The following is a 138,501-nucleotide window of genomic DNA, read 5'->3' on the forward strand; positions in this document are numbered from 1 at the left end:
CTCTACCACCCCCTTGGGGGAAGGAGAGGGATAGTTGAGAGTCAGCTCCAGGACAGTGGGTGGATCCCAGGCCAGGTGGGTTGAACTCTAAAAGAGATTTCGAGGTCACCATAAAGTTGTCTTGTCCTGGTTTGGATTTTCTTGGAGTTGCCCCCCAGATCCAGGGGCCTGAGACTTAGATCCTAAGTCCTTGTTCCTCTGCTATGCCTCCTTTTTCTGGGTCCCTTTTTGGGCCTAAATCTGGCTTGTCCTCCCAAGGGAGTGGTCAGATGTGAGACTGGGTGTGGCTCAGAATGTCAGTGGGCAGGGGCCCAACTGGTCTGGTGCAGATATAACCACCTGGGAGAAACAAGCCAGGGCCTCTTCCTAGCCAGCGGAGCTCTCCAGGGCCAAGCTGGTGACACTCAGCTCAACAAAAGTTCCAGGTCATGCGGTGTCCTCTGACCTCTGCCCGGCCCCTGGAGAGGCCCACCAATAAGGGGTCATTGAGCCCGGGCATTCAGGGTCACTTATCCTGACCCCTCTCTCCATATACAGACTGGACCCCTCATAGCATGAGTTACAAAGGGGCTCCTTCCCCTCCGGGATCTAGTTAAGTAAGAGCCTGGACCTATTGCTTCCAGAATCCTTCAGCCCTCCAGAAGGCAGCATGGGGGTGGGCACACCAGGTTCTGAGCCAAACTCTGCCACTTGCTTGCTCTGTGACCTTAGGTAAGTTGCTTACTCTCCCTGGGCCTCGGTCTCCTCCTCTATAAAATGGGGATGATGACCAGTAATCCCTCACTGTCAGGTTCTGTTGGAGGAATAAGACCAGGGCCACAGATAGCAGGTCCTTCCCTCTTTCTTCCAGAGAGGTTGAGAAAACAGCAAAATGCCCAGAGTCCAAAGGGCCGGCTGGTAGCCCCTGGCTGACTCTGAGGGCTCCCAGAAGGCAGAAAGGGAACCTGAGGCAGCAAGTGCCAGTCGGAGGCTGCTGAGAAGAAGGCGCCGGTAACAACAGGTGAGCAGAGCTGCAGCTCTTTATTCCAGGGGTCTTGACCCTCAACCCCCCCTCACCTTCCCCTGCCACCATCTCTCTGCTTGTTCCAAGCCTGGGGGCCATCAGGCCAGGAGCCAGAATCCTGAGGAAGGATGTGGCTGTGGGTCAGCTGCTCTGTGGGAGGTGGGGAGAGAGGCAGAGGAGACTGGGGCTGGAACTGGAACAGCAGAGGGAGGGGGTGAGGGGCTGTGATGCCCAGGCTTTGGTCCTCCTGCCTCCTCCCCACCCCAGCCCTCCCACCATTTGGCATGGGGGGCGGGGACATAGCCCTGGCCCTGCGGAACAACCCTCACGGCTGCCTCAGAGGAGCAGGAGGGTCTGCTGACCCCTCTCTTTGACCTCCCCTTCCCCACCATCGGTCCCAGCCCCCAGACAGGAGCCACGCTGTTCCCAGATATGAGGCTGACACCACTCCGCCAGACCCACCTGCATATCCCCTCAGTGCTGGTCCAGGATGAGGGGCACCTGGGCGCTGTCCACTCGCGGAGGCAGCCGCTCGCCCGTGCGCACGTTGAACATAGGCAGCGTGGAGAGGGGCCGGGGCACCTCGCGGCTGGATGCCATCTGCCGCAGCTCCTCTGTGTTCCCGCGGATAGTGCAGTGGTGGACCATCTGGATGCTGGGGGCACGGGCCGGCACAGTCGTCAGTCCCGGGAGCCAAATCCGCTGAGGCTCAGCGCCGCACTGCCTCTGAGCCACCCTGCAGTCCCTCCCCACCTGGTATGTAGAGGAAACTCACACACATGACGGGTGAGGGGAAGACAAACAAGGAAGGTCTTTGGTGCCAGCTCAGTGTCCAGTGAGGAGGCATAGGCTGTGGGCACAGCCAGCCTGGATTCCAAGCTGTGTGTCCCTGGCAAGTTGCTGAACCACTCTGTGCCTCAGTGTCCTCAACTGTAAGATGGACATAATGCTAGAATCTGCCTCCTAGTACTGTGGTGGGAATTAAATGAGAAAAATGTTTAGAGAAGTGCCTGGTGCCTACTAAGAACTCCTGAGGTGCCAGCCATGAATAGGTACCCGCAGTGGATTGGTATTTCCAGAGGCCGGCGTTTGCTGGGGTTTATATTCCGATCACCTTCCCGGTCCTTCCAACATTCAGCTCCCTCCCCAAATACTCTCTCCTACCATTGACCATCCAGTCTTCCCTACCTCATCCCTCTTAGTCTGGCAAACTTCCCCCTCCATCCTTCCCACCTCCTCCTCTGGCTCCCGGGCTGTTTCCTGCCAGGCCTCCAGGGTCTCATCTTCTGGCTCCTCCCATCTAGCCTCCCTGGCCTTTGTACCCGGCCCTCTCCCACCTCTCCCCAGCCTGCCCCCCACCACTGACTAGCTCTGGACACCAAGTCTTTGCTCTCTGGCTTTATTCCAGATCAAAACTCCATGAGGCCGACCCCAGGATCTGCCTTCAGTGGGCCTGAAATCCCTGTGGCCGTCAGAAAACCCTTTCTGAGCTCTCATGTCAGAAAGGAGACTTGCTTCTGTCTTCTCAGAAAGCTCAGCCTCATTCTCATTTGAGATCCTGATGAGCTTGCCTTCTGCTGCCTGGGGCAAGCTTCTGTTCATTCTGAGAAGTAGGGTAGCACGGTGTAACCCAACATCAGGACTTGCTTTGAATATAAATGTGAGTCCTGCTACTTACTGGCTGTGTGATCTTATGCAAGTCACTTAACTTCTCTGTGCCACTATTTCCTCCATCGTAATGCAGTTTTTGTACATATTAAATGAGTTAATACAGGAAAAAACACTCCTGGTCAGCATCATAGCAAGTGGTAGCTAATATTATAGGAAGGCCAACGTTGCTATAATCATCATCAGCGTTATTTTATTATAGTAGGCCCACTGATGTGCTTGACCTCTAGTAAAGGGATGTTTCCAAGCCCCTTTACATGAATCCACCCACATTTGTGGGTCCAGCCTGGAGATATTTTCCTAGATTACCTGGTTGCCAGGTGAGAGATAGCAGGGACTCTTCATTACAAACAATAAGAATTAGTTTTCCTTGGGGCACCTGGGTGGTTCAGTGAGTAGAGCATCCCAATCTTGATTTTGGGTCAGATCATTATCTCAGGGTCTTGAGATTGAGCCCAAGTCAGGCTCCCGCTCGGCCAGGAGTCTGCTTCTCTCCCTCTTCTTTCCCTCTGCCTGCCCAACTCTCAAAACAAATAAAATCTTAAAAAAAAAAAAAAAAAAAGAGGGGTGCCTAGATGGCTCAATCTGCCTTTGGTTTAGATCATGACCTCAGGGTCCTGGGATGGAGCCCCAGAGCCCCATATCACTGGGCTCCCTGCTCTGTGGGGAGCCTGCTTATCCCTCTCCCTCTCTGCCCCTCCCCCTGCTTGTGCTCTCTCCAGCTGTCTCTCAAATATATATATATATATATATATATATATATATATATATATATATATATATAAAAATTAGTTTCCTTAAAGGAGTAGGGGCTCCAGGCAGGGTGGAAGCTACCCCACTTGACTCTGGGTTACTGATCAAATGGGGAAGGGGCCATTATCCCCACCCCAGTCCAAGTCTCTGTAGACACCAATAGCAGCTAGAGCCCAAGAGATTAGACTACAGGTCAGACTGGCTAGCTTCATGCTGAATGGGCCACATTCCTCCTGGGGGGAGTAGGACCAAGTCCTGTCTGGTTGGCGGGAGGAGGTGGAGTCACCCTCTAAGGCCAGGGGAGGATCAAGATGAGCTCTTGAGTCTGGAATTTGGCAAGCACAGTTGTCCAAAACACAATTTTCCATTCCCAGGCAAGGGGAGGCTGAGAGAGAAAGGAAGCAAGCAGCATATGGATGCTTAGGACTAGAGGCAGCCAGACAGGTAATGCCCTGGCAGGGGAAGGGCCTTAGTTAATGCCCCCCCTCACCACTCCCCCTCACCCCCAGCCCTGCATCTGGATCTCATTACTCTGGCAACACACACAGGTGGAAAATGTTCCCGGGACATTTTTCCAGAGCAGGAGCAGAAGCCAGACCCACTGTTGCCTTCCACATCAGCACTTGGGCAGCCGAGAATGAATAGGCAGGCATTCCTACACACACGCACGCACGCACACACACATGCATGCATGCACACTCTCCCCACCGCCAACACACACCCATCGAGCCCTGTCTCTGACACATAGACCACAGAAGAGGGTCAGGCTGGAGGACATTCTGACCAGCACGCTCTGATACAGGCAATAGAATCACAATTTGTGGATAATTTGGAAAACAGCAGACACTGAACAAGCAAAAAAAAAAAAAAAAAAAAAATTGAATTTGTAGAAATAAATCAACACAAAATCCAAACCATCAAGGGCTAATGTGGCACATGGTAAACCTGGTTATTGGTTCAACATTGATGGAGGAAGCAGATTTTCCTGATAGCTTCAGAGCTGCCAAACCAAGCCAGGAAAGCTGGCCATGATGGAAATAACTGCTCAGAAGAGAATTTCCACAATGGCAGAAGATGTAATTGATCAAATTTGGCACAGCCCAAAAAAATTGAGGAATAAAATGTTCTTTGAAAAACTTACATGGAAAATCACTCATCCCAATGGGAAAAAGTTCTATCAAATAAAAATGAAAAAAAACAAAAACAAAAACAAACAAACAAAAAAACAACCAAAGCAGAGCCTTTCCACTGCTTTGTGATCAAAAGTGACCAAGGAATCAAACTGACCTAGGGAGATCAAGGAATTACATTTTTGTTCACTCTGGAAAATGTTATCCCTGTAAAAAAATCATAAATGTTGGTATAAGTCTGTTCTACAAATGTTTGTATTCTTCAACCCAGTGGGTTGAGATGGCAGGTTTAAAATGGAGGGTCTCAGGGGGATGGCTGTGGGCTCAGTCGGTTAAGTGCTCAACTCTTGATTTCAGCTCAGGTCATGATCTCGGGGTCCGGAGATGGAGCCCTGTGTCAGGCTCTGCGCTCAGTGCAGAGTCAGCTTGTCTGCTCTCCCACCCAGCTCTCTCTCTCTCTCTCTAATAAATAAATCAATAAAATCTAAAAAAAAACAAAAAACAAAAAACCACAACCAACCCTGGGGTCTCAGAATACCCTGAAATCAGCCAATGAATACATTTCTAAACACACATGGGCCTGCATCAACACGCCATGTGGGGTCCACCCATCCACCCACACAGCCTCAGCCCTTCTTCCTGGGGCACCTGACTTGTCAGATGCCCACACGATCTGGCAACTCCGTGCACACCTCCCAGATGGGAACAATGGGACCACTGTGACCCTCTCAGGATTCTAGTGGCCTCACAATGTCCCCCTGAGGTCACTGCAGAGATAATCTTGCCACCCCCTGCACCTGAGACACAAGTCTGCTGAGGCCAGCTGAGGGTAATCATCCCTGGTCCTCCTCTGGCCACCCAGGGGAAGGCTCCGAGGGAACCAGGAACAGAGACTTGCCTCACCCACAGAAGAGCCACCCAGTGGAGACTTCCAGCCGCCACCCTGGAGGTCCCTGCGCCTAGTTCCCTCCACCCGCCCCAGGGAGAGATGCAGAAAGACACTTTGGTACCACCCCCATCTGCACCTGTGGTCTCAAACACTGTGCAGGGTGCGAGCTGGCAGGCCAGCGTATCTGGGACCCCCAGCAAGAGCGAGAATGGGCACTGCACCAGCCCCAAAGCCCACCGGAAGCCCAGCATATCCAAGGTGATCCTGGGGGTCGTGGAGGACAAGGGGATGCACAATCCTGTGACTCTAGCCACCCTGAAGAAGGCGGTCGCCACCACGGGCTACAACATGACCCGGAATGCTTGGCGCTTCAAACGAGTGCTCAAGGGGCTGGTGGACAAGGGCATTCTCAAGCAGGTGACTGGCAAGGGGGCCTCAGGCTCCTTCCGCATGGGCAAGAAGTTTGCCTCCAAGTTCAAGTTCAGGACCCAGAGACAGCGCAGGTCTGGGCAGCGCCGGTCTGGGCAGCGCCGGCCTGGGCAGCGCCGGCCTGGGCAGCGCAGGTTGCTAGCGGGCTCCCAAAGGGGGCACAAGCGGCTACCCAAGGGGGTTCGCAGGGTGGCCAAATGCCGCCACAATTAACAGAGCAGGCCAGGCAAGGAGGAGGCAGGGTGCCAGGCCCGCCACAGGCTCAGTGAGAATAAAAGGAGCCTAACTTATCTCATACCTGCCTCCTGGAATCTTTGGGGTTCAAGGGAAAGGGAGTGGAAGGAGACTTGGGACAGGGGAAAGGTAAAGCCGGGTTGGTGGGGAGGGTGTGGAAACCTGAGCAAAAGAGTAAGATGGATTTGGCCAGGGCTGGAGGAATTGAAAGCATATGACATCACATGGAGAAACCCGGGCCAGAGAGCGTCCCACTGATTGTGTGGCATAACCGAGCCTGGAACCATACATAGTGTCTGACTCAGTGAAGTGTATGTGTGTGCGTGTGTGCACATGTTGTGCATGTGTGTGGGCACGCAGCCTCAAGTTGCTTCTCAAACCCTCTCCCCCGCCCCTAGGGTGGCAGCAGACCCCTACACCCGGCTGGGTCCCTTCCCATGCCCCATCCCAGATTAGGGTCCTCTATGGAGACCAGAAAATGAGAAGGCCAGGCCAGGATAGGTCAGGCGCAGCAATCAGCCAGCCCAGAGCTGGAGCTCAGAGGCCAGGCATGGCTCCCATCCTCCCAGAGTAATCTGCTTGTCTGCACTGCTCATGGAGTCTAGGGGTGCTCCCACCCAGCCCCCAGCTTTCCCCTACTCACTCAGAGGTGGCCAGGTCTCTCTTCAGCCTGTGGAAAAGTGAGGGAGGGTAATAGTTATTATCCGCAACCCCCCTCCTGGTGCCAGACCAGGCAAGAGGTCCCCATTTCTTTCCTGGCCGAGGACTCCGCTCCCTGAGGGGGTCTGTGTCCCCAGGGAGCACAAGTGCCACAAGGAGTCCCATGGATGTGAGCACCAGCCACAGTACCCTCCCCACCCTCTGTCCCTCACACTCACTGTCCCTCTCGCCGGCAGCACATGATGTAGGCCAGCAGCAGAGTGAGGAGCAGAGCCACCAGCAGTGGCACCAGGAGGGTGACCAGTGCGTCAGTGAGGAAGTCTCGGGCTGTGGCCTCAGTAGGTGGGCAGAAGAACGGGTCAATCTCCAGGATCCCATCGCCTAGGGTAGGCATCTCATCTGCAGGCTCTGGCACTGACTTATCCACCTGCTCAGAGAGCCCAGGAGCAGTTGGCTGGACACAGAGACGCCCGGGGGACAGGGCAGGTGTGCCCCATACAACCACAGGGTTTCCTTCTGCCTGCCTCCCCCAGCTTGGGTGAGTTAGGAGGACAAGCACTGGACTAGGACCCCAGAGAGAAGGTCGAGGAGAGGCAGGTCTGTACAATGGTTAGAGCACACCTCTAAGGCCCTACTGTGTAAGTTTGAATCCTGATTCAGACAGGTGCTGTGCTGGATGACTTACCTCCAGGTGACTCCTCTCCCTCACCTGTAAAGTCAATGGTAATAGTGGTACCTGTCTCTGGAGCGGTGGTGAGGGTAAAACATGTTGATTGGATAGTGCCTCGCCCACGGCAAGTGCTCAAAGATGTTGTTGATTGACTTGAACAGAGGACTCTAGGGGTTCCCAGACTGGGGAGTCAGGGTCTCTAAGGACCCCAGATCCTCAGATAATTGTGCTCAATATCCCAAAAAGCAGTAGTGAGCATCTCTGGTTTGTAACTTGGGAGTGAGAGCTATCTTTTCCTTGTCGCAGGCAGATTTGCTAGGTGACACCTTAGAAGGAAGCAGACAGAACTGCCCCAGAGTGTCCCGTGGTGGGAAAAGGATTTTTGGAACTGCCCTATGGAAGTGATGGTTCTCGCTGCTGGGTTGGGCCCACCTGCGACTTCTGGACCTGGAGAGCCCTTTTCTGGATTATGGACTCTGTCGCCCCCTTATGGGATGAGATGGAACTTCAGTGTGCTTGTGTGTGTGTGTGTGTGTGTGTGTGTGTGTGTGTGTGTAATCAGAGAAAGAAACAGGAATAGAGATGGAATGGAAGAGGGGTACGGAGGAGATTGCGATGCCCTATCCCCACCCCCGGAGCCAGGATCCCTCCTCACCAGGGTCACATTGCACCAGTCAACACGGAAGTAAGGTGCCAAGGTGTCATAGCAGGACAGAAGTGGAGGCTGACCCTGGGCACAGCGAGCGTGGCTGTCGGGAGATGCCACCATCTTCAGGCAGGTGGAGAAGGGTGAAGCAGATCCCACCTTGATGTAAACCCTGGGCCCAGATAGAAGCCACGGTTAGCATACTGGGAGGGGGGTGCCACTGGGCACTGCAGATTTGGGGTTACAGGGCCACTTCTGAGACCTGGGTTATGATGAGAGTACACAGAGCACCCCAGTCTTCTAGGAGGCCTAACACTCCCAGGAATGTCTTTTGATGGCTGGATCTTTTATGTCCTCATGGGATATCAGGGAGTATGGAGTTTAGGGTAATTACGGTTTGGGCCCAGGAAGGGCAAAAAGATGAAGGGGTGGCTGGAGGAAAGTGGACAGTGATGTGACACTGGGAGATACACTTGGGTGTGAAGGTACACGAAGGTGCTCCATGCCCCACCACCTCGAAGGCCAGCTGCCGCCACCTCCTCCAGAAAGCCCTCCTGGGTCACACACTTACCCTTCCTTGCGACCCTCAATGGGAAGGGGGACGCGGCCTCCACGGTCCAAGGCAGAGGTAATGTTGAGTAGCTGGAGCTCCCCTGGCTCCCAGAGCCCTCCCAAGGATGTGAGGAAGCGACTGGCAGGCGTTGAGGGCAGCACCTCCTCCACATCATGGCTGCACACCAGGAACTCAGCTTGGTATGGCAGCAGGGGCCCTGGAAATGCCAGGTTGGCACTTGAGGCTGCCCGGAGTACTGCACGGATCCTTCCCAAGGCTCGCCCCATTCGAGCTCCTCCCTATGCCCCATCAGACTCCTTCCTTCCTCCCTAACTTCCCATCCCTCACAGGCCCCAAGTGCCCTGCCCACAGCCTCAACCACTTCCCAAGGCCCCACAGACTGTCAGCACAACAGCCAAGAATACAGCTCAAGCCTTTCCAGGATGCCTTGCTCCCACTATTCCCACTTGTGGGTGTCCCCTTCACACACACCCCTTCCCTCCCGAGGGAAATCCCCCAAGAGGGGCATTGAGGGGGTAGAGGTGGGGCGGGGGTGCGGTGGGGCTAGTAGTACCTTCTGGGTCTCCAATCAACAGCACCAGCCTCTGCCGGGTGGTGTCAAAGCTGTCCCGATTGTAAGCTGTGACCTGATGGGGTAGAGGGAAGAGGGTGGAGGGATGGGTTGAGGGGAGAAACAAGGAGGGGACTGAGATACCCACAAATTAGAGGCATCTAAATTATGTAAATGGACAGGCACAGATGCCCACATGGGACAGAGCCACTGGGGTCCCTGCTGGTACCTCAATGACCTGGCGCCCACGATCTTCTGGAGTGGGGGTGCCGTAGAGGAAGCCAGGCTGGTGGGGGCTGCGCTGGGTGTAGCGGAGCCACCGAGGCAGGTCTGGGTATCCTTGGAGGTGGGCGTGGTAGGTGATTGGGACAGTGGAGGGGACATCTGGTAGAAGGAAAGAGGGTTGGAGAAGTGATAGGAGGCTTCACTAGCCCCCAGCCAGGTACCAGCAGCCCACTCGATGCCCTTCAGACCCCTCTCACCAACATGCTCAGGAAGATGCAGGAAGGTTTCCCGGTCCAAGGTGTGCACAAAGACACGGCCCACAAGAGGCTGCAGGGTGGTCTGCTGGGCCTCGGTGTCCCCTCGCCCTGCCAAGAGACCTGTGGGGACCCCACAACCCCCAAACCCATGCATCAGCATTAGTCCTGGGCAGGGAGGGGATAAGTTCCTGGTGCCCCTAAGAGGCAGGAGAAGTGGTGGGAGGCCTCCAGGAAAGGACAGGGGGTGCCCTGGCTGTTCCACACACTTGGATCAGTGACAGGACTTGACCTTTGTTTGGTTTGGATTCATGGGAGCTGCCTCCCTCAGTCCTCATTTTAAGCTCCCTTTAAGGGGTCACACCAGGCAGGGACTGCTATCTGGCTAGGGGGTATGTGGGGTGTGGGGGTGTGTATGCATGTTAAGGGTACTTGCAAAAAATCCCTAAAGAATGCTGTGTCAGGGGTGCCTGGGTGGCTCAGGGGGTGAGGCATCCGACTCTTGATTTCAGTTCAGGTCATGGTCTGATAAGGGTCTCAAGATGAAGTCCCATGTTGGGCTCTGTCACTCTAGGCATGGAGCCTGCTTAAGATTCTCTCTCCGTCTCCCTCTGCCCCTCCCACCACCCTCCCTCCCTGTGCATGCTTGGTCACCCTCTCTCTCTCTCAAAAAAAATTAATAAATACAAATTTTAAAAAAGAATGCTGAGTGTCTGGGAAGCTGGAGGGGAGGGGGGCACGGAACGAACTTTTGAGGAAGGTGGGTAGCGAGGACCCCTTCCAACTCCCCTAATACACAGCAGGAAAGGGGCCCACAAGAGAAGCCAATAAAAGCTAAGCAAATGGGATCCTAAGCCCCAGGAGAAGGACCTGCCCCAACGGGCCCCCACACCCTCCCAAGGCCAAATTTAGCCTGAGCCTAGAAAGGAGGCAGACCAGCCAGCCCATTAAAGGGCCAACGACACTCCGGGCCTGTGCCATCAGGCCCACCTTGGCCTCAGACACCCCATCAGTCAGAGCTCCCAGGCCCCCACATACCAGAGCCCCACGTCCAGCCTCATTTCCCTGGGCCTCCCGCTGGACACAGCATGAACACCCCAAAGTCCTCTGGCCCCTGCCCCAGACCCCTCCCCTGAGGGGCCTCAGTATTTCCACCTCTTCACCCCTAAATCCCATCCCTTTGTCCTGGGCCTATCCCAGAAGAAGGCCCCAACTTGCCCACAAGGAGAAGAATCCAGATTAGTGCTGCTGCCATGGCTGCCCCAGCCTGCCCGGGCCCTGAGAGTGACAGAGACAGGAGCAGAGGGGGAGGAGGGAGGGAGGCAGAGTGGGAGGGGACGAGGGAGGGGATGAGGGAGGGACGAGGAGAGGGAGGTGTCCCAGAGCAGCTGGCCCCAGCTTCTGCCAGTGGGTCCCTCCCCTTCCCCCCCGCAGAGCAGGCACTGAATCTGGAGTGGACACTCCCCTCACATGACAGGGTCCCTCCAATGATCCCCCCTTCACTGCAGTGGCCAGAGAACATTTTCTAAACCACCAACCTGACTCCCCAAGTCAGCCCTGAAGACACTAAGGGCTCCTATTGCCCTAAGTCCCCAGCTGTTGGTGGCTTTCAGACCCTGCCCGTACCTGGCCGTCCTGTCCAGCATCCCCTCCTGTCACCCTTGCCAACCAACGAACCACACACACACACACACACACACACACACACACACACACACACACACCATCCCAGGCTCCTGCCCAGCCTCTCTCTGCAGCCCCCTAGCTGCCATGCTCTCAGTCTTTTGCACAAGCCCTTCCCTCTGCTTGGAGTTCCCTTCCTGCCCTCGTGGGACCAGCAAACTGCCACTTGCCTAGCAAGCCTCAAGAGAGGCCTCCTCTCCTCTCTGAAGCCTTTTTGCTCTGGCTTCCTCCACTAGGCTGAGCTGGGCTCCCCCCGGGTCCCAGAGTGCACAGCACTGTGGGGTGGACTCAAACCTTATTATCCTTGCATCCCGGACCTGGCACCGGGCCTGGCAACTAGCAGGTGTAGGGGGGACTGACAGCCTCCTTAACTGCACACAGAACAGCTGGCTGCCCACCTCCCCAGCTGTCATCCCCAGACCAATCACGCTCGGCATGTACCCCAGGTCTGGGAAGAAAGACAGCCCTGGACAGGATGAGCCAGGCAGACAGGGGAGCAAAAGAGGTGGCACAGGCTTGGAGGTCCGCCAGCTTGGATGCAATTCCCACCTTGACCCCTCCCTGGAGACATTGGCCTTGAAGAGCTCAGCTGTCCTCTCTAGGCTCTGTTCCTACAACTACAACGTGGCAGAGATAGTGCTCACCTCTCATGTCCTTGTGAGTCCTTGTGACGAAGCCACAACATCATGAACTCTGCGCATATTTACAGAGCCTGCGCAGTGTGGGGCAGGAGGCAGGGAGGGGCAGAAAGCTGGGCCCGTGGAGCCTGCACACTGGTGGGGACAGCTGACCCCAAAGGGGAGGGATGCACTTCTCTTTGGGGGCTTCTCACTCAGAGCAGGCAGAAAGGACTCTCCCTAGACGTCCTGAGAAGGAGGCTGGGACTCAAGGGTGCCAGGGTTCCAAAATTCCTGGTGTGTGCGTGAGCCTCCCTCCTGGGCCTTACTACTTCCCCCGCCATGCTCAGCACCCCAAGCAAGGACCCCCGGGAACAGGTCTGGTGGAGCAGGCTGTTGGCCTGTCAGCCAGAATGATCCGTAGGCAGGTTACTGAGTCCTCATCTTTCTCTCTCCCACCACCTGACCATCCCATCCATCCCTGGAGAGCCACCAAATTCCAGAGTCAGCGTCCACTTAGGCTCTCAGGCTTGTCCCAGAGTCACCTTGGCGCCTCTCTGCCTTCTCAGAAATGGAGGGCATGAGGAAGAAAGGTTCTGGAGGCAGAAGGAGAGTCAGAGGGCTCTGGGGGAGCAAGCAGAGCTGACAGTCTGGCCAGTTGCCCAGGCCTCAGCACCTCAGTGGCTCCATGTGACTCCGTGTGACTCCCCTGCTATTTTATTTGAGCCACCTACTCATACCCTCAGCTGTCTTGAGGTAGCAGTGTCCAGTGCCACAGGGCCTATAGACACATTTCCTTACAGATCCTTCTCCCCCTCCCCCAAACCAAGGGAACCAGGGACTGTGCCAGGAGCCAGTCGGAAGTCCCCTGGAAGTCCCCTATGGCCCACGAGAGGATCTCTGCACCTCAGAGCTATCTGGACTGCAAGCTGCTGCTAGACTGCTCAGTATCTCTGTTTGTTGGGGCCTGACAGGTAAAGAGTGGGGTCACAGGGCCCTTGAACTTCTTAGTTTGCAAAGTATTTTATTTTATTATTTTTTAAAAACTCACAACCCTGAGATCAAGACTGGAGCTGAGATCCAGAGTTAGCCACTTAACTGACTGAACCACCCAGGTGCCCCGTAGTTTGCAAATTTTAAACAAAAGTCTGTAGAATAAAAGAATGAACCCCTATATATCCATCACCCAACTTCAACAGTCAGCAACTCGTGGCCAATCTCCTTCACCTGTACCCACCCAAGTTTCCCTCCTATTTAATTTCTTCTGTCAATATTTTAGCATGTAACTTTGAAAGACAATGACTCTTCTAATTTACTATTTTTAATAGAATGACTCATTTTTAAACAATCACAATTATTACAACTAGTACATTAGCAGACCTTAAAGTTAATAATTCCTTAATATCAGACCTATAGTGTTCAGATTTCCAATTTCTTATAAATGTGTTTGGTTTTTTGTTTTTTGTTTTTTACAATATATTTGTTTGAATCAGGATCCAAATAAGGTGCACACCCTGCAACTGATGGATATGTCTCCTTTAAATCTCTTTAAATCCATAGATTCCCCCATTAAAACCTCTCTCTTTCTCTCTGTCTCTTTCCTTGAGAGAACCAGGCTATTTGGTGTGCAGTCTTCCAGGCTGGGTTTCGCTGATTGCATGTCTAGGGTGTTCTTTAACAAGTCTCTCTGACCCTCTGTACTTCCTGTAAATTGTATTTCCTGTACATTGTTATTTCCTGTAAATGGTAGTTGGATTGAAAGTCCTGATCAGGTGTAGGTTCTATTTTCTTTGGCAAGACCACTTCACAGATGGTGGTACTGCTTCTTCCATCCAGAAGCATAGCAACCATGGATGCTTCGTGCCTCATCCACCAGTCTCCCTCCCTCCCCGCCCCCAATGGTGATACCCACAATCACTCCTTCCTTTATTAGCTGGAATAATTCTCGACACAGAAACTGCCCCTCGTTTACTATTTGGTTACTGAGTGTGGTGGCTCATATAGCAAAGATGGGATAAATACTCAATTCTGTTCCTGCATTTGCGAATTTTGAAATAATTAGTTGATTCTCTAGCACCTTTCAAACTTGGGCCAGTTAGGTTTTTTTTTGGGGGGGGGGCAGTTAGTTTTTTAAAAACAGTAGCATAATTAAGAATTGATGGCTTTAAACATATTCGATTGCTTCAGTCCATTGTGACTAGTGTCCCTTCTGGCCCTGAGTAGTCCCTTCTTGAGCTCCCCATGTGGCTCTCACCAGCTGGAGCATCCCTCTGGGGGGATAGGTGGCTCAGGCCTCTGCATCTCCACACTCGTCGAAATATGAGGATATTTCTGCCGGATCTCCCCCTATCAGTGTCTCCATTTAATTCCTCTGGTCCTTTGTCTCTGGCTGTCCCCATTTCAGTGAATATTTGCTGAATGAATGAATGATTGATTGAATGAATGAATGCGTCATCTCCCCAACTCGTTCCTTCCACTCTGTCTATATGAGCCTCCTGATTTCTGAGGGCCATATTTTCTTCATCTGCACCTACAACGGGGGGATTATATGTTGTCAAGAGGGACAAAGGAAAGGGATTCTCATCATTGTGATCTGATTGTCGCATCTGCCTCCCAGACTCCACCCACATCTTCCCCCTCCTCTCTGCCGCCCCCAGCACCACAACAAAGGATGCGATCTGTCAGTCCGCCACGAGAGGGCGCGTTCGCGGCTGCCTCCTGAACCTGCGCCTGCGCAGTACTGGGGCAGAGCGAGGACAGGGCCGGGGGTGGGGGGGGTCGGGCGCAGGGGAGGGAGCGCTCCGCCCCGGTTGGGGATGCGCGTCAGAAGTGTTTGCTGAGCTCTGCAGCTAGAGGGGGCGACGCAGGAGGAGGCCCACGGCCTCAAGCCTTACCTCGTCCTCCCCTTCCGGGTCCAGAGGATGTTCTTTCAAGCGGGGAGGAGAATGCGCCTGCAGGCGGGGGGCTGGACACAATGCCCTCTTCCCCACGGTCCCCCTCATTTGTATCAACCCTCCGACTTGCAAGGGCACGTCCATATTTCCCCACTCCCCTAGGTGTTTGGGGGCGCCAGTGGAGGTGCTGAGGACCTAAGTGTACCAGAATCCTCCACCCCCCCTTTCATTATTTTTATCGTTGGTCTTCAAAGAGCTTCCTTGAGCCTTGTGACCGCCCAGAGCAATCATCAGTCATGGATCTGAGAATACCAGAGACCCAGCCCTGGCCAAACTTTTTAGCTTACAGGCGAAACAGAGAAGGGGAGGGACTGTCAGAGGTCTCACAGCCCAGTATTCGCGGCCCAGCCAAGTCTCGGGACTGGGAGCCAAGATGCTCCCTCTCTGTAACGTGGGGAGTAATCAGGATCAATGAGATAATGAAAGCGAAAGTGCTTTGTAAACTGTAAAGGTCTGGAGAAAGTAAGGGGTCTTTTATTTATTTATAGCTGAAGGGGCAAGACTATAGCTGCCCAGGGCCAGCCAACTGGCACTGCCTGAGAGCTGGGAGAAGTTGGATTTAGAAGCTACCGCTCAGTGATAAAGGATTAGGAAAATAAAAGAAACAAAATCTCTGACATTTTTTGCAGATGGTATGATTATTTACAGAGAAAATCCAAGAGATTCTGCAGGCATGTTATTAGGGTTATTAAGATCAGCAAGGTTGCTGGACAAAAATTAATATCCAATACAAATAAAATAGGAAATCCAATAGTGTTTCTATACACCAACAATAAGTTATTAGAAGCTGTAATATCTTTTTAAAAATAAATCATTAAAAATAAAATTAAAATCGTACTGAACCTTGAAAAAACTCACAGATATTTATGAAGAAAAACGATAGGCTGTAAAACTATAAAAACTATAGGCTATAAAAGGAATAAGTGGAGAGATGTTTTAAATTTAGAGATGAGAAGCCTCAATGTCATGAAGACAATTCTCTCCATATTAATCTTCTGATTCAATGAGAGTCCAATAAATATCCCGATAGGATTTTTCAGTTAGGCAAGCCGATTCTAAAATTCATACAGAAAAGCCAAGGACCAAGAAGAGCCTAGACAATTCGGAAAAAGAATAAGCTCCTAACAGATACCAAGACTTATTTGAAAGGGATAGTAATTAAAACAATGTGGTATTGGTGCTGGGCTAGACAAAGAGATCAATAGAATAGAGTGCCCAGAAACAGACCCAAGCATATGTGGGAATGTGATTTATGATGTCAGTGGCATTGCGACTCAATGAGAGGGAACAGACTAATAAAAAGTGTTGTGACAATTGGCTTTTCGAATGAAAAATCTTCACACCATCCATAAATATTAATTCCAGATGGACTGAAGACCTAAAAGTGAAAAAAGCAAAACTTTATAATACTTAGAATAAAATGTAGGAGATCTCAGGATAGGAAAAGATTTCTCAGACAAGAGATGCAACTCACAAAAGACTGATCAATTTTACTACATTACAAAAAAGAAAAAGAAAAGGCTTTCTGCTATGACATAAACAGAGTTAAAAGGCAAGCAACAACCTGGGTGACAACGTAGGCAGCATGTGAAACAGATAAAAGGACCTGAAAACAATGTAACATGTGTCAACTGAACTGAAAATGTTTTTTATTTGAATTAAAAATAAACAACTAAAAGATTAGTATCCAAGATATATAAAGAACTCCTACAAGTCAATAAGGAAAGCATAGACCTTTTGGGTACCACCCCAAATGGCATTCCTTCCCTTCTTCCCTGCCTACTGGAACCCTGGTATGATTCAGGAATCCAGAGTCTAGGTTTTTGGGGAGGCTGGGCCTTCTCCAGATGCACCAGGTGAATGGTGATACAGTTTCTCTGGCCAGTGGTTGGCTTAGGTGTGGACATGTATGCAATTCTGGCCACCAAGCCCAGAAGGGAAATCTCCTGTGGGGGCTCTGGGAGAATGACACTGAGAAGAAACGTCCACTTCTGCCTCTGGACGTTTGTCTGCACAAGACACCCGGAGTTGAGGCCACCCCTGTGGACCATGAAGGGGCCAGTCTAAGAGGCAAGCCAACATGATGAGGAGGATTTTGTAGAAAGATGGGAAGACCCTGGTTCTTGGTTGTCACAGCTGAGATTCTGAATTTAACCAACCCTAAGGCTTCTTGTTATGTGAGATCATAAAATTCCTTTTTTGCTTAAACCACATCTAGTTGGGCTTTCTATAACTCGTATCAAAAGGTGCACCAGAAAAAAAATGGTGCAACAGATAGCAAAGTATATGGACGTAAGCAATTTGCCCAGAGGAATCCCAGATGGTCAATGAGCATGATAGGATGTGCGACCTCATAGGCAGGGAATGCAGATTCAAATGAGGTATCACTTCACACCCATCAGACTGGCAAAAATAAAGTCTCACAAGAGCAGATGTTGGCAAGGATGTGGTCAGACAGGACATGTTGTACAAATGCTGGTGGCGAGAGCATAAAGCGGAGCTGTCACTGGAGAGTGGTCAGGCAGTACTAGACAAGTAGAAAGTGTGCCTGCCCACGACTCTGGCTCTCTGCTCAGAGGTATATGCTCTTGGGATGCGTTCACAGAAGTACAAGGGTGTTTATTGCAGCCCTGTTTATAATAGCAAAACACAGAAACACCTCAAATGCCCTTCAGTAGAGGAACTGATAAATAAATTGTGGCTTATTCCCATGATGAAATAACAAACAGAAGTTAAAGTGAAGGAATCAGAGCCACACGTATCAGTGTGGCTCTGTTGTGAAAAACATGCCAAATGAAAGAAAAAAAAAGACGCAAAATGATCCACACAATAGGATGGTTGTTTTATACATATTGACAATACAGAAAGCATTACTGTCTGCTATTTTATGAATACTTCAGTGGGTAGGGAAAATATAAAATTATGGGCTAGAGGTATAAAGGAAGGGAATTCGGATTCTACAACACAGGTCAACCTTGAGATATTATGCTAAGTGAAGTCAGCCAGGCACAAATGCACACATGCTCTATGATTCCCCTTGCATGAGGTATCAAGAGCTGTCACATTCATAGAGACAGGAAGTAGGATGCCAGGTGCTCGGGGAGGAAGACATGGGGAGTTAGTGTTTAATGGGGACAGAGTTTCAGTTGAGAAGATGAGAAAGTTCTGGAGATGGGTGGTGGTGATGGTTGCACAACAGTGTGAAGGTACTTAATGCTACAGAACTGAATGCTTAAAAGAGTTAAAGTAGCAAATTTTATGTTATTTCATGTATTTTACAATTAATAATAATAGGGGTGCCTGGGTGGCTCAGTTGGTTAAGAATCTGACTTTAGTTCAGGTTGGGTCAAGCTCCTCACTTTGCGGGGCTCCCCTCTCAGCGGGAATCCTGCTTTCCCTCTGCCCCTCCCCCTCTCGTGCACTCCTGTGCTCTCTCTCATAAATAATAAAATCTTATAAAAATAATAATAATAAATTGTGGACTATAAAGGGTGCATGCATCCCAGATTCGCGACGTCTTATAAAAATAATAATAATAGGGATCCCTGGGTGGCGCAGCGGTTCGGCGCCCGCCTTTGGCCCAGGGCGCGATCCTGGAGACCCGGGATCGAATCCCACGTCGGGCTCCCGGTGCATGGAGCCTGCTTCTCCCTCTGCCTGTGTCTCTGCCTCTCTCTCTCTCTCTCTCTGTGACTATCATAAATAAATAAATAAAAATTAAAAAAATAATAATAATAAATTGTGGACTATAAAGGGTGCATGCATCCCAGATTCGCGACGGTGGGTATGGTGGACAATGGGAGGGGGCAAAGAGAAAGCACCAACTTTCATGTCCTCTCCTGTGAAAGAATATAAAGCAAAAATGACACAATGCTAGAGCACTTATAAATTCTGCTCATTACATCGGAACTTTTCTTATTTTTTAAGAAACTTTTCAAACTAAAATTACATATATAGCATACATATATATATTCATCCTTTTTCTTTCTTTCTTTCTTTTTTTAAGAAGAAGAGTTTTCTCAAAGAGAACTGCTCTGAAGTGGCAGGATTTGTCCCCTCAAGGTCACCTCAAATGCAAGGGGTTGAGTGTGGGAGACGGGAGAGCTGGCCTACAGAGGCTGTACATGTGCCAGGTGCCCCGCCAGGCTGAGCCTGGCAGAGCTAGTCGGGAAGGGAGCTGGCATGGGCAAGATGCTCTTTTCCCTGACCCACAGCAGGTGAGACAAAGGCTGGTGGCGGAAGGTAACTCTGAGAGCCAGTCTCCTCCTCAGGCACCCACTATGGAAGATCCAGAGAGCAGATGAAAAATAGAAACCACCATCAAAACACAGGAATGTATATTATTAGCAGCTGGAGCAGGCAGTAGAAAGAGTCCTTCGAATCTGCTGATGACAAACTACATTGCCCAATCTTTCCGGGTGATTTTTTCTTTGACCTCCCTGCATATCTCTGGAGCTCCCACAGCTATGGCTGTCTGTATTGCAAAATACATATTTACAGGCCCTCTAAGCCTGGCTAAATATAGGCTTTCTTGTAAGGCAACTGATGAGTTGGAGAAATCTTTCCTCTGTCCCACCCATTCCCCATTCCCAACACACACACACACACACACACACACACACACACACACCCTGACTCCTCCTTCTGTAGGTGGATACCAAGGGACCCTTGTTCCTGTGCAGGCAGTGGGGGGAATTGAGGTATCAAGGGGCAGAAATAAAAACCCTTTGGCAAATAGAGAACGGAGGTCACCTTCACTCCAGGAATGACCCCAGAAGATCCAGAGGGGCTGCAGGGAGGGGGTGCTTATGTTTCAGGTTTCCATATAATAGACCTTAGAAGGAAACGAGGCAAAAGGCTAGAGGCAGAGGCAAGAGGAGAGGCTCCAAGTCCCATGAAGACCCACATAGAGATGCAAACGCTGATGCCCATTTTGGCCACACCCGCTCGCACATGTGCACACACTACCATACATGTTCAGATACACATGCAATCCGTAACCGTAGACTCACTGAGCTCCTGCTTTGTGCCAAGAGCTGTTCTGAATGCATAAGGTCCTCATAGAACTCATTTAATCATCAACACTCTGAGGCTATGTTGTCTCCACTTTACAGATGAAAAAATTTGTTGAAGTCCCTCAACTGGGAAGTGGCAGGTTAGGAAGAAAGACAGTCTGGCTTCAGAGCTTCTATTCTGCTCTGTTCCACATGGAGTGGGGGAGACCAAGGGTCTTCACACTCAGGAGACACACTCAGACATTCAAATTGAGCTTTTTGAGGAAATGGGGCTGAGGGAGGGGAAATGACTAGTCCCAGGTAACCCAGCAACTGGGTGAAGCTATGATTCAGTTCAGACCTTGTGAACCACAGCCTGGTCTTTCCTCTAAAACTGGATAAGTCACTTCCCTCTGGCAAGTCTCAGCCCTCCCCATTCCCCCTGGGAACAGGTCAACCAAGGGCCTTCAAAGGACCCTCCAGCACCGACATCCCGGATTTGAGTTTTCCTCTATGCAGTCATGTAACAACACACATGCCTTTCCAGCATCTTATCTGTCCAAGTCCCTGGCAGAGGAGGACAGATGAAGGGGAATGATTGGGGCAGGGAGCACTGGCTCCCCACAAAATGGTCGAAGGGCAGTGTCTAGGCCAGCCTCTGCTCAGATGACTGTGGCCACAGAAACACAACATTCAGAGGCCAAGTCTCAAGGCCCCAGGGCTGGGAAGAGAAGCCAGCCTGGCGCCCAGCCCAGGCCCCAGCCCAGGCCCCAGCCCAGGGCGCTGAAGGCTCAGGACTTATCACAGATCTCTCTGCCTTCATCACCCGTTACACCCACCCGGTGTTTAAAACTACCAAGCCTCAAGGAGGGTCCTCATCAGATTTGGGGGTAGGGGGAAAACCAGTGGCTCTATCAGGAGAAGCGTGGAGGGCAGATTCTCTCTCCCCATGAAAGCCTCCAGCTCTTTTAGCAAGGACTAGAAAAGGCATCTCCGTCCCCATTCCCCCTACCTTCTGTGTTCCAGACACTTTCCTCAGTTTATCCTCTGGGACAGAGACACTAAGTTCCTTTTCCAAGGTCACACAGCAAGCAAGTGATAGAGCCAAGATTTGAACTCTGGCAACCTAGCTCGTGGGTCAACTTTGGGAACCACCTCACCCTCTCTCCAGGAGCGAGGTGAGGAAGGACCACCATTTAAAGACCATCAGGCACTCTTGACCCCCAAGGCCTACGCCACAAAGGACAATAGGAAAGATGGCTAGGTCACCGTGGGTTGCTGAACCAAAGGAGAGGTGAGGATCATAGCCAGGGGAATGAAAATTAGGTTTAAACCTTTCCAGGTGGATGATAATCCTCCCAACCTGCTTTCCCCCCCACCCTCCTTGCGGGGGTGGGGTGGGGGAGGGGATTCCTGTTCCAGGCAAGCAGGGAGGGGACAGAGGAAAGAATACCCCATTCCCCACCCTAGTCTGGCAGGCCAACCAGCTTGGTGCCTGACCCCAGGGAAGGAGTGATGGTAAAGCACTTATTGCTCCATAAAAGCTTCTTCGGGAATTCTGGCTGAGGGTGTCCGCTGAGCTAACCAGGAGCCCATGAAATAATAATCCCAGTCATTATTAGCCTCAGCCATCCATGCTCTGGGCCGACTCCACCCTCATGCATCCCAAAGCACTTAAAAGGGTTTCTTCCTTGGAAGTCTCAGGACAAGCAAGATCCAAGCCTCCCAGCAATTCCAGTTCACCCCAAGCTGCTGCTGGAGGTGTTAGGGGTGGGGTGTCCCAGGGTCACTAGGCCTGACTGCTAGTTCTCAGCTCCTCCTCCTACCCTTAGGAGCTGGCTTCCCCACCTGGCCAGAAGCGTGGGCCCAGACCCCTTGGGCTGGGACCAGTTAAGATGACTCACTAAAGGGTGTGGGAGATTCTGGGCAGAACACCCAGGGGCCTGCGCCTTCCTCCAGTCCACACAAGAACTTCTGGGGACAATGCCCAAACTCCCATCCCTCAACTAGGTGAGGTTTCAGTCTCCCCCAACTTCCACAGTGGGGTTGGGGGGGTCTGCGGGGGAGGCAGGTTTCAAGTCCCAGACTTTGAACTTGGAAACCCAAGTCCCAAAGCTTGTTCCTGAAAGGTTTTCTAGAAAGGGTGGAGAGGTGGAGGATGGCTTCTTCAGTCTGTCCCATCCCAAAGTATAAAATCGGGGAGGGGGAACTGTCCTGGGCAACTGGGCAAAGAGGCAGGTGGCACTGGAAAGCCTGAGGTTTGGGTTCACTTCCGGTCCCTGCTCAGAGCCCAAATCTTCCCTCGCCCCCTAGCCTCGGGATCCAGTCCCGTGGTTCCTGGCCCCTCCCTGTCCCAATATTCAGGATTCCCAGGCAGCTTCCCACACCCCATCCCCCACGCTCTTCTGCACGTGCTAACCGGCTTACATCCCGCAAAACCCACAGACACCCCTACAGTGGAGGAGTGGGAGGATTCCCTACAACAGCCCTTCTAGGCAAGCTGGGGAGAGAGTGGGAGATTGGGAAGAAGAGGAAGAGGATGGAAGAGAAGAGGGCGGGGGAGGAGGCAGAGACCGCAGGAAGGCCTGAGATGCAGGAAGCAGCTGGGAGTGGGGGGAGGCTTTGTGCCTGAGTTGTTCTCTGGGTCCTAGGGTCCACACTGTTCATCATTTTCTGGGATCTGTGGGGTGAAGTAGCGCATCTGGACCTGTCACAGCCTAGGGAGTGGACCTTAACTCCCAGCCCTGGCAGTGGGGGACGGGTAGGGGGCAACCCCAGGCTCCTTGCTGTGTATATGGGGGTTGGGGAGAGCATCACAGTAGCTTCCTGGGTTGTCAGGACCGGGGATGGGTAGTCTCTACTATCTTTCCCCCTGCCTCCTTAGCTAACACACACTTGCACACAGTGGCCAGGCTCCTTTCCAGTCGGACACCCGAGCCAGAGCTCTCACTGGTGAAACTCTGGCCCCAGGCCTCCAGAATTCCTCCTCCCAGTGTGAGAGGCGAGTGCCCCCTTAGGGGTGGCAGACAAGGATTCCACCCACCCCTTCCCTTGCAGCCTGGGTGCAGAGTGGGCTGGCGACTGGACAACCCATTACAGGGTTCCAAAGGGCAAAGGCCAGCTTTGGGCCGCCAGCCACCTGGGGGGTATGAGGACCATTTCCTTTCTCCATTCTCCTTCCTCCTCCACCACAAGGCCAGCAACACTGGGCGGAGCTTCCACACCTTAGAAGGTTGCAAAAGGTTCTCCATAAGAAATTGTTAAAATGCAGGTTCCTGGGCCGGCCTCTGAGATTCTGCTTCACAAAGTTTGGACGAGGGCCCGGAAATCTGAATTTAAAAAATGTTTAAAGTGCCCAGCGATTTTGATGCCGAGGGTCTTGAACCACACTAGAGAACTACAAGGACCCTGAAGGAAACAATCCTGTGCCCCGCCCCCACGACTCTCCCTTCACGTTTGGGGTGAAGAGCCCCCCCCCTCCCCCCCCCCAGTGAGACCACTGCGGCTGGACCGCTTCCCCCAGTATTTGGTGGGGGCCTACTTTGGTGGGTCTGGGTAAGCCGCAGTCAGCGGTTGGGACGGAAGGGCTGAAGAGCACGGGCCGGGAGCGGGGGGTCAGCGTCAGGCTGTCGGAGCGGGAGGGGCAGGGGAGGGGATACAGTCGGGAGGAGGGGAAGGGGAGGGCTCACAGACTCCAGCCCCGGAAATCCGATCCCTTTAGGACCCAGAGGTGCCAGTCCCCCAGCGGCGGCGGCGAGAAGGGCAGCCGCTCGGTGTCGGGCAGCCGCGGCTCGGGCAGAGCCAGAGAAAGACCGAGGCTCGGGGCGCGGGGGGGAGGGAGGGAGGGAGGGTGGCGCGGCGGCGGCGGAGCGGCCCGGGCCGGCCGAGCAGCCATGGGCGCCGGGGTGCCGGGCCCCCCGAGAGCCAAGGCCCCCGGCCGGGGTGGGGGACTCCCGGGCTGCCAGCCCCGCTGACACCGCCTCGGACGATGTGAGCCGGCGCCTCCGCCGCTGCTTCGCGGGCAGGGCGCGCGGTCCCACCGGCCCCGGCCGCCGCTTCTCTCATTTGGGTGGGGGCGACCGCAGCAGGCCGCTCGGGCTCTGGAAGAGGGGCCGGTGGCTGTGGCAGCTGGATTGGGGGAGGCGACCCACACAGGGCGCTCGCAGATTCCCCCCCCCCCTTTTTTTAAGCGGGGTTAACTGTTTTTGGCAGCCTGGTTGGGGGAGCCTGCAAAAGGCCTTCCGGGGTTTCTTTTCTCGGGGGGAGGGGGCGGTGGTCCCGACTTGGCCAGCCGCCTGTTGGAGGGGGGGAGCGGGAAGCGAGGGGATGCGCCCCCGCCTCCCCCCACCATGATGAAGACGGAGCCGCGGGGGCCCGGGGGTCCCCTCCGGAGCGCCTCCCCGCACCGCAGCGCCTACGAGGCGGGCATCCAGGCGCTGAAGCCGCCCGACGCGCCCGGGCCCGACGAGGCGCCCAAGGCGGCCCACCACAAGAAATATGGCTCCAACGTCCACCGCATCAAAAGTATGTTCCTGCAGATGGGCACGACGGCGGGGCCGCCGGGCGAGGCGGGCGGCGCGGGCCCCGCCGAGGCCCCGCGGGCGCCCGAGCGCGGCGTGCGCCTGTCGCTGCCGCGGGCCAGCAGCCTCAACGAGAACGTGGACCACAGCGCCCTGCTCAAGCTGGGCACCAGCGTGTCGGAGCGCGTGAGCCGCTTCGACTCCAAGCCCGCGCCCTCGGCGCAGCCCGCGCCGCCGCCGCACCCGCCGTCCCGGCTGCAGGAGACGCGGAAGCTGTTCGAGCGGAGCGCCCCGGCGGCCTCGGGCGGCGACAAGGAGGCCGCGGCGCGGCGGCTGCTGAGACAGGAGCGCGCCGGCCTGCAGGACCGGAAGCTGGACGTCGTGGTGCGCTTCAACGGCAGCACCGAGGCGCTGGACAAGCTGGACGCCGACGCCGTGTCGCCGACGGTCAGCCAGCTCAGCGCCGTGTTCGAGAAGGCCGACTCGAGGACCGGCCTGCAGCGCGGCCCGGGGCTGCCCAGGGCCGCGGCCGCCGGGGCGCCGCCGCTCAACTCGAAGCTGGTCAGCAAGCGGTCCCGGCTGTTCCAGCCGCCGCCGCCGCCGCCCGCCCCGTCGGGGGATGCGCCGGCCGAGAAGGAGCGCGGCCCCGGAGGGCAGCAGCCCCCGCAGCACCGGGTGGCCCCGGCCCGGCCGCCCCCCAAGCCCCGGGAGGTGCGCAAGATCAAGCCGGTGGAGGTGGAGGAGAGCGGGGAGTCGGAGGCCGAGGCGGCGCCCGGGGAGCCGATCCAGGCGGAGGTGACGGTCCACGCGGCCCTCGAGAACGGCAGCGCCTTGGCAACCGCTGCCAGCCCCGCGCCCGAGGCGCCGCACGAGGCCCAGGCGGCCCCCGAGGAGGCCGCGGCCCCCGTGGCGGCGCCTGAAAGGGGCGGGGGCGACGGCCGGGCCCCGGACGTGGCCCCTGAGGAGGCGGATGAGTCCAAGAAGGAGGACTTTTCGGAGGCGGACTTGGTGGACGTGAGCGCCTACAGTGGGCTGGGGGAGGACTCCGGGGGCAGTGCCCTGGAGGAGGACGACGAGGAGGACGAGGACGACGGGGAGCCCCCCTATGAGCCCGAGTCGGGGTGCGTGGAGATCCCGGGGCTCTCGGAAGAAGAGGACCCGGCCCCGAGCCGGAAGATCCATTTCAGCACGGCGCCCATCCAAGTGAGTGAGCCCCCTCCCCGCGCCGCCCCCGCGCCGCCCCTGCCACGTGCGCGCCGGCGCCCCCGCCCCGCCAGCCCGCCAGCCCGCCAGCCCGCCAGCCGGGCCTGGCAGGCTGAGTCAGCCCCTGCCACCCAGCCCCCTTCCCAGAAGTTACCGCCCGGAGGGGGGCGTGGGGGAGTTCCAGCTGTTTGTCAGAGGGGGACCGTTTGTTTGTCAGAGCGCGGCCTGCCCCGACCTGCCCTCAGGTTCCTCTGCCTGCAGCCTCGCCCTGGCCGCCCTGGCCGCCCTGGCCGCCCTGGCCGCCCTGGCCCGGCCGCACCTGCATCCTGGGACACCTGCTTCCCCTTCCTCTCCCAGGCACTCTTCCTCCCAGGGGCTGCCCGAGGCTCTTGGGGGCTTGGGTGGTGGGGAGTGTGTGTCTGTGTGTGTGTCCTCAGGAGACCCTCCCCACTTTGCTCCTGACCCCACTGGGCGGGAGAGGACGAAGAGCTTAGAAACACCCCCCTGCACTCCCCCTATAGAGGAGGGAGGAGCCAAGAACTTCCTAAAAGAAGGTGTAGGGGACCACAGTCCTCCTGCATCCTGTCTGTAGCCCCCACCCCAAGTTTGCAGAAGTGAAAGAGGGAAGCAGGTCTTTGAGGGTGAGCGGGGCTGGGGCCATGTGACTCAGGGTGGGGGGAAAAGGCCTAGTCTGGCGCTGGGGCCCTGTTCCCTGGGGTCTGTGCTGGGCCAGCTGGGGAGGTGGAGGTGTTGGGCAGGGAGCAGGTGCCTAGCCTGGCCCATGAGGGAGCTGGGACTTGGGCGGGACACCGAAGAGAGGGGGTGGGAGCTGGGAAAGCCCCCAGGGCGCCTGGCAGCTGCCCACATGTCTTTGCTCTTGGCTGCTCGGTAGGGCACACTCCCATGGCCTTGGCAAACTCCAAGCCCTCTTGCCACATTCTCCGGGTGCCCTGAAAGAGGGATGGGAGCTGCCTTTCAGCACCCCCATCCCTGCCACCACGCTTGTGATTGGTTTGTGGCTGGTGCCAGTGCCCTGAGATCCTCAGAACAGTGCCAACGGGAGTGGTGGGGACATCCCCGGGAAGAATTAAGAGCCCTGGGTCACCTCCTCCCTTCCTGCCACTCCAGTCTTGGCTGGCACATGCAGCCTAGCTGGCCCTATTCTCAGGCTCAGCTGTGCCCAGCACTAGATCCACTGCAGGGGGCTGTCCAGGCCTCGGACTCTCCCGGGCCTGGACCCTGTCTTTACCCCTCCAGAGCCAAGCCCTCATCTCTTTGCTCAGAGTTTCTGTAACTGGTCCTGGACTCTGAGGCTGCCCATGTTTCCTCCCAGCCCTCCTAGAATATCAGTGGCCCCTCTCCCACCTCTCACCCCAGCTGAGGCCTGAAAGGTGCTACTCCCAGGCCAGCCCTCCCCCTTCTGAGGCTGCGACCTTACAAGTCTCTCCTCTGCCCTCCCTGTCCTGAGAGCTATGGGATCCTGGATAGAGGATGAGGGTGTTTCTTGGGACCTGGGGAGGAGGTGGGGACCACTGAGGGAGTCAGGACCCCCACCCCCCTTTCATCAGTTCTCTGAGCAGCCTGATCCCCTCAGAGATGGAGTTTGGTCTTTCAGTCCTAGGCCTCTGACTGTCTATATTTGACACCTTACCCTGATTTTTGGGTAAAAAATAGCGCATGATTTGGAGCAGTGCTCCCCGACTCCCTGGTGACTGTTGCTCACAGGACTGTGGGAGCCAGTGGTATGTGGTGCCTCCGTGGTGTGTCTGACATTTGACCTTACTGGGGATTTCCTCCCCCCCCCCCCCACCCCAGGACCTCAGGTCCTTGTTGTTCCCCCTCCCTGCCCCCACCCTGCATTGACACTGACTCCCGGGTCCTCTGTGGATGACCCAGTTGTTGCCTTTATGAAGGTTTCTGCTGAGGATAGAGAGCTCAATGCCACATTGTCACTTGGGGCAGGGGACTGGGCCCAACCCTCTGATGGGCTGGGCACATTCTGGTGGGCAATGTTAGGGGCGGTCTGGGCCTCTGAGCCTGAGGCCTGGGTTTCCTGCAGGGGGCAGGATTTGAAGGGCTAAAAAGAGAGGAGAGGGCAAAGCCCAGGACAGGCTGGGAGAGTGTTTTGGAGGTCACAGTGTATTGGCTTGCTCATGCACACGCATCGCATCGGGGAGGGCTTGCTTCGGTTGATCCAGACCACCACCAGACTGAGGGTTGCAGGGACCCGGTCTGCTGGAGCAGAGGGTGAGGGTCAGGGGACTCAGATGCAAAAGTGGGCCAGAGCTGATTTGCCAGGCCCCAGGCATGAGTGCAATGGGGACAGTCACAGGTGACCCATTCCCCAGGGCCCAGCTGGGTGCAGTCTCATCCTGCCCTGACCTTGGCAGCAGACCTTGCATCCTATCCTATGTACAGACTGGGTGGCCCATCCCTCCAGGGGGCTTGAGGGCCAATGGCCAGATGTCAGAAGGGCAGTCTGACCGCTGCAGGACTAACGATGAGCTTTAAGGGCCAGAGCTTGGATTTCTCTGATGTAGTGACATTGAGGGACCTCCCAGCTGCACTTCTCATCCTATGAAATCCCACCTTGGGAGTGAGGCTCTGGTGGGGAGTGACACTGAGTGAGCCCAAACAAAGGCTGGGACAAAAGTCTGCTGCCTGCCAGGGTGCCCGTGGACCTGCTCCTGGAAGAGAGGGGGCCCTGGCAGGGGCCTCAGGGGACACGGTGCTCCACTCCAGCTGCACAGGCCTCCGGCCCAGAGCTGCTCCCACCCTTCCCCGCCCCCGCTTGGCTCCAAGTGGTGCCAACCTGTCGCTGCAGGCAATGAAGCATGAACGTGTCATGGTACCCCAAATGGTGCTCATTAACCTCCCACTGGGGGTACCCCCCCGGACCCAGAGTGAGGCCCTCCCACAGAGCCCCTGTCCTAGCTTCTCTGTTCTCTGGAGGAGGGTTGGAATTCCCCTTCTCACTGGGAGACATAGGAAGGAAACAGCAGAGGGGCACAGGGGACAACAGGTAGGCCTTGGGGCCCCACGTAGGCTGGGTTCACTGGGGACAGTGTTGAGACTGCTGCTCCTTGAGCTCCTTGCTCTTATCAGGGCCTTCTAATGCATTGGGGACAAGGGGCACACCTTAGCACTGCTTCTCTGGAGGGAAACTGAGGCCTGGGCACGCAGGCAAAGCCACAGGGGCCTGGCGTTCCCCTCCACCCACCTCCTGCCACCTGAGGGGCACCTCCAGTGGGGGGCTGCCCTTTCTCCATGGGGGCAGAGCAGATCCTTCCTGCTTCCCTCCCCCACCCTGGCCTCAACTTTAGGTTCAGGTCAGCTGGGTCCTGGGTGCCCCTCTGTCTTCTTCTGTTCCTCCCTCTCCTCCCCTCTCCCCTGTCCCTGCGTCTCACACCCGTTCCCCCCTCTCTCCCCATCTGGCATCCTCCAGGATCTTCTCCATTCTTCCTTCCCTCCTCCTCCCTCCTCCTTTGCGCCTCTGCTCCTGCTCAGCCTGTTCTTTCCACTCTTCTGCCGTCTGTGTCTGCCCCGTCTGGCTCTCTGGGTCCTCATGTTTCTCTGTGTCCCGGTCTGTTGGTCTGTCTCCGACCTAGAGACCCGGCTTCCTGAGTCTGCTGCTTTCTGGAGGATTGCCCATCTTTCCTTCCTCCAGCAGCCACGCTCAAGCCAGTAGGGGCTGTGGAAGAAAGTAATGGTGTGGTTGGGGCAACCGCATCCCTTTCTCTGTTGCCCCATGCGCTGGAGCCCCAGAAGGGCCTGCCATTCCAGCTGGGGTCATGCTGGGGCTGGGGGAGGCCCAAGCAGGAGAGGATCGCCAGTGGGCACCTGCCTGCCTCAGTGGCCTCTGGGCACCAGCTCCACCCGTGCCCTCTGACTAGCGGCCCCTCTGCAGGTGTTCAGTACCTACTCCAACGAAGACTACGACCGGCGCAACGAGGACGTGGACCCCATGGCCGCCTCGGCTGAGTATGAGCTGGAGAAACGGGTGGAGAGGCTGGAGCTGTTCCCTGTAGAGCTGGAGAAGGGTGAGAGGCCCAGGGCCAGGCCACAGAGCGTGGGGGAATCTCCTCTCTGGCGCCAGCTCCACCCTGGGCCCCTGAGGCCACTGCCCCCAGCCACAGGGACTCCAGCAGCCAGAGCTCCTCCCACCGCCCCCCCGCTGGCCCACACTTTGCGCCTTTAGGTGCCCAGTCCCCAGAGCCCCGTGGGCAGGGTCCCGGGCTCTGTTGGGGCCTGGTGGTGACAGAGCAGTCACCAATGCCCGCTAACTGTGTCCTTACATGCTATAGTAGGTGCTGGGCAGGGACGGGAGAGGCCGCCACAACATGCAGACTCAGGTCAGTGGGGTCCCCAAGGAAATAACGCACTTGCGTTGAGCAGATGGGAATTTTGGGGAGTATGTGGGAAAGAGAGAGGAGGCTTGGCTAGATTTTGATCACGAGGACAAGATGAGTATGCAGGGCCTTGTAGACTATGTGGAGGACACTGCCTTTTTTCTAAGATGGACGGGAAACTGGTAAGGCGTGGGAAACATACTCTAGAAAGACCGCATCAGGCTGTGCTGTGGGGAGAAGGGTCCTAAGTGGATGGCGAAAGACCACAGTGGTGTGGACAAGATGATGGCTATGGGGGAAGTGGGTATACCTGAGAGGTCCTTGGAGGTAGAATCTGCAGGATCTGGTGGTTATTTGGCTCTGGCTGAGACCATGAGGGGGAGGGAGGAATCCAGGTGACTTCCAGGCCCCATGAGGGAGTGGCAGACGGGAAGAGCCTGTTTGTGGGGGAAGATAAGAGTTTGGATGTCAGAGGTTCGTGAGACAGGAGGGGACAGCTGTGGAGAGAAGAGCAGGAGGTCTTCGGTCATTGAGGCCGTGAGTATGGATGAGCGTGCGTAGAGAAGACCAACCCCATCATGGCTACCCCCACACCGTCCCATCCCTCCGCACCCCTCATCTGCGTGTAGGCAGTCTCTGGCCCACCCACCCGCCTGGTTCCACCTTCAGTGTGTCCTGCTGCTCATTGGTTCTTGGGGGGAGCAAAGGGCAGGGGGTGACCCAAGAACTTCCTAATTGGCTTGGCAAAGAGGGGGTGGACAGGATGGTGTCCCTTCCCCAGTTGTGGACATCCCCTAAGCATGGGGACTGCTGTTTGAGGTCGGGTGGGCCCTGGGGGTGAGGTAGGGGGTCAGGGGATGTCTCTTACTCTGTCCCCCACAAGCCCTGGCCAGAACACCTCACCTCTACCTCCCAACACCAGCCTCTCATGACTTTCTGCTCCGCAGACTCTGAAGGCCTGGGCATCAGCATCATTGGCATGGGGGCTGGAGCCGACATGGGCCTCGAGAAGCTGGGCATCTTTGTGAAGACGGTGACCGAGGGTGGTGCAGCCCACCGGGATGGCAGGTACCGGCTCCCCTTCCCCACCGCAGCCAGCTGCCAGCCGGGCCACCGAGCCAGGCCAGGCCACTGTGCAGGGCTCAGGTGTTCATGGAGGTGCCAGTCCAGGGAGGACAGCAGTAAACAAACTGAGTGAGCCCCCTGTCCTCATGGCGCTTATATCCTTTGCAGGGCAAGGAGGGGGGCTGTGTGGAGGCATCATAAGTTCTGGTTTCAAGTGTGTGTTGGGCTGTGGTGGGGAGAGCACAGACACGGAGTCTCAGTTCCTGGTGGATACATCTGAGCTTTTTGTTTTTCTCACTTGGCAAATATCGAATCCCTGGCTCTGTGGTGGGGCTGGAGCCAGGCCCTGGGGAGTCAGTGAGGACTTCCCTTGCCCTTGGGAAGCACAGGCTGTGGTGAGGCAGGCAGACATCCAAGTGGACACACAAAAAATGTGGGAAAAAAAAATGTGGGAAAAGTACAGGGTGCCGTGAAGGCATCAGAAGCAGGACTTGCTCTTTCTGGATAGCAGGGAGGGCTTCCTGGAGGAAGTGACAGTGGAACTAAGACCTGAGGATGAGCAGTAGTCAGGCTGAGGGAGTAGGATGTGCAAAGGGTTCCAGGAAGAGGACGGAAAGCAGGCAGGTGTGGCTGGAGCATAGAGAGCAAGGGGGACCCAGGTGTGTGGTGTGCCTGGGGACGGGGCTGCTACTTGTGTGTGTGCACGTGTGAGCATGTGTACCTATGTTTGGCACCTGAGGCTGAAGGGGTCAGAAGGGTTGGGAGGGCCTCCTGGAGCCCTGGAGAGCCTGATGACCCCAATGTGGACCACTTCACTGTGTCTATCACAGAGGGGAAGTGGGAAAGGGCTTCGGGCATCCCCAGGGTTGTTTGAAGTGGTATCAGGGGTGCCTTGTGGTGGCACCTGCAAACCCAGACTCCCTCCATGTGACTGAGATGAGTTGGTGTCCCCGTAGGGGCTTGGTGACTTTGGGGTCATGCTTCTAGAGCTTGGGTTGCCTCACTCAGGGTGCTTTTGCCTGCTGTGGCCCAGGTGGCATGTGAGATGGACAAAAGGAAGGTGACACCCCTGCTCTTTCACTTATTGCCCCTCCCCCATTTTGGACTTCCAGAGCTGTTCCTGTGGTCACCTGGTGGCAGCGTGGGGGTGTGTGTGCCCACGTGAGAGAGTAGCCGCATGAGGGGCATGTGGGGGGGGGGGGCGGGTGAGCTGTTCACAATAGGCTATTTCCTCCATTTCCGCAGAGGAGCCCTAAGAGAAGGCCTGGAGCTTGCGGGGAAGTGGCAGTGGAGGAAGGAGGTGGCCAAGGGTCCTGTCGGCAGGCCAGGCTAACCCACCCCCATCTATCTCCTTCTACTGTGGAGAGCCAGGGCTTCTGGTGCCTCATCTAGATGTGGTAGGGGCTGTGCACCCATATCGGGGTGCAGTGGGCACAGGAGTATGCTATGTGGGTCTTGGCATTTGGGAGAAAATCTGCAGACCTGGGTCTGTAGAAATGGACACGTAAGAGGACTGTGTGTTACCTATGCTTTGGGCCTTTGCTGGAGTGCATGGTGATAATGAACTCTGTGGATATCACACCGCGCTGTCGATGGAGGAGGGGACAAGGGTGTGATTAGCACAGGAAGTGTGCTCACTACCCCTCTTGGTCCTTCCTGTGTCTGCTTTGTTTGGCCGGGTCTCACTGCCCTGTGTGGGTCCGGCCGATCCCTGACCCTCTGGCCTCATGCATTTTATACAAGTAGACGAAGTACCAGGACCCAGCAGGGACCGAGCCTCAAGTTTCTGATTGGGGGATACCACCACTACCTCTGCGCCAGTTCCCCTGGGACAGCCCCCCCTAACCAATGTGGCCTCTCCCAGGATCCAAGTGAATGATCTCCTGGTCGAGGTGGATGGCACGAGTCTGGTTGGAGTCACCCAGAGCTTCGCAGCCTCCGTGCTCCGGAACACCAAAGGTCGTGTGCGGTAAGCACTGGCCAGGCGGGGCTGGGTGGGGAGGGGGAGCAGACAGGAGATTTGGCCTCATCCCGCCACTCTGCCTGCCTGCCCACACCCACATAAGGTTCTGAGTGGCCCACCTCATAAAGGAGCTTCCTTGGCCTCCCTGCTGGAAGGAATTGCTGTGCTCATAGCCCTGCCCAGCGCCTGCCATTCCCCTCCCAAACCCCTGAATGCTGCTGGCCACCAGCACTCAGGCTTTGAGGCCCATGGTCTGCTGCGCCTCCAAACTGGCCTCTTGGATTTATTCTCCTTCCCCTGCCTGTCTGTGACTCACTCACTGAAGAGCCAAGATGTGCAAGGAGAATGCCAAATTGGGGTCCCCCCACCAGGCACTTCATCCTTCCCTCCTCACCAGCTCTGTAATCCTGGGAGGACTCTCAGGCCCTGGGAGGGCCTGTCAATTAAGGGAACTGGGTTAGAAGCTCCTTATGTCTCTCTCTGGCACAATATTCAGGGACCACTCCCTGACCTCTCCAAAAGGGGCACTGCCCCCAGGAAAGGGTGGTGGAGAGAAACAGGATGTGGGTGGCCACAGAGAGGAGGGGCTAGTGCCTGGAAGTTCCACTATTTCCTCTCCATCCTAATCTCCACTCACCATCATCCCGCCCCTTCCTGAAGCCTGGGGGCTTGGAGCTTACGCTAGATACCCCTGCACAGCCCCAGGGCAGGGGAATGCCGAAGCAGGCTGCTGGGATGGGTCAGCTTTGCCATTCCCCAGCCTCGCTTTCTGTCCCCTGGTGGGGGAAGAGCCCCCTGCCCTGGCAGCTCCTGAACTGCTGTCCCCTGCAGCCCAGCAGGGGGTTTGGCTGATGTCACCCCTCCCCCACAACTGGCTTCGAGGGTTAGCAGGCCTTCTGGCTGTCCCAGGAAAGAAACCCAGTAAGGGCCCCCAGCTCCCCCATTCATTATTAACACCCCACAGCCTCTGGACTCAGCCATCTCATTTCACCTCCCTTGGGAGGGTCTGGGTGTGGAGACGGGAGCACCAGCCTAGAGGATGATGCTATCACCCAGTTGAAGACAGAGGCAGGGTGGATGACGCTATTGCTCCTGCAGGTTTATGATTGGCCGGGAGCGGCCAGGCGAGCAGAGCGAGGTGGCCCAGCTAATTCAGCAGACCCTGGAACAGGAGCGGTGGCAGCGGGAGATGATGGAGCAGAGATACGCCCAATACGGGGAAGATGATGAGGAGGTAGGGACACCGGGCCTGGCCGGCCGCCTCATCGCCCCCTGGTGGCTGGACGGAGCATTACACCCATCCTGTGCCTCTGCTGCTTTCCCAGGTCTCCTGAGGGAGGCCAGGGCACCATTCCCTATCCTGGGCGAGCCCCAGAGTGATGGAGGAGATACAGACCCTTCCTTCAAAAAACCCTTAGTCTGATGGAGGAGTAACACTCTGTCTTCACAGAGCCTTCCTGCTCACCTTCAGTTGGCTCAGTCCCCACTCTGAGGGGAAGACATAGTTCTACCCCCAGGGGGCCTAATCTGAGGAATGAGCCTGCTCCAGACCTCAAGGGACCTGTGGTGTGAGGGGAAAAGCATAGGCTGTTTCTTCAGGGGTCTCAGTCTCTGGGAGGAACTACCTATTGCCTTCTGGGGACTCCCCAGGCTGTTGGGTGAAGATGCAGACTATGCCACAGTGTGACCCCAGCTTGATGGGGGAGGCGTGACCCACAGCTCTGGGTAGCTCCCAGACTGACAGGGACAGACAGTTGCCAGTCCAAGTCCTGCTCATCAGAGCCCAGGGAGGCTGAGGTGGGCAGGATGCTCAGCTTCCTTGCTCTCTTCACAGACGGGAGAATATGCCACCGACGAGGATGAGGAGCTGAGCCCCACGTTCCCGGGTGGCGAGATGGCCATCGAGGTGTTTGAGCTGGCAGAAAACGAGGATGCCTTGTCCCCTGTGGACATGGAGCCCGAGAAGCTGGTGCACAAGTTCAAGGAGGTGGGAAGAGGGGGTCCCTACAGTGGTGGAGGGCAGAGGCAGGCCATTATCCTGCCCTGAAGCACTGCCTACTCCAGCTGGAGCTGAGTGCCTGCCTCTCTGCCCCCCCAGCTCCAGATCAAGCATGCTGTGACTGAGGCAGAGATCCAGCAGCTAAAAAGAAAGGTAAGAATGTGGCAGAGGGAGGGCTGGGGGATGACCCCTCCACCCTCACAAACTGCTTACACTGATGCTCGTAGGTCACCCACAGGCAGATACAGAACAAGCTGCTCTGAGGCAAGGGAGAGGAGTGTTAAAAGCTTGAGCTCTGGACCCCTATGTGCCACCATCCACTTGCTGCTCTGTGCCTCAGTCTCCTCCCCTATAGAATGGGATGATAATAGTGCCAATGCTGTATGTTCCATTGTGAGGATTAAATGAGAGAAGGCATATAAAATCCTTAGCACAGTGCCTGGCTCATAAAAAGTGCGGAGTAAAACGTCAAGTCATTAGCTACTATACTGACACACCAAGTCACTCTAGAGGTCTTCACATTTCTTCTGTCTCATACCTATCCTCTACAAACAGGCCCAGCAATAAATGCAAACTACTCAGAGATACACACACTGACTCATGCCAGCCTGCACCTGAGGCACGTACCACCCCCAGGCCTGCTCACCAAGATCTCTGGAGATGCCCACTCTATGTGGACCTCGAGACACAGGACTCAGTCTTCACCTGACGTTATACCCAGGTGCTTCAGCCTGGATATGTAGACTCTACATTTGTCTGCTGCAATATAGACAGGCACAGCCATCTCTCAGGAGGAGTGTCACAGGACATGTGCATTCTCACTGAGGGGCTGATGCTGGCGCTCCCAGATGGTGACACACATGACATACACAAACACGCATATGTACTACGCACTGACACCTACTCAAAGCACACTGGGTGCCAACATACTCAGCCTGCACAGACTTCATATTAAAAGTCTGCATTGGGCCCCCAGCTGAGCCTGGACATTAGGAGTCCCAATTCCCATGGGGCTTCCAATGTGGTAGGGAGAGAGGGGCGCATGGGGGCCATGCAGCCATGGTACATCCACCATACATGGAGAGAGGAGAGGTCACAGCTGAGCCTTGTGGGGCAGGCAGGGTTTGGTGACTGAGGCAAAGGAAGGGCACCACCCAGGGAAGAGAGGCTGAGCTCGGAGGAGGCCCACTGACTGTGGCAGCCATTCCTGTGGGGACGAGGTGGGAGGCTGAGCTGGCCTTTTGGTGAGGGCTGAGGCTGGCAGGGGAACCAACCCACTAAAGACTCTGGCCTTGGTCCTGTGGCCACATGGGGCTCACCAGGGGGCAAAGGTTGCTGCCTACGAGTTGGGAGGACATGAGGGTGGGCAGGATTTGGAGGCCCTAGTGGTGTCCTGGAGGGAATGGTGGCCAGGGCTGCCCACATGGCAGGCAGAGGGCATGGATTGGAAGGGTGGGTTGAAGCTGCATTTCTGCGGTCGAGCTGCATTCTGCGGTGGATGCAGAGCAGGAAGGAGGGGCGAGTCAAAGCTCTGTTCATGCTTTCAACTGTAAACACCTATAGGGTACCTTCTGAGTGCCCCACTGTGTTCCAATCCCTGCGGAGGACAGCAGCAGATTTGACTGCCACCCTTGTGCAGCTTAGTGTGCACACTGATGTCCATCCATACTGTTACCAACCGACATGGTGCTCTGCAGGAGAGTGCAGGCTTGGTGAGCTCCCAGAGTGGTGCAGCAGGGAGTCTGATCCAGCCAGGGTGTGTGTGTGTGCTCGAGGGGATGCTGCTGGAGGGAATCACAGGAGACTTTTCTGGGGAAGTGATACACTGAGCAGAGAGCTGAAGGGTGAGCTAGTGGAAAATAATGGGCAAGGTGGGGAGGAGGTAGGGACATTCCAGGCAGAGGGAAGTGCATGGGCAAAGGCCCTGTGGCAAGGCTGAGGATCTGCGGGCAGGCCTCTGTGCCGGAAGACACAAGTGGTGTCTAGCAAGTGGTGTTGCAGACAACGAGGTTGGTGGGGCAGGCAGAAGCTTGAAGCTGAGCTCTGGTGCAGCAGTGAAGTCACAGCAGTGAGGTCCTGGAAAAGAGGCATAGGTCTGTGTGGGTGGGGTTGGGTTTGGGGCGGGGTGCCTGTGGGGAGCTGGGAGACAAGGTGAGAGAGGAGCCAGGATTGCTTAGGAGGCCACAGAACCAGGGCTTGGTCAGCAGGCCCAGAGGCACAGCAGGGCCAGAGGGCGATGGTGACCATCACCTGGCCCACTCTTTCACACCTGCCATCTTACTGTAGTCCTGTAAGCCTGCCAGGGGTCAGTCTCATTTCACAGATGTGAGGGCTGAGGCTTAAGACGGAAGTCACCTTGCCTGGGGTCACAGAGTTAGTCAGTGACTGACCTGGTCTCTTGCCTGATGGGAGCACAATACAGTGGCGGGGGGCTGGCTGAGGGCTCTGAGGCTGAGCCCCCACTTCTTCCCTCTCCAGCTTTGAGTTCTCAGGCTCAGCCAAGGAGAGTGAGTAGTTGGCGGGCCATGGGCTCCACAATGCAGCAGCCATCCAGACACTGGCTCTGGTGCCAGGATGGGGGTGCTTCTCAGCTCCCTGCGGCCCCCTGCAATCCCAGCTGACCCTTCCTCCCTCAGCTGCAGAGCCTAGAGCAGGAGAAGGGGCGGTGGCGGGTGGAGAAGGCCCAGCTGGAGCAGAGCGTGGAGGAGAACAAGGAGCGCATGGAGAAACTGGAGGGCTACTGGGGCGAGGCCCAGAGCCTGTGCCAGGCTGTGGATGAGCACCTGCGGGAGACCCAGGCCCAGTACCAGGCTCTGGAGCGAAAGTACAGCAAGGCCAAACGCCTCATCAAGGACTACCAGCAGAAGTACGTGGCCAGGGGCTTGGGAGCCAGGGGGCCTGGCCCAGGGAGGACCGGCTGAGAGGCCATTAGTGGCAGCCTCTCCCCACCCCTGCTGAGTCGGGAGGCAGGGAGCACAAAAGTCGGGAGGGCCCCACGATGGGGGTACTGGGCCCAGAATGACTGGGCTCCAGAGCCAGCAGTCAGGCCCCAGAAGCCTTGGGGCCTCCAGGCCTAAGGGAGAGGAACAGAGCTTCCCAGGTGGGGCTAAGGACAGGGCTGAGGACCCGAGACCCCTTAGATGAGAATCAGACTACACACCCTTATCCACGGTCTTTTCTGTCCCCTGCCAATCCCTAGGGAGATCGAGTTCCTGAAAAAGGAGACCGCACAGCGCCGGGTTCTGGAAGAGTCGGAGCTGGCTAGGAAGGAGGAGATGGATAAGCTCCTGGACAAGGTAGGACCGGGGTGTACGGAGGGGGCAGCAGGTGATCCCCCCCTCTAGCACCCCTCTGTGGATTCTGGAGGGAGAGAAGGAGAGTCATACTGCTGGCTCAGGGTCATGTCCCCACTAGGGGATCAGAAGGGGCAGGGCCCATCCTGGTCTCCAGGCCTGACCCCCTCTCCCTTTTGTTTGCCAGATCTCAGAACTGGAAGGAAACCTGCAAACACTGAGGAATTCCAATTCTACTTAACAGGAATCATTCCTTGACCGGACAATAATTAATCCCCTCCCATTGTCCTCCCTCCCCTGTCCTCAATACTTCCCCCCCGCCCCCTACCAGCCTGGGGACAGGTGCCCCGACTCCCCCACCCTCCGCCCCACCTCCCCCAGCTTCAGGGACCAGAGGGCCTGGGCAGACAGAGGTGGCTGGAAGGATGGCCTCCTTCTTGCCCAATGGGGCTATGGCACAAAGGCCAAGGGATGCCGAGGGTTGGCCTGGGTGGTAGATGGACACAAGGACCTGCAGACCATACTGCCAGACTTTACAATCAACCTCCAGCCTTTGTCTCTGGACTGGAATGGGGCTGGGGGCTCTCCCAGCATCTCACCACCTGGAGGCTGCTCCCTGCCCATGGGGCTCCTAGGTGGGCCCTGGGCCTCTTGACTTGAGATTCTCTACCTTCTTGGCCCTTTCCCTGTCCCCCATCATTGTGCTGTCTCTGTTGCATTCTGACCCTCCTGCTGGGAGGGGTTGCCTCCACACCTCCACCCATCCCGGTCCCCCCACCCAGGAGGGACAGAGTTCACCCCTGAGCCTGGAGGCTGGGCCTGGCCCTGCACTGATTTCTCATGCATCCTTCGGGAGAAGGGGAGAGTCCAGGACACCTGGTCCCCAGCTCCCCCTTTCCTAGGGCAGCAGCCCTCAATTTTTCCTTGTGCCTCCCCACCCCCAGGTGCCAAATAGCCATAACCTCCTCCTGGAACCGTTCTGTGGCTTCTCAGGGCTCCAGGTTTCCTGGCCAAGCCTGGGAATGCCAGGGAGGAGAGGTCAGCTTTGGGGGCCTGGCTGCAGAGCCCCTGCTCTTAGGCAAGGGGAACATTTCCCACCAGAGAGCCAGGCCCTGCCCTGCCCAGGGCCACACCTGGAAGCCTTGTACTAACATCGCAAATTCAGCCTCACTCCGCCCACACCCACAGTTTTCCAAGGTTTTGACTGGAGGGCAAAATTTTACTACTACTCATCTTTTTGGAGACCAGGGCTGCCCTGCTGGCAGCCTGCTTCTTCCTAAGTGAAATCTGCTCCGTTTCCCCACTTTAACCCCAAATTGGGGCTTGGACCAAGGGAGGTGAGACCCCCCCCCAGGTCCCCTCCCCTTTCAGGATCCATCTCTCATTTTGCCTCTTCCTCCTGCCCCTGCCCCAGACTGGATTTTTGTTCAGTTTTTAAAAACAGACAACCCCCATCACATCTGTTTGGGCTTCTCGTCCCCTGTAAATAGACCACGCCATCGATCAGTATTTCTCGGGCGCCCCCCTCCCACCCCCAGACGTGCCCCTACCCCTCAAAGAGCTGGCTGTCTCAGTGCCCGGGCCCACGCACTTCACCCCGTCGCCGCGGCAGATGGAGGGGGCGGGGCCAGGTGGGCGGGGGTTCGGAGCGCTTCCGGTTTCTCGGCCGGCACCGCCCCTCCCGCCCCCCGCAGGCCTGCGTCTCTGTATATAATATATATATGTATGTATTGTTCCCGGTTTTGTACGGACCATGCCCTCTGTCAGGTCGTCCCCATAAAAGCAGCCCCCAGAGCCTCTCTGCCTGGTTTCTTGATTCGGGGGGGGGAGGGGCAGGGTCGTCGGTCGGTGCCCCCTGGTCCCCTCCTCCCGGTGCTGCCTTTACTGGGAAGATCCTTCATGATTATGAAGATCCCGTATTCCCGCTTCCAGCAAACGCCCTTTTTGCCACCATCTCCCCCATCAGCACCCATGCTTTTCTATCCATTCCTCTTGGGCAGGGCTGGGGGTTCTAGAGAGTTCCTTAGCCCCTTCGCGTTTCCTCTTTTTAGGAGGCCTCTGGCAGAATTCAGAGAATGGATTCGGTAGGATAGGATGAGGGGAACCGCGCCCCTCCCCTGAGAAGTCTAACCTCAGGGAGAAGAGCCAGCCTCTCCTCTCACGAGGCACCCTACCTGAGGTCCCGGAAGGATCAAAGGTCTCCCGGGGGTGGGAGGTGACCTGTCAGAGCAGTTTTGTGACCGGGGTCCTGAGAATCTTTCTGCCCTAGAAAATTTAAATAGCTCTAGCCCCCTGCTCTGCTCCAGCATGTCTGGTTGCAAACTCACCAGCCCGAATAGGATGGGTCTGGTAGGGATCCCTGGGTGGCTCAGAAGTTAAGCATCTGCCTTAGGCTCAGGGCATGATCTGGAGTCCCAGGATGGAGTGCTGCATGGGCTCCCTGCACAGATCCTGCTTCGGGACCCTGCTTCTCCCTCTGCCTGTGTCTCTGCCTCTCTCTCTGTGTCTGTCATGAATAAATAAGTAAAATCTTTAAAAAAAAAAAAAAGAAAGAAAGAAAGAAAGAAAAGAAAAGAATGGGTCTGGCAGTCCAGATGCCAGGGTCCTAAGGACAATATTTTGTGAAGCCCCAGAGAGCAGAGAGAGTGGGGGGGGGGGGGCGGGTAGTGGGGCAGTCCGCAACACCAGCCTTGCCCTGCTCTGGGTGCTAGTGTGTTTAGGTGTGAGAGCACAGAAGCACAAGCTCAGTGGCCTAGCCCCCCAAGGGTATTCTCATGTTCCCCTTTGCCCAAAGGAATCCGGGCCCTTCAAGGTCATTCTGACAACATCTGTGATGACTAGTCTCGACCCATCCAGCCTGCTGCTCACTTGGGGGTCACTTGGAAACCTTGAGATGGTGACCATTGCTTCTCAAGTCATTTTCTCCAAGGGGATCATCCTTGGGACACTTTTGGGAAGAAAGATCCAGGTGGCTGAATCCCAAGATCAGAGACCACCAAAACACAAGGCCATTAAGTCATGGTCACTGGGACCCTGCTCAGGAAACCGAGCTAAGAAATTCTAAGTGAAGTGGCCAGACCAATCTGAGTGGGAAGGCAGAATAGGGGCTGTGGCAACTTCTGCTGGTCTGACTGGGGCTGATTCTAGGGTGAGGTCCTGCTGCCTTTCCCCCATCTTCCTGTGTATTATGTGAGGGGCCTATACATAGTATGTTCCAAAATGTGGGCCAGGTGGTTCCCCATGCCTAAGCCTGAGTACATTGTATGGTGGGAGTTGTTATGTGTGGCATTGCTTTGAGTTTCTCAGGCCGAAGAGGTGACATGACCATGAGCCATGTCCACATTTGGGGCTATGTCAAGTGGCTATGGGGAGGTCTGTGTGAGGCTTGTTACCTCAGCCCTGCCCTGTCACCTGCCCCATTCTTGGGAGCTTGAGCAGGTTTGCCACAACCCCAACACTTGCCTTAGGGGAGAAAAATCAAATGAAGGGCGTTTTCTGAACTCTCAGAAGCTTAGGCATCACTAGAAACAGGGGTCCTCCCCGGTCCTGTAGCCTAGCAGACACCCTCCCACAGAACCTGCCCCCTGCACCCAGCACCCAGCACTGACAAAGGCCTATATAATCAACCCCCCTGGCCCCCACTCAGATCTCACCAGATGCCTGAAAACCATGTCTTCTCTAAAGACCCCAGACTCAGCCCTGTAGGACATCACCCAGAATCCCAACTGGGTTCCCAGATCCCCACAATCTAGTCAGCATTCCATGGCTGCCAGCAGATTCTAAAGACACACAGAGACCCCAAAACTCCCACAGATTTCCTAGAATACCTTCAGCCCTCAAAGCCTATTAATTTGGTCTTCATCCACAGTCCCAAGACCATCCTGGCTCAACATACCACCTTCCACAGCTCCTTGGAGACCTGCGACTACAGAGACTCCAGCCAGCCCTTAGGGAACTCTATCCCTAGGTGGCACACCTCTCCCCCCTCCCCCTCAGGTCTGGATCCTTCTCTCCAACCTCACCATTTGCTCTTGAATGAAACTTTCATTCTTCCACTTTCATTCTTCGAGGTCTCTGTTTTCCTCTCTTAAAATGGGGGTAATACAAACAACTAGGTTTATTGTGAGGTGACATTAACAATCAGGGGAATGTACAGTGCCTGGCTCCTATGCCATCACAGTATGGCCACTAGTTGTTGATTATTACACTATCTGCCCTGGCCTGCCACCACCTCAGGCTCACCGCTCCAAGTGTGATCTCATCCCAGACCCCCCTCCAGGACTCCAGCCTCGGGCCAAGGCCGCCTCCTCTCTCAGTGGCCAGCGATCCCCAAATCTGGTCAATTTCTTCCATTCTATATCCCGGACAGCCCTCCGGACAGCCCTGCGCTTGATCTGTGATCTTCATGCCTACTGCCTCCATCTCATCAGCCTCACCAGCGCTCTTCCAGCCTGGGGCTGCCCTCTCCAGTCCACTCTCCACAGAGGAGCCAAAGGGTTCAAAGCAAATATGAGCCCCTCACTCCTTTCCCCTATGGCTTCCAGGATAAACTGCAAGCACTTCTTCCACCCCTGCACCCTCGCAGCTTCCTCTTCCACTCTAGCCCGCCACCCCCTCCCAGCCCCACTAGCACTTCTACCCCAGCAGCCCTGGCCTGCTGGGGTAGCCAACACACCACCTCTACCGGGAAGCCCCCAGGATCACCTCCACCCCCACCCCCCGCGTCCCTAGGCTGCGCCGGCGTCCTCCGGTGCTCTGGGCACCTGGGCTATTTGGGGCCCCCACTGGTCTGTCTCCCTCCCGCGACACATCCCGGCGAGCCCCGACGGCTTGGCCCGGTGGTTCGGTTCCCCGCGGTGCCCTCAGGCCTTGGCGCACCCAGGGCTCGGTGGACGTCCGGAGACTGGATGAATCCGGAGCCCTCACGGACCTCGCAGCGGAGGCGGAGGCCCCGTGGGTGCAGAGGCGGGGCCGCTCCCCCCAGAGCCCCCCGCCCCCGGACTTCCGCGGCCCGAGTAGTAGCTTGCAACTCGGAATCCCCTCGCCGGGCCCGCGCGGGGCCGCCTCCTCCCTCCCGTCCTGCCGCCTCCGCCCCTCTCCCTCCCTCCCTCCCTCCCTCCCGCTCTTTGTCTCCCGGCGCCGGCCTCCCCGCCACGCGCCCCCCGCGCCGCCCCTTCCCGGGAGACCCCGCGGATCCCCGCGGACGCGACGCGACGCGTGTCTGCCCGCCCGGCTGGGGGCCTGCGTCCCGCGGGCCGGAGGGCGGCGGGGCGGGGAGGCAGTTCCCTCCTCCCGCCCTCTCCCTCCCTTCTCCCTCCTCCCCCGCTCACACGCACACACAAACACGCACACACACGCGCGCACACACGCGCACACGCGCGCGCGCACGGAGCATCCTCCCGTCAGGGCTCTGGTCCAGCCCCGCCCGCGCCTCCCGGTCCCCGCAAACCCTCTCCTCCTCTCCCGCTCCCCCCTCCCCTCCGGCTCCCGGACCCTCCGCGCCCGCGCCCGCCCCTCTCCCGGGATGGAGCGGCTCGAGCCCGCCCGCAGCCCCCCGCGGCCGGGGTGACGGCCCCCCGCCCCTCCCCGCCTGGCCCGCGCCCCGAGCACCATGGGCCCGAGGGGCTCCCGCGGCGCCCGACGCTGAAGATGACTGATGCTGGAGGTGAGGACCCCGACGTGGACCGGGAGCAGAGCCGGGGTCACCGGGACTCGCGGCGGGACCCTGAGTGGGGTCGGATAGGGCCTTTCTTCCCCATCCCCGGGGTGCTGGGCTGCCGGGGAGGGGGGCGGAGGTAGGATTTGTGCCCCTAATCCTCTCCCTCCCGGAGAAATTAATTAAAAAAAAAAAACTGGCGTGGGGGGAGGGGGAGAGGGCTTAACTCCTTCCTACCCGGCGCGGAGTTGGACGGCTGGAGCGGAGAGAAACTAGCCGCCGGCCGCGACCCGGAGCGCGGTAGGTGCCGTGGCCTCCGCGGCGCTGGGGGCGCCGGGGCCTAGGGGAGGGGCCGCCGCTTTCTCCAGCCCCCCACTGCCCCTTGCCCCCAGCCTCCCCTCCAGGCCTTTTCTCCCCGGTCCTTCTCGGTGGCACTTCTGTCTTGGTCTCTTTCTCCTCTTCCCGGGCTCCTTCCCTCTTGCCTGCCTCGCTGGGTCCCGCCCCTCTTTCCACAGCCCCCCTTGATCTCTCCTGACAGCCCTCCTAGGGGCCTCCTCGGGGCCAGGGCACCGGCCTCCACCACTGCTTCCCCCGCCCCACTCATCCCTTTCCTGCTCTTTCTTCCTTCTTTCTGCAGCTCTGTGGACAGTCTCCAGCAACCTGTCTGTCCCTGTCCCTACTTCCCACTCCCTCTGGGGCTTGTGCACCCTTTCTCTTTCTCCTTCTCTGGCTCCCCGGAAGCCTCCCTTACTCCCAGAGAAGAGTCAGAGGTCATAAGTGCTACTTCTCTGGGAACTGGAAGCTTTAGGAGGAAGGAGTGACCTGGTAGCTCCAGTTCCCAGAGGGACAGGTTCATTTCCATCTTGTGGCAGTTCCTGGGTAAATGTGTGCATATGAATGTGTGTGTGTGTGTGTGTGTGTGTGTGTGTAGAAGTCTGGGGGCGGGGGCGGGGTGGGGGTTTCCAAAGCTCAGTTGTGGTGAGGAGGCCTGGTGACCTCTTGGATGGCCTGTTTCCCAGAGTTCCCCATGGGACTTTGTCCCCACACACACACCAAGGAGTTAGTTGTTGAAGGAAGGGAAAGAAAGCCATTTGTGCTGAATCAGGTTGGATTAGGCACAGGTGTGAGCTGGAAGGCCCAGCCTGCCCCAGAGGACCCCTGAAAGAGGACTCTATCCCTATGGACGTCTTCACCCTGGACTGGGACTTTGAATAAAGAATGCACGAGATCTCCATTCTCAGCTAATCTAAGAGGAGACACCACTATTGACCTCAGAGAGCCTCCGTTCTGATGGGAGAGGCAGTTCTTATCTTCAGAGAGTCCCTAATCGGATGGGGAATACCCTCTCCTTTCCTCAGGGAGCTCCCATCTGATGCAGGAGAGATATGACCCATTTAGGGAATCAGTGAAGTATGAAAAACCCCTAATTCCCAGTGGTTGGGGAAGGGGGAATTTAGAAATTGTGTGGACAAATGGGAGGAGGAGGGTTTTTTTTTAGGGGGAGGCCAATCCTGGTCAGATGAGGCTGTGTGATTGAATGAGGGAATTTTGCTTATTCTAAGGGGCAGCCTCCCTTCCAAGATGGCCCTTCAGGCAGGAAAAGAGGCTCTAGAATTTCTTTGCTACTGGCACCTAGAGTTGAAGAATAGCAAGGGAGTTCTTGGAGGACCCATGTCCCCTGGCCCCTTCTCCTACCTCATTTCCTGCTTTCAGCCCCAAGCATCCAATGGAACTTGGGGTGGAGGTGGTTTAGAAGTTTCTCCCAGTCCCAGACAGTGTGGGCCAGCTCCCTTTCCTCTGTGTTTTTCCTTTCTCTCTGCAGGGTCCTCTCCTCATGTGCACCCTCCAAAACTGCAGATCATCCCCCAGGATAGGGCTGGAGGGCAGGAGACAGGCGGAGGTTGAATTCTGTCTCTTGTCTCCTGTATCTCAGTTTTCCCATCTGTAAAGTGGGGATGCTAAGAATCTCAAACCTGGACAGCTCACCACGAGATGGTGTGTATGTAATAACAGGAGAGGAATGTTGGAAAAGACACCAGCAAGCATGAGGCCTAGCCTTCCCATGCCTGTCAAACGCATTTCCATCCCAGTGCCCTGCCTCACTCATGGACACCTGAGTGTTAGCAGTAATTGGAGATCATGTCCCAGCCACACAGTGTGCCCGTGTCACTGAGCATCCCCTCCCCACCCCATCCTCTTGTTCAGTATTCCCCTTCCCCTCTAACACCCAGGCCTTGGATGAGGGATGCTGTCATCCTACATCTGCTAGGAAGCCTGTCCGAATTGTTTCAGCGGTGTACATCCTGCCTTCCCACCTGCCTCCCTTCTTGTTTCCCACCAAAAAAGCAAAACTAAACCAAACCCCTACCCAACCCACTTCCTTCCAGAACATACTTGAATCACAGAGATTTGGCTGTCCACTGTTCTGTTGTGAGTACTCCTCATACCCTTCTGCATCTGTGAGTCTGTCTGGAACTGTGAGAACTGCGAGTTTGTCAAGAACAGGGGCCCTGTTGATGGTGCCAGCTTCCTGAACAGCTCATGTTCAGGAAGGCAGGTGGTGAGCACACCAGTGCTGGGGGGTGGGGGACAGGCAGGACTGGGTGATGGATGGGTGGATGGATGGATGGAATGATGGATGGATTTGTGGATGGTTGGGCAAGTAGATGGATGGCTAAGTAGGTGGGTAGGTAGATGGATGGATGGAAGGACCTGGATTCTGCTCCTGACTTTGCCATTGACCTTAAGCCAGTCACATTCTCCCCTCTGTTTCTTTATTTGGAAAATGAGAGGATTGGATTTAATAATCTCCCAAGATTTCTCCCAGGTTTGATGTTGGACAATTTATGACGATCAAACGTTTTGAGGGAGTGCTGCTGATGGAAAGACCAAGACACTGAAGGGGGGGGTGGGGGGAGTTCAGTGAACCATGTGAAAGCTCACAGCAAATCAGCTTGGACCAAAACCAAAGGACTCAGCCTGTGTCTACACCCTGGAATTCCTTCTGCCCTTACTCTTCTACTTCTGCCTCCTGCCCCACCTCCCACCATCTGGGGGATGCTTCAGACAACTTCTTTTCCAAGGGGCTGGAGAAAGAGTTCTAGGGAAAGGTGAAGGGCCAGAAAGCCAGGAGCAGGCAGCCAGTGGCAGCTCCTTTGTCTCCACCAACCTGAACCTCTTACAGTCTTTCTCTTTCTCTCTCTCTCTCCCTCCCTCCCTTCTCCTCAGCTCTCTTGAGTCATGGCTTCTTCAAAGCTACGAGAACCTGCGGATGAGGTTTTTGGTAAGTTCTATTTGCCAAGACCACCAGCACTTGGGAGGGGGGATTCTCTCTGGGACTTTAGTGTGTGTGTGTGTGTGTGTGTGTGTGTATACTGTGGCCTGGCAGCCTGAGTCTTTGTCATAATACTCTCTGCCAATTACAACAACAATAAGGGTCTCCATTTATGAAGTGCTGTCTCATGCCAGGTACTAGGCTAACACCCCCATCTCGCAATATCACTTAATCCCCACAATAATGCCAACAGGCGTGCCCATTGTACCGACAAGGAGCCTAGAGCACAGGGTGCTAAAGTGGCTCGCTTTAAAGATTGCAGGGCAGGTTAGTGGCAGAGCTGGGACTAGAAGCCCGGACTGCCTAATCCCTGCTCTGTGTCATTGTGCTGCTATACACTTGGATCCCCAGCACAGGTGACACCCATTATCTCCACATCGCATGGTGGGGGACCTCGGCCCACAGGATGTGCGTGCAAATCAAATGCATAGAACATACAACCTCAGTACCTCCAGGCTGACCCCCTCTTTACATACTGGGGTGGGGTGCAGGCACACACCTGCTGGCACCATCATTTGCCCCCTGCAGTCTTTCTCTTGAGGGTTTGGGGAAAGATGACCTGAAAGGGCAGAGTTCCCAGCATGCACTGGGTGGGAAGGCTGTTTCCCAGCTGGGGAAAGGAGTCCCCTCTTCCTGGTGGAGGAGTCAGGGAGTAAGGGACCGGGAGGATCACAGGGAGCATGGAGGGAGAGGGGGAGACAGGTGGCCCCTGAAGCCTGCAGCATGTGCACGGCCCTTGGGACTCTCAGGTTGGTGTGCACAGCATTAGGGGGGCTCCCAGCTTCTCCTCCCCAGCCTTCTCCTCATCTCTATCTTCCCTCCCCTCCCCAGCTCACCCTCTTCTCCCCTGCGTGGGCACACGCCCTGGCAATGCCAGGAACTGCTGCCTCCTGGCTCCTGGAAACACTGCTTTCCTGGCCTCCCTGGGGCCCCTAGAATGGAGGGTTTGCCTCTGGGACTCCTCCAGCCTCCAGCTGCCTCTGGGCCTCAGACTCTTGGGTCTCACCCTCTGTACCCAGCCCTGGCCTGATGGAAGTGAGCTCCCCCTTTCCTAGGCTTCTGGGCCTCCACTATCCCCTCAACCCCATGTCTTCCTATTTTTCTTCTCCCGACCTGCTGAGGTAGCTGGCCTGCCTTGCCTGCTTCCTGATGTGAAAGGTGATTAAATATTCATTACTCCCCACTGCCCAGGGCTGGGGAGAGAAAGACTGAGAGACAGACCCACATGGAGATGGGGGGGGGGGAGGCAAGAGGCCAGGTAGAGCAGGGACCAGAGGTGAGGCAGGCCCCAACTTGCCTCAACACTTCAGCCCCCTAGGAGTTCCTTTGATCCCTCCAAGGTAAGCCACCCTGCAATCCTGATGTGGCCCTAGTCAGGGGCGAGGGGCCCTTGGGGGCCTGGGCACCAGGTGAGCACTGGAGATGGAGAGGATGTCCGGTGGCAGCTCCCTGCCCTGCCCAGAACAGCAAGATTCTGATGGCTGTAAGGCCTGGATGCTGTCCTTAAGTCCCTTTCCACCTCTGGTCAAACCCTTCCTCTCTGAGCCTCAGTTTACCCACCTGTAAAATGAGGGGTTGGACTCACAGGTCACTCTCATCTCTTCCTCAGAGGATGTATACAGGCTTGGTAGTTCCACACTGAGCTTTGGGAGGCAGACTGCCTGTGACCCTGGCCCCTCTCTCTAGCAGCCCAGATGCCCTCAGGCAAATTAAGGCTGCCCTGGGGATTCCTGGAATCTCTTCCTAGTGGGGTTGTGGGGAGTTTAAATGAGCTAGTAATTGTAAAGCACTTAGAATTGGTGCCTAGCCCAGTGAGAGCACAGTATTAGCAATTATTGTTCTGTGGCTCCACCCTCAATCCTTGCTGCTTGCAGATAATGCTGAGGTTCTGTATCATCAGGGAGCAGGGGTCGGAGGGCTCTGTCCCCCAGCTCAGCCCAGGGGCAGGGAAGGAGCCAGAGGAGTGGTGTCAAGGCTGGGGTCCCAGATAGCAGGCCTGTGACACGACCTTTTCCCTCGCCAAGCCCCCACCACTGCCCCTGGACAACGGTAGCAGGCCTGGAGGTCCACCCTCCCCTGGGGCCAGGCCTTGCTGGGCTCCACTGGCCCACCCACTCCTTCTCCTTCGAAAGCTCCTTTTCTTCCTACAACCTTGGCTGTTTTACTGTCACCCAGCCCACAGCCTTACTACCTACTCTAAAATAGAGCCCCCAGCCCCTGGCTGTCTCTTTCATCCCCTCCACAAATACCACTGAGCCCCTCCTGGGTGACAGGTTCTGCGCTAGGCCCCAGGGAGGCAGCACTAAACAAGCCAAAGTCACAACCCCCAGAGAGTCTGAGTTCCCATACAGGGGCCAGCGGGGGACTGACACCAGAGCACCCATGACGAGGAGGAACAAGTCACGGGGAGGAGGGCTCCGCAGATGATGTAAGTGCCCAGTGTGGCGGAGGGCAAGCACCAGCATCTCCCCTGGACCTCGAGGCCATCTCTGCCTCGCTGTGCGCTGGCCCTTGAAGTGGGACCTGGGTTCAGTTCGTCAAACACCCACTGAGCCCCTGCTCTCTGCCAGGCCCGGCACCAGGCTCTCACGGGACACAGTGGATGACGGAGCCTTGCCCTCCACAGTGCGCAGTGTGGCACAGGACTGTCATTTCTGACCAGAGCCTTGAGCCAGGCCTCGAGAGGTGTGGCTGTCCCTCGGGGCAGGTGGAACAAGGGATTTGAGTGGCAGCCAGATGAAGAAGGGGTGGGGGGCGATGGAGCAGAGAGAGGTGCCAGAGTGCAGGGTCAGAGGCAGGAAGGGAAGGTGGAGACAGATCGAGGTGTGGTCAGCAAGTTGGCACCGTTCTCTCCACCGCCACTAGCAGCTCGTGCTTGCTGAGCACTTAGCCATGGGCATTCTGGTGCAGCACTTTATATGGCTATCTCAGTTAATGCACACACAACCCTCCAACGACCCCATTTTACTGATAAGGAAGCCAATCCCTAAATGTCAGTAACTTACCCAGAGTCACCCAGCCAGCAAATGGCAGAACTGGATTCAGCCCTGGGCCAGCCGGCTCCTAACCAGGGTCCATATAAGAGCTTGCAATGCAGAGGAGGGAAGTGGGGAACACAGAAAGGGTGAGTGGCGCCAGCCAGCCTTGACTGGAGGGCTGAGGGGCATGGACTTTATGTTAATGGCTTTGGGACCCACTCCCCCTGCTCTGACCTACACCCCCACCTCAGCCTTGCCCTGGGTTTCAAAAGCAAGCAATTACGGGACACAGTTAGAAATGTGTTCTAGAAAGTTTCTTCTAGCAGGTAGGACATGGGGAGGGAGGCAGACCAGAGGCTCAAAGCAGGAATTGGGCGAAGGGCTGTGAAGACCTGAGTAAGGCAGTTCAGCCCTGAGGGAGGGAAGAAGCCAGACTCCAGGGGTGTGATAAAGGCAAATCTGCAGAACTGTGTGGGATCTGTTTGTTTGTTTGCTTTTTCCATTAAAATAGTATTTACTAAGCACCTACTATATGCCAGACCCCATTCTGGGTTAGAGCAGTGAACATAATAGAGGAACATTTGCCCTCATGGAGCTGACATTCTAATGAGTGGAGAGACAGTAAACTAAGTAAAATATACAGCATGTGAAAGAATGACTCATGACATAAGGAAGTAACATGTTGGGGTTCTGGGGGAAGTTATACATTGAGTGGTCAGTAGAGCCCTCAGTGATAGAAAGCATTTAAGCAAAGACCTGAAAGCCATGAAGGAGAGAACCCTGCAGAAATCTATGGCAAGAGCCTTGCAGGGAGAGGAAGTGCAAAGGCCCTGAGTGAGGTACAGTGAGGCTTGGGTGAGGAAGAGCCAGCAAGCCAGGACGGCCAGAGTGGAGGGAGCAGGAGGGTGAGAAGTAGAAGTTCAGAGAGGTAAGGGGAGCCCAGACTGAGTCTGGAAGGCTACTGGGAGAACTTGGCACTTACTCTGTGTGAGCTGGAAGTCCCCAGAGGGTTCTGAGCAGAGTAGTGACAAGGGCTGACATGTTTTATCAGGATCACTCTGGCTGCTGCTGTGTTGAAAATAGACTATAAGTGGGAAAGGGAGGAAAGGGGAAGACCAGCTGGGAGGCTTTTGTAATAATTGAGGCAGGAGGTGATAGTGACCTAGACCAGGGAGGCTATGCATCCCACGCTTCTCTCCACTCCTCTCCCTCCCTCCCTCCTCCGCTCTCTCTCCTCTTCCTCTCCATGTGTATGCACGTATGTGCATGTGTGCACACACAGACACATAGAGATAACAATTTTCCTGTGGGAAACGAGAAGCATGTGGAGGAGCATCATGTATTCCATCATGCATTCTTGTACTGTCACCCGACCTCAACGATCATTAGCTCGTGGCCAGCCTTCCATCTCTATCCACTCCTATCCCCCCGGATTATTTTGAACCTAATCCAAAACATCATTTCACCATAAATATTTCAGTATGTCCAGATGTATTTCAAAAGGAGAGCTAACAGGAATTGTGGCTAGATCAGTTGGTAGGGTGGGAGGGAAAGAGAGCCAAGGGCGACTCCAGGGCTTGGCCTGAGCAGCTGGAGAGCTGGAGCTGCCAGTCACAGCTTGACATGATGCTGACATGATGCTGAAGCTAGCTGCGGGACATCCAGGAGGCAGCTGGACACGTGAACTGCCGGCTGGGGCTGAGGGCAGAGGGTAGCTTAGGGCTGCCTGAATTGGGTAGCTGGGTGGATGATGGGGCCTTTCACGGAACCGAGGAGCAAAGGGGAAGCCAGGCTGACGCTAAGGTGGTGGATTCACTTTGATGGATTATTTGAGGAGCCTGGGAGCCTTTGACATGACAAGTTCCCTGGCAGGTGCTGAAGTGCCTGGGCTTGGGATTCAGGGAGGGGTCAGGGCTGAGCTGGTAGGTGGTAGTGAAGCCAGGCCAGCACCTGGGGTGGCTTAGGGGGTATCTGCTGACAAGGGAATGAGGAGCAGGCAAGGGAGGGCAGGCATGGGTGATGGGATGGGGGAGCCCCAAGATCATGGGGCAGGGGAGTGGGGAAGAAAGGTCTTAACCTATTCTGAGGTCTGGGAAAAACCTCTTCTGCTTAGAGACCCCAAGCTTGGGGATGCTGCAGAGTGAAGGCTTCATTCCTGGCTGGAGCAAAAAAGAAAAGAAACTGGGAGCAGTTGGGTTTATGCATGATCCATTGGGTTTGCCTTCTCTTCATGTCTTCATCCGGGACCCAGCCCCACACCACTGACCCCAGGATGGGAGACGGGCCTCCTGGGGAACGCATCTTCCTTGATACCGCTGCTATGTTCCAGCTCAGCAGTATCTGTATCTGAGAGCAGCCCTGAGCATGGCCCAGCAAGCCAGAGTCCAGCTTAGCCAGTCTCTGGAGCCAGACTAGTCAGGCTCAGCTCCCGGACCCTGGCTAGTTGGGGGCTTCAATCAAGAGACTGAACCTCTTGGAGCCTTAGTTGGCTCAGCTGTAAAAAGAGTAAAATGTGCATACCAGCTGTCCTAGCTCACTGGGTTGTTTTGAGTGGATGAGGTGTTGTATGAACATTCTGGCACATAGTAGGTGCTTCTTAAATGGTAGCTCTTATTACTATGATCCGTCTGGTCCTCCCTAGCCTCCCTAGCCCTCCTGTCCACAGACCTACCCTCTTAGCCCCCTGGAGGCCTCCCTCCCAACAATCCCCCCCCACAATACTGCCCTCCCCCCACGCTTTCCTACTTAGCAGCATTGCATATACCAGCTCCCCAACGCACCCCCCTTCTCTTGTAAACTCCCACTTAGAACTTAGACAGCTTTGGTGCTTCCTCCCCGACACATCCAAACGGGACCATCCTGTCCTGTCCTCCTCTGCGCCTGTGAGAGGTCCCACCATGCTGCCATGTTTCTGTGCTGACATGTCTGGCTTTCTGGGGGACTGTGAGCGACCTCGTTCTCCATGTCACTTGTACCCCTGGCCCCCAGCACTCAGAAACATCTGTCGAATGTCTGGGGTGTGAGTGCTGGTGGCTGCCTGAGCTCGGTCTCTGCACTTGCTGTACTCACGGTCTGATCTCTGCCCCCTTCACCTGGTTCCCAGACCTGGACTTGGCTGTGCCAGAGACCGTCAGACTGGACAGCAGTTTACACAAGGCCCGAGCCCAACTCCTGGCCAAGGGCCGGAGACACCGGCCCTCCCGCTCCAGGCTTCGGGACAGTGCCAGCTCTGCAGAGGACGGCGAAGGCTCCGATGGGCCCGGAGGCAAGGTGGGGGCAACCGACGCAATCACACCTACCCTACTCACCCTCTTGCCCCCAGACAATCCCTCCAAACCCTTTTCCAGGGAAACCACACTCCCAGGCTTCTGACATAGTAATGCCAACAAGGACCACCTGCATTCACTTCTGGCTCGTGTCAAACTTTTAAGGAAGGTATTATCATTCCCATCTTACATGTGGGGAAACTGAGGATGCGAGAGGTTCAGTAACAAGTCCACACAGTTAGGAAATGAGGGAAGTGGGATTGAAGCCCAGCCTCCGTGACTGAAGGCCCTCCGCCCCGTCTCCCGCCTCTCACTGCCCAGCCACCCTTGGGCCCCGGGCAGGAGGAGAACCCTCCCTTCCAGGTCCCCGAAGGACCCGAGCCCTGGTGGCTCCTCGCGCCGGAGGCTCCCTCGCAGTTTGCGGGGTGAAACCAGCTCCCAGCCCCTCGGGGAAGCGGGAAGGAGGGTTGGCAGTGAGCGGCCGCCCCCTCCGCCAGGTGACCGACGGCTGCGGGAGCCCCCTGCACCGGCTGCGCTCGCCTCTGCACTCGGGCCCCGGGTCTCCGGCCGGGGGCTCCTTCTGCCTGGAGCCTCCGGGCTTGCGGCGCAGCCTGGACGAGGACGAGCCCCCGCCGTCGCCGCTCACACGCTACCGGCCCCTGCACAACGCCGCCTCGCACGAGGGCCTGGCCGCCGCCTCCTGCTCGCCCCCGCGCTCCGCGCCCTCCTCCGACAGCTCGCCCAGCTTCGTGCGCCGCCACCCGCGAGCGGAGCCGCACAGCGAAGGTGAGCGGCGGGCGGCGCGGCGCCCCCTGCTGGCGAGCGCCGGGACTGCAGCGACCCCTGCAGGACCCAGTGGGGCGGGGCGCGAGGGGCGACGGGCGGGGAGGGGGACCCACAGCGGGATGAAAGGACCTAGTTGGGAGCATCCTGTAAGGCTTCTCTGAGGAAGTGACGTGTGAGCCAAGATCGGAAGCCAAGATCGGAAGGCTGGTTAAAATGGTCAGGATAAGATGAACAGTGAATTGTAGCGGTCCCTACTTTTTCATGGTTTGTGTAAGGCTTTCATAACTATCCGTGAAATAGGCAGGTGTTGGGACGCCTGGGTGGCTCAGTGGTGGAGTGCCTGCCTTTGGCTCAGGTCGTGACCCCGGGGTCCTGGGGTTGAGTGCTACAATGGGCTCCCCACGGGGAGCCTGCTTCTCCCTCTGCCTATGTCTCTGCCTCTCTCTGTGTGTCTCTCGTGAATAAATAAATAAAATCTTAAAAAAAAAGAAAAGAATAGAAAAAGGAGGTGTTACTGTAGGTCAGGTGTTATCCCTATATGTGAGACAAAGGAAAGCTCAGAGAGGTAGAGTGATTGGTCCAACAGCCAGTTAAGGGCACCAGAGCCAACTTGCATGATTCTAAGTCAGAAGTTTCTACCACCTAACACGGCAGCTGAAAGAGGCAGGGCCATTTCCTTCCCTCTCTTCTCCAAAAGATGACAGCCGGGATGCCAGCCCACCGGAGCCTGCCAGCCCCACCATCGGCCTGGATAAGAAGACTCGCCGAAAGTTCCTGGACCTGGGGTGAGTAGAGGAGGTGCAGAAGCAAAGGCTCGGAGCTTTGGGGTGCAGGGTAGCCCAGTGAGCAGCACTGCCCCACTCCCCCCTGCCCTCCCTTACAGGGTCACCTTACGCCGAGCATCCACTAGCAAGAGCCGGAAGGACAAGGGCAGCAACCGTTTATCCATGGGCAGCAGGTGAGTGGTCCCCACCACGCCTCACCCACAGCTTCTGCACATAGTTCCCTGTGAGCCCGGGCCTCCCCCTCGGTGCCCACACCCATGCAGGGTGCTCTCTCTACAGGGAGTCAGTGGAGGGGTCCGGCAGGTCAGGGGGCTCCCCGTTCCTGCCCTTTTCCTGGTTCACAGACAGCGGCAAGGGCTCGGCATCCTCTGGCAGCACCACCTCCCCCACGTGCTCCCCAAAACACGAGGGCTTCAGCCCTAAGAAGTCAGCTTCTCAGGTGAGTCCATGGCCTTCCTGCCCCTGTACTGGCCCCAGACTCAGGTGATGTGAGGGCACACTTCCCCCTGGCTCGGGCTGGGATCCAGGCCTCTATCCATGGAGTCATTCAGTGATTCGTTAGTTCATCCATTCTCTGAGCTCATTCATTCACTGCTCACTCACTCGTACTCTGAGTAGCTCCATGGACTCCTTCATTCCATTCAACTCACGTCACTGATCATGAGGTGTTACCCACCCAGCCCAAGGCCACCTCCATTCCTGCTGGCTCTTCTGCCTGGCTCCCGATGTCCTGTCATAGGAGTGGGGCTACCTTGTGGTGGGGTGGGGCTTGGAGGAAATTGGGATGAAGGGGACCCATACTAGGGTGCTCAGCTAGTGCTCAGGAAGCTTGCAGCCCTGTGGGAGAAGTGAGACGGGGATCAGAGGCAGTCCTGAGGGTCTGCTCCTGCTCCTGCTGCACTCTACCGTGGACAAGGCTCCTACTGCGTGCTTCTGCTTTACACACAAAGCGCAGGCGCACGTACCCCAGTTGTAGAGATGAATGAATGAAGGCCGGAGAGAATGAACTTGCTGTGTGGGTTAGTTGCCAGGCTCCATGCCTGTTCTGTGGTTGTTCCTTATGTGCTGCTGGGGCTGAGGAGATCAGAAAGCTGGGAATTCAGGGGAGAAAGAATTCTTGACTTGAGACTTCCTTATTTCCTCTCTTCCTCTCTCTTGCTTCCCTTGTGCTGGACCCTGGGATAATATGGTGGATAGGCTAGGGCTCATAGAGCTTCTGATCTCTACCCAGGCACTTATAAGCCAGGGTGCTACAGGCTATAATGGGGAGACACAAAGGGGGGACCCCTGACCTAGCATGGGGGAATCCTGGCCAGTTGCCTGCAGGAAGTGACACCTAGTCCATCCCTGCCAACTCCCTGCCTCTGTTCTAGCCCCATGTCCTCCTAGGAGCCTTACATCCTGATACCTCCCATGAGTCACTGAGCAACTGCTGGTACCCAGTCCCCAACTTCAGCCCCATTCAAAGGGGAGTGGTGGGTTGGGTGGGGGGGACTCCCTTGGGCTTAGAGGGTGAGCTCTCTTCAGCGGCACGCACCCCTCCTTTCTAGGAATCCACCCTGAGCGATGACTCCACACCCCCTAGCAGCAGCCCCAAGATCCCAAGTGGTCCCCGGCAGGAGACCAAGTGTTCCTACCCCTACCACACGCTGTCCCAGTCTTCAGATGAGGTAAGTAAGCCCTACCTCTGGGTGTTGGGTGTGCAGGCTGCAGGCCATGTCCTCCCCCTCACTGTCCTTGGTCTGTACCCCAGTTCCTGGATGAACCTCTCCCCACTGTCCACCACTGGACCAGCCAGCAGGTGGTCCAGTGGCTGCACAGCCTCAACCTGGAGCAGTATGCCGCAGAGTTTGCTGCGCGGCAGGTGGACGGGCCCCAGCTCCTGCAGCTGGATGGGAGCAAACTGAAGGTGGGTCAGAGGGGGAGAGCCGTGAGCCAGCCTGAGCCTGAACCACCTTCCAGGACTGTGGTCCCCCCACCCTGATCTCTTCACTTCCTTTAAGGCCGCTGCCCTGACCTCTGACCTCTGGGCAAGGTCCTTGGCCTAACTTTTCTACTCTAGCATGGGTCCCCATCTGACTTGAAAGTTGAGCCTGGTTCTTCAGTTTGACCTTCAAGCCCCAGCCCGGGTTAACATTGACCTCTAGGATGGTTCTATCACCTGACTCTTAATTCTGAGTCTCCTGCTGTTACAAGAAACCAGGTCCCTCCCTGATCACCTTGCCTGATTCTCAGGTTTAGAGGCTGCTGGTAGTCAGGGGAGACCAGGAGTAGGGGCCCTGGATCTCTGTGCTGGGAGGCTCCTGGCCTGATCCCCACCCTCCACTACATTGCTTAGGCAAGAGGTGGTGAGGAGAGTCCCCCAGGAAGTCTCTGGAGCGGGGAGGGGCCTCAGCCACTGACTAGCAGTGTGACCTTGGGCAAGTCACTGTCTATCTGTGGGACCTCAGGGGATGGGCAGGATGGTGCCAAGGCTGAAATCTTGAGTGAAGAACAGGGGCTGAGGATAACCAGGGTGGGGCCAGGGGGCATAAGGTCTGGTACCCTTCGTCAGCATCTTTCCCAAATGCTCCCATTCAGAATTCTTGCCCTGACGGTTCTGATCCACGGGCCAATCTGGGAGGTGGAGGCCACATTTCCGGGAGGACTTGGCAGAGCGCCAGGCAGCATCCACCTGGGCACAGAGAACCCAGGGCTTGGGTTGGCCAGGGCCTGAGTGATTCTGGGGCTCTTGCCCTCACCCTGGAATTCCTCCCCAGAGCCTGGGGCTCAGCAACTCGCATGACCGGGCGCTAGTGAAGCGGAAGGTGAAGGAGCTGGCGGCCGCCGCTGAGAAGGAGCGCAAGGCCCAGGAGAAGGCTGCACGGCAGCGTGAGAAGCTCCGGCGCAGGGAGCAGGAGGCCAAGAAGAGCTAGGGGAGGGCGGGGGGCAGGCACTGGCACCCAGGCGCTGGTGGCCGCCGGGCTCGGTGGGCAAAGGCCTCAGCGGGGAGGCAGGGCCTGGGCACCAAGCTTGGGCTAGCCGGGCCCCACTCAGGGGGGACATGCCCTCTCTCACCCTGTCGCTCTGTCTGGGCCCAGATCCCCCAGAAAGGGAGACCCCAGGAGAGGCCCAGTAATAAATCCAGTTTTAAGGACTTGTTTGGCACAGAGTTCCTAGGGGAACTGGCAGGTGATGGGCAGAGGATGGAGAGGCCAGGGCTGAAGCAAGTCCGGGAACCCTGAGGCACCTGGGTCAGTCTGACCCTCTACCCTCAGGCCACCGCGGCACTGGCCGGCAAGGAGTAGGACACCTGCCTGCCTGCCTTCCAGAGGTCCTGAGATGGGGCAGGGTCCCAGGGCCTAGAGAGATAGGAAGCCTCTCAGCAAGGGTGGGTGGATGGAGTGGATTCTCTCTGGCTCTCCAAGGTGGCTGCGTGCTGAGAGAGCACTCTTGTGCTCCCAAGGGAGGCTGGCAGGCACCACAGCAACTTGCACTCAGGGTAGACTCTGGCCTGCACTCAGCAGGAGAGCAGAGAGGGCGGCATGGTCATCCCATGAAATCTTTGCCAGGACTTGAGGAGCAGGAAGGGTGGATTAAAACCACCTCCTTCCCTTTCCCTGTCCTGTGGGTCCCAATGGTGAGATGACATCCATACAGGTCCGCCCCTCCTGGGATCCGCCCAAGGCCTGGTCTTTGACCTGCATTCTAACACAGGACCCACTTCTGTTCACCCTCAGAGGACAGTTGAGAGCCCTCTCTGGGGACAGAGCAAACTCGGTAGCTGGGGGTGACAGAGGACACCCCTGCCAATACCTAGGTGGCAATGAATGGGTGAATTCTCACCCCCTGCCTGGTAGAGGGGCAAAATCTGGGAATTCCCCTGGAATTTCCTGGAAGGAAATTCCCCCATCGGCTCTGGTCCCTGTTGGGGCCTCAGTGGGTTCCAGAACTGACAGACAGTGCAGGTGTGGTTCCCTGGGCCACAAGGAAGGGTGAGGGCCCCTGGGTGGGGACACATCTATCCCAGGAGCCCAGGGATGACATCTATCCTTATGAGGAGGGAGTGTTCAGGTGCAGACTGGCCAGCCAGCTGGCCTAGCTTCTGGAGGATGGGCCAGTTATCAGTGTGGCTGGGGGCCCTCTACTTAGAAGTCCCCCTCCCCCTCCACCTGTCTGGAGTGGTGGACAGGACCCAATGCATGCCAACCTCCCTCATTCCCGCTCAGGGGCTGTGGCTTCAAGGCCATCCCTGCTGTGATCAGGGCCCTGTCCCTGGGACTTGGTCCTTTACTCCCCTCTGCTGTGTGGGGAGAAGAGAGCTTCAGAGGAAACTGAGATAATGGGGCACCAGCACCATCTGGGCCTGCTGGAGGAGCTGGTGAGGAGGCTAGAAGGCACCCGGGCCTTTGAAACTATCAGGAGCTATATGGGTGCCCACCTGCATGTGAAGGGGGGGCAGTACTCAACTTATTTCAATAAACACTTATGATGTGCCAGTGACCTCTGTCTGCCCCAGCCGGGGGTGGGGGTGGGGTGGGGAGGCTGTGCTGTGCCCTAAGTACAGAGAGGTGACATGTCTGTCACCAGGGGCTGTACTGTCAGGTGTTCTGAATGGACAGCTCTGCCCAATGGGGTGCGTGTGGTGCACTGAGTCATGCCTGGGGCTGGGCGTCCCAAGTGAGTCACACGGTAGTCACAGGGATTGTGGTCTGCATGTGCCTGGCCTCTGGATCTCCCTGCCCACCAGGAAAGCAGCCAGGCCACAGTCTCATTCAATCTCCTCTTTACTGTGGATGTCACGGTCATCATCACAGCCACGTGGAGGGGCACACAACTTTAACCCCTGTGTACCGAGGGGAAGGGTGGGGGCCTTTGGGGCTATAAAACTAGCTATGTACACAGAGCATTCCAGGAGAAAGCCACCCCAAGCACGTGCATGTGCAGGCACGGTGGGGGTGGGGGTCTGGAGCCCAGGTGGGACTGTGTTGGTGTGGGGCGGGCAGGTGGGCATTGTGCATGTGAGGACGTGCCAGGGAACGGCTTGGGAGACAGCTGGTCTCTGGGTCCTCCCAGGTTCCTCCACTTTAAGAGATTGGGGTGAGAATGGGCTCCTCCTAACCTTGACCTTCAAGCTTTGGGTGGAGGGAGAAGCTGCAGGACCAGGTACGCACCCAGGGGCCCAAGGGTGCAGCCCCTTTCTCTACCCAGGAATAGCCAGCCCCTTCCTAACGCTGACGCTGGACCAGGTCTGGGGTGCCTGCATGGGCTGGGGCAGGGGGTAAGGCCAGCAGGGTGTCCACTTGGAAGGCCCAGGCTGTGGAGGGCCGGGAAGGAGACCCAGGACCCCTGGCAGAAAAGTGGCAGCTCTGGTCTCAGGAGGAGGACTGCCATGGAAACACAGGTCTGGGATACCCCATCGGGTTGGAGACGTCCCCCCATCTGTAGGCCTCGCCCACAGAGACTGAACACCAGGGAGACCACCTAGGGGTCTCCATGGAGACAGAGATTGGCACTTAGGGGCCGCCACAGACTGGTTACCGCAGCGCTTTCCACAGAGACAGAAGCTGGTCATCAAGGAGAGCCCTCCCCCCACCTGGGGGGGCAGGGAGGGTCACCATGGTGGCCGGTTCCAGAGGCAACAGTCCATCCTCTCCAGTGCAGGAGGCTGGGGCGGCCCCTAGCTGATGCGGTACGTGGACGTGTTCTTCGGCTCTGTGCTGGGCACACACCAGTCACCGGCCTCCTGGATGGTCTGGTAGTGGCGCCAGGCTGACTTGTTGTAGACGGGCAGGCGTTCCACTGAATCCGTGGACAGGGCCTAGAGAGCACCAGGGTCAGCCTGTCCTGCTGCCCAGGGCCTTACCCACTTCTTGGTTATACCTTTGCCCAGGGTGAGTTGTGGTGGTATCTGACCAGTCAGCCCAGCTTGGTGCCAGCCACTGGCTGAGACAACCAGCCCCGGCCCAGAAGGACCCATGGGGGGACCCGTCCTTTCCATGTCTTGCTCCTGCACCTTCAGGAAAGCTACCCACTCACGAGGTCAGGGAGTTAGATGGAAGGTGGGCCGTGACCTTGAACAGGGTCACCAAGTTGGGGCCTCAGTCTCACCCTGAGCTGAATGATAGGTTCTCTATGGCATCCCCCCTCCTTCTGGGTCTAAGGAGTCCAAGGCCCCCAGAACAAGGGGCTCAGCCATGGGCCACAGACTTCCTTAAACTGCCTGCCAAGTTGGGAAATGTCTACAGGTTGGGGAACAGTAGCTTTGCTCTGATTCTCCGTCTGGAGTCAGGAGAGGAGTGGAGGGCTGGAGAAGAAACCTAACAGCAGGCTAACCTGCCAGCACCTCCTGCAAGCCAGGCCCTGCACCAGGACACTCACCTTGAGATAGATGACGGCGTCGGTCCCAAAGCCCTCCATGGAGAAGAGCTGCAGGTCTCCCTGGAAGTACTTGGCGTAGAGGCGGGAAATGGGGAGCCCATACCCAAAGCCAGCCTACAGGGTGCGGGAGGGGGCAGGAAGGGAGCGTCATGAGGAGGCTGGTGCTGAGCCTTCTAAAGCAAAGGGACCAGTGTGCTGAGCTGGGGTCCGACCAGGGGAGTCCTAGAATCTTCCAGGGGTGAGGGAAACCAGTCAGATGGAGCCAGAAAGGCTGAAGAGTCTCAGCTGGGGGGTGGCAGGAAGCGGGGATGGCAGAGGAGCTCAGCCCTGGGAGCCAGTGGATCTGGAAGGGTCCTGGGGCTTATGGGTCTCAAGTTCCCAAGCCCGGCCCCACCTGCTCTGCTGGGAATGAGAGAGGTGCTCATGAGTGGCATCTGTAGGCACTAGGGGGAGAGAGAGAGCTGAGGAAAGGTGACAGACCCACAGGTGTGTGTGTGGGGGTGGCAGATGCAAGGGGCCTGGACCAGAATAGGTGATTGGACACCACATACGGTCACACAAGAACGAAGACCATGGAAAGTGAGGAGGTGAGAGGGGAGGGCGGTGACGGTTTGATATGAAGAGCTGAGAAGACATGCATCCTATAGGAGGTGGGGGGCACTGGAGGAAAGCCATCTCACCAGTGGGGTCCCTCCAGTGCCTGGCTGGGGGGTGGGTGCTGTGGAGTACATGTAGCTGAAGAGTCGCTCAATCTTCCTCAGGGGGACTCCCCCACCTCGGTCACTCATCTGTGAGAGACAGACATGGCCTCAATGCTCATGCCCCCTACCCTCTGACACCCCAGGGTCTTCTCTGAGCCCATCTCCTCGCAAGTCCCCACCCCACTGCTCTCTGGCTCCTGAATCAAAGGGTGACATACTTTGATGGACAGATCTTCCTCACCCAAGGCCACCATGACCTTGATAGGTGGGAGGACAAGGCTGGACTCGTGGCTTTCCACAGTTGCGCGCATGGCATTCTGTGGAGGGAAAGGCAGAAGAGACGAGTGAGGGTAGCCTGGCCCTAACCACCCCCCAACACCGCCGAGAACCATTCCCCTTACCTTGAAGAGTTCAAAAAGCATGTGGTAGAGGTGAGAGGGGACATAGACCATGTGAATTGGCTGTTTGGAGTTGGATGCTGCTGTGGAAGTCAAGACCAAGGATTAGGAAGTTGTCAAGAGGTCACCATTCAGCATTCATTGACTCAGCACCTAGCACCTAGCACTCAACCACCCATTTATCCTCCAACCATCTGCTGGGCCATTCATCTGGCGTTTGTTCATCTAGCTATCCATGCATTCAGTGTCCGTTCAACCATCTATCCATACAGTATCCATCCATTATACAATGTCCGTCCATCCATCCGTTCATCCATCCATCCAACCACTATATCCATTCAACATCCACTAAGTCTTCTGTCTACCCATCCAGGGTCCATTCAACCATCCAACTGTCCCTCAACTATGTATCTGTTCAAACATCTATCCTTCCCATCGACCCATTGATTCACAGAGTACAGATCCAGCCTTCCATCCATCCACTGTTTACCTAGCCCCTTCATCCATTCAAAAGGCACCTATCCAGCCTATATGCAGCCTACTAGCGTTCACCTGGACACCAGAATCCCCTGGAGAGCTTTTTAAGACAGTGGGGAGAGGGGAGGGGTGCTGCACATGATCCCGACACCAGCACTCTGCCTCTCAAGGATCACTCTAGCCTGGAGAGCTTCTTGGTGTTAGGACCTGCATGTCATTTCCTGTTGCCTAGCACAGGGCTTTGTAGCGGGAGCTCAATAACTGCAACGGATTAATGAGTGAAGGAATCTCAGGGCCTATACTGGGAGTGGTGCATGAAGAGGACTAAAATTCCGCCCTACCCTCTCAGAAATTAGTGTCTAGACAAATGCACAACTGACTTTTATGTTGCGTGTTGTACCCAGAGCGCATGCCAGGCTCCACGCTTGACCCTAGGGATACTGAGGTAAAGTGGCCTGTCTCTGCCCCCAAGTAATTTAGACAGTGCATTACAGAGGCACACCCCAGGAAGCTGGGTGCTCAACTGTGTTTTCTGGGAAATCTGGGAAGGCTTTTTGGAGGACATGGACTTGAACTGGGCCTTAAGGACGTGGGCATTGTGACTTCCAGGCATGAATCACCTCAGGTTTCTGGCGCACAGGCTGGGGATGGCAGAGCAGCAGGTAGGGGGAAGGGAAGGGTAGAGAAACTTTCAGATCCCGATCCTCCTCTCCCCTATGCCCCTGGCTTATCAGTAGGTCCTGACCTCTCTACCTCCAAGATATTTATCAAATCTACCCCCTTCTTTCCATCACTGCTGACTGCCCCTCCCCTGGATTCCTCTAGTGATCTCCTAACTGGCCTTCCTGAGGTCTTGCCCACCCCCTCCAACCTCTAAATATTTTTATTTTTTATTTTTTTATTTTCTTTTTTTTCCTCTAAATATTTTTAGAACGTAAGTCAGACCCTGGCATCACTGGGCTTAGAATCCTTCAATGGGCTTCCTGCTGCACACAAAATCCCAGCTCCTGTCTGTGGCCCACGGGCCCTGCATGCCTCGGCCCCTGTCTCCAACCCCTCCCCACCCATCTCCCAGACCCCTCACCAGGTCCTGCTGGTCCCTGACCACCCAGCCCACCCAAAGTAGGACCGCCGCAGCCATCCTCTCCTATCCATTCTTCCCCTCCTCTTTTGTAATAGATACCCCCCTTCCCCAAACTTCCAACAGGCACGTGGCCGCCCAGCTAGAGACTGAATGCCCAGCCTCCCTGGCAGCTAGGCATGGCCAGGTGACAGGGGAGTGACTGTCCCACCCCTGGGCCCTGCCTTCTACATCTTCTTCCCCTTCTCCAGCTGTATCTGAGACAGGAGGGTGGGTAGCCAGCTTTGACTATTCCACCCTAGGGGCTGGAAAGAGGGAGGCTTCTCTTTTCATTAAGCCACTGTTATCTGGATTCTGAAAAGGCAGCCAAACAAATATAAATAATAATATATAATAATAAATATTATAATAATTATAATCATTAATATTAATAAATAATTAATAATATATATAATAATATAATAAACCCTATCGAATACATGCCCCATCCCTGTCATGTGACCTTGTCTTGTTTCCTCCCTGTCACTTGTCACCTTCTGAAATCAATTTGTTTATTATTTGTTCACTGGCTAACTGAAGCATTCCCCAACCTCCCTGGCATCAGGAATGTAACCTCCATGAGAACAGGAACCTTCCCTTGTGTGTTTACTGCTTAATAAATACTTAGCAAATAAGTTAGTAATAATACTGCAATAATAAGTCAATAATAGCTCTGCTTCTGTCCCATCCAATTCTTTTCCTGACTCCTCATCTCACCTTCCTCTCTGAAGCCCCTTAGACAGACAGACACACACACACACACACACACACACACACACACACACACACACACACACAGCCTTGCTCACTTACTATTGATCTCCTGGATCTCCAAGTCAGGAGAGGCCATGTAATACTTGTCACACAGGAGCTTGGCCATATCATAAGCATCTGAGAAAAGAGAAGGACATTTAGGGAATGGGGCTGTCCACCCAGCAGCAGTCCTCTTGGTACTGGCACGGGGCATCACAAATATTAAACCCAAGTGGACGAGTGGGGAATGGCTCATCCTCTGGCCAGGCAGCTTGGAGGAAGTCTCTGGAGCTCATCCGTGGGCCAGCATGGTGGGGATGGCTTACCTTTCACTACCTCAGAGACATTGCAATTGGGGTCAATGCTGCCGATGTGTTTGGGGTGGGCTGGGTTGGTGCTGCCGTCAAAAATCAGGGCTGTGGGGGGAAGGAAGGGTGCTGTTGGTGGGGCTCATCCCCTGCCCTCAGAGCTCTCCAACTCCACCTCTTTTCCCACCACTAGGGCCCCTCCATCCCAGACTCGGGCCATGTCTGGGCTGTTTGCAGACCTGAAGTGTTCCTCTCAGAGGGCCTCGTCCCCCACACAGCCCACATTCCATTTCTACTTCCTTTTGCTCCACCATTTAAAAATAATTTTACCATCCTGCCTCTGAAATTATGTGAGCGTGAGGAACTTGTATAATTTTCAATTGGTTGTAATTTCTCAACAATCACAGTGAATACTCCGGATGAGGAAACTCAAAACAACAAACTATTTCTGAATACAACAGAGTTCTGACGAATACCACATTGAACACTTGGTAAGAGGCGACAGAATGTCGCATTCTGTAAGCGTTTACACCAATACACCTCAACCCTGCTGCCTGCTTCCTCCCCCCGTGGAACCAGGGATGCCCTTTCAGGTCTGGAGCCCCCTCAGCCCCGCTCACTGTGCTGGTTGATGAGCATGCGGATGGAAATGCGGCTGAGGTAGAAGCGGTCCAGAAAGTACTGGATGTTCTGATTGGAGACTGGGTCGTCGCCATAGGTGTCCTTGTACTCCAGCACGCCCTGCGCCATGGTGGGCACCACGTCATTGTGGCGGTTCCGGATGGTGACCAGGGCATCAGTGAACCTGCAGGACATGGCAGCTGTTGGGCCCAGGTGGGGCGCCCTCAGATGCATCCCCACTTCTGACCTCCTCCACGGGCATTCATTCACTCCACCCTTCCCAATCTGACGGACACAAGTGCCCTCCCCACTGTTTCCAGAGCCCACCCTGAGTCTCCCACTGCCAACCCGACAGCTGGGAGCTCTGCAGGAGCAGGAGCTTGGAACTCTCAATCAGACTCAGGGACATCAAGGCCAAGGGCTAACTTCCTCCTCAGACTAGATATCCTTGAGGCTAGGGACCATTTCTTTCATCTTCCTGGCATTTCTGCCTCTGGGCTGTGACCCAGTGCCCCTTGTCTGCACCTGCCCTTCTGCCCCCAACTGGGGCCCTCACTCACTGGCTCAGGGTACGATGGTCCTCGGGGTCCTTGTCCAGGAACTCCATGATGTCCAGGAGACTCTGGACATACCTGTGCGCAGGGGAGAAGGGGACATCACCTCAGCTCCAGGCCAAGCTCGGCCCTCTTCCCACCTGACTCAGCCACCCCCGCACTTGCCCTGCCCCTACCCTGGGCAGCAGCACACAGAGCTGCCCTGCTTGACAGGCTATGCCACACTTTTTCTCAATTCATTTCATCTGTATGCAAGTCTCCCTGACAACACAGTGAGTTATGTAAGAACATCTCTCATTTGCTGGTCCCCCTCATGGCACCTTTGCTTTGGAATCTAAAAATAGCAGCCTTAGGAGGGCACTGGAGATCATCCCATCCCCAGGGGCTCGTGGATTACTGACCAAGAGTTCACAGTGAGAGAAGCTGGGGCAAGTCACTTAACCTCCATGAACCCCTTCATGGAAACAGATCCTAATATTTGTCCTGTAAGGTTACTGTTGCATCCCATGGGGCACGGCTGGCAGAGTGGCTGGCCTAGGGCCTGTCACAGATGAGGGGCTCAGTAGCCTGACACTCTGGGCTGGGTACCAGGGGCTGTGCAATCTGCCCAGGGAACTGGATTTTATTTTATTTTATTATTATTTTTTTTTATTTATTTTTTTTTTTAATTTTTTTTTTTTTAATTTTTATTTATTTATGATAGTCACAGAGAGAGAGAGAGAGGCAGAGACATAGGCAGAGGGAGAAGCAGGCTCCATGCACCGGGAGCCTGATGTGGGATTCGATCCCGGGTCTCCAGGATCGCGCCCTGGGCCAAAGACAAGCGCCAAACCGCTGCGCCACCCAGGGATCCCAGGGAACTGGATTTTAAATGGCAGGTGGGAAGGACACAGGACTGGGGCAGACATGCCCATCTCTCCACAGGTGGGGCTAGAGCACACGGAGAACCAGGACAGCTCCTGCCACTCCAAGGCCCAGCAGGAGTGTGTGGCCCTCCTCTGCATGCCCCACCTGCAGGCCTGGTTGGCAGGCTGATTTCCCCAGAACCTGGGTAACCAGTGGAGTGGTGCTGGGAAACTCTAAACTTGGGGCAGCAGGGGGGCCAGCCTGTCCAAGGGGGTCAGGCTCACCTGTGGCAGCAAGACAGTACCAACTTAGAGCCACTGTCCCCCTGCCCCCATAAGCCAGGACCCCCACGGTTTCCCTGCTAACATGCCCAGGTCCACAGGTTGTTCTCCTGGGGAAGGCCAAAAAGCTGAGCCTGTCTCTGGTAGAAACACTTCAAGCCAGCAGGAAGGAGGGGGTGCCAAGAGCCCTGGGGCAGAGGGCTCTGTGGCCTAACAGTCTCTTTAGAAAAGGCCCCTCCAGGGCAGGAGCATCCCTGTGTCAAGGTGCTTTGACCTTGACAGGTAAGAAGGACAGCGATTAGCCCCATATTACAGGCCCCTCAACAGAAGCCCAGAGCAGTCCTACATGTGGCTGGGAGGGGGAGTACTGAAGACTCAATCCTCCAGCACTCCTGCTGCCACGAAGCACTGGGTCTGCTCAGAATGCTCATCTCCATGTCCCTCAGGGTCCCTCTGCCCAAAATACCTCCCCCACGAACCGCTGCTCTTCCCTCTCTCGCTTCGGACATTAGAGGAGAGGGTGGGAGTGCTGGCTGGGGTGCTGGTTCTGCTGAGTCCCACTCAGGGTCTGTGTGGCCTGGGTAGGTCATGGAGCCTCTCTGGGCCTGAGTTTCCTCCTCAGGAAAGTAGAGGGTTTCGTACCTACCACTATCACTGCCCTTCAGTGAGGGTCAAAGGTGATAATTAGCACATTGCCCAGCATGCAGTGCAGTGCGCATTCTCTAGATGTATGTCCTTGTTATGAATGGTGGTTTGAACATCGGTCCCAGTTGAGCGCATCCTCTGAGCCCCCATGAGACATCTGACACCCTCCCTCCTCTGGTCGTACTGAGCATTGGTTCTGAGTCTCGTTTTAATCAAGCTCTGGACAGCCACCATGCTCTGGATGGCAGGAATGGGGTGTCCCAGGCCTGGTGCTCCCTGCCAGCCCTCCCCACTTAGCCGAAGAGACCAGCTTCCCACCTCCCCCCCCACCCCACCCCATCCCATCCCTGTAGCCCCAGCAGATAATCAGAGAAGCACTCCAAAGGCCTTGACTCAGGATCCCTGGAGAGGAATAACAGTCAGGCTTAAGTCACTCTTAAGGAGTGACTGCTAGTGCCTGCCTGTGCCCAGGGTCTACACAGGGTCTCCCATCCCCCAGCAGGCTTGAGGAGCCTGCAGTATTTCCCTTTTGTGTAGACAAGGAAACCAGCCCAGAGAAAGCAGGTGACATGGCCCAGGCCACACAGTAAAGGGCTGCGCCAGTATTCAAACCCATGTCTATCTGACTCCCAGTCCACATCACATGGCCAACTGCTCACTCACCATCTACACTGGTCCTAACGGTGCTGCACCCAATGTGATGGCTGTCGCCAGCCTTGGACAGGGCTCAGCTCTGTGCTTGCCTGCTCCCCTAATACCCAGTGAGGTGGGTGTTCCTGCTGGCCCCATTCTACAGATAAGGCAGTTACTGTACAGAGCTGGGCTTCTCACCCACAGGCCGTGCGCCTCCAAATCCCTGCCCACCACACCCACGCCCAGGATTAAGCTTTAGGCTCATGATTCTGGGAAGGAGAGGGGGTTTGGGGAGAAAACCTGCAAGTGTGTAAGGCTGGGGAAGATAGAGCAAGGGGAAGAAGCCAAATGGAGAGTGGGGCCCAGAACCCCTTCCAAAGATGGGGGGTGGGGGTGGAGGGGGAGGCAGGGAAGGAAGGGGTAGGAGCTAGGAGGCCCTGCCTGCTGGGCCAGGAGGTGAAGGGGTGGGCAGAGTCCCAACGCAGGGGTAAGGCCAGTGCTGTAGCTACTGGCACCACCACTCCAAGGCTGCCTAATGGACCCTAGGGAACAGCAGTGGGGCCTGGTCACACGGCCAGTGAAGTAGAGTAGGGTGCCAAGATGGACTGGCAACAGGTCCATGGGTACGGGGAGAGCAGCCAGCCTCAGGCCCTGGTCTCCTGGACTATGAAGCAGGGTTAGTTTAGAACCCCTGCCTGTGTCCCTCGCAGGGCCATTCCTTCTGGAGAGTGGTCCCAGCTCTGCTCTTGGGACGGAGAGAAGACAGGAAGGATCTTCCCAGAGGACGCTGACCCTGGCCTGAAGCCTGCGGAGGCTTGGCACCCCTGATGTTATCTGCAGGCAAAATCTGGTCCTAAAGGGAGAGATACTGGGGAAGGAGTGACATTGGCTCGTCGGCTGCCCACTGCAGCAAGGGACAGAAAAAGAACTGGGCTTGGACTTGGGAGGCCTGAAATGGCAGTGCAGTGAGAGATGCGGGGTTTACTTCCCCCCTCGGCCGGACAGAGCAGGCCCAGCAGGCAGTGGGGGCTCAACTGCCCCCGGCATAGGCTGCCCTCAGGAATGCCTGGGCCTGCTGACCTCAGCAGCAAATCAGACCACACAGGACTCCTGCCTTCTAGGGCTTTCTAGTCTGCCCAGAGCCCTGGATTTGGGAGGCAGGGGGTGGAAAGTGTAGAGAGGTGAAGGGGGTGTGTGCTTGGTAGTGTGTGTGTGTGTGTGTGTGTGTGTGTGTGTGTGTGTACCTTGCACTACTGTCCACAGCTATTGGGAATAAAGAGTATGAACAAGGCAATGGCCATCTGAGGGGAGGTGACAGATCTGTCCTGCACCTGGAAGCTGCTCTTTGGAGGGGTGCTGAGTGCAGGCTCTGAGCCAGGCAGACTTGGGTCCTGTGGCCAAGAGGCCACTGAACTGCTCAGGTCTCTGGCTCTAAAATGGGGTTCAAAGCACATCCTCAGTGTCAACTCTGATTATGGAAGGAGAGGCCAAGGGGTTTGGTGAAGATTTGACTCCAGCCCTGGTCCTGTGCCTGGTGTGGCTGGAGCCCTGGGTGCCTAGAGCCTCTACCATGGTGGTGGTTCTCTTCAAAGTCTGTGGTTCCCACAGGGTGGGGATGTGGGTCCCCCACAGGCTGCATTTGGGGTCCACACTCCTCACCAACAGGAAGTGCTAGCTATACTGCCTCCTGCCCCTTTCCCTACAACCCCTGAAAGGCTCTTAGTGAGAGGAGTGACTCACTGTCATCTGATTCTACTCTGCAGCTCTCACTTAACACCTCCCCACACACGCTTTCTGGAAACACGCTCCTACCGGCTCCAGGCCCTCCTCAGGCTGGCTGTTTACCCTGCTCTATGCTCCAGCATCCCTAGCCGGCAAGCACGTTCCAGTAAGGTGAACCCTACTGTCTTGAGCACTTGCTGGGGGAGCCTGGCAATCTCTGATCCAGGTCACTGCCCCAGAACACAGCACTACTCCTCTCCCCTCACAAACGCAGCCTCAGATCACACAGCCTAGGCTGGAGTCCCAGCTTGCCCACCTGCTGCCTGAGTGATCTCAGACACATATTCTAACTTCTCTGAACCTCAGTCTGTTCATCTATGAAATGGAGGTAATGACAAGGCTTACGTCAGAAGGCTGTCGGGACAGCAATTGAGTTAATACAGGGACATGGCAAGAAGAGTTCCTGGAGGATGGCAGGCCCTCCAGGTCTGTTTGCTTTCGCCATTGCCATCGCTGTGATGACCACATTGTCTAAGAGAACCTTGGCCACAGTCACAGATCTGTGGCCTGGAGGCACTGCCATCCGCTTGTATTGACAGTTCCATGCACTAACTGTGGTGTTTGCCCTTAGAAACAGAATGGAGCCCCATTTTACAGGTGAGGAAGCCAAGGCTCAGGGAGGCCAGAGGGTTTGCTAAGGATTAAGTGTCCAGCAAGCAGCAAAGTTGAGCCTCAAAGTCAAGCGTGTGGACACTGCCACCAATGGCCAGGGCTTCCTACTATCTTCTAGTCACTTTCAAAACAGGCTCCCTCCGCACCAGGTCTGTCTGGTTGAAAAAATTTATCAGGCTTACTTAAAACCAGGAATGCTCAACTTGTCCACAGTGAGTCTTGCCTGGAGCCTCTCTGTAGCTGAGAAAAAACTCCATTAGCCATCAGCACATCTTATCGCTACTACTGCAAATAGCATTTGTACCAGACTTTTCCATTTTCCAAAGGGGAGCATTTGCTACTTACTCATCAGACTCTGAGGGTAGTGGCCCTCTTGCCGGGCTCCTTGGTGTGGTGTCCCCCCTCCTCTCGTGCAAACCCTACTCACCTGTACCACCTCTACATCCAAGCTGGCAATGGGCTCTCCTGGAAGAGGTCTGCACTCTCTCACAGGCGGCCACCTTGTCCCCATCAGAAAGTCCCTCCTCCTCTCAGACCTCACTCTCTTGCTGCAGCCCACGATGCCCATTCTCTGGAAACAACTTCAGCAGGCTTTGGTCAGTGCATCAGGACACTCCAGCAATTCCACGGCCTGTTCTCCACTAAGCTGAATCCACTGGGAAGTGTTTTCTCTTGTGTAACTTCACTCCATCCTGCTGTTGCTGGACATTTCCTCCCTCGAAGCTTGGAAGTAATGACCAGCACAATCCCACACACATATAACTGATTTCCAGGAATGGCCTCTGCAGGGGCCTGGGGGTTCATGGGCAGTTAGGCAGCTCCCTGCTCCCCCACACCCCAACACACATCCCCTGGCTCTCCTAGGAACACAGCGTCCAGGGAGGGGCCTGAGAGGGCCTGTCCTGGAGTCAGGGGCCTGCTGGAGAGGCAGCCAGGCCAGTCAGCCAAGCAGAGCTGGAGGAGGAGTGGGCAAACAGATGGCACCTTCTGTCTCCTCCCCGTGACTTCCCTACCACCCTGCAGTGGGAAATGCTGGTTGGCTCAGATGTCCTGGACCTCTGAGGGCCAGGGCCCAGCGGGGGGTGACCTGGTTGAGCTATAGGAATGCCAGGCCCTGCCCGTTCACAGCTCGCACCGAAATCGCTACAGGCACAGAATGATGTTGTGGAGGCCCTCACTGGGCCCTTACCTGCCTCCACACCCTGGCACAAGCAGTTCCAAGGCCTGGAATGCCCATCCCTTCCTTCTAGGTCTAGGCTCACTCAGGCACCCTGTAAAGCCCAGAGACATACCACCTCCTGCATGCATCCATTTCAACTTCCCTACAACTCTCCGATTCAACTAACATTCACTGTGCGCCTACTATGTGCCTGGCCTCCCGCACAAAACACTTTTCTTACAGTGTCTCATTAAGTCCGAGTAAGTCCTGCATATGCATATTCATGCATAGAAACAACACTGGAAGGGCACCAATAAAATCTTACCAAACTCTAAGTGTTTGGTTATGGGGTGGAAGGCAGTGGTTGGCATTCTCTTCTGTTTTTCTATGTTTTCCAAGTATCAAAGAGGACATGTTACACTTCCACAATGAGGAGGAAAAGAACCCCAATTTTGTTACTTTTAAATACTAGTTTGACTCTTAAGTAAAAGTAGCTCTTTAGCAGCTGACTGCTCCTACCACAATCCACCATCCTGGGCTCTCAGTTTACCCACCCTTCTGCTCCCCACAAGATCACAGGCTCCCCGATGGTAGCCACTGCTACTGCTTTACTGTTCCCAGCGTGGAGCTGGGCTCATGGCAGGTGTAGGCCCCTGCTCCTGAATCCATAGGGAACCATAGTTATACCACACCATTGCCAGAAGAACTAGCAAAGGGTTTCTGCACAGGTGCCACCAAAGGCCAACCATATTAACCATTTGCATGCCAGTCACACAGCAAACTCCTCTTTGTTCTTCATGTGACCAGCCGTTGGTTAATGTCATCTAGTTACCTAACCTGGGACAGAGTTCTAGAGTGACCTTTACAGAGGATTTTCTGCTGCTACTGCTGTGATTTTTGGTCTTTGCCCCTCCAAAGTTCTCGGGGGCAGGTACTGTGCCATCTTTGTGTCTGTTTTCCAACATGACTGGTAGCTTGGATCATCTAATTTGAAAATTCATTTCTCCCTGTTTCTGTTTGTCTACAATGTTGCCTTGTTTTGGTTGGGATCCTGGGTTTCTGGAGAAAGAAGACTGGTAAGTATAGGGCTAGCCCACAGGCATGGAGGCTAGGAACTTTATCTCAGTCCCTGCTCTGGCTTGGCATTCCACTTGACCTTGGGCAACTCTTCAGCCTTTTAGAGCCCCTGTGCCTCCCCTCTGTGCCCATCTCCCTCAAGGCTGCCAGGAGCACAGAGATTCTGGGAGCCTAGCGGCATCTAGCAGTGGAATGAAAGGAAGTGCAGGGACCTGGCCAGGGGTCTCACCAGCTTTGGACCAGCTGCACCGAGGGTGTGCTCAGCACTCGGTCGGGAAGCAGGTTGATCTCCTTCATGATGTTGGCCAGGCGCACAGGCAGCTCCTGCCTGAGGAAGGTGAATGAGGTTTTCTCACAGGCATTGCTGGACCCTGGAGGGAGAGAGAGAAGTGAGCCAACAGAGCTGCAAACCACTGGAGCCAGAGGTCATCTCAGGGATCAGGACAATTAAATCTTTCATTTCCTGAGGGTTCAGAGAAGTGATCAGGGCACAGAGCCAGGCAGCTCTCCTAATCCCCTGCAGTGCTCCCACCTCCACACCACCCTGCCTAACCAGGCCTGGCCTTGTGTCCCCTCCCCTACCCCCTGCTGGCCTTCAACTGCAGGGGACAGGGCCACTTCCAGGCCTACCTGGAGCCACCTCTGGCCTCAGTTACCTCACTTCTTCACTTTCTGTCTCTCTTAGCAAATACTTGCTTTGTGGAGTGGAAGGGGAGAGGTGGATCCGGGTGGGCAGAGGAGCCTGGGAAAACCATCCTTTCCCAGGTCTGGGCCTGGCTAAGGGATGCTATGCCTCGACCACAGCAGCTACAGGGGCCCAGTGCCATTTCTGGCCCAGTCCATCTTCACCCAGGCTGGTCTTGATGACCACTGTAGAGTTGTCCTTACGTTAATGCTCATGTGTGAGGCACACAGGGCCCAAGAATGAGAACCCAAGTACCTTGGTCCTTGGTCTGGCTTCAAGATGAAGATGGGGTGGTAGACTGAGGCCATGGCCTAGAGTCAGAAGACCTAGATGCTAGTCTAAGTTCTGCTTCTGAGCCTGCCACCTAGGGCATGTGACTACCCTTCTGAAGATCTCTTTCCCCCACTGCACTACAAGTGGACCAAACTCTACCGTGAACCCCACCTGGCCCATTTATATAAGCAGGGTCCAGTTTAAACCGGACAGCTACTGGTGGCTAGGAATGGGCCCTGGGGGCTTTCCTACTCTGGAATAGCTCAAGTAGGGCAGGGGGACAGGCAGACAAGTCCTGGGGAACAGGGGCCCTCTGTCCTACTGTCACTTCCCCACCCCCTCCCATCAGTGACGCAGCTGTAACTTGAGCCAGGCACTGTCTCTTCAACTCCTAAGAGACCTGGGCACCCCCTCCTAATCCCCAGCTGGCACCGTGGAAATACCGCGTAGACAGACAGGGCCCACACAATGCCTGTTTCAGTGGCTACATTGGCACAGCCTTGCTTCTGCTCCAGAGGCACCCCCAGAGCGTTGCTGGTGGGTGATCCTGGCCCAGGAAGCTAGGGGCAGCCAAGGCTGCCAGCCTCCTGACTCCACCTCATGGTGCTCCAGGCCTGCGCCCAGTTGGGGACAGGAAGCCAGGCCCAAACAGATTTGCTCTTCAAGTGTCCTTGCCTACTGGGCCAGCTGGGGGCCAGCTCCTTCAGTGGGTCGAGGTATACTGATCATCGACCTCCTTCCTGCTGACATTTTCTGAAAGAGCGGGGTCCCCACCTGACCCCGGGGTGCCCAGCCCAGCCCATATCTCCTTCCAGATGTCTGCATCTACTAATCTTGCCTTGCTACTCCCACCAGCATCCCCACCCCATTTCCTCTCCATCTCCAGACTCTTTGAGTCACTAGGACAACCACCATTAACCCTTTTTGTCTGGATATACCCCACTCCCTTCTGGCCCTAACATCACCACCTTGCCTGGCTGTCCCTTACTCTGCAAGACCTCTGCACAGTCCAGCAAGACACTGGGACCCCTCCTTCTCAGTGCCCCCACTTCCCACTGACAGCTGGGTAGAGAGTTCTCCCCCAGGGTACCTTAACCCTTTCAGGGCCGGCCCCTGCCCCACCCCACGCCTTAACCCTTCCCTGCCTGGACCCCTCCCAGCAACCCTTCCCAGTCACGCAGGGCCTCTCTTCTCCGCGTTGATCCTTCAAGACCAGGGTCTCCCTCACTCGCCGCCCCCCTGCGCCCCGCTGGCCCCCAAGTCCAGCCGCCACCCCACCCCACCCCCCGCCCACTCCCTACCGAAGTCCAGAAACTGCTTTATGGACAGCGGGGACGGGGAGAACTTGCTGAAGTGCTCGATGTACTTGGGCGCCCCTGCGAGGGACGCATTCTTCAGCAGCGCGCGGACCCAGCGCATGGCGGCGGCGGCGGCGGCGGCGGCGGCGGCGGCGGCCGCGGCTCGGGCTCCGGCTCGGGCTCCGGCTCGGGGTCCGGTCCCCCCCGCGAGCGGCGCGGCCGCTTGGCTCGGCTCGGCTCGGCCCAGCCCAGCCCGCACACGGGACCCGCCGCCTCCTCCCCGCCCCGGCCCGGGCGGTCCTCCCCGTCCCGGCCAATCGGCTTGCCGCGGCGCCCCGGCGGCGCCAATGGGCGCTCACAAACAACCCGGGCCGAGCCAATCGCCTCTCGCCCCGGCACGTGGCTTCCCCTGGGCCCGCCCCCTTAACCCCGTCCTCGCCCGGGGCGGCCTGTTGTTTTCGGGAGGCCGCGCCGAGAGTCCGCCTCCCGCGCGCTCGCTCCGCCCTTCCCCCCTCCCGGCCGAGCCCCGCTCCACCCCAGGCTCCTCAGACGTCGGTCGTTCTCCCTGTCCACGTCCTCTCCCGCGCCCCCCGCCCCCAGATCTCCGGGACTCGCCTTCCCTGAGATCGCCTGGGTAGCTTTCGACGAATCCCTTCCCTCCCGAAGGGACCTGTTCCAGCTGTTCTTCCCCGCTTGCGCTCCCTGGGGGGACGGGTCACTGTCATCCAGACTGGGAAAGTTTGCAAACTTCGGGGTCAGGATGCACGCCCGTGCTAACCCTCCGTGTAGACATGCCCCCAGCACTTCCACAAAGATCCAAGCGGCTCCGGAAAACACGGCGCCCAGAGTCGAAACCCCAACGCAGGCCTGGCGCGGTGGGGGCAGTCTAACATCGGCGCTGGGAGTGCAGTTCTCCACACTTTAATTATTCTCTAATCATTTGACCTTAGAAAGCGACCATCTTCGCACTGGGGTTCCTTAGAGAAAGGTCCTGGCCGGTGATCTGCGCTGGGGACCTGGGAGCCATTCCTGCGCCAGCGTCCCGCGCTCTCTCGCAGGAAAGGAGCGCGGGTTCTTGCGGTGGAACGTGGTACGTCCTGACCCCAGCCTTTCCCTTTGATGTCCCCCCTTCTTCACTGTTCACTCCCTGGGCCGCACTGACCAAGTGCCCGGTATGTGCTGGGCTTTGCGCTGAGAACAGGAAAACCACAAAGGATAAGGAAGTAGTTTTTTCCCTCAGCCATTTGTTTTCCCAGTTTGGGAGGTAGCTGCCTAAGTAAATAAGTCGTTACTGTGTAACAGAATGTGATTACTGTCAACACCGAGCTGTGCCCAAGGCTTTGCCACGGAAGGGACTCTTAACTGAAAAACAGCCTATGTACCAGGCACTGTTTGCATACATTATCTCCTTTAATTCTCCAGCTGTCTCTCTTGTGCTTTATTATCCCCATTATATAGATAAGGAAACTGAGGCTCAGGGATCATTCTCAAAAGCAAATCTGAACTTGTTTACAGACTTTTTCAGGGGCTCTCTTACTGGAGGCTTTCCAGCTCTTGCACGATCTGCTTTGGCTTAAGTCTCCAGCTTCCTCTCTCCACGTTGCCCTGCTTGACTCCCAGCCATACTTATCTACTTGAGCAACCTCCAGGCTCCAAACCGTTGCAAATGCTGTCTCTTCTGTCTGGATAATTCTTCCTCCTCACTGCCTATCCATTCTTCAAGGCTCTGACCCTACCAGGCTGGGTTATGGGCTCCCTCTAAAGGTTTCTTAGACCTCCCCAAACTTTTCTCTGAAGATTTTATTTATTTATTCATGAGACACAGAAGGAGAGAGAGAGAGAGAGAGAGAGAGAGAGAGAGAGAGAGAAGAGATCAGGCAGAGGGAGAAGGAGGCTCCATGCAAGGAGCCCAATGTGGGGCTCGATCCCAGATCCCAGGATCACTCCTTGAGCCAAAGGCAGACACTCAACCAGACGCTGAGCCACCCAGGTGTCCCAGACCTCCCCAAACACCATTTGGCTCTTAGCAAATCTGGAAATCGTTTGCTGACTCATCTGTCTCCTCCACTAGAGTTTAAACTCCAGGAGGGCAGGGCTGTCTGTGTCTGTGTAATTCACTGCTCTATCTCCAGCACCAGGCACATAGAAGGGAAAAGAGCATGAATAAAGAATTGGGACCACCAAGGAGGCATGCCACAGAGTCATCAGGGAGGACCACCGAATATCCTTCCAGCAAGCAATTAAATCATCGACTATGTTGGTGAGTCAGTCTTCAAGTTGCCCAGAGGAGCATACAGGATGCTTGTGTGTAAAAAGCCCAGTCCTGTGCCTGGCACATAGTAAATAATCAATCAATAACAGCTATTACTGTTGTCCAAATTTAAGCAAGGAGGGGCACCTGAGTGGCTCAGTCGGTTGAGCATTGGACTCCTGGTTTTAGCTCAGGTCGTGTTCTCAGGGTCATGAGATTGAGCCCCATGTTGAGCTCATAAAGGTATCTGCTTGAGGATTTTCTCCCTCTGCCCCTCTCCGTGTGCATGCTCTCTCTCCCTCTCTCTCTGTCTCTCTCTCAAATAAATAAAAAGATAAATATGGGATGCCTGGGTGGCTCAGCGGTTGAGCATCTGTCTTTGGATCAGGTCATGATCCTGGGATCGAGTCTCACATTGAGCTCCCTGCATGGAGCCTGCTTCTCCCTCTGCCTGTGTCTCTCCCTCTCTCTGTGTATCTCATGAATAAATAAATTTTAAAAATTAATCTTAAAATTTTTTAAGTAACGAGGAAAAGGCAGCAAACTCTGAGGCAAGGTAGAGGAGAGAGAGAGATTTCTTCTGATCCTCTCCTTAGTGCTGTACTTTTATATTGTGGCTTCTGCTTGGATCAAAATTCCTTCTGCAGAGATTGCTGCAGGGTGATAATGAGAGTGGTATGGGGTGGTCAAGCTAGGTTAGATGATGCTGAGGTTAAACTCCCACCAAACTCCCATCCCACACCCCACCATGCCCTAATTTCCCACTACGTGTACAAGGAATGTTGGGGGTTGCTCTCAAGGACTCAGATTGGGGGAAAAAAAGGACTCAGACTGGCAGATGTTTTATCTCAAGGCAGGGTTCTACAACAGCAGAAGGGAGAAAACAGAACTGGGAGACTCCCACCCAGCAATTAACAGTATCAGCCCAGAATTAAGCCACTTCTCTCCTGCTCACAACTCATTGGCTAGAATTTAGTCACATGACCTTACCCAACTAGGAGGGCCCAGGAAGTGCATTCCAGCTCTGTGTCTAGAGGGGGAGAATCACCTTATGGGTCCTTTTAGTGACACAAAAGCCAAGACCTTCTTTGGGAACAGTTTGGAGGTCCTACAGCTCCAAGGAGCTCTAGAAGCTTGACATTATTGAGGACCCTTTTATATAAGTGGGTATTGCTGCATCTCTGCCATTATGTTTCTTTCATAAAAGTGTAACACCAGTCCTGGAAACAACTACTTATACTGGGGGGGGTGGGGGGAGGGAGAGACTGTTCTTATCCAAGCATAAACTGTCACACACCCATACACTCACACACACACAAAAGACTAGGGGCTGTGGGGCACCTGAGTGGCTCAGTGGTTGAGCATCTGCCTTTGGCTCAGGTTATGATCCTGGGGTCCTGGGATCCTGGGGTCCCTGCTTCAGGGTCCCCACAGGGAGCCTGGTTCTCCCTCTGCCTATGTCTCTGCTTCTCATGAATAAGTAAATTAATATAATCTTTAAAAAAATGACTAGGGGCTGAGCCTGTGAAGCTGGCCAGAGGGATGTGCAGATCCCTTAGATCCCATCTTTCTTAGGCAGGAATTGGGGGTTTCCATTACTGGTTCTGAGAGCTCCAGGTAGAGGCTGGGGTTTTCCTGGAGGAATGGGACCTTCCACCGTTAATCGACCCTGGAAAGGACAGTCCCAGCATAGAAAGTGAGGGGCAGCAGAGGGCAGACACTGCCACTAAGAGGCAGGTTGGAGGACACCCAGGCAGACATCAGGAGGGGCTCCTGGGAGAAGAGCCTGGGTCCATGGACTTTCAGAGCAGCTGAATCGAGGATCTGAGCCTTGGCTTCTCTCTGAGTAGTAATTTTCAGCCTTCAGTGAAGTCTTCCAAAGGTCATAGCTTTGAGGACAACTAACAGAAGGACCTATGTCACAATTAGGACAAAGAAGTCATGGGGACAGCAGCCTTGCTCCATCCTCCCAGGCCTGTGTGGAAGGGTGACCTTAGGAAGTGGAGGGTTTGGTGCAGTGCAGTGGGCTATGGAGGCTAGGTACTGAAGCACTCCCAGAGGAAAGGCCACAAGACTAGGACTCCAGGTACTCCTTCCCAGACACTGAGGGATACCATGATGTTTCAATCTTTCCAGTCTTAGGTCACTGGTTTACCCTTGGATCCACTCACTGTGGTGTCCAGGGATGGGGGTGGAATTGAGCCATTGAAAAACAGGCTCTTATCTGACTGGAGCCACTGGATAAGGGCTCTTGGCTCTCCACCCTTACACCCAGCCTCCCTCCACCACTATCCAGGACTACCCACTTCTATAGCGAAGTAGTTTCCTGCCTCTTCTGGATCCTGCATATCACCTCCTTGTCCACCAAGGAGGCCTTTTGGATTCTATCCAATCTACTTAGGTCTTGTCCCTGACTTTATGTTCTGGATCTCAGGTATATGTCCACAACCACCCTGTAGATCAGGACATCCCTGAAAGCAGGGATGGGTATGTCCTGTATACATCATTACTTTCCCCATCTCTAAGATCCCTGCACCCGGCTTTGTCCACCTAGGGTCAGGTGGATGGCATCACTATCCAACAGACTGAAGTGGGGTTGGGACAAAGTGGGGACAGTGAGTGAAGGCCGATGCAGAGTATACAAACTGGGAGCTGTTTATTGGTTGCTGTGAGAAGCCTATATACAAAGAAGGCACAAGGAGGGGGAGGGAGCTCCCTGCTACAGTACCATGGAAGGACTGGAAAGGGGGACTGCCAAAAGGCAGGGGTCAGGAGAGGTTTCCTGGAACCAGCCTCAAGTTCTAGAATGGGCCTTAGAACTTAGCCAGTGGGGGAGGAGGCAGAGCTAAGTTGGCTCTGAAAGCCAAGGACAGCCAAGAACTCCACTTCTAGGTCCCCTACCCATGGTCAGTGAGGGCGGAATAGGTTCCAGCCGATGGCGCAGGGACAGGGCTCCCTCCCCGTTCTACATTCAAGCGTCGCTCCCTCCACGATCTTGTCTGGGTGGGGGTGAGGGTGGTCCCTCCGGGCCTTCAGGGGCCTGGATGGTTGTGTCAGTGAGAAGTGGTATCTCCTCTAGCCTTCCAACAGCTCCTTGGTCCAGGACTGGTCCTCTCCTCTGTTGAGCATCCCACTGTGCTCCCAGGGAAGTCCCGCTGCAGTCTGCCAGGCTGTCCGGTGGCTTGTCTGTATTTCTTTCTTCAGACTGCGTTCCTTGCCAGAATGCAATCTCCTCCAAGGAGAAGCTTTACAGAGAAGGAAAGCCATCCCAGGACCTTCCTTCTAGTTCACTCTGCTCGTGGGTCTGAGCATGCCAGGTCCTGCAAACGCCACGGTGGGCAAACCTGAGGCGGGCCCCCACTCCGGCACAACTACCGGGAGCTTCGACTGGGGGCCTGGTGCCCTGTTCCCTGTCAGTAGTTTTAGTCTTAATAGCAGAGTCAATCCAGTGACTATGGCTCAAGATGGGTCCAGTGTGAATCAGGGGAGGGTGTCACCACAGTGCAGGCCTTTTCCTCCTGGCTCTGGTGGAGGCCTCTGGCTTGATTTTGGCACAGGCAGAGGCAGGGACACACGTCCGTGCACCATCCACAGTGCACAGCATAGGCCACAAGTGATGGGACCCCCATGTGTCCAGGGCACAGGGCTTCGGTATGCTCGGCACTGTGGGGCCATGGCCCTAGCCCTCCTGTGGGGAGAAGCCTGTGGCCAAACAGGCTTCAAACGTGCTTGAAGAGCTGTGTGTGCCCACACCTGATGGTGCCAGCCAAAGGCAGTGGCCCCTGTGGACTGTCAGGGGCATAACTTATGATAAATAGAAGGGGCATGGGGGGAGCAGGGGTGAAATCAGGAAGGACGTCAGTAGTATCGGTCCCGAGTCTGCCAGCTCGTCACCCAGTGCTTCTTGGTAGGCAGGGTGCTCCTTGGAGGTGGGTAGCGCTCCTCCTCCCGGATCCGCACTGCGTGGTACTTGGGCATGATCCGGTAATAGCGGGTCCGTTTAAAGAAGTCACACTGGAGTGGGGGTAGGGGGAGACGAGGAAGGGGCATCAGTATCCAGCTCTGGAGGTTGTGAGAAGATGTGCCTAGCCCCTTCCTCTCCCACCCAGAGGCCAGAGCCAGGACCCCTGACCCAAGCATGTGCCATCTCCCTGCACTGTGACAGGGAGGGCCAGGTTGCCCACCCCCGGCCCCAGAGGAAGGAGGAGCTGAGGAAGGCAGAGAAAGGGAAGTAGCTGGACACAGAGGGGCAGTCACTGAGGTTGTGGACAGGATGGCTAGGGAGCGTGGTGGCTGACCTGACCACACTGTGGGGGTCAGGGGGGTCAGCGTGTCACCCTGGTGGGGCTCCGAGGAGCAAAGGTGCTAGTTCCAGGAGAAGGCCTCCATCTCTGGAGGTGGAAATGGAAGCACAGAATCACTGGAAATTTGCTGTGTGGCCTAGAGATGGGGCCTAGCTTGGGCTTTGCTTCTTTTCCGATCCCCAAAAAGCAAGGGGGTCATGGGGAGCATTTTATGGCTCCCTCTTGGCTCCAGATCTCTCCAGGGGAGGCAGTTTTGAGACATCTTGAACTCTGCTAGGGCGTAGAAGGAGACTGTGGCCTGCTCTTTGGGGAGGTGGCAGGGTAGAGTGAGGTGCAGAGAGGGCCCACAAGGAAGAAGAGCAGATAGGACAGAGTCAGAGGCCCCAGCCAGCTGCGCGGCTCAGGGGAGAGGGCCCGGAGGCCGTGTTACCCGGGTGGGCTGGGGGCAGGGGGCTGCCCCCCGTCAGTAGTCGTCGGTCAGCCTCTCTGTCTCTGACGGCTGGCTCTTCATCTCCGCCTTCTGCCTCTTAGCTTCATACAGGGCGCGAGTGCGGGCTCGCTTGAAGAAGCCGCACTACGGAGGGGAGGAGGTGGGGATGGGCCATCAGGGGGGCGCTGGGGCTGAGGGCTGGGGAGCCTGGATGCCTGGGTCCCAGCCCTGCTTGGTGGTGTGGCCAGCAGCCAGAGCTCCTGGATTCCCTTTCAGCTTTGCAGGTCCCCCCATTAACCAAGCAGGAATGTCCTAGTGGGTGAGGTGAGGATGGAAGGTGGGGGGGCAGGACACTGGAAGCTGGGGAGAAGGTACGGTCAACATGGGAGATGGGTGGGGGTGGGGTGGAAGTGAGGAATGGGATGAAGGGAGAGCTGGTGAGGGTCCACTGGCAAGAGGTCCTAGAGTGGAAGTCTCAATGGTGGTCTGGGGGGGGTCCTAACCTTCCACAGCAGGAGGATGATCAGCCCCAGGAGCAGCAGTCCGGCACCCACAGCCACAAGCACCAGCCACAGCTCGATCTCCGCTGGCAGCTCCTCCACCAGGTCAGAGTCAATGTCCACGGAGAACTGGCAGGAGTAAGGAGAGGCTCAGCCCTGTATCCACCCCTAGACCCCAAGCTCATCCATCCTGTCCCAGCAGGGCCCAGGACCCTGCTGCTGTTTGACCTATGACCAGCAGAGGGCACTCAGGGACCAGAAAAAGCCCCTGCCTGCCACCAGACAGCAGCAGATTCCTCCAACCTCTGCTTTTCCCTAGATGCAGACCTGACTCCAAAGGACCAGCTTCAGATCTGGGATGCAGCCTTGAAACCCACACACCTGGGCTTGAGTACCAGCTCCATCCTTGATGAGCTGTGTGGCCCTGAACAAGTAAGGTCACCTCTCTGAATCTCCATTTCAGGCTCTCTGATAAGGAGATTATAATGCCTACCTCATGGTATAGCAAAGTGGTCAAGAGCATGGGTTCTGGAGCTAGACTACCTGGGTTCAAGCCTCCACTGTGCTATTCACAGCTGTGTGACCTTGGGCAAGTCACTTAACCTCTCTGTTATTCACCTGTAAAATGGGGAATATCAGAATGATACCTAGGTTCATAGGTTGCTGGTAAAGATTAAATGTGTTTAATGTCAGTAAACATCTTTGAGCAATACCTGGTACATAAGCAGCACTCCATAAATATTTACATAAAAACAAAGAATGCAGAGCATATAGTACCATTATTTTTCTTCCCTACAATGGATACACACACACACACACACATTATAAAATTATAATACATACACTACAACATATATAATCATACATTATAATATATACAATGTAAATACATATAATATATTATTAATATAATTATGATATATATTATACAATATTGTCTATTATACACTATTATAATATAATTTGTAACATACATAGTATGTTATATATATGTAGGTTTTTAATCATGTGTATTATAACAAGATTATATTACATATAGTGTATTTTATATATACTGAGAGAAAAAAATTTTTATGATTATATGTGATTATTTCTTTAAACATTTTTAAGGTTTTATTTATTCATGAGAGACAGAGAGAGAGAGAGAGAGAGAGAGAGGCAGAAACATAGGCAGAGGGAGGAGAAGCAGGCTTCATGCAGGAAGCTCAATGTGGGACTCTGGGATCACACGGAGCTGAAGGCAGATGCTCAACCACTGAGCCACCCAGGCATCCCTCTTTAAATATTTCGACTATTATTTTTGTTTAAATAAGATGATATGGGGGATCCCTGGGTGACTCAGCGGTTTAGTGCCTGCCTTCAGCCCAGGGCGTGATCCTAGAGTCTGGGGATCGAGTCCCACGTCGGGCTCCCTGCATGGAGCCTGCTTCTCCATCTGCCTGTGTCTCTGCCTCTCTCTGTGTCTCTCATGAATAAATTAAAAAAATCTAAATAAATATATAAATAAATAAGATCAAGAAAATGAAAGGTTCCAGTAATTTTACTCCCTAGATATAACTCTTCAGCATTTCAGTGAATCTCATTACATATTTTTTAATGCATATGTAACACATCCTTTCTTCTTCCACATAAACAGGGTCCCTGTGTGCTACACAAACCCTCCTGCAACCTGCTTCTTCTTTCATCTATAATCGTCATCTCTTGATGTCAATTAAGGAAGATCAACCTAATGTCCTCTGATGACTGCATAGTCATTCTAGAAAATGTACCACAATTTATTGAACCTATCTCCTACTGAAAGACACGTGGAGTGTTTCCAATTTCATGCCATTATAAACCACACTTTAAAATATCTCCATATATTTATATTCACATTATTTGTCCTATTAGCTCCTTAAGATATATTATCATGGGCTGGGTCAAAGGAAGTGTGCATTTTAAACCCTAATAGATATTGATAAATTCATTTCCGAAAAGAATCCATCCATTTATACTCTAGCCAATAGCATTTCCTTCTGCCTCATCAGCACCAGGTGGCATTATTGTTTTTAATCTTTTCCAATCTAATAGAAAAAAAAAAATCTTGTGGCTGTTATTTTTGTCCTTATTATTGAGGTGACTGTTTCTAGTTTGTCTTGTAACTGCCTGTTTATGTTTATGTCGTCATTTACCTTGACATACTAAAAATATATATCAATCCTTCATCATATAAGCTAGAAACATTTTTATTTTTATTTTTTATTTATTTTTTTAAAGCAAAGACAGATCTTTTTATTTATTTATTTATTTAAGATTTTATTTATTTATTCATAAAAACAGAGAGAGAAAGAGAGAGGGGCAGAGGCACAGGCAGAGGGAGAAGCAGGCTCCATGCAGGGAGCCTGACGTGGGACTCGATCCAGGGTCCCCAGGATCACACCCCAGGCTGCAGGCGGCGCTAAACCGCTGTGCCACCGGGACTGCCCGATCTTTCTTTTTTTTTTTTTTTTTTTTATGATAGTCACACAGAGAGGAGAGAGAGAGGCAGAGACACAGGCAGAGGGAGAAGCAGGCTCCATGCACCGGGAGCCCGACGTGGGACTTGATCCCGGGTCTCCAGGATCGCGCCCTGGGCCAAAGGCAGGCGCCAAACCGCTGCGCCACCCAGGGATCCCTCTTTTTTTTTTTTTTTTTTTTTAAGATTTTTAAATTTATTCATGAGAGACACAGAGGGAGGCAGAGACACAGTCAGAGGGAGAAGCAGGCTCCATACAGGGATAGTAAAATAACTCCCTCTTCCCATAATTAAAGACTATTAAGTTATTTTCTGAATTTTCTTCTGGTATATTAAGTTTTATTTCCTCTATTTAAATATTTAATCCAACTCCACTGTAGTTTTGGTTATCATGGGAGGTAAAGGTCTGTCTTTACTTTTCAAATGGGTTCTCCCAATACCACTTCATAATCTAATTTTCCCCTTTGCTTAAAAATGCCATCTGTAGGGACGCCTGGGTGGCTCAGTGGTTGAGCGTCTGCCTTTGGCTCAGGTCGTGATCCCCAGGTCCTGGGATCAAGTCCCACATTGGGCTCCCTGCAGGGAGTCTGCTACTCCCTCTGCCTGTGTCTCTGCTTCTCTGTGTCTCTCATGAATAAATAAATAATTTTTTTTAAATGTCATCCATATAATAAATTTCTATTCTGTTCCTTTGGTCTTTCTGGCCCTTCCTCCACTACCTTCATTTATTTTAGGAGCTGTGCCACAATATATTTAAGCAACCCTCCCTTTGTCTCCTGTATTATGTCCTCCATATCTCCACTACCTTTTCACAAAAAATGATGAACAGTTTTATCATTTTTTTTTCCTCTCTGATGTAACTCAGAATCAATTTTGAGAACTTTGTTTTCAAGTTTCCATGGAGATGGAACAACTTCACAGAGAAGTTGTGGGGATCAAATAAGCTCAAGCAAAAAACAAAAAAAAACAAAAACAAAAGAAGCTCAAGCAGAGGCTCTCAGTCCTGGTTACACCTTAGAATCACCAGGGGGACTTGTAAAAATACCCAACCTGGTTGGGTCCCACCCTCCACAGACTCAGATCGAATCGCTTAGGGGTATGGTCCAGACACTGGAAGTCCTCCAGAGGATTCCCATGTGCTGCCAAGATTGAGAACCATATTGCTAAAGCCTATGAGAGTGTTCTGAAAACATGCCCCGCGCTCCCATGCCCTGGCCAGGCGCTGCTGCTCCTTAATACACTTACTCACCCACACGGTCTTGTTCTCCATGTTGATGGTGGGAATGCTGGTTCGGAGGAACAAGGTAGCCCAGCTGGCTACACTGACTCTGTCCAAGTCTCTGTAATCCTGGATTACAGTAAGCGGTGGAAAAGGGGGGAAAGGGTCAAAAGAAGCAGGTGAACCCCTTTGAGCCTCCCTCTTGACCCTGAGCATCCCTGCCCAGGGCACCCTCCCACCACATAGCATCTTTAAGCAGCACCCCAAGGGATCCAAGAGCCAGGCATCTCCACACACAAACGCACATCATTCATGCATCAGGTTCTAGGCCGGATGTTGGGGACAGCAGAGACAAGGAAGGTCACGGTCTAGGGTCAGGTCTCTGGGCTAAATCTGGCCTGTCCCATGCTTTTGTAAATAAGATATTTTTGGCACACAGCCACGCCCATTTGTTTCTATACTGTTTATGGTAGCTTGTGCTTAATCGCAGGACTGGGGATTTGGCAGCATATGCCCCACAAAAGCTGAGAAGATTTATTATCTAGTCATTTACAGAAAAATTTGGTCTAGGTGGCATGAGAAGGCTGGCACGTGAGTTAAGTGCAGCCTAGAGCAGAGCATGATAGGTGGTATGCGCGGCTTCTGAGAAAGTTCCGTGTCTGGAGAGGGTGCTTGCAGCTGGAAATCTCAGAAAAGACCTCACTGGAGGTGAAGCGGCTGGGGAGAGCTTGAAGGCTGATTAGGAGTTTACATGCAGAGATAACAGGAGGGGAGCTGGCATTCCGGGGGAAGAAACAGCACTGCAAAGACATGGAGGTGGGAAAGAAACAGATGATGAAGAAATAATGGACACAGGAGAGAAGGTCGTTTGGCTGGAGATGAGCATTACGTCACGTCGGCACACAAGCTAACGCAGACGGGCATACTGTGACAGGTATACAATACTTCCCGTGTAAAACACGATGCTGTCCCCGACACCCGCATGCGCACAGAGGCACACGTACACATGTGAGGCCTTGATGTGACCCAGGCTCCACCCTCTCCCTGTTGGTCTCCCCACCCTGGCGGGAAGGTGGGGCAATGGAGGCCTCTAGACCCAGGCACTGACCTCAATGAAGGTGCTATTCCAGACTCGCGCCTGCACTGTCACATTGGTGACGACAGGACTATCAGGAATGGGACACTCCAGCCACACGCAGCGCGTGTGGTCACTGCCACAGGTCTGAGGGGGCAGGGAATATAGGATGTGAGACAGTCTGGTATAAATGGAGCCCAGCACCTCACACCCCCCACACTGAGCCTTTGCTCATGCCAGCTCCTGCCATCTGGGACACCACCTCCTACCTCTCCACCCAGCTAGGCCTCAACTTGCTTCCCGGGCCTGTTCCTTTCTCATTCCCCACAGGGGCTTCCTATACCTCCCACATCTCCCTGCCTCCCCTTCATCCTGCCTCTCCCGTTTTCCAGCCCTAATGTCCAAGACTTTGAGCAGCTATATCACCCCCAACAGGATGGGGCTCTCAGGAATAAGCCAGCATCTCTTCCTTTGGCCCAATGTGTTGACTGCTCCCCAAGGGCAAGAGCAGTGGGGATGCCCACCAAGGTAGGAGATGAGTCTTCCTCCCTCTGACTAGGGGCTCCTAAAGGCACAGAGGTCACATCATCTCATCAAACCAGGGTCTCCTGGTGACTAGAACACAATCTCCCTTCCTTCAGTGCCCCCTGGTGCCCACACACCCTATGCTGGTAGTGACAATCCCTTCCAACCTTGCCCTGGCCACTCACCAGCTTTTGCTCAGACTGGGCTTTTTTGGCAGCAGCCAGAGTGACTGGTGGGGGGCCCTGGTCTCCCCCTGGGTCCAGCTGTCTCCGCCTCCGCTGTGGAGATGGGGGTCTGTCCTCAGGGACCTGAGAAAGGAAGAAGATGTTGGCTGGGAGGAATGAGTGGGAGCAGAGTCAGGGGAGAGGCAGGCTCCAAAATGTATATGAGGAGAGGGAGGGCAAGACACTGGCTGGTCTGCCCTGCAGCATGCAAATGATACATTGCAAATGAGATGTAAATGTATTTCAACCCGAAATGGTGTCCTTACAGAGAGAGTCAGATTCAAAGGGTTGACAAGGTCTCCAGGTGGTCGGCAGGGCCAGGACCCATTGCCGTGGATGGTGATCTCTGTGGGGTACAGCAGCCACTTGCCATTGATGACTTCGTAGGGCCACTCCAGCCCTAGGACCAGGGTCCCCAGGGCTGCCAGCCCTTCTCCTACTGGGCCCACCTGTGGGCACAAGGGGGTGTCATGGCCACAGCCTCCTGGAAAACACCCTCCATCTCACGCATCCCCAACCCTCACACCCTCAGACCCCAGACCCATCCCCACCTTCCCAGGAGTCTCCACCCAGGGTCCCCATAGCCCCCTTACCTGGAACTCATACTTGAGGGGGCTTCCCACATCCTCCACAGTTTTCATGCCAGATTCACCCATCACTGTCCCCCCAAAGAAACTTTGTAGCCGGTGATTCATTCTAAGGGTAAGAAAGATGCTGAAGTTTAAGGAGGTGGGAGGGGCCGGGCCAGAAGGGGTGGACATCAAGGCAGGCCAACTCCAGCTCTTCTTACATCAGGAAGATCTGAGATAAATCCTTGCTTTGCATTTACTATCGGTGTGCTAGTTATTGCTTAAGCAAATTATTTATCCCCCCAGACCCTCAGTTTTTCTATCTATAAAATGGAGTTCATAGCAGTTGCCATACATAGCATGGGGCTGCTGTGGGAAGTCAGTGGACTGCTGTATATAAAATTCCTAGTGGGGCACCTGGGTGGCTCAGTTGGTAGAGCATCTGCCTTCAGCTCAGGTCATGATCTTGGGTCCCATGTTGGGCTCCTTGCCCAGCCAGGGGGTCTGCTTCTACCTCTTCCCTCTGTTCCTCCCTATGCTTTTGTTCTCTTTCAAATAAATAGAAAAATATTTTTTTTAAATAATTTTAAAATAAATTTTTTTAAATTCCATGAGCTCTCAAGAAATGTAGGGCCACACCAACATCTTGGCCCCAGGGTGGCTAATTCCTCCACTGCTACCTCCCTTGCAAGGGGAATAATAGTAACAATAATAATGATAGTGCTTGTTGTTAAGGGAAAGTGTAACCCAGGGAAAGCAGAGGCCTGAGGATACCAGGCCTAGAGAGAGGTGTCCGAGGAGCTTGGGAGCCACGGGGACAGAGAGGCCATAGCACAGACACGCAGGCTGGGGTAGGGGTGGTACCCACATGCTGAGTGAGGCCTGGAGTGTGTAGTCCACCAGCAGAGTCAGGGTCATGGGCCACAGGTTGTCCTGGTGACTTGACCTGGGGAGGGAGCACAGGAGGTAGGGGAGAGGTATCAGCTGAGGCCTGGGCTGGAGGAGGTCCCAGGGCGCCTCCCTCCTGCCGCAGACTGGCTTCTTGAGGTCACTCACGTAGAGAGCTGCAGCTGCGCCTGGAGCTCCCTTGTGTGCAGGGTCACTCCGATGACCTCGAAGGCAATGAGCAGCTCCATCTGCCATGAGGGCCAGGGAGGCAGAGAGGTGCATTTGGGGCCAGGCAGAGGTGATGCCATGGGAGAGAGAGGGGCTGAACATTATGCTGGGAGTTGGTTCTCCAGCTTCCTCCTCCCATCCCATTCTGGGCAAAGAGTCTCCACCTGCCCACCTGTGTCCTCTCTTTCACCTTGTTAGCCTCTTCTTGCTTCCCTGTCCCCTTCTTCTCTGTCCATGCCCTCTCTGCTTTCAACTACATGGCATTGAGCAAGTTACTACACTTTTCTTTTTTTAAAAAAAATATTTATTTATTAATATGTGAGAGTGTGTAAGAGGCTAGGGGGAGGGACAAAAGGGGAGGGAGAGGGAGAGGCAGAGAATCTCAAGCAGATTCCCTGCTGAATGCAGAGCCCCAAGCAGAGCTTGATCTCACCACCCTGAGATCATGACCTGGGCTGAAATCAACAGTGAAGCACTTAACTGACTGAGCCATCCAGGTGTCCTGGTTACTCCAACTTTTTAAATCTATATTTTCTTTCTCTGAAAATCATCTACTTCCTCATAAGGTTGTGAGAATAACAGCATAAAAAAAAAAGCGTGAGCATTGGACTCAGGGCCTGGCACATAGTAGGTGCTCAGCAAAATCCAGTTCTTCACCTCCTCCTGCTCTAGCTTTGTGCTCCCTAGTGGCCCCATTTTTCTTAGTCTCCGGGTCTCTCCCCATGTCCTCCTGTATCTCCCTGTCCCCCATCCTGGCTCTTTGCTTCAAGGAAGCCTGGGAAGCAGGCAGGCAGACCCAAGGTTAAGGGGCTCATCTGAGTAGGAGCCTGGGATCCACAGGGCTGGGAAGGTGTGGCCAGCACTCACCCTCTGGTTCCGTTTGAAGGGGTTCCCCAGTTCACAGACAATGGTCTCGTTGGCCTGGCACATCCCAGCCTGAGGAAAGAAGAATCAGGTCTGAGTGGTCAGAGTAGGGCATCTCCCACCCCTTTCCTGTGGCACTGGATCTGATGCCCTAGAGGCTCGAGCACTAGGTGCTCGTAGCATTAGAGATACTGCAGACGCCTAAGGAAGCCCAGCCGAGAGGAAGTGGGTGGGGTGGACACAGGACAAATGGGGTACGGGGGCAAGTACTCACGGGGCGCACTGAGGACAGCAGCAGGGCGGGAGGCACCGCCAGGGTGAGCAGCGCCTCGTGGGCATCTTCCCCAGCACGCTCCCTGCTCGGGGTGTTGGTCACTTCGATGCTCAGGAACAGTTTCCGGCCGTCTCTGCTGTACTGCAGCCTGAGGGGAAGGACCCCAGGCCTGAGCCCAGAGCCCTGCCCCGGGTCAGTTAGGCCCCGCCCCTCAGGTCTACTGAGTGAAGAAAGTCCGTTCTTGGGACAGCCAGGCCCGGCCCTCTAGCCTCCCCTGGAGAAGAAAGCCCCTTTCCTGGCCAGCACAGGCCGCCGGAGCATCCACCGCGCCAGTCAATGTCCCTGCCCCCAACTCGCCTCGCCCTGCGGCCCCGCCCCTCACCTCCTGTTGGCCAATGAAGGCCCGCCCCGCCCTGCCCTTGGCCAATCAGCGCGGCCCAGAGCGCACCTGCTCAGCGGCTGTCCCAGCTCGGACACGAAGGCCGCCTGCATCTGCAAGTTACTGTCGCATTTGTTGTCCTGGCCGCACTCTTTCTGGAAGTGGACCTGGGGGTGGCCAGAGGCGTGAGGACCCCCCCCACACACACACAGCGCCCTCTCGCCCCACAGCCTTCCCGCCCCCCCCCCTCCCCAGCCCTCCCGGCTCCGGCCCACCCACCTCGGTGTGGTTCTCCAGAGCCTGCGCCTGGTTCAGGACCGGATAGGGGTCCAGGGACTTCAGCCCCAGCCGGGGGCGCTCAGGCATCCTCAAAGGTAGAGAGTAGTTCATGGAGATGACGATGGGACGGAGTTTGTCGCGGAGGTTGTCCTGGGAAATGAGGGGGAGCTGAACCCAGCACTGCGTTCCCATCCCCCGCCACACAGGTTAACTCTTCACACTGCCCTGACCCTCAAAGAGATGAGGTCCTCCCACCCTGAAAAACCCCAGTAAGACTGAACCCCCTCTGGTCCTGTCATCAAATTGACCCCCTTCCTACAACTTTGATCCACAAGAGAGGTGATGGGACTCCTCCCCAGATATGGGGGTGGGGGTGAAAAGGGGGATTGTTGAGCCTCCCTTTATCCCTGTGGCCCCCAGGATCAGCTCTTTCAACCACGATATCCTAGAGAGGGGCTGAGCTGGTCCCCCACTCACGAACCTCTTCCCCCCCCAGACATCAACTAAATCAAGAGTCTCACACCCCTCACTTTTCTCAGAGGTGATGAGCCCTATGGCGCCCATCCCCACTCCGAGGCTCTCTATCTCTTCCTACCACATACTGTGCCCTATACTTCCTGCAACCCTATGGTCTTCCAGGCCAACCTCCCCCACATCTGTCTTTGGGGAAACTCCAGTCCCTCACCCCTGCCCTGCACAGACTCTGGATACCTCCTCCAGAGAACTTGGAGCAGGTGTCCTTCCCCTTGCCCCTCTCTCACCATCAGGAGCAGTTCCAGCTTCTGGCAGTGCATGTCTGGCATGGAGAAGAAGCCGTGGAAGATAGCCGACTGGCTGCGTGCAAAGCGAAGCCTAGGGGGGCGGCGGTCCCGGTCGGCCTCCAGTGTGTAGGCCAGAGCTAGAAATGGATGGGGTGTTATCCAGTGGTCAGGTAAGCATGCCCCTCCCTGCTCCATACCCCCACACTCACTGATGTTTCGCCTGTAGTTGGGGTTCCCAGCACTCTGGTTGTAAGCAAAGCACAGCTCCACCTGCACACTGTTGGGAATCAGAAGACACATAGGAGGTCACAGGGAAACCCAGTCATCCAGGCCCTGGCCTTCACCCCTGCACTGGGCAAGGGAAAACCAGGGCCCTTAGGCAGAAAGGCAGGGGCAAACCTGGGGAGTCCACACAGCTGGTTTGGGGGTGTCCTGGGCCTCTTCCCTCCCCACTCCCACGAAAGCCATAGAAAACAGGTTAGAGGAGCTCCTGGGTAGTTCAGTTGGTTAAGTGCTGGACTCTTGGTTTTGGCTTGGGTCATAAGCTCAGGATCATGAAATCTAGCCCCTCACTGGGCTCCACGCTCAGTGGGGTGAGAGGTTACCAATGGGGAAACTGAAGCTCCCTCCTTCAGAAGGAGTTGCCTGAAGTCATCAGTTGTTTGGTGCCCTGCACGTCTTGTACAGGATGCACTGTCTAGATCTCCTTCTCCCACTCACCCCTCTTTCTGCTCTGGGTCCCTTTGCTTTCTGATCAGGCCTCATTCACACAAAGGCCTCAGGGTCATCACCCTCATTACTGACACTATCTTAGCAACTAATATATTCTGAGCACTTTGGGTGTATACGGTGCCACGTGAAGGTCTTTTTGTACATTATCTCATTAAATTATTATAACAATCCTATAAATTCATTATTATTATTAACTTTGTCTTATAGGCAAGAATCTGAGACTCAGATTAACAATTTGCTCAAGGTGGCTCTCTCTCCCACCCACCTATCTCCCTCTTCCCTCCTCCTCCAGGACCTCACTCCTGTCCACCACTACCACTGCAATGGGAATTGCTGGGATTGAACACGGTGGTCTAGAATCCCTACTCCTAACCACCATGCTCTAATATACCTCCAGTTTGCCCATGACCTCCTGCAAGGAAGTTGGCTTTTTTAATAAGGTTGGGTAGGAGGGGCAATGCTTACCCCAGCACTCATCTCATATCAGGAGCAGCCAAGGGAGGGGGCTGGGAGCCAAGGTCCTTCCTGGCATGCCCATACATAAGGAGGGGTGCGTGGACAGAACAGGGGCTGAGAGTCTCACCAGGAGGTGGCTGTGCAGAGTGCAGGATCCAGCACGGATGGCCTGGCCACCAGTGTCTTGTGGAGGATGTTGATGACAGGCCGTGCCCTACATAGAAAACACACATATACCAGTGCCCCCTGCCTGCCCCCTGCCAGGACAGGACTGTGGCTCAGGGTTGCATGGGCCTGGTGTTGAAGGTGGGCAGAGATGGGACTGCATGCAGACAGGGCTGGAAGAGAGAAAGGTCCCTGGCTTACCGCAGCAGGACAATGCGGTCTGACAGGCTCCCCACTAGCAGGTCTGGGTACAAGTTCTCATCCACATCCATTTGCCCACTCAGTGAGTAGCCAAAGGTGGCCAAGCCAGGCAGTCCCAGCTCCTCCCCATGGATTACCTGGGAAAAGGGGGAAACGGTGAGGACAGGCTCAGGGTGAGCCCTGGGGAGTGGGGCCTAGTGGTAATAGGGAGAGGGCGGGTGAGGGGAAGGAGGCAAAGCTCCCTTTGTTCCTGTCCATTCATACCTGCTGCGGCTCTCTGAGGAGCCCCCTGGAGCTGCTGTGGTAGATGTACACTTTGCCCAAGCCCTCGAACGGGGCTCCCACAGCAATGTCTGGGGAAGAGAGGCAGGACAGGTCACCCTGAGTACGATGGGCCCCAAGTCCCCCGGACCTTGCACTCCAGGTCATGGGGTCCAGCAGGAAATTGAACTCACACTGCCAGACAGTGCTCAGAACATCAGGGAACAGAGCTCTGCGGCTCAATATTAAAACTGGGACCACTGTGAGCCCAGTTGCCTCCTTTTCTATGTGGGAAGGTAGGTCTAGGAGAGGCAAGTGATTTACCTAAAGTCACACAGCCAGTTAATATCACAAGCAGGCCTAAACTCCAGATGCCTGCCCACTGGCCTAGTGTTTGTTTTCCCTTACTATGGTACCTTCCATCCCCACCACCAACCTCCCCTTCAGACACCCAGTTCTTCTAATGACATTTACCAGAAGAGCCACAAAAAGGAAGTGTTCCCCACTGGTGACTTTGCCAGGCAGTTATCAAGCACTCATCTCACTTAATCCTGACAAGATTGCTGGGGGTAGGTACTGCCGTCCCATTTTAAAGGTGAGGAAGCAGAGTCAGAAACCAAAGTCACACAGCTAATGAGTAGAAAAGAGGATAGTTGAGTCCATATCTAACACCAGGGGCTGGAATTTTAATCACACTATAACTTCCCATGTTAAAACTCTTTAGACTTTAGACTTCTAAAAATTCTAACCATCATTGCTACAGATAAACCCCAAATGTTTTATTATCTTCTTAAACTTTACTAAACTCTTGCTAGTTCACTGCTTTTGATCTGATAGGGCCTAGGTAACCAGAAAGCCAAGCTTGTTAGAAAAGTATGTAAAGGAAAGAGTAAGCAGGTCCTGAGTAGAAACCGGATGCCTCTTCTATCAGTAAATGCTTAGGCTTTGCTAACTGAACTTTGAACTTTCTAGCACCTACTTTGGCTCTTTAGAGACTCCTCTGCCTTCTTTTTGGTTCTCAGGTATGTTCTGGGAAATTGAGGTGGTGAAAAAAGTAGTTTCCAGATAAGTCAGGTGCTCCCATGGCAACCAGGCTCTTCCTAAATCTCTTTCCTTGATACCCCAGGTCTGACTGGTCCCCAAGTCCTTCAGAGCACTGGACATCCTCTATATCTGGGGTTCCCACTTTATCCCAGCCCTTAAATCCCATACTTGATATAATACATTCTTGATATTAACACCTCCAGTCTTGCTGTCCCCAGCCATCCCATGTCACCCTCCAGGATCAGCTTTCAAGGTACCAAGCTATGATATCACATCCCTGCGCAAAACCTTTTCTGGATGCCCCTCCACCATTTTCCAAATGTAAAGCCTCAGTTCCTCTGCCTGGCTTTCAAAGCATCCACTCCACCCCCCCCCCCAAAAAAAAAAAAAAAACAAAAAACAAAGCATCCACTCCATCTCCACACTGCCCCTCTAGCCTCATGCATCTCTAATGTGAACACCCTACATCTACTAAATTTGGGTAGATCAGACAAGTATCCCACACTCATGTTGTGCCCCTCATTGTGCACACTCAGCCCAGCCCCTGATGCCGGGAGGAGTGGTATATCCAGTCCTCCAGGAGGCCCACCGAGCTCGCCACTCGTGGCTCCCTTGCACAGCCTCTCTCTATTACTGCTGTGAGCTCCTTGGACCCGGGCCCCATCCCATCTCCTTTTCGGGCCCTGTCAAGCCTGGTATGCAGCTGGCACTCCATTAGTGGGTATGCTGGGGCAGGAGTGCTGGCTCGTACCCTGGAATCCATCCTGGTTGATGTCACCAATGCTGGCCACGGAGAAGCCAAAGGCGGAGCGACTCGGGCCATGAAGAAGGAGGGAGGGGTGGGCAGGGAAGGAGGTGCCTGCCTGGTTCATGAAGACATAGATGGCACCCCCTACCTCTTCTTTCCGCTCAAAGTAGTATGGGGCTCCCACCAGGATGTCCTGCCACCTGCAAAGGAGAGAAGGAGGGAGAAATAGGAGTGTGGGGTCAGCCTCCAACATACAACATAACTCTTGTTTAGCAGACACAGTTGTGCCAGGGCACAAGGCTATACAAATGGCATCTCTGGCCATGGTTCACGGGAAGGACATGGAAATGCTAACATGACCCATCTAATAGGAAACACAGGTCATGGAGAAGCCATGGAGGGCAGATCACACCCAAACAACCCATATCCCCTAAAACCATAAAATGACAAAAGGAGATGCAGGTGTCATGCAATTGACATGTAAACACCCAGAACCTCATCAAGTCTCATTGCAAATCAATATGCAAATTAGACTTGCAAATCCCTGTAAACAGCATGCAAACAAATGAACAATCACAACCTTGCATTTCTCTGGGGAAAAAATGCATTTCTCTTGGGCAAGCCTGCCCCCCTCACCCATTCTCCCTGGTCCCAGAGAGTGTCCCTGGAGTCTCACCCATCATTGTTCAGGTCTGCCAGGGCAATGGCGCTGCCAAAATAGGCGCCCACCTGCGTACCCTCCAGCACCTGCCTCCTCCGCAGGTCTCGGCCTGCCTCCTGGCTCAACAAGAAGACAGCACCCATATGTCGGTGCCGGGGAGCACCTGTCACAATGGTGATGTCCGTGGGATGCAGGATGGCGCTGCCCACCTGCACCGTGTATCCTGGGATGGGGGAAAGGTGGTCAATCAAGGCCCAGTGAACTTTTCCCCTTCCACTCTGGATCCAGCCCTTCAGACTCCCCAAATATCTTCTATTCCAAGTTGGACAAGAAAGTGGACTCTGGATGCATTTTGGGTGCTCAGAACAGGCCTGGCATACAGGTGGTGCTCAACAAGTGTGTGCTAGTTGAACTAAATGCCACTAGTCACACATACGCCATGGTGTCACTCTTCCACCAGGCACTGAAGGTGAGAGGCCAGTGTGCTGGGAATGGAGTCCCCTTCTTCCTCCACCACCCAATGAGCCACCACAGCTGGACTCACCAATATAGAGGTTTCCTTGGTCCTCTGGGTCCTTATAACTAAATTCGGATAAATCCCAGTCCTTCCGCTGAATCATGTAGCTGTTTCCTTCACAAGAATTTCAGGAGGGGAAAGGGAGGAGCTGAAACCACTCCCTTCAACCACCACATCCTGGTCCCCCTGCCACCCCCACCCAAGAAAAATATAATAACACCTTTTATTTGTGAGCACTTTGCCTTTGGCAAATCACATCCACTTTATCTTAGTCATTCTGTGAAGTAGAATGATAATGCCCATTTTGCAGATGAAGAAAGCAAGGCTCGGGGACAGGGGATAGTTGCTGAGCCAAGGCTGGAATCTGGTCATCCAGGCTCCTGGTTAGTAAGTGACACTTCCCTCACTCGAGACACTGAGGCCAGACTCCATGCTGTTATCTCCTGATCCTGCCCCCAAGCTTGGGCTGCGTACCTGCCCCTATGCTCTGGGGCTGCTGCTGGAGAGTACCTGCTGCCCTGCCCTGCCCTGCCCTGCCCTGGCGAGATTCTAAAGGACCAGGAGTAGGGGAGGCAGGATCAGAGGACTGAGCAGAGGCCTCCGCCTCCAGTGAGTCTGGAGCTACAACTATGCCCTGGGCTGCTGGTCAAGAGGAGATGATTCAGGGCTCCCTCTGCCTGTTGATTCTGCAATTAAGAAGGATGCAGGGGATCCCTGGGTGGCTCAGTGGTTTGGCGCCTGCCTTTGGCCCAGGGCGTGATCCTGGAGTCCGGGGATCGAGTCCCGCATCGGGCTCCCTGCATGAAGCCTGCTTCTTTCTCTGCCTGTGTCTCTGTGTCTCTCTCTCTGTGTATCTCATGAGTAAATAAATAAAATATTTTTTAAAAATAGAAAAAAAAAAAAAGAAGGATGCAGTAAGGAGAGAAGGCTCAAATGTAGCTATAACCTGTGTGGTGGAGAAAGGCAGAGATGGCGGGGTGAGCCCCAGACCCCCCCCTGAGTGGTAGTGTGGCCATGCAGCTACAAGCACGGCTCTTGATACAAAGAAATACTCCACGGGTCCCCCCAAAGATTGGCCTGTATTGACGAGAACAAATGCCCCAACTTGTTGATAAGTGGGAAGAGAAAGTAGCAGGACAGCATGTTTAATGTGATTCTGTGTGTGTGGTTTTAAAGATATCTATATATTCTAAAATAGAGGCTCCGCAAGACACTTGGCAGTCTGCACAGGGAAACAGGACAAGGGAGGTGGGTGGGAGAAGAGGGGCACTTTTACTCTTTGTTTCTCCAAATCCTACTGTCCCAGTTAGTAGTTGTACCAGGAGCATGTTTTACTTTAATAAGGTTTTAAGTGCTTGAGGTGGAGTCAGATGGACGTGTGTTTCAGTTCAGGTCTGGTAACTTACTGTCAGCCTTGGGCAATTGACTTCACTTCTCGGAGGCTCAGTCTTCTATAAAACGGGTGCAAGGACACTTGCCTCATAAAAGTCTTTTCAGATTAATAGACATAATAAGCACTTGAAGCCATGTGGGCAAAGAGTTCTCTTCTGCCCTCTAGTGTGGAGGGTGAGCCAGATGTCCCTGTAGCTAACTGGGAGTGGGTGGTCTCTGCTCCTCCTCCACCCTCCCCATCCTCCTCCCCCCATCCCCCACAGTCCCTACCTTTCCAGTTGTAGGCACCAGGAGCACCGAAGTACACGGTATTCTGGGTGAAGCCACCACTGGTGCCCAGCTGGCACATGCCTGTTTCCAGGTAGTCAGTGTTGCTATTACACATCTCATTGTGGTAGGTCTGCCAATCATCAGTGGGGTCCAGCTCGAGGTCATTGCCCCGCACATAGCACTTGCCCACCATGCGCCGCTGGTCCTCCGATCCTGACCATAGCACCTGGGTGTAGCGGTGGGCGCAGACCTGGGGACACACCCCCCCAACACACACAGCCTGAGCCTGTGGCAAGGACCAAAGGCCAGTTGTCTCCTTGGCCCTTTGCACCTCTGGCTTTGCTGGAGAGGAGCTGGAAAAGGTCTCTGGGCTTTTCTTTCTTCCCACAGTGACACCTGGACCTGTGTCTCCTTTCCAGGATTCAGAAATCTGCGCTGAAGGCTGGGAACACTTTTGGGGAAGGCCAGGAGGTCCTGGATTTGAAAGCCTTACAGATCTTGGCAAAAGGAAAAGGGGAAAGGATGAGGGAATGTGGGTCCGGGCTCTTGGGTCTAAAAGGAGCTAGTTAGGGGCACGCCTGGGTGGCTCAGTGGTTGAGTGTCTGCCTTCGGCTCAGGGTGTGGTCCCGGAGTCCCGAGATCGAGTCCCACATCAGACTCCCCACAGGAAGCCTGCTTCTCCCTCTGCCTATGTTTCTGCCTCTCTCTCTCTCTGTGTCTCTCATGAATGAATAAAATATTTTCAATAAATAAATAAATAAATAAACAAACAAACCTAGATACAAAGCAGATTAAGGAACTTACTTCTCTGCTGTGCCCTCTTCATGGATGGGCCATTATTAAAATAATAGCAATGACAGCAGTAATAACAGCTAACACCTACTGAGTCCTTACTGTATGCTGGACAGAAGTCTAAACTCCTCTCATATTGCCTCCAGGATGGCTCCCAACTTCCCTGGGGAGTAGAGACAATTTCTACCACCACCACCCCCATTTTAGATAAGAAAACTGAGGCACAGAGAACTAAGTCTCTAAGATCTCACATCTAGAGAGAAGCGGAGAATACTCAAACCAAGGCTGTCAGGCTCCTGAGTCTGAGCTCCTAAGTGCTAGGCTGCTCCGCCTCTCTGGTAGCTTCTCCCCACATACTGGAGGTGTTCAACAAACAGCTGCAGGACAAATCAGGCAGAACAGGGCATTTGTAAAACAGCAGGGGCAGGCGAAACCCAGAACTGGGCCTGGGTCTTGCTTGCTTGCTCTCTGTGTCTCCTGCCAGCTGTGAGCTCCAGCAGCAGCGGGCCTGAGTCACTGCTAAGCTTCCAATGTTAGCAGATGCGCGACCACAGTAGGGGCTCACTGGACATTTGTTTGTTTTGTTTTGTTTTTTTAGATTTTATTTATTTATTTATGAGAGAGAGAGAGAGAGAGAGAGAGGCAGAGACACAGGCAGAGGGAGGAGCAGGCTCCATACAGGGAGCCTGACGTGGGGCTCGATCCCAGGTCTCCAGGATCACGCCCTGGGCCGAACGCGACGCTAAACCATGGAGCCAAACCACGGAGCCACCCAGGCTGCCCTGGACATTTGTTGAAAGGGTAAGCAGACAAGGGCCTGGGACCTACAATTGCCTTAAATGGAATGCTAGACCACCTGCTGTCCATAACATGGTTCTAAAAATGGCATTTCAGTGAACTGATGCAAACCCCTGGAGCTTAAAACAGTGTTCAAAGGTGAAAGAAATTGCAACAGAGATGACCATGGGGGTGGCGATTGATTGGAAGGGGGGCACACTTTCTGGAGTGATGTAAATATTTCTTTAATGAGTGTCAGTTACACAGGTGTTTCATTTGTCAAACCTCATTAAAACTCAATATCTGTACATTTTGCTATCTGTAAATTTCACATCACACTTTTTTTTTAAGTGGGGGAAAAAAAAAAGGAGAATCGCCTATCTGGGATTCAGAAATTGAGACCCCAGGGGCTTACACTGAAGAATGTAGCCAGGAAGTGACAAGTGACAGCAGGGAGTGGCCCCCAAAGCCCAGCGGGTGAGCTGGGGTCAGCAGGGCTGTGCCTCTTCCGCGGGCCAGCCTGTCAGAAAGGAGCGGGCCCAGGCCACGCTGCCCCGGGCTCTCTCTGCCCTTTTCTCCTCACAGTTCCCTCAGCACATTCCCACGAAGGGTGAGCACCCCAGGAGGGGAAAGGAAGTGGGTGATTCAGACAGGACCCAAGCCATGCCAGGCCCTGGAAGCATGCCATAAGTGAAGGATCAAGGGGACACTTGGGCCCATGGAGACATACAGTCATATAAATGGACATTTGCAAGGTCCCAGCTCACTCACTAAAGACCCCTCTCCCACCCTCTGCTTCCCTCCCCAGCTCCTGGGAAATGAAGGAGAGGGCGGGGGCGGGGGGGGGGGAGCGGACAGTAAGTGCCCACTTACCAGGACTCTGCCCGCAGGGCCCTGGCTGGCCACAGTCACCCCGAGCCACATGTCCTCAATAATGTGATGGTCAGGGTCACCTGTGGGCATGGGAGGGATCATGAGCCAGGGCACCCATCTTCCTGGTGCTTGGAGCCTCCAGAGGGCAGGAGTTGGTCTTCCTGGCTTTCCACTACTGCAGGCAGCCCTCCCTTGCCCTCCTCCAGCTCACCAGGAATCTCAGCTCTACAAATCCCATGTGGTCCCACTTTCCTCTAGAGCTCCCTCCCCCCAGCTGGACAAGAAGGGACTAGAAACTGCCCAGGTAAGCCTGATAGCTCCTCCAGGTCACCCTCTGTGTTACCTGCCCCCCTCCCCCACCAGGCTCCTGTCCCGGCGCTGATCCTCAGCGCTTTTTCCCTTACTTTTCTCTGAGATGTCCATCCGCTCACAGTCGTTCTTGTGGGCAGTGAGTGGGCACAGGTACACGGCACCGGTCCGGTTGGTATAGCCATCAGGCACAGCGAGGTCCTGGGGAGCACCAGCCAGGAGCCTGGGGTGGAGGGTGGGGGGCAATGAGGCTGGTGGGCCTGGGCTCAGACTTCCCAAAGCCTACTGCAAACAACTTTCTGTTCAATATGTTTGCTGAGCGTCTGCTGTGTCCCTGATGCCAGGCTGTGTGCCAGGCTCTGGTGTCAGGAGATGAATGGATCCTGGCCCCTGCCCTCCAGGAGTGGCCAATGCAGGAGAGGCAGGCAAGAAAACAGATATCTGCAGTGAGTGCCTCGGGAGAGGAAAGCAGGGTGCAAACCTGCCCAGACCCAGTGTTGGGGGGGTAGTCTAGGAGGCTCAGGTAAGAGGGGAACCTGGTCAGAGTCTGAGGATGATGACCAGGGCTCACCAGGAGAAAGGGAGGAAGGGCACTTCAGGCAAAGGTATGACATGTGCAAGGGCAGGAAGCATGAGCAAGCAGGGTGACTCAGGATTTGCAAGGCTCTTTATACAGCAGGAGCTGGGAACATGGAGGAGGGACCCAGGGGGCAGGGGGACCTGGGGGGGGTGGAAGGGGAGCCCAGAAGTGCAGGTTGGGAAGGGATTTTTAAGCAAGGGAGTGACATGATCAGATCTGGGGTTTGAAAGGAATGTTTGGCATCTGAATGACATGGTCAGATCTGGGTTTTGAAAGGAATGCTTTGGCCTCTGAGGTGAAAGTAGACGGGAAGAGAGAATGACCAGGGGAATCCCTGCACAGGGATCAACTTCCAGGGCAGCCTGAGAACACGTGAAAGGGGTAGGGGCAATGCTGGAGGCCTGGGTCCCTCCTAGGTCTAGGGGCTAGCACTGAAGAATGGCAGCAGGAGATGACAACTGAATGTAGTGGGTGTCCCCAAAACTGGAGTCGCATGAGCTGCAGCCAGCAGGGCCCCTGAGTGACCTCCGTGAGGTCTACTCTCCCCGGCATGTCACCGCCACTACCCAGAGACAGGCATACAAGGGCTGGGAATGCTGGGTACCTGGCCCTTTGGACAGTGGGGCCACAGGGCCACATTCTTGGCAGGTGGGCACGAGAGTGGGGATTGGCCCCAGCCTGCCCAGCACCCATCTTTGGGGACAATAACTGCAAAGCAAGTTCCTACAAGGATGCTTAGGGCCCTCGCCACCCACCCCATCCCAGACAGTTGGCTAGAGGAGAGGAAGGCAGGTCAGCCTGGAAGCAGTATCTCAGAAGACAAGGTCCTTGGCCCACCAGTATGAGAAATCCCCAGCATATTTGTTAAAAAACGGCAAATTCCTCAGCCTACCACAGACCATCTGCATTGCATCTGGGGGTAGGGCCCTAGAACCTGCATATTTAACATGTATCCCAAATACTGTGCACCTCAGTTTGAGAAGACAGCTCTACCACCCTTTGCCCTCGGGATATCACCTCCTGGTGGCCTCTGGACATTCTGCTAGGATTGCCAGCCAGATCCTGATGGACACAGCCTCCAGGGTGGCAGGTACCTCCTAGGTACCCCTCGATCAAGCTCCAGCAACACTATCACCCCGAGGCTCTGGGCTTCCTGCCAGAGTCTGGAGGTACACAGCAACGGCCCCGCCTGCAACTCCTGCCTGGGACCTGTGAGTGAGGGCTCCAGGGAGTGGGCAGGGCAGGGCCTGGGCATGCCGGGACCTGGGGTGCCTCCACCCACTGGCTGTGAGGAATGCACTGCCTGGGGTGCTGGGAAGGGGTGGGATCTCTGCCTGCGCCTCACATCTTCAGAGCTCGCCCTGGGAAGCATCCCTGGGGGCAAGGGTGCAGCTTCTCCGAGCAGAGCAGTGCTAGGAGGGGCTGGGGGAAAGCTGGCAGGGCACCAGGGTGGCAGCCAGGCCCCATTAGTCACCCTCTGCCCGGGCTGGAGAGGGTGCTCGGTGAGTCCGCTGCCTGACCACCCATGGACATCTGCCCCGGCGCCACTGACAGGTGAGAGAGGGAAGCAAGAGCCTGTGGGAAAGGAACCTAAGGGCCTGGTTCTCGGCTTTGTTCTGCCTCCTGGGGCAATTTTTTTCCGTCTCTGAGCTGTAAGTGCCTCATCTATGAAATGGGAACAGCAGCTGTCCCATCAACCTCCAGGGCTGTTGAGGGGAACAAACAGGTTCATTCTTCACAAGAGCTTTCTGACTCCGAAGTCATGGCCAACATGAGCACTGTCTGTCCAGTTTCTGGCGGCATCAGGGACTGGCCCTGGCTCACCCCCAGGTGTTCCTCCAAGCACCCAGGAATCTTTGCCCTGTCAGGTTAGTGAGTCTAGAACAGAGGGCAAACAGCAGACTGGTTCAGCTATTTACAGGGAGCAGAGGAGGGGACCTAAGCAGTCCTTCGTGGCGGTGGAATCACTGAGGCGGGGTGTGTTCTAGCGTCATTGCCCCGATCTGGCTGGAGGTAGAGGCTGAGTGTTGGCTATCATGAATTTGAAGGGACAGGTCCAGGCCTGGGGGGGCAGGCGGCAAGGAGTCCCTGGGGAGCCCTGGTTGCTTTCCAGGGTGTGAAATGCAGTGCAAGTATGGCTTTGCCCCAGATGCAGCCCTGACCAAGCTGTTGGGGCATGAGACAGTTCAGGAGCAGGGTGGCCATGACCTCTCAGCTTTGCTCATCTCAGGGGGAGTGGGCTGAGGGACCCCTCCTCTTAGCCTCCTGGGGTACCGAGCAGGCAAAGCCAAACACGAATGGCAACTGGGGTTGAAATAAACCCCTTTGGGCAGCCCAGGTGGCTCAGCGGTTTAGTGCCACCGTCAGCCCAGGGCCTGATCCTGGAGGCCCAGGATCGAGCCCCATGTCGGGCTCCCTGCATAGAGCCTGCTTCTCCCTCTGCCTGTGTCTCTGCCTCTCTCTCTCTCTCTCTCTCTCTCTGTCTCTCTCATAAATAAATCAATAAATAAAATCTTAAAAAAAAAAAAAAAAAGAAAGAAACCCCTTTACCATCTATACCCACTCAGCCCTCACCCTGCACCAGCTTTGTGCCCACTGATGGGTTATAGGGCAGGGCGAGTGCCCTAATTCCAGCCCCACATCCCAGGCCCCTCCCTCCCCAGAGATTCCAAAGGAGCCCCCCTCCTCCAGCCCCCCTGGAGTATTTTTAGCTTCTACTTGGCCTGCTCAGAGGCCCTTTAAGGCCCTCTGGCTCCCAGCCCAGGATCCAATGGGTCTACAGCCAGAGGACCGGGAGTTAGATGGGGAAAGGCATGTGCAGAGGGTCAGGTCCAGCTTCCTTAAGCTGCAGCCAGGTGTGGGAGAGACCTTGCTGGCATGTAAGTGAAATGTAAAACAATATGCAAAGGAGCACCTCTGCTGCCTGCTGTTGGGTCTGGTCCAGATCAGTGAGTCCAGAAGCCGACCCCTCCCAGACTGCCACGGAGTCCAACCTCCAGGCTGCGGTCAGAAGGGAGGCTAGTAGGATGCTTTGCCCAGCTCTTGAAGCACGGAAGAAAGGAGATCTGACCTCCCCTCTCCTGGAGCGGGGTTGGACCCCTCCAGGAGCTAAGGGGATGGATGAAATGACCTCTCAAGGGCTTTCTGACAGCTTCTCAGCCTCTTCTTTGGCTCCAGCCAGACAGCCCATCCTGGCCTCTGGGGAGCCCCTTGAACTCCAAGTTCCATAAAAGCACTTCCTCAACCCGGTTCCATCACTCTTCCTTGGGTGGGGGGCTGGTGTTCAAAGCTAATGCAACAGCCAAGCTGAAAACAGCAGTATGGGAGGAGGCTGGGGAATGGAGCTAAGGAGCATTCAAGACACCAGGTTGGCTCTCCTTGCAGAGAAGAAGGCTCCCTGGGGGACACTGGGGTGGGGTGATGCTCAGAGAAACTGCCTGTAAGATTCAACTTCCCAGGATCCTCATCAGGGAGGTGCCTGGGAAGCTTTTAGTTAACGTGGGGGGGCCAGAGGGGCGAGCATTCAGACCACACGCCCCATGCCTTACTCCTCAGGCCGGGCAGGGGTGGGAGGCAGTGGCGCAGGGCACTGCTACAGTTTTGAGTCCAGGGGTGGGGGTGGGGGCAGCTCTCAGATGCTGGATCCCAGCTCTGTGCCCATCCTGCTGCCCGAATTAGCCAACTCCCCAGAGGCTGCTTGCTCCAGTGAGCTGAGCCGCAGCCCTCTCCATCCTCCCCCCACATCGCCCTTACTCTGCCCACCCAGCCCCCTCTCCCCACTGGTGACTCAGCCCTAGAACCAGAGCAACAGGCTGGAGGAAGCAAGAGAATGAGAGAGGACAGGAGAAAGAGGCCATGTCCCCAAACAAGGCTGTTTTTCTCATTTCTTCTCCCTCTTGCTGGCTCCTTAGTATCTTTTCCATATTTGATCCCTTGGGGTGTTCTTCATGTTATCTAGCCTCAATCCCTCATGCTGCAACAGACATCTTCCTCCTTTGTTCAGCTCCAGCCAACCCCCTTTCACTTCTTTTTCTACTAGGTGAGTCTTCCCCTGCCTTCTCCCCAATTTAAAGCTCCCTGGCCTGGGCTGGTCATCGGAGGGAACGGAGAAGGGCACTCGGGGTGCAGGCCTTCTGCCTGCAGCCACAGCTGCTCTGCCTGTTTCCTCCAGCACGAGCCTTGGAGGCTGCCAGGCGCCTGCCCTGCCCAGGGAAACATGTTTTAGGAGAGCACAGCAGGTAAGCCCGGTTCCTACCTACCTTAGATATGACCTCATCTGCCGGGAGCCACAGCCACCCCCGCCCCAGGCTCCGCAGACACCCTCATTTCCAGGCTAGGGCAAAGGGGAGAGAAAGCTCCAGTGGTATCTTCCCTAGCCCACAGCGTCAGACCAAACCAGGACAACTGGATTCTCAGGAGGGAGCTACAGAGCAGGGGCTAGGGGCTGGGGGCAGGGACCACTGCCCAGAGGAACAGTCCCTCTGCTTCCCCAGGGCTCTTCACATCTCTCACAGAAGCCCAAAGCTCTTGGGGCCTTGGGCCTGCTCCTCACTTCTTGCTTCCAGAGCCAGGGAAGCTGGGGCCTGTGTTGGGGTGAACTCCAGCCCAGAGACAAAAGAGATAGGGAACAAAGAGGGTCCACACCTGGGTTTCTAACCATTTCTAGGATAAGGCCATCTTTGAGAATATGATGAAAGCTGTGCTCTTCCCCTCCTCCTGCCCGCAGAACAACGCACAGATGCATGATTTTACACGTACTTTCAGGGGTCCCTGTACCTCCTGCAAACCTTCTATGAACCCCAGGCTAAGAGTTTTTATTCATGACCATGAAACCTCTCCCCTCTTCCAAAAGGACTTGTAGACTAACAGAATATAAGACTTGACTTGTTGGTTGCCCTAAGCTGTGCACTCAGGCAGCTGTTCACATCTGGCTATACAGCTGGCTGCAACTAAGCCCAGATGGCCCAGCTGGCTCTCCCAAAGGGCCAAGGGGCAGAATTCAGCAAGAAGAGGAGATGAACCAAGATATAGAACTACCCTGGGGAAAGACAGGATACCCAAGAGAATGGCCCAGATCTCTGTTTAGAACTTCCTGCCTCTCCAAGGGTCATTAGCTTTAGAACCTCCTGGGCTCTTAGCAGGTCTAATGCCATCTCTAGCCGCCCAGGAAGAAAGGTAGAACCCCCTCTGCTCAGCTATCTTGGGTGAGGCACATGGGTAGTAAGAGCCTGGCTTCGGCACAAGAGCACTAACTGCTCCCCGGAGACACAGGCATGTACAGAGCCTTTTACACACGCTGTCTCACTAGAGAGCCCCACTGGCACCTCATGAAGAGGGCATGCTGCCCCGCCTCCCTCCGCCAACATGTAGAGACGTTAAGACTCAGGTATTAGTGACAGTTCCGAGACTGGAATGTGGCAGTGGGACTCCGGCGCCTCGCCTCTTCTTTCTTGCCAATCGCAAACTGCCTCTTATAGGCCAACAGAGGCAGGAAGGAGGCTATAGATCCAGGTCCAACCCCTTTTTGGAGAAAACTGGCCCAGAGAAGGGAAATGTATTGCTCAAGGTCACATGGCGGGTAGGGGGGATGGGGTAGGGGGGATGGGGAGCGGGGTTTACAGAGCCCATTATCTACTCCAGCTTTTCATTATTTACTCTTGCTTTCCTGATCTTCTTTTTACACTGCATTGCTTTATATCATGCAGAGTCAGTCTGGAAAGTCAGAAAATCTTTTTCTGGGCTGGGGCAGAAAAAGCGCCAATACAGAAACTTGTGCTGATGGTCACTTTTAAGGTCTGCAAAAGATGAAAGGCTGGCCGAGGGCATGGTGCTGCGCTGGGAGGGATGTGGTGGCCTTAGCCTCTGCAGAAGCTAGATGGAGGCCCAGGTAGATAGGTAGACTGGGCAGGGGCTGGGCCGACAGGGCAGAGGCCAAGGCTGGGGTAGAGTTTGGACTTTGGACATTCCAAGCTTCCTCAAGTTTCTGCAGGCTCCAGCCAGAGTTGAGAAAGGTTACAATACACCCTGTATCAGACCATGTCCTCTTGCTCAGTGGAGTGAGACACCAGGTAGGGATAGCTGTCTGGTAGGTCCCCCAGCCCAGAGACTTAGGTGGGGCCTGCCTGACCTTTCCTAACACCTTCCCTCCTGGGGTAGCCTCCCCTTCCCCAGAGGCCTTCTTCCCCTAGCTGTCAACCTCAGCACCTGAGCCTACAGAAGAAAAATCCCTGAAACCTGGACTCTAGGCAGGAGAGTGTTGGTGGCAGCGGGAAGCAGGAAGCAGGGTAGGAAACAAACAGCTGGATGCAATCTCCTCTCCTCTGTCCTGTGGGTAGCTCTCCCCCCCTCCTTCTCCTTACAGCTGTGGGGGTGGGGGGAGTCTAACAGAAGAGAAAAACACCATTTCCCTCTTCAAACCAAAACAAACACACTCAGGGTTGAAGATTCAACATGAATCTGTGGAATGTGGGGAAGATGTCTGGTGGGAGGGCGTCCCTGCTGGGGGTGCGGTGGGGGCAGGAGACCAAGCAGGAGTCGGGACAGCTCCCTCTACTTCCCCATCTTCCAGGGGTCAGAGGGAGCTCCCGGACAGCTCCAAATGCCCAGACTCGCCCATCACCTCACCCTGCAACCGCCAAGCGCCAGGTCCCTTAGAAGGCCCTCCAGTCTGGCTCTGCAGAGGGTGTGGCTGGCATGGCCGGCAGACTAAACGCAAGGTGTAAAGGCCGGCGGGCGGGGGTGGGGGGTGGGGTGGGTGTTAAACACATGCCCACTGGTTCTTCCCAGGAAAGGGGATAGAGGGATCCACTGAGTGTTTACCTCGCAGTCTTCCCCAGGTCCCAGCCCTGGAGAGAAGTATTCGTAGATTAGACACTAGGTCGACACAGTGGGAGGGGGCTTGGGAAACGGGGATCCCACTTCCACTTTCAAGAGAGGTTTAAAGGGTTGAGGGGCTGAGTTTAGGCAGGTTCCGGCCGGTCAGCGCTTGCTAATGACTGCTGACCCCATCCCACACCCAATCCCTCCACTTCCCGCCAGACCTCGGCCGCAGAAGGGCTGCCCAGGTCCCCGCCCCCTTGGTCCCGGTTCACTACGCCGGCGGCCCGCGGGCCTGGAAGCCAGGCTGCTGCGGGGCTCGGACCCGCACCCTGCACGCGCACGGCCGCCCCCGCCCCGCCCCGCCCCGCCCCGCCCGCCGCACTTACAGGTAGCGCCGCTGCCGCTCCGTCTGCCGATGGAGGGCGACCGAGTAGCCGAAGAGGCTGCCCGGGTTCCTGGCCTCTTTCACCACCAGGAATCGGGTGTCCAGGTTGAAGGCGGAGGCGACGCGGCCGCCGGCGGCCACCATCAAGGCGAGCGCGCAGAGCACCGGGCGCGGGACGCAGGCGGCGCGGCGGGCGCGCGGGCGCATGGCTGCGGGGCGGGGGCGGGGGCGGGGGCGCCCGGCGCCGGGAGCCAGGACCTGTCCACCTGCCGCGCGCACGGCGGGGGGGCGGGGGACCGCGGGGGCCGCTCCGGCGGGCGCGTCCCGGAGCCCCGCAGCGCTGCGAAGTTTCTGGCCCTCAGCCCCGTCAGTGTCACGTCCGCCCAGGGTCTGCGCGCCCCGATTCCTCTCCGAGGCTCGCGGGTCTCCCGTCCCGCCTGCGCAGCCGCCGGGTCACGGCCCCCCGCCCCGGGCCCCCTGCCCCCGGTGCGTCCCGGCCGCGCCCCCTTCGCCCTCGGCTCCGCGGCGGATCTGGGAACGCAGAGCCGCGGCTCGCGAGGGAGACGGGAGGGAGCGGTCCTCTCCGCGCGCGCCCCGCCTCCCCGCGCCCAGCCCCGCACCTCCCCACCTTGCGCGCCCAGCCGGGGCTCCGCTTTCCTTCCGGGGAAAGAGAAAAGGTCCCGGCTCCGCCACCGCCTCTTAAAGGGGCAGCACCGCCCCTCCCTCCTCATCCTCCCTAACCAGGCTCCGCCCTCTCCCCCAAACACCTGTCGGGAGCCCCCAAAGGCTTGGATTTCCCCTCTCCGCCCCTTGCTTCTCCTAGGAAGCGTCACCTCCCGAGCAAGATGGATTGGACGGGCGGGGCCGGGGGTGGGATTTGTCTGGAGGCTTTGCTCCGGCTGCCACTGCTGCTGGCAAGGCCGTTCCCGGCGCGGCCACCTCCGCGGGCCGGCTGGGGAGCCCCGGCGTTGGCGCATCCGGGAGCCCACATCTGCGCGCCGCTGGGGGCAATGCCGGCTTCGCCTCCGCAGCGCTGTGAATCCCTGAGAGGCGGTTGGCGGTCTCTGAGCCTTCTTCCTCGCACCCAGGCCCTTCGCTGTCCTTGTCCAGATGTGTTTCTCTTGCCCGCCCGCACCCACCCACCCTGATCCGGGCTGGATATGTTCCCTCGGCAAAGCCGGACAGGTATTTAGCAGTGGTACTAACCAAGCGTTGCTAATTGTAATGAGCAGCAAGACAGCACTTCCCCCACAGGGCTCCGCCTTCTGGTATCCGTCATACACCCTCCGGGGTGTAAATGAGTCCCTTCTCCTTAGAGTGCACTGTGTGGCCAGGGAACTGGGCCCAGACTGCACCCATATCTCATCCGCTCCTGCCGTCAGGGCCCGGCCCAGCAGAATCCCAAATGTCTCCTCCTCCTACCCGGGCTCAGCCTGAGTGTTTGGAGATGGGGCGGGGACGCCAGCCTCCCTGGTGTGTAGTGAGTGGCACCAGGTGGAGGTAGGTGGGCAGGGCCCAAAGGCCCCGTCATCCTCAGAAGAATCTAATTGAAAGGGAACTTCAAGAGGTCACTATGTACTTTCTTGAATCTAACTCAGATTTTTCTGAGATTTTCTTTACAAAGACCCACTTCCCCTGAACATTGTTTTCTCCAGGCTGAAGGAACTTTCTTCTTTTGGCCCAGAAATTCAGCCCTCAGCCCTCATTCTCTTGCAGTTTGATTTAGAGTCCCTGTTTCTGGAAGTTTATAATAATAAAATGAAAATTACTATGTAGAAAATGCTCAAAAAAAAAAAAAAAGGATAAAGTGCTAATGCAGCAGGAACTATGCTAAGTACTTTACGAGGATTATTAGATCAAACCTCACAATAATCTTTGAGGATTATCTGCTTCATGAGGAACCTGAGACTCAGAAAGGCTAAGCAACTTGGTTAAGACCACACAGCTTGGATTTTCATCCTGTATTATCTGACCTCAGAGTCCTTCTTGACCACTTGTGCTAATCATTAACATTTGTACACTACTCAGGGCAGGTCTAAGTTTGGGGGGGGGGGACCTAAACTTGTACAATTTGGCACCCTCCCTAAGGAAAAGAACAAGGAGTTCTGGAGTACAGAATTCGATTGAGAACCTGGAGGGGGACTTGAACATTATAGTGTATGAATTGTTTCATGTGAAGACTCATTTCATCCTCCTGTCCTCCCTGCAAGGTCAGTATTATCATCTTCATTTGACTTATGAGGAAACCTGGATGTCCAAGGTCAGGCAGCTCGAGGCAGGCAGAGCTAGCACTGGAAGCTACTGACCACACCTGTGTCTGTAAGAGATGAGTCCCGAGCAGATGTTGGTTAGATAGCCAGATGCATCTGAACAAAAGCAACTGCATAACAGCGCGGTCTATGGTGCTCATCCCTATCTGCCCTTAGGACAGCATACGTTCCTGAGCTGTGACTCCCAGAGCCACCCAACCTCTCCCCGTGGTCTGCCTTGTGGCCCAGGGTGTGCAGGGGTTAGGAGACATCTGGGGGCAAGGCATAGAAAGCTGACCTGAAGTTACCTTATTCTCCTTTGGGCTGGCTGCCAGGTCCTCCACCTTGTTTCTGGAGAAGGGGAGACAGCCGGGGCCAAGGAAAGCAGGGGCCAGGGTGGATGCTCAGTGTGGGCAAGGGGTCCTACCTGAAACAGCTTTGAGAATCCTGTGATGACAGATGGGCTGTATGCCAGCCATTATCTCTTGGGCCATCCCAAACAGGAATGACCAGCATGTCCGATCCCAGGGCTGGGAGCAGGAAAGGGATGAGGGATGGTTTTTCCACTCCAGGGGAGTATCCTGAGGGAATGTGGAGTGGGAGCAGGGCGCCTGGGAGTGGGGGAGGGCTCGAGGCAAGGAATGTGGAGGAGTGTCAGATAGATGGGGGTGGGGGAAGACAGAGCTGGAGGAGGGATGTTGGGAGATGTGGACCCTGGAAGGGTCTCTGAGCTGAAGAGATGCAGGAGAAACCTCAAAGTTCATGACAAGGGTCTGAAGTCCCCTGGTTCCAGTGACAAATCATCCACAGCCTCATCTCATCCATCAGCTGACTTTATTGTGTCAACTTTTCTCCATGGAGAAGAGCCTTACCTAGAAAGGTAGAGAGAAACAAGGGCACATGAACAACATGTGTGAAGGAATCAGAGTCCATTTTTTTTATGTTTGACTGCTGATAGCTGTAAGCCCCACCTCTTCCTCTCCCTCTAGGCCCCACACCTGGATCAGCTGATAACAGAGCCTGGGGCCATGTTCCCTCCTTTGGTGTCCAAGGGGGATTCAAACCCCTTTCCTGCATAAAGGCTCACCTTGCTTAGTCCCTAGCCACAGTGAAGCAATCTCTTCTTGCTCTCTCACACCATTTCAGACCTTGCTCAAAAGGCCAGCCCTGCTCTCCCCAGAGACCTCAATTATGTAAATAGTAAACTTTTTCATACCCTCCTGGCGTGTGTGGCGTCATCAGTCTTGACATCAAGCAAAACCCTGGGTGGGGTCCATCTGTTTCTGCAGGAGACTGTGACAACAAGCCAACTGTGGGTTCTGTTGTGGAGGCAGGGAGGCTTCTTGGAAAAGGAGTATCCAGACAAGGGAGAAGGAAAGGCCTAGCAAGATGGAGAGAGAGTATCAGAACGGAGGGAGAGAAGAAAGCAGAAGAGTTGGGACCTGGTTTGGGGTGAAGTTTTCTCAGTCACAACAATGGTAACATCAAGATTCTGTAATCTTGCTTGCTAGGTTTGCATCAGCCTTCATCTGAGTAACCGCCACCAACATCTCAGTCTCCAGGAGCCCTGAACTACACTGCTTGCTCCCTCACTTCTCACAGGAAGATCGGAGTGCAGATGGGCTGTGCACAGGCAGCTGGAGAAGAAACATGGAGCAGAATCGGCGTGCCTTGTGGATTGAGTGCAGGCTCTCTTCGGCCCTCTCACCTTCATCAAGTTACTTTCTTCCTCCAAAACTCGATTTCTCCATCTGTGCAATGAAAGGGCTGGATGTGAGTTCTCATTATTCCCTAGCCGGCATCCCGTGCGTCCCAGAGCTCTGAAGATTTGTTGATCTAAGTGGACCAAATCTTTGCTATTGAATTAAGACTCAGGTCTCTATCTCTGATCCACAAATGCAAATTACTGAGGAGGGAAGGAGGAGCAGTGAAGCATGAATGGGTTTATCAGATTTCCTTTCTCCTGTGACCTAGATACCACAGGGCAGGCGCCCAGTCCCTAGCTCAGAATCCGTCAGCCTCAAACATTCACTGACACCCTACTACATACAGGCACAGAGCTGAGGACCCCCAGGGGTGTCCAAGATGAAGTGGGACATTTTTCAGGGGAGGCCGAGCTCTCATCTTGACCCCACATTCGGAGAGCTCTCACATGTAAACAACCTAAACAAGCACCGTGTTGTATCTTAGGACTGGTGCTTGTGGGGCAACGGGAGGGGGGCGCAGTGGGGGTGACACGCAGTCATTCTCGAATCTTCCAGCCTTTACAATGACTTCTAGTCTGGGCTTGCAGTGTGATTATAGATACCAGACTCACAGGTTTGTGGGAACACAGCACAACTGGGGCCCAGAAGTCCCTCACTGTGTGGTAATTATGCTCACTGTTGAGTACACCTGCATTTCTAGCACTCATGACAGTCCCTCAGACATGGGAGGTCTTCGCCCACCGCATGTCCAGCCGAATCCACTTCGCCACATTCTCTTTATGGCCCTAAAACAGAGAACTCCATAGAGGTGAGTGAGAGGCCAACTCCGTCTCATAAATATCCTCTTGCCCCCCGTCCCCTCCCCAGGCCTGGGATCCTGTTGGGACAAATGTCTTGGCTCAGTGGGTTGAAAAGGAAAGTCAGAATTCTGAGGCATGAATCGCTGTGCCCACTGACTCACTTCCTCCACCCCACCCACTCCGGACCCAGCTGGGCCCTGAGTAACAGGTTGGAGCCTCCTCCCTGCCCTCGTCCCAGCACCCACCTCCCTGCGGCCTCACTGTGGACCTCACCAGTGAGCTGGCCAGCGAAGCAGTGCAGTGAAACCAGCTACCCCAGATTGGAAATTTGCTTGCAACTTTCAGGGAGCTAAGGAGCAGAGGACAGGGCAGCCAGGACCAGGCAAGGGGGGGTTGGGGTGGTGGGTGCAGCAGGGGGAGGGCACTAGACCTGCTTTCAGGTCCCTGAGTCTGATGGATGAGGCAGTGTACCCTCTGGAGTTTGATCTGGGAGGTAGCAGAAATTCCCTTCATCATTAAGGGCCCTCTCCTTTCCTGCCAGGATCACAGAAGTTCTAACCATGAGGCAACCTTCCTGTGGCCTAAGGCCTTGTTCCTGAATGTTCCTATTAAAAGGCAAGGAGCTCTACCTGGCAGGGTAGCATGTGGGCTCCCTGGCAGGGACGGGGCAGGATGTTACAGCTTCGCCCACAGAAACCAGGGCCCTGGGGGATAAATGATTCAGGCTGCATGAAGGTAGGGGGAGGGAAGGAAAAGGCCAGAGCTGGGACAAAGAATGATTTCATGGGGGTGGGAGGGGCGGGCAGGGGTTCCCGACAGGCCCCTGGACTGCCCTCTCTGGTTAACTGTTAGCATGATGGGGCAATGAGGAAGGGATTTCATTTTCCTGCAAAACGATGCCCAAAGTCTTGGCCTTTGCCCTCTGGAGGTCTCCTTCCCCACTGTGTCCCGGACTCCTCTGAAGGGAAGAGTTGTGTCGAGGCCAAACCCTCAGTGGCAGACCTGCTCTGGGCAGCACTCCTGACAGTGGCTTGGAGGAGGACACAGCCCGCCTTGACTGCTGAGCAAGACAGTGCCCGGGGGTACAGATGGGGGAGGACAAGCAGATGCACACAAGGGCACGGGCCCAGTGGGGTGCCATGGGCAGGACAGCAGGGCAGCAGTCGCAAGCACAGAGGCTGTAAGGGACATGATCAGGAAAGCCTGCTGGCCTTAGAACTGAAGGGAATGGATGGCTTTGCATCTGGCCCTGAGCTAAGAGCCTTTGTGGATTTGAAAGACTGATCAGGGGCTAATGCAGGAAGGGACATGAGAAAGGATGAGGACCTGCCCTATTGCAGCGGTGGACATGGAATTATCTCTCAATTTCATTTGAGAGATATTTGGGTGAAGATGGGGGCAGGATCTGGTGGCCAGCGGGTGCAGGGGACACAAGGAGAGGTCAGTAGTAGGGATTGCTCGTGGGTCTGCAAGACCTCTAGGGTCTCTTAAGTGGATGTGCACGGCCTCCGGGGAATCTGCCAGAGGCCCCAGGATGGGGGTGGAGAGAGACAAAGAGGCCATCGCCCACAAGGAACCCCAAAGGGGTGCACTCCAAACCCGTGTTTGGAGGTCTTTCCCCAGAAGCACTAGCCTCAACCTGACGTCAACTTGGCCATGGCAGCCTAGATCCTTGTGGTCAGGCTGGGCCCATAGCAAGCTCCCCTGAGACAGTCCCCATGATAGTCCCCATAGTCACCCCTATGGGTGATATTCCCATAGGCCACTCACCACGTATACCTGGCACTCCAGGCCCCCCGTTCTGTCCTTTTTGCCATCTACCTCTCTTGTTGTTCTTGCTGTCTTGGGGTCCCCACTTCATTCATTTCACGCCTACCCTCCTCTCTGCTCCCATAGACTTCAGAACACTGTACAGCCACACTTGCTGACAGGGTGCCAGGCAGTGGGATCTGCTACCCCAATGCACGTCAGCCCCAACTCACTTTTGGTCATCTCAGCCTCAGTTTCTTTGCAAAGAGGTGATGATCGTGCCCTGCTCTGGGGACAGCTGGGAGAGTGACCAAGATCATACCTGGGGAGCACCTGGCATGGGGACACACACTGTGCCCTTTCTGCTCTCTTCTCTTAGACAATCATTATCTGGGTGCAGAGGATTTCCTACCCTGACTGTATTCAAATCAATCTTGGGGGTGCCTGGGTGGCTCAGTCAGTTAAGCATCTGCCTTGGGCTCAGGTCATGATCTCAGGGTCCTGGGATTGAGTCCTGTGCTGGACTCCCTACTCAGGGGGGAGTTTGCTTGTCCCTCTGCCCCTCCACCCCACCCTCCCACCCCCACCCCTGCTCATGCTTGCTCCCTCTCTGTTTCTCAAATAAATAAATAAAATCTTAACAAACAAACAAACAAACAAACAAACAAACAAAAAACATCAACTTTGGACAACTTGCAGAACCAAGCCTAAAATACCCAACTGCTCAGTCTGGGGCTTGAGGTCCTCCATGACTGCCTGCTTACCTTTGGTCCTTGCACTCCACACTCTCATCCTTTCCCCATGGCTCCAAGCTAGGGTGGGGGTGCGGGGGTGGGGGTGGGAGGATCTTCATCCCCCAAATCCTGCTCATCTCTTTCTCAAGACCTTTGCCCAGGGTATTCCCTCCATCTGCAAGCCACACCCTAGCATCTGCCTGCCCATTGACAGCTCCCATCAAGGTCAAGTAAAATCCACCATCTTCCTGGCTCCCTTGGCCTCCACAGATGCTTTTTGCTCCAGGATAACTGTTTTTCCCTAGGACAAGAGCACTTGTCACATTGGGCCACATATCATTTATTAGCTTGGGCAATAAGTGACATATGACTATGACTCAGTCTCTCCATCTGCACACTGGAGTGAATAACTGCACTCTCACCATAGAGTCGCCGTGGAGAGTAAATGAGAATTTGCACAGTCCCTGCCACATAGTAAATAGGTCAATAAATGTTATTTTTTATTGCGATGGTGGCAGTGGGGGTGACAGTGGCTGTCTGTCTCCCAACAGCCCTGACTCCCAGGAAAAGCATGCTCAGACCCTCTCTCTCCATCCATCCTGCCAATAGCTCCTACTGCAGTGCTCTGCTTGGAGTGGAGGTCAATGATATGCATCAAATTGAATCTTCTCTGGTCCATCAGACTACTCACAGTGTTTTTTGTGGGTTCCCCTTGGCTCCATTCATGTGGGACATGGACATTTCTGTGTCCAGGAAGTGGATCCCTAAGAGCTAGTAGAGGTATCAGCACCTGGCGAACCCCATCACAACACCCCCATCACAGAGGATCCTGGTTGGCCTTCCCCAGGGTTCAGAGTGGGACTCTAACACAAGGATGGGGAGACAGCAGAAAGTTAGCATCCCAGAAGACTTCCTGGAGGAGGAAAATGGGGAGAACTGGGCTGAGAAAAGGCACAGTAGTTTTTATTTGGAGTCTCACAGTGCTAAGCCCTTATGTGGATTGCAACCTTTATTCATGACAAACCTGTGATGTCAGTCCTATTGTCCCCTTTTCCAGAAGGAAACAAAGGCCCAGACTGGCAAAGTGACATGCACACGGCCATACCGCTGGTAAAGGGAGCAGGATTCTAACCCCGATCTGCTGGGTTCTGAGGGGAGGGCCCAGCTCAGAGGCAGTCAAAACTGAGAATGGTGGGAGACTTCCAGCTCAGGCCAGCTGCCCACGCATTCAGGGAGGCTGTGGGCGGGGCGGAAACAGCCACCAGAAGCCAGGGGCACGCGGCAAACAAGGGTGCCAGGAAATGAACTGGACCCAGGGTCCTTCCTCCCGGCCCGCCCTGTGCCCCTGGCCAACTGCTGCCTCCCATTCCCGGTGCTCCCTGCAAGAGAATAGAGAAAGCTGGCTGGGAGTCCACAGATGCCCTGGAGGGTCTTGAAGCCTGGGGGAGCCCTAAGAGACCTAAGTCTCCCTGTCCCGGGAAGAGAGACAGAACAGGATCCTAGGAGTCTTGTCCTGTTTGCCTCAGATGGAGCTCCCTCAGACTGGGGCCCGGTGCAGAGAAGGCACCCAATAAACGTGTGTTGAAAGGAGGCATGGCAGGTGTGCTGTCAAAACTGCAAGGCTGGTGGTGAAGAGACCTGGTCCTGACATGGTTTCTGCCCCCACCTTGTGACCCTGGATGAGTCTCAGAACCTCCCTGTCAGATCAAGTTGTTATCCTGGAATGTCCATCATGGCTTGGGTCCCTTCCAGCTCTGACAATACAGTTCTATTAATTCTTTTACTCACTCACTAATTTGTTATTTCAGTGAAATGCATCACAGAGCTGAGTAAATATATTTTGGTACTAATGAGGTGGTGGCCAGAGTGGCAGTGATAAGCAAAGGTTGTTGGAAGGTGATTTGTTAAGAGCAGAGGGCTCGAGTCAGATGGCCTGGGTTCAAATTCTCCCTCCATCACCTGCTAACTGAGTAACCTTGGGCAAGTGACTTACTCATGTTGAACTTCAACTTCTTTATCTGTAAGATGGAGATAATAGGAATATATACTTCAGAAGATTACCGTAAAAATTAAATGAGATCATAGAAACAGATTACTTGGGAAAATGGCATATAGCAAGTGCCCAATAAATGTTGGCTATTATTATTCCTTAAAGATGAGTGAATTTCAGCAGGCAAAGATGGGTGATGTGTGTGCATGCAGGGCTGGGGGTAGAGGGAAGCATCGAAACAGTGTGTCCTCAGATATAGAGGCAGGAAAACCCAGTAGGAGTCTAGGGAGCAGCAAGAGGCCAGACCAGACAAGGTAGAAAGAGAGAAGTTGGATGCGGATGGTGAGGAGCTTTGATCAGGCTAAGAAACTTGGATCCAATCTTGTAGATTGGCATTTCCCAACAAGTACTCACCCAGAGTTCCATGAGCTGCTACTGGACGTTTTATAAATATACGAAGGGAAATGTCAGTGAGGACTGGATATCTACATGCAAAAGAATGAAGTTGGAGGGGAGCCTGGGTGGCTCAGTGGTTGAGTGTCTGCCTTTGGCTCAGGCGTGATCCCGGGGTTCCGGGATCGAGTCCCACATTGGACTCCCTGTACGGAGCCTGCTTCTCTCTCTGCCTGTGTTTCTGCCTCTCTCTCTGTGTCTCTCATGAATAAAAAATTTAAAAAAAAAAAAAAAAGAATGAAGTTGGACCCCTACCTCAGATCATATACATAAATTAACCCAAAATCCATCAAAGATTTAAATGCAAGAACCAAACCTGTAAAACTCTTAGAAGACAACACAGAGGTAAATCTTTGTGATCCTGGATTTTGGCAATGGATTCTCAGATGCAATACCAAAAGCACAAGCAACAAAAGGAAATATAAGTAAAGTGAATGCCAAGATCTGAATGTTTGTGTTCCTGGCCTCAACATTCATATGCTAAAATGCTAATCCCCAAAGTGGAGATATTAGGAGGTGGAGCCTTTGGGAAGTGACTAGATGGAGAGCGCAGAGCTTCGTAATTGGGATTAGTGCCTTATAAAAGAGGCTCCACAGAGCTCCTTAGCCTCATGTGAGGATACAGGGAGAAGTCTGCAACCAGAAGAGGGCCCTGACCCCATTGTGCTTATGCCCTGACTTTGACTTCCAGCCTCCAGAAATGTGAGCCACAAACGTCTATTGTTTATAATCTACCCAGTTGGTGGTATTTTGTCAAAACAACCCAAGTGGACTAAGACACTGCACTTCACAATTTAAAACCTCTGTGCTTCAAAGGACACCTTCCTGAAAACAAAATATGACTCACAGAATGGAATAAAATATTTCTAAATCATATATCTGATAAGAGATTGGTATCTAGAATATATAAGGTACGCTTACAACTCCATAATAAAAAGACGAGTAATTCAGCTTAAAAACAGGCAAAGGATCTAAATGGATATTTCGCCAAACGAGACCTGGGAACAGCCAACAAGCCTGTAAGAAGGTGCTCAACATCACTAGTCATTAGAGAAATCCAAGTCAAAGCCACAGTGAGATACCACTCAGCACTCACAAGGATGACTAGAACCAAAAAGTCAGATAAGTTTTGGTAAGGACGCAGAGAAATTGGAACCCTCGTGCAAGGTTTGTGGGAATGTTAAATGTTGGGATTGCTTCAAAAAATAGTCTGGCAAAAAATAAAAAATAAATAGTCTGGCATTTCCTCAAAGAGTTAAATATAGAGTGACCATTTGGCTCAACAATTCCACTCCCTGGTTTACACCCAAGAGTAACAAACACGTGTCTACACAAAAGCTTGTAACACAAATGTTCATAGCATCATCATTATTCATAATAGCCCCAAAGTAAAACTCACTTGAAACAAAAAGTATCACATCCAGGGACGCCTGGGTGGCTCAGGGTGGGATCTTGGAGTCCTGGGATCAAGTCCTATATCAGGCTTCCTGCATGGAGCCTGCTTCTCCCTCTGCCTATGTCTCTACCTCTTTCTCTCTCTCTCTCTGTCTCTCTCTCTCTCTCTGTCTCTCATGAATGAATGAATGAATGAATGAATGAATGAATGAATGAATAAATAAATAAATAAATAAATAAATAAATAGATAAATCTTTTAAAAAAAAAAGTATCACATCCACACAATGGACTTGGCCATAAAGAGGAATGAAGCACAGATACACATTACAGTATGGTCGAAACTTAAAGACATTTTGCTGAGTCAAAGAAGCCAGTCATGAGACGCTGTATGTAGTATGATTCCATTTATATGAAATGTCCAGAACAGGCAAATATGGAGACAGAAAGCACATTAGTAGTTGCTTAGGGTACAGAAGGAGAAACAGGGGCAGGTTGGGGATGATGGCTAAACAACATGCATGGGGTTTCTTTCTGGGGTAATAAAAATGTTCCAAAATTGATTATAGTGGGAGTTACATGACTGAGTATTCTTTTTTTTTTTTTAAGATTTTATTTATTTATTCATGAGAGACAGAGACAGAGAGAGAGGTAGAGAAAGAAACAGACTCCCTATAGGAAGCCTGATGTGGGACTCGATCCCAGGACTCCGGGATCACACCCTGAGCCAAAGGCAGACGCTCAACCCCTGAGCCACCCAGGCATCCCATGACTGAGTATTCTAAAACCCACTGAATTGTACACTTTGAGCAAGTGGTACGACATGTGAATTGTATTTCAATAAAGCTGTTAAAAAGAAAATACAAGGCAGCATGTGTGTCTATCGTTATGTTCATTTGGGAAATTCTGGGTCTGGGAAGGGGGTTTTTGCTTTGGGAATGCTCTGAGCCAATACGCGTTGACAAACATGGAGAGCGTTTGAGTTTGCAGCATTTCCCAAGACGATGACTGTAGTTTACTGTGGCACCATTTTCAGAGGAACGTCTCTTTCTTTTTCCTAAACACGTTTCACAGAACAGTTTGGCAGGTTTGGCTACAAGCAATGGGGAGCCCTTGAAGGTTCAAGCAGAGGGGAGGGTCTGGCTAGAGCTGGGCTTTGAGGGAGAACAGAGAGCAGTGGGGAGAATGGAAGGAGGAAGGACAGCCTAGTGACTTGGTGCCAGTGAGGTGGTTTAAAAGCATCTGAATAGACTTCTCCAAAGAAGATACACAAATGACCAATAAGCACTTAAGAAGATGTTCAACATTATTAGTCATCTGGGAAGTGCAAATCAATCAAAACCACAGTGAGATACCACTTCACACTCGATGGGTGTACAGACGGGGTGGCAGGGGTCTGAACATGACCTTTGTTGTGTGTGTGTGGGGGGGGTATGGGTGGGGAACTATCCTGCCTCACCTGTCTTTGGCTCCTGGAAGGGGTATTTCCCTCCTCCCTGGGCTCCCCCACCCAAGCCTTAGGAATTCCCAGACATTCCCTGGCCTAGACAAGAGCTCCTCACCACCCTGGTGCTTCTGGAGAGGATGCTGGGGCTCTCATTCATCCTGGCTGTGTTTATATCTCTTTTCCTGGAAGTGGGATGGGCAACAGCCTGGCAAGGCTGGAGGGGGTTGGGAGAAGGCACCAGATTTAGAGACACCTATCCCCACCCCCACCCCCAATCATGATCATGGTAGGAGAAGGTTGGCTTGATTAGAGCCAGGAGTCTGTCTAGTCCCAGAAGACCTTATTTCCTACATAACCCCTCTCCCCCAGGCCATGAGAAGCACACCCAGAGCTCAGGGCTGAGAGAACTTGGGGAACTTGACCTTCTGTCTTAAAACCCTCAGTCATAATGGTTAACATTTATTGCATACTTAGTCTGTACTCTCTCCCATGCTAAGTGCCTTGCATACGTGCTCTCATCTGATCCTTAAAACAATCTTAGGAAGCAGGCACTATTATTATCCCCATTTACAGATGAGGAAACTGAGCTCTAGAGCTTTGCAATAACTTGCCCGGTATTACACAACAAGACAGTGGACCAAGGCAGTCTCATGAAATGAGGTTAGATATTGAGCTCTAGGCAAAGGAGCAAGGTTGGAAAAGCAGACACAGCTGCCTTCTTCCCAGCCCTGACTCCAGCTTTCCTGTCCCACAGCCCAGCCCAGCGCAGCCCTGCATCCACAGCCTCTCCCAGATCCCTGGAGGTGCAGGCAGGGAGCACCCCGAGACCACTTAAGCCATGCCCATGCAGCAGGTGCATTCTCAGCTGCCTGGTGTGGGAATCGTCCAGAGATGTCCTTCCAAAGACATTCTCCTTGTCCTAATCTGAGGCTGCAGGGAAGTGGAAAGGTGTCCCTCTCCACGCTCGTGGTGGGTCAGGGAAGGGGACCCCCAAGGAGTTTCAGGGGTTCTGCCCAGGGCTCAGCCCTTCTAGGCCAGGTGACAAAGAGCAGACTCTCCAGAAGGGCACAGTAGAGGAAAGTGAGGACCATAGGTTATTTTTCAAAGGCCAGATGGGGTTCATTTCCATTCCAATAACAACTCCAGGGCTCTCAGAAGAGCAGAAGCTTGGGACGCCTGGATGGCTCAGAGGTTTAGCGCCTGCATTCAGGAGTCCTGGGATCGAGTCCCACATCGGGCTCCCTGCATGAAGCCTGCTTCTCCCTCTGCCTGTGTCTCTGCCTCTCTCTTTCTCTGTGTCTCTCATGAGTAATAATAATAATAATAATAATAATAATAATAATAAAATGAGCAGAAGCTAGATTTCAGAAAGAACACCCATTAGCAAAGGATCCTGCACCCAAGAGAAAAGGCTTGGGGTCTCCCACCTGGAGCAGGCTTTGTCCAGCCTGGAGGCAGGGGGATGGCCAAAGTGGGGCCACTTTGGGTAAAGAGGAAGATGGTCTAGGCCGATCCTTGGTGCCGATCCCATCCCAGCTCGGAGGCAGAGGGATGCACACCATGGCCTCCTGCTCCCACAAGCCTTCTAGGCTGCAGGAAAGAGTCGGCTGTGTGCAGAGGGGCGGGCACCATTCACTCCCCAAATATTTACGGACAGTGTTCTTAGTGCTGGGCTTGGAGCCAAGGCTCTTGGGTCAGGCCCTGGCTGGGTCCATTACTCTTGTCTCACGCGGGTGAACCGACTCTGGAAGCTGGAGGAGGCAGGAGCCTGGCTCACTCCACGTGGGGGATGGGACCTGCAGAACAGTAGCTGCTGCCTGCCCATCCCCCCACAGCCCACCCTCCCAGCAGGAATCTGGCTGCCGCCCAGGAGCCTTAGGCCTGCTCTCAGAGGAGAGACTGGGAAACTGGGACAGGAAGGGGGCCTCCTGGCTCCCAGGATGAGGGGGGGAAGCAATCTCTCTGGTCTCCCTGACTCACATGATCCAGGCCCCCAAGAGCAGGGGCTCCCCCATGGCCAGACTGGGTCAGATAAGCTGCAGCCTGCCTTCCATCTCTGGCAGCGGAAGGCTGTCCCTCCAGGCAGAGCTGACCGGAAAGATAATCAGGAGTGACAGTTGCGGGGGGGGGGTGCTGCCCTGGGCCGACAAGCAGCCACCTCCCTGTAAGGTCACATCCCCCGAGGACAGCCCCCGGACACATACCCAGAACTACCTGCAAGTGTGGGGTAGGCCCCCAGAAAGTGAAGACACAGGTTGTGGGCAGGGTACAGGGGCCAGCGACGTGCAGTTCCCCACCTCTGGGCCAGGATGAAGGGACAGCTCTGCCCCACTTCCCGAGCCCTTGCCCACGGGCCTTCTAGAGCCTTCTCTCTCACCCCCTCCTTCAACTCCAACACCCTACTTCCGCCCTCTTGTCCCGGCTCCTTCCGTGTCTCTGTCCCCCTAGCCCTCATCTCTCATCTCTGCACAAACAGGCTGGGACAGGAACCCAGGTGCCGCCCACCTAAAAGGCTTCGTGGTAGGAGCTGGGCTAGGCCAGGAAAAGTAGTTGTGGGTTCTCCAGAAGTGTCGGGGGGCCCAGCCCCTCAGCCTTCTCTGTCCCTGCCTGTCCCTGCCCTTGCCTGGGAAGTTTGGGGCAGCAGCACAGAAAAGAACACTCTCTCTTCATGGTATGCTTGAAGTGGCTAAATCTGAACTTCAGCCAAGTCTCTACTGACCAGGTAAACACCTGCTCCCCTTTCCCATCAGGCCACCCGTTCCCCACCAACACCCCTGAAGACAGCAAGAGAAGTCTCCCACCTCCCCCTGGGGAGCCTCCCTCTGTTCCTGGTCAGTGCTGGGGGGGGGCTGTCAGCCTTTAGTCCTGAGAGACTGGGTCCTGTGGGATGCAGGGCACCAGTAAATGACAAGCCTTCTGCCCAGCCATGGCCTCTCCTTCCCCAGACCTGGGCTTCCTTGGCTGAGACTGCTCAGGGGAATAGGCTGGTCCTTCCACATGTTTTGGGGGTTCCTAGCCAGGGCAGCAAAGGCAGGTCCGCCCTAGACTTGAGGTGTTTGGTGGGAAATGTGGCTGTCACAGGAGGTGTGAGCACTCCCTCCCAGCACTAAGGTCTCTTCTTCTTTCTCTTTCCCCTCGACATCTGGAAGATCCTCTGGCCTCTCCCAAGCTCCAAGGCCCCCTCCCTCAGGAAGTCTTCCAGGTGGAGCTAACCCTTCTCAGGGTGACTCAGAAATTGCTGGTGAGCACCTACCCTGTGCCTACCCAGAGGACCCCGGCCCCTGCTACATAGATGTCAGAGAGTTATGTGGGGACAAAGGCAGAGCAGGTGCCCCACTTGGGTTGAGGGGCTGGTGGGGTCTATATTTTGGGAGGTTGGAGGAAGGAGATGAGAATAGGGACAGCCTCCCTGATGAAGGCATCTGGGAAGGCTTGCTGGAGGTGACTTTTGGAGATGAGACTTGATGAGGAGGGTCTTATCCCTCTTGGGGGCTATGTCCTCCCCAGCTGCCCCCTCACCCCCACACCAAACTGGAGCCTCCCCAACCATAGGAGCACAGCATGCTCCCTGTCTTCTTGCCAACTCACCCAAGGTTCTGCCTCTTCTCTACAGCCCCCCACCCCCACGGACCCCTACCCCCATTGCCTCCCAGCTGTGCACTTGGGGCCTGTGATGAAGCTTCATTTGTGCAATAAAGATACTGAGACATTGCCTCCCATGGTTTTCCTGCTGTTCAACTGGGGTCATTCTCTTGATGGCTCCCTGGAGGCAAGGTCTTGTGTACCATGTGCCTCTGGAGAAACCAGACCCATAGGGAAGCAGCATAAGCAAAGGCTGCAGAGGATTGGGATCTCCAAACTATGAGAGACAAATGAGACCATTGTCCTCCTCCTCCACTGGCCCTCGGGGGAGCAGAAACCTGTGTCCCTTAGCCTCAGCTTCCCCAGACTAGCCCCTGACTTGCAAGCAGCAGGTCCCTTGTTCCCAGCTCCCCAAGACTTGCTGACTCTCCTTGGCTCTTTAGGGGTCCAAAGACTTGGGGGGTGGGTTGGGGGTAGGGAGGGAGTCTTTCCTTCAAGCCTCTGGATCACTGAGGTGAATCTCTGTGGTCTCCTCCAGCCATCTTGGCCTTTGGCCACTAACATTCTGCATATGTCTGTGTCATGTCCAGCTGAGAGGGGCTGACCTTCTACAGCCCTGCACCAGTGCAGGAAAGGGCTTGGGGGGAATTCGCAGAGCGGATGGCCCTACACCACATTGAATCTCCCCTGCTCACTCTCCTGAAAACCCGTGGTCGGTCACCCAGTTTTATGAGCTCTCTAGGATTTCCAGATTCAGTCTTCCCCTCTCATGTGAAAATCCATGCTGGGGTTTTAAACCTCAGCCCTCACCCTGAGGATCCTGGGTGCTCCCCTCTCCCTCTGACTTCTGCTGATTTCCAACCTCTCTGTGTCCTCTCTGCCCCTCACCTGCAGGCTCTTGGCTCTGCATTAGGTCAGGCCCTCCCTCTTTAATTCCTCCCTAAGTACTGCTCACTGAGCAGTGAGGGAGGGTGTCATTCACCAGGGATGAGGGTGAAGGAGGAGGGCAGTGGCTTATGTTTCTACCCACCTCTGACTACCAGACACCACTGGTCTCCAAGCACCTGGCTACCTCTCCTCCCATGGCCATCATCCATCTCACTCTGATTGCCTATTATCTTGTGCTCTTGTTGGTTCTCTGTCCTCTGCTTTGTCTGTCTCTGTCTCCTCCCACCCACAATGCCCAAGATTCATCTGCATTGTTCCTTACAGGTGTATTTTGTTCCTTTGCATTGTGTAGTGTGCCGCCATATAAACAGACCACCTGTTATTGACCTAGTCTATTACTGATGGACATCTGGGTGTTTTAGTTCAAGGCTGCTGGCAATTGTGCGTACCTTTTGGAACAAAATGCATGCTTTTCATGTTGGACCCATGCCCAGAGGTGGAAATGCTAGACCACAGGGGCTGAGTATGTTCAGCTTTAATTTTTTTTAAAGATTTATTTATTTATTTATTCATGATAGACAGAGAGAGAGAGAGAGAGAGAGAGAGAGAAGCAGAGACACAGGCAGAGGGAGAAGCAGGCTCCATGCCGGGAGCCCGACATGGGACTCCAGGATCACACCCTAGGCCAAAGGCAGGCGCTAAACCACTGAGCCACCCAGGGATCCCCTGTTCAGCTTTAACTGATGCTGTCATAAAGTTTTCCAAAGTGGTTTGCCAACTTACACTCCCTCAGCCAGGTATGAAAGTGCTATATACTTCATATCCATGCCATATCTCATTGGTCTTTTCATTTTGCTCATTGTGATTTTTGCATTTTCCTACTGACATGATGGCAAGCACCTTCCCTTATGTTCACAGGCCATTTGAAAGCCTCATTTGTGAAGTGCCTGTTCAAATCTCTCACTCATTTTCTATTGAGTTGTCCATCTTCTATTGATCTGTAAGAGATCTTTGTATATTCTGGATATAATCCCTATGTGTTCCAAATATCTTCTCCAACTCTGTAGCTTTCCTTTTCTCTTTCTTTTTTTTTTGAGATTTTTATTTATTTATTTATTCATTCGAGACACAGAGAGGGAGAGAAAGAGGCAGAGACACAGGCAGAGGGAGAAGCAGGCTCCATGCAGGGAGCCCGACATGGGACTCAATCCCAGGTCTCCAGGATCAGGCCCTGGGCTGAAGGCGGTGCTAAACTGCTGAGCCACCTGGGCTGCCCTCCTTTTCTCTTTCTTAATGGTGACTTTTGATAAACAGAATTTCTTCATTTTAATGGAGAATAATTTATCAAGGTTTTCCATTATGGTTAGTGATTTTTGTGTCCTATTTAAGAAAACTTTGCAGGTACCTGAGTGGCTCAGTTAGTTAAGCATCTGCCTTCAGCTCAGGTCATGAATGCACATCAGGCTCCCTGCGCAGTGGGGAGCCTCCTTCTCCCTCTGTCCCCCCACCCTGCTTATACTCTTTCTCGAGCTCTCTCTTCCTCAAATAAACAATCTTTTAAAGAAAAGAAAACTTGGCCAATTTCAAACTTATGAAGCTATTTTAATGTTTTCTTCTGTTGTTTTACATTTTTGTATTTAGATCTCTATTCTATCTGAAATTTTTTTCTGTGTCTGATGTGAAGAAGGATCAAGATAGCTTTTTTCCATCTGAGTATCCAATAAGCCCAGCACCATTTATCAAGAAGATCATACTTTTCTCTGTATAGCAAAGAAGCAAAATCTGTGTCAAAAATCAAGTGGCCGGGGATCCCTGGGTGGCGCAGCGGTTTGGCGCCTGCCTTTGGCCCAGGGCGCGATCCTGGAGACCCGGGATTGAATCCCACGTCGGGCTCCCGGTGCATGGAGCCTGCTTCTCCCTCTGCCTGTGTCTCTGCCTCTCTCTATCTCTCTGTGACTAAAATAAAATAAAAAAAAAAATTAAAAAAAAAAAATCAAGTGGCCATTTTTGTGTGGACGTGTTTCAGGGCTCCCTATTTTGTTTTACTGGTCTATCCTTGCACTAATACCACACTGTCTTAATATCTGGTGCTAGGAGTTCCCCAACTTTTCTCTTCTTCAAGAGTGTCTTGGTGCACCTGGATGGCGCAGTTGGTTAAGCATCCAACTCTTGATTCCGGCTCAGGTCATGATCTCAGGATTGTGAGGTTGAGCCCCATGTCAGGCTCCACACTGGGCATGGAGCCTGCTTAAAATTCTTTATTTCCCTCTGCCCCTTCCCTTCCCCTCTCTAAAAAAAAAAAAAAAAAGAATGTCTTGGCTATTCTTGTTCTTTTGCATTACTCTATAAATTTTAGAATCAACTTTTTGGTACAAACACACATTTCTGCTAGGATCTTATTGGGGTTGCATAGAATCTATAGATTAATTTGTAGAGAATTAATACTTTTACAATATTGAGTCTTCCAATCCATGAACACGGTATACCACTCTGTTAATGTAGATATTTTATAGTATTTCTCAGTGATGTTTTATGACTTTCTGTGTATTGAGTGATATTTTACTTTTCTGATTAGATTTATTTCTCAATAAAATTTTGATTTTTATGATGCATAAATGATGTTGCCTTTTGAATTCTTTTCTCAGATTGTGCACTGGGTAGTATATTGAAAAACATTTGATTATACTGAACTTGTATCCAGTGACCTTGCTAAATTCACTTATTTATTCTATCGGTTTGTATGCTTTTTTGATTTTCTCTGTGTGCCATTATGTCATGTAAATATTGGCAGTTTTGGGCAGCCTTGGTGGCTCAGCAGTTTAGCGCCACCTTCAGCCTAGGGCCGGATCTTGGAGACCCGGGATCGAGTCCCATGTCAGCCTCCCTGTATGGAGCCTGCTTCTCCCTCTGCCTGTGTCTCTGCCTCTTTCTCTCTCCCTGTGTCTTTCATGAATAAATAAATAAAATCTTTTTAAAAAATTAAAAATAAATATTGGCAGTTGTATTTTTTCCTTTACAATTCTCATAACTTCTTTCTCTTGACATATTGCCCTGTCTGGGATTTCTAAGCATACTGCTGGACAGAAGTGGGGATAGTGAGATCCTTGTTTGGTTTCCAATCTCAGTAGAAAAGCTTTCAGGGGTGCCTGGGTGGCTCAGTTCAGCTCAGGGTGTGGTCCTGGAGTCCCAGGATGGAGTCCCAAATGGGGCTCCCCTCCAGGAGTCTGCTTCTCACTCTGCCTGTGTCTCTGCCTCTCTCTCTCTGTGTCTTTCATGAATAAATAAATAAAATCTTAAAAAGAAAAGGAAAAGCTTTCAATATTTCACCATTATGCTTGATTTTGGCTGTGCATATTTGGAGATATTCTTCATAGTACTGCTCTTTTGGACACTTTTGGATAAGTGAATGGTCTAAGGGCTTGGGGTAGGGAACACTGTGTGGGAAGGGAGCCCCTGGGAGTAGCCTGCTCCACACTCAAAAAACAAAAAGGGGCACCCCAGGTGGCTCAGCGGTTTAGTGCTGCCTTCAGCCCAGGGTGTGATCCTGGAGACCCGGGATCGAGTCCTACGTCAGGCTTCCTGCATGGAGCCTGCTTCTCCCTCTGCCTGTGTCTTTGTCTCTCTCTCTCTCTCTCTCTCTCTCTCTCTCTCTCTGTCTCTCATGAATAAATAAATAAAATCTTTAAAACAAAAAACAATTTAAAAAAAGGGAGCCAAGGCACCTGGGTGGCTCAGTGGTTGATCGTCTGCCTTTGGCTCAGGGTGTGATCCCAGCGTCCTGGGATCGAGTCCCGCATCAGGCTCCCTGTAGGGAGCCTGCTTCTCCCTCTGCCTGTCTCTGCCTTTCTCTCTGTCTCTCATGAATTAAATAAATAAATAATCTAAAAGAAGAAGAAGAAGAAGAGGAAGAAGAGGATGTCTCCAAAAGGGTGACACCTCCATGATGACTCCCCTTCATGTCCTCCATCTAAACTTCAGTCTAGTCTAGGTCTCTGGGGGTTTCCCTTTGGCTGTGGAACATGAGATGACCAGTCTACTCTCATCATTTCTCAGGTAACCAAAGCCCAGAGTAAGGTAGTGACTAACCTCAGATCACACAGTAAGTAGGTGGCAGACCCAGAATTGGAACTCAGTTGCTGGATTCCAGCCCCCGCTTCAACCACCACTCTGGTCAGAAGTTGTGAGGCGGCCAGAAGGTAGAGGATGTATGTGTAAGTGGTTTTGGGAATAGAATAACTTTGTCTGAGTACTGGACCCATACCCACGGATGCTGTGTAAAGATGCTGAGAGGCAGAAAGAGAGGGAGGGGACCTGGGTTGGGTGGAGGTGGGATGTAAGTGGAAGAGCTAACCTTCACTTCTGGTCCTGTGCAGTTTGGGAGGACGCTTTGGGGAACTCTCTCCAGACAGACCTGAACTATCACTCTGAAAAGGCATTAGAGATCAAAGACTCAGATCCCAGAACCACTCAAGGGGTAGGATGAGCCCATGGTCAGAGAGCCAAGTCCTGGACCCAAGACCCACAGGGAAGTGGTGCCGAGCTGGGGCCAGATCAAACCCTGAGTCCTTGATTGCCTAGAACAGGAATAAAGGCCCTGCAGAGAACCCCAGCCTGGTCTCCCTGCTTTCTGCTGCAAATTCCTGAGATGACAGGGAAGAGAAAATGAAGGGAAAGGAAGAACAGAACTGACCAGAAGATGGAGAGCTAGACACAGAGACCAAGGTGCAAGGGGCTAAGAGGCACCTGAGCATGGGGGTGGGGGTGGGGGGACAGGAGCATAGGGGGATCTGGCATATTGGAGTCAAGCAACATTCTCCTCTTCTGCCCCCCCCTCCCGCCCACAAGGAATGTTTGGAATGTGATGAGCTGATAAGATTGGGACTCCCACTCCACCTGGCACAGGGTACTGGGTGTGGGGTGCTTTGCCACCCCCACTTATCAGAGGGGATTTTCTTCTTGGGGACAGGGTGGGGAAGTTTTCAATGGACATAATCCTACTGGAGGCACTTTGTGGAAGGTCTGAAGAAAGGGTGGCTCTCACGCAGGGACAATAGGCCATATGCCAGGGCCATGGGCATGGCCAGATGCTTTCCAGCTGAGCTGCGCAGTGAGTCAGAAGGCACGGGGCCTGGGCTGAGGGAGGGGGTTCCCAGTCGCCAGGAAAGCTGGGGCAGGAGGAGGGGGGGAGAGAAGGAAATAAGACAGGGCAGTGGCTGGCACTCTTCTAGAGGATGGGGCTCCATGGATGATGGCTGAGGAAGCCATCTGGGGGCCCTGTTCAAAAAGTAACTCCATTAGGTGCTCCCCCATCCCTGCTGGGTCTGGAGTCCCAGTGCAGAAGGAGAAGCCTCATGTTCCTGAAGCAGGTGCAGGGGGTCCTCCAATTCAATTCAGGGCAGTTACTCTCAGGTGCATACTCAGCCTCCAAGCTGACCCCAGCCCACCCTGCCTTTCTGTGGATCCATGGGGCTCCCTCAGAAGACCTCAACACTTTTGCAAAGCTGCATTCACATACCTCCACCAGGTGACTCAGCCCACATTGGTTGAAACCGGCACGTGTCAGGTATTGTGCAGGTCCTGGAGCTTTGACAGTGAACAAGGGGTCCCTGACCTCCTGATACTATACCCCAGAGAGATGGAGTAAATAGCCAAGACATGGATGCTTCCAGCACATAGGAGATGGGCACTGGTGGTGAACACTGGCACTGGGAACCCAGGGGATGGGGGAGTGCGGTGCGGGGGAGTAAAAGCAAAAGTTGAGGAAGCCAGCCAGGCACAGCGACCCCAATACCCCCAGAACTTGGGCCTGCCCACTTCCTGCTCTCTGGATGGACATTTCTGAGAAAAGCTGCCAGAACAGAGCAAAGGAAAGGAGGAGGAGGAACGGAGGAGGGGAGGAAATGGTGGTTTGAGGTTGGGCCTGGTTGGAAGAGGAACAGAGATGGAGAAAGCCTCAGCCCCAGGGACCAGTGTGTGGCTGCACCTGAGACCCACTGTGGGTGACCTGAGGTTGGGGCGGGAGGCAATCCAAACCTTGCTCAGGGCCCGCTGCCCATTGGCTCTCGCTGAATGAGAACGGAGGGCAAGGGGCACCACGGCACGGGGCTTCAGTGGGAACAGACCCAGGCAGCAGGTCTGCCCCACAGACACCTAACCACCACCACGACCGTCGTCTGGGCATTTGTCCCACTGCTGGGTAGAGAGGAGGTAGGCCAGGTGCCTAAAACACAGACTTAGTCTTGGCCACTCGCTTCCTCCCCACACTTAGCACAATGCCTGCTGGCACATTTGAGGAGCCCAAAGTGCTTGGGGAATACAAATACAAATGAATGAATAAATGATGGCTCGATAAACCTATCTGGCCTCGGCTGGAGTTCCCAGCGGCCAGAGTCCGCAGCGTTGAGAAATGGGCAGGCCTGCCACCTGGCGGCGGTTGCGCTAACTGCAGCCCTTGATGGGGCGCCGCGCCTCCGGCCAAGCACAGAACCCTGGATTCTAACAACTTCCTCGCACCTCCTCCTGCCTCCAGGCCACACCACTTTGTTTTTCAGCACACTGGGGCAGTTTTCTCTAATTTTTTAAATCTCCAGGGAGGAGCTCCTGGGTGACTCAGTCGGTTAGGCGTCTGCCTTCAGCTCAGGTCATGATCCCAGGATTCCGGGATTGAGGTCCGTGTTGGCTTCCTGCTGGCTCCCTGCTCAGTGAGGAGCCTGCTTCTCTCTCTCCCCACTGCTCACACCCTCTCTCACTATGTCTCTCTCAATTGAATAAATAAAATCTTTAAAATAAATAAATACATACATACATACATACGAAACCTCCAAGGAACGAGATTCCTCCCTAACCTTTGCTCCTTAGAAAATCCTATCTATGGTCTGACCATGTTTTCCCTGTTTCCTTCTTGTCCTCAAGGCAGAGAAAGAATCAGAGGGCTCCCCTCCCTTCACCCGGATTGGTGAGGAAGGGCCACCTGATTTTGCGAATACAGTGTTATCTGCGTATTGTGTGTAGCTGCTTTTTTGTTGTAATGGAGAACACACTGCCTACAAAGGCTAAAATACTCTCCATTTCCAAAGTTTGCCAGCCTCTGTGGTAGCTGCTCTGCTGATTCACTCATTGAACAATTGATAAGCACCTACTGTTTGGCACTACCGGGACAAAGTCTGGCTAGAGTCACAGAGATAAGGTACATGGCACCTGCTCCCTTGGTACTCACAGTCTACAGGGAGAAGCCAGTATGTAAAGTGACCACCTGTCGAACCAGAGGTTTTACCACAGGAACTCAAATTGCTGTCAAGTACAACAGTGGCCACAGAAATATGCCCCTGAAAAGAGGACTGAACGGGGACCCCTGAGTGGCTCAGTGGTTGAACATCTGCCTTCTGTTCAGGGTGTGATACTGGAGTCCCAGGATCGAGTCCCACATCGGGCTCCCTGCATGGAGCCTGCTTCTCCCTCTGCCTATGTCTCTGCCTCTCTCTCTGTGTGTGTCTCTCATGAATAAATAAATAAAATCTTAAAAAAATATATGACTAGATACATCAATAAGATCTTAAAAACCTATCCCTCGGAAGTTGGTGTCTCTCACTAAAATAGTGCTTTCTTCTAATCTTGAGTGCTTCCACAAATCCTACAGTCTCATCATTCAAATATGCAGTATCGACCAGGTTTGTTACAATGATTAAAAATAGACCTTATCACGGCAGCCTGGTGGCTCAGTGGTTTAGCGCCACCTTCAGCCCAGGGCCTGATCGTGGGGACCCAGGATCGAGTCCCACATCGGGCTCCCTGCATGGAGCCTGCTTCTCCCTCTGCCTATGTCTCTGCCTGTCTCTGTGTGTCTCCCATGAATAAATAAAATCTTTAAAAAGGAAAAAAAAGAAAGAGAGAGAGAAAGGAAGAAAGGAAGGAAGGAAGGAAGGAAGGAAGGAAGGAAGAAAGAAAGAAAGAAAGAAAGAAAGAAAGAAAGAAAGAAAGATTGGATGAATGAGGGTGATAGGGTGATAGGCAGGGAAAAGCAAAGCACAGGGCTCTCAGCTGGGCACTGAGTCCTCATAGAGGGCTTCTCCTTGAAGATAAGCTGGTCTCCCAGGACAAGAAGGAGTCAGCCATCTGAAGAAGGAGGGCAGACACCAAGAAAGGCCCTTGGCAGGGCTGGGGCCATGGAGCCTGCACAGAGCAGCAGGTCAGAGCCTGCAGGTGCTGCCGGTGTGGCTGGAAGGTGAAGGTGGCAAGTGATGAGAAGTACCGAGGGACAGGCTGAGGGAAGCCTGGTGCAGGATGCCTACTGTACCATCAGGGGAGGGGTGCTGAGGCCGGGCAGTGGGATGAGGAGAAAGGGAGCATCAAGCATCAAGAGTTGTCTGGGAGGCAGGATCAAAAACCACTTGGGAGTAGACTGATTAGGGCAGATGAGAGCAAAGTAAACTGAGTGACCGATGGGCGCTGAGAAAGGGAGCAAGGGAGGAGGAGAATGTTTAGTGTTTAGGGATGAAGATGGGAGACTCAATTTCCAACATAGTTTGAGTGGCCTGTGGGTGACATCCAAGTCAGAGCGTCCAGGGGACAGTAGGATACTTGGCTCCGGACTCAAAGGGAAGACCTGCACGGGAGCTGTCGTTGGAAGCCATAGGAGCAGAAGAGGTTGTGCAAGGAACAATGAACTGAGGATCCCAGGGCATCCGTTATGTGCTTGGCTGAGTACGAGGTGCAGGGAACAGAGCAGGAATCAGACATGGCCCCTGTCCCCGAGAAACTCGCTGTCCAATCAGTAAGAGAGACACAGCGACAGACCATCTCAGTACAATATACGGTAAGTGATAAAATGGATGCATGTTTGTTTGGCCCCGGGGAGCTGGCCCAAAACAACTTCGCAGAAAGCACTCGGGCTGGCCACTGACAGAGTAATGGATGGCTAAGGTTGCTTTCGCCTGCACAGCATCTATCCCCTCTTCTGGGAAGAGGCCCGGGTTTCCCTTTCCCACTTCTCCCTCGTGTTGTCTTGGAGGCAGCTGGCTCCCTCCAGCCTCCCTCCCTCTCTGGGGAGAGCTGATAACCCAGGCTCCACCACTTCCTTTGGACACAGTAAGTGGTTCAGGGACAGGCGTGTGAGCTAAGGGCAGCCACTGAGACTCAACCCCAGACTGTGTCTGCAGAAGCGCTTTCCTGGCGAGGATTGCTAGGGAAAGCCGATGGCGAGACAGGGAGACCTGGTGACATCCTTTGAGCTCTGTGAAGCTCTGGGCTTCCAGAAGGCAGTGAAATCCCTCAGCCACGGTGACTAGCTTTTCAGAGGGCCAATCTTTTTAGAGGGACACAGCCATCATACCAGCAAAAAAAAAAAAGAAAAGAAAAGAAACCTTGATAATATATCATCTATGGCATGTTTTATGACTTTAACATAAAAGTATGAAAATATTTATTTGAAATTATGTTATTCCCTTATTATTTTCTTTTCTGCTCCATAAATGCTGTTATTTAGATAAAACAATAGGATTAGTTAAAAAAGACAATCAGTGCTGAATGATAATAGGACCAGTTAAATATCTGTGAGAGGACACCTGGGTGGCTCAGTGGTTGAGCATCTGCCTTCGGCCCAGGGAGTGATCCTGGGGTCCTGGGATCGAGTCCCACACTGGGCTCCCTGCATGGAGCCTGCTTCTCTCCCTGCCTGTGTCTCTGCCTCTCTTTCTGTGTCTGTCATGAATAAGTAAAATTATTTAAAAATAAATACATAAATAATAACTGTGAGAAAAATCTAACAATATTTTTAGGACACCTCTTCTTGTCTGATGTAGGAAAATTTATTTGAACTCTTTAGAACTCTGCTGAACATTTAAATTCTGTGGACTATATATATGACCGTATTCTTTTAAAAAAATTTTTTTTTAGGGCATGCCTGGGTGGCTCAGTGGTTAGGCATCTGCCATCACTCAGGTCATGATCTTAGGATCCTGGGATTGAGCTCCACATTGGGCTCCTTGCTCAGCAGGAAGTCTGCTTCCCCCTCTGCCTCTGCCACCCTCCCTCACTCACATGTGCATACTCTCTCTCTCTAATAAATAAATTAAAATGTTTTTAAAAATAATAAGTTAAGTAATTTTAATTTTTTTAAGTTTATTCATTTATTTATTTAAGTAATCTCTATGCCCAGTGTAGGGCTCCAACTCATGACCTCAAGATCAAGAGTTGCACACCCTTCCAACTGAGCCAGACAGGCACCCCAGTTGTGTATTCTTACAACACATGTTGTAAGACTTAATTTTTTTTTAAGATTTTATTTATTTATTCATGAGACACACACACACACAGAGGCACAGACACAGGCAGAGGGAAAAGCAGGCTCCATGCAGGGAGCCCGATGCTGGACTCGATCCTAGGTCTCCAGGATCAGGCCCTGGGCTGAAGGCAGCGTTAAACCGCTGAGCCACCTGGGCTGCCCATGTTGTAAGATTTTAAAAGGGGGGATCATAAATATAATAGGACAGGGGCGCCTGGGTGGACCAGATAGGTTAAGTGTTTGCCTTTGGCTCAGGTCATGATCTAGGGGTCCTGGGATCAAGCCCCACGTCAGGCTTCTGGCTCATTGTGGAGTCTGCTTCTCCTTCCTCTTCCTCTCCCCCTGATCATGCACGTGCTCTCTCTCTCTCAAATGGATAAATAAAATCTTAAAAAATATATATAATAGGAAAAATTAAGCAGATATTGCTTAGATTTAGTAATAATAATAATAATAATACAATTATATATTTTTATCTGACCCATGACATAGTAGGGTAATGTGACTCTCAGTGTTTTATTTTAATAATACTTCTCTGAACTGCCTGCAGCCTTTATTTAGGACAGCCTCCATCTCCCTTATGTAGTGCTGGAACTTCACACAGTCAACTGTAAAATCTACCAGGATCCACAGCTCTGCACTGATCAAGCCCACATCATACTGATTCTTTGTGTCTGTCCAGTGTGGTAACGTCCAACTAACTCTGCCCTTGACAAAAACATGTGAGCATGGAATACTTAGGATTTTACTAACTTGTAGAGCAGGTTTGTAGATTTGTGGGAATCCATTACAGCTCCTCCGAAATGTCCATCTACTTTGTATCTATGGACTTGTTTTAGTACACCAGTTGCTTATCAAATTGGTCCTTTGTGTCTATGAATTTATCGTATAGACTAGCCATGTCTAAAACATCATTTTTAAATACTCGAATGTCATCAAAAAGTTGACTTCTTTCTTGGGGAAAATGGTTTTAAAACACAGTGGTGATCTGGGGGCACCTGGGTGGCTCAGTGAGTTAATCATCTGACTCTTGATTTGGGCTCAGGTCATGATCTCAGGGTCTTGAGATCAAGCCCTGCATGGGGCTCCATGCTCAGTAGGAAGTCTGCTTGAGATTCTTTCCCTCTGTCCCTTCCTTCTTCTTGTGAGCTCAAATGCATGCTCTATCTCGCTCACTCTCTCAAATAAATAAATAAATCTTAAAAAGAAAACACAGAGAGGTGATCTGGCTTGTGAAATCCAAGTTGGATTCTGTGATGATCAGTTTTATGT

At 54.3% G+C, this 138,501-nt stretch overlaps 5 protein-coding genes and 1 long non-coding RNA gene across 12 annotated transcripts; 2 read left to right on the top strand and 4 right to left on the bottom strand.

Annotated features, from left to right (window-relative positions):
• Positions 1-1,001: 1,001 nt before the first annotated feature.
• Positions 1,002-11,053, bottom strand: SGCA (sarcoglycan alpha). Of its 2 annotated transcripts, none has more exons than XM_041726798.1 (10): positions 10,904-11,053; positions 9,689-9,808; positions 9,436-9,590; positions 9,210-9,282; positions 8,654-8,852; positions 8,092-8,254; positions 6,985-7,193; positions 6,750-6,776; positions 1,466-1,658; positions 1,002-1,153 (listed from the first exon to the last, which is right to left on the bottom strand). In XM_041726798.1, exons 1-9 carry the CDS (start codon positions 10,938-10,940, stop codon positions 1,478-1,480), a joined length of 1,164 nt encoding a protein of 387 aa, XP_041582732.1. In that variant the 5' UTR covers positions 10,941-11,053; the 3' UTR covers positions 1,002-1,153; positions 1,466-1,477. The 2 variants fall into 2 exon arrangements, with proteins under 2 accessions (XP_041582732.1, XP_041582731.1); XM_041726797.1 differs by having other exon boundaries at positions 1,002-1,196.
• A 12,623-nt stretch (positions 11,054-23,676) lies between these two features.
• PPP1R9B (protein phosphatase 1 regulatory subunit 9B) lies at positions 23,677-40,119 on the top strand. The gene is made up of 10 exons (XM_041723870.1): positions 23,677-25,656; positions 29,564-29,696; positions 30,953-31,073; positions 32,935-33,039; positions 34,132-34,267; positions 34,868-35,020; positions 35,132-35,185; positions 37,669-37,898; positions 38,232-38,328; positions 38,513-40,119. The coding sequence occupies exons 1-10, from the start codon at positions 24,283-24,285 to the stop codon at positions 38,564-38,566; spliced, it is 2,457 nt and encodes an 818-aa protein (XP_041579804.1). The 5' UTR covers positions 23,677-24,282; the 3' UTR covers positions 38,567-40,119.
• Positions 40,120-43,494: 3,375 nt separating this feature from the next.
• On the top strand, positions 43,495-59,605 carry SAMD14 (sterile alpha motif domain containing 14). The gene is made up of 10 exons (XM_041723871.1): positions 43,495-43,990; positions 47,210-47,264; positions 53,397-53,563; positions 54,057-54,345; positions 55,043-55,130; positions 55,229-55,303; positions 55,410-55,569; positions 56,681-56,800; positions 56,884-57,039; positions 57,890-59,605. Exons 2-10 carry the CDS (start codon positions 47,222-47,224, stop codon positions 58,043-58,045), a joined length of 1,254 nt encoding a protein of 417 aa, XP_041579805.1. The 5' UTR covers positions 43,495-43,990; positions 47,210-47,221; the 3' UTR covers positions 58,046-59,605.
• Positions 59,606-59,878: 273 nt separating this feature from the next.
• Positions 59,879-76,898, bottom strand: PDK2 (pyruvate dehydrogenase kinase 2). 6 transcript variants are annotated; one of them, XM_041723877.1, is made up of 11 exons: positions 76,659-76,898; positions 73,687-73,828; positions 66,429-66,500; positions 65,868-66,052; positions 65,266-65,376; positions 65,000-65,077; positions 62,593-62,672; positions 62,410-62,508; positions 62,171-62,278; positions 61,491-61,604; positions 59,879-60,930 (listed from the first exon to the last, which is right to left on the bottom strand). In XM_041723877.1, the coding sequence occupies exons 2-11, from the start codon at positions 73,752-73,754 to the stop codon at positions 60,790-60,792; spliced, it is 1,056 nt and encodes a 351-aa protein (XP_041579811.1). In that variant the 5' UTR covers positions 73,755-73,828; positions 76,659-76,898; the 3' UTR covers positions 59,879-60,789. The 6 variants fall into 6 exon arrangements, with proteins under 6 accessions (XP_041579811.1, XP_041579810.1, XP_041579807.1 ...); XM_041723876.1 differs by lacking the exon at positions 76,659-76,898 and adding an exon at positions 76,329-76,631; XM_041723873.1 differs by lacking the exon at positions 76,659-76,898 and adding an exon at positions 75,717-75,971 and having other exon boundaries at positions 62,593-62,669.
• Positions 76,899-80,603: 3,705 nt separating this feature from the next.
• ITGA3 (integrin subunit alpha 3) lies at positions 80,604-110,168 on the bottom strand. The gene is made up of 26 exons (XM_041725827.1): positions 109,961-110,168; positions 102,271-102,398; positions 101,867-101,946; positions 99,425-99,674; positions 97,790-97,876; positions 97,261-97,468; positions 96,588-96,784; positions 94,796-94,884; positions 94,532-94,668; positions 94,293-94,379; positions 93,187-93,254; positions 92,978-93,114; positions 92,217-92,366; positions 92,007-92,104; positions 91,559-91,706; positions 91,288-91,356; positions 90,361-90,440; positions 90,173-90,250; positions 89,329-89,431; positions 89,002-89,184; positions 88,697-88,819; positions 88,020-88,133; positions 86,942-87,040; positions 83,202-83,327; positions 82,699-82,842; positions 80,604-81,978 (listed from the first exon to the last, which is right to left on the bottom strand). The coding sequence occupies exons 1-25, from the start codon at positions 110,164-110,166 to the stop codon at positions 82,732-82,734; spliced, it is 3,156 nt and encodes a 1,051-aa protein (XP_041581761.1). The 5' UTR covers positions 110,167-110,168; the 3' UTR covers positions 80,604-81,978; positions 82,699-82,731.
• A 2,627-nt stretch (positions 110,169-112,795) lies between these two features.
• LOC121473442 lies at positions 112,796-117,059 on the bottom strand. Its single transcript, XR_005983154.1, has 3 exons — positions 113,917-117,059; positions 113,425-113,589; positions 112,796-113,080 (listed from the first exon to the last, which is right to left on the bottom strand). It is a non-coding gene; the product is annotated as an uncharacterized LOC121473442 (long non-coding RNA).
• Positions 117,060-138,501: the final 21,442 nt, after the last annotated feature.

This window comes from Vulpes lagopus, chromosome 12 (genome assembly GCF_018345385.1).
Source record: "Vulpes lagopus strain Blue_001 chromosome 12, ASM1834538v1, whole genome shotgun sequence".
Taxonomy (NCBI): Eukaryota; Metazoa; Chordata; class Mammalia; order Carnivora; family Canidae; genus Vulpes; species Vulpes lagopus.

Bases quoted from the DNA above. Each gene is read 5' to 3' on its own strand.
- SGCA (XM_041726798.1), bottom strand. From the start codon at position 10,940: ATGGCAGCAGCACTAATCTGGATTCTTCTCCTTGTGG. The intron at 8,853-9,209 runs GTACTACTAGCC...TGGCATTTCCAG, and splicing joins GTTGATTGGAGACCCAGAAG to GGCCCCTGCTGCCATACCAA. The intron at 7,194-8,091 runs GTGAGGAGGGAT...CTCTCTGAGCAG, and splicing joins ACTGGTGCAATGTGACCCTG to GTGGATAAGTCAGTGCCAGA.
- PPP1R9B (XM_041723870.1), top strand. From the start codon at position 24,283: ATGATGAAGACGGAGCCGCGGGGGCCCGGGGGTCCCCTCCGGAGCGCC. The intron at 35,021-35,131 runs GTGGGAAGAGGG...CTGCCCCCCCAG, and splicing joins TGGTGCACAAGTTCAAGGAG to CTCCAGATCAAGCATGCTGT. The intron at 38,329-38,512 runs GTAGGACCGGGG...TTTGTTTGCCAG, and splicing joins TGGATAAGCTCCTGGACAAG to ATCTCAGAACTGGAAGGAAA.
- SAMD14 (XM_041723871.1), top strand. From the start codon at position 47,222: ATGGCTTCTTCAAAGCTACGAGAACCTGCGGATGAGGTTTTTG. The intron at 55,131-55,228 runs GTGAGTAGAGGA...CCTCCCTTACAG, and splicing joins CGAAAGTTCCTGGACCTGGG to GGTCACCTTACGCCGAGCAT. The intron at 56,801-56,883 runs GTAAGTAAGCCC...TCTGTACCCCAG, and splicing joins TGTCCCAGTCTTCAGATGAG to TTCCTGGATGAACCTCTCCC.
- PDK2 (XM_041723872.1), bottom strand. From the start codon at position 75,834: ATGCGCTGGGTCCGCGCGCTGCTGAAGAATGCGTCCCTCGCAGGGGCG. The intron at 73,829-75,716 runs GTAGGGAGTGGG...CTCTCCCTCCAG, and splicing joins AAAGCAGTTTCTGGACTTCG to GGTCCAGCAATGCCTGTGAG. The intron at 66,053-66,428 runs GTGAGTGAGGGC...CATGTCCTGCAG, and splicing joins GACCATCGTACCCTGAGCCA to GTTCACTGATGCCCTGGTCA.
- ITGA3 (XM_041725827.1), bottom strand. From the start codon at position 110,166: ATGCGCCCGCGCGCCCGCCGCGCCGCCTGCGTCCCGCGCCCGGTGCTC. The intron at 96,785-97,260 runs GTGAGACTCCAG...TCTCCTTTGCAG, and splicing joins GCAGACCTGAACAATGATGG to GTGGCAGGACATCCTGGTGG. The intron at 87,041-88,019 runs GTCAGTGCCTGG...ACTGTAATCCAG, and splicing joins GGAATAGCACCTTCATTGAG to GATTACAGAGACTTGGACAG.